Source organism: Podarcis liolepis (genome assembly GCF_965112155.1).
Source record: "Podarcis liolepis genome assembly, chromosome: 3".
Classification (NCBI taxonomy): domain Eukaryota; kingdom Metazoa; phylum Chordata; class Lepidosauria; order Squamata; family Lacertidae; genus Podarcis; species Podarcis liolepis.
This window is the reverse complement of record NC_139557.1, coordinates 95,560,485-95,698,940: the sequence shown is the minus strand read 5'-3', so window position 1 is coordinate 95,698,940 and position 138,456 is coordinate 95,560,485. Positions and strand designations below refer to the sequence as shown.

Here is a 138,456-nt window from a genome sequence, read left to right as displayed (position 1 = left end):
CTATGCATGAATGCCCAATTGCACAGTTCCTCTTAGAGGTTTCAAATAGGGAGCTTGAGAGAATAATGGAAACCAAATGTTTGCCACACATTTCCGGTACAAGTGCTTCCCATATTTGGTTTTGATATAATGCTCAAAGCATATGCTCAGATACAGAGGTTCTAGAGTGGCCACTTGCTTATCACCAAGAAAGAGGACTAATGTGCTATATCATACATATAGATGCAAATGTGGGCATTATTACTACAATTTAACAGAAGTACATGTCATGTCAGTAGGGGGAAGGCGGTCACTAGCTAACCTGTGTATCTGCTCAGTATGATATTCAGCTGCTAGCTGTTGATGGACAACTTTGAGACTCACCCCTAATCCCCATTCTTATGGTTCTTCATATTTAGACAGTGCCTCTGTAAAGTATGATGCATGGCCCCCTGAAAAGGTTCTCTGGTCAATGCAAGCCAACAGTGTACCACAGAAGAAGATTTTGGATTTGATATCCCGCTTTATCACTACCCAAAGGAGTCTCAAAGCGGCTAACATTCTCCTTTCCCTTCCTCCCCCACAACAAACACTCTGTGAGGTGAGTGGGGCTGAGAGACTTCAAAGAAGTGTGACTGGCCCAAGGTCACCCAGCAGCTGCATGTGGAGGAGCGGAGACGCGAACCCGGTTCACCAAATTACGAGTCTACCGCTCTTAACCACTACACCACACTGGCTCTCTCAGAGAGAGAGATGCCATTAAGAGGTGGCCTCTGTTTAAGGAGACGCCTGGGTTGTTTCGTGTTGTGCTTGCTCTTATAAAGAAGCTATAGCATATTGCAGAGCAGGAGCAATTGGCAAAGTGGAGTAGCTTTTTTTTTTAACAGACATATCCGGGGTGACTGATCTAAGACACACACAAGAACCTTTGGCATCACAGTAGGTGATCAATGCAGGAAGTCAGAAAATAATAATTTTGTAACAAACTGTGACAAAGTGGAGGGCCTGGGGAAAATTTCTTGGATCACGGCATCATGGGAGTGACCCATGGGAATGGTCAATAAACTTAAACACACAACGCAAACACAGGAAGTTCTTGAGGGGGGGGGGCCCAAAACGTTTTGGAAGGCGGGACCCTGGGCTGTTGGCTAGGAACCATCAGGTTAGGGAAGTTGGCACTTGATAGGGTCAGATTTTGAGCCTTCTCAGTGATGGCTCTAGAATACCCTGCAAGTTGAGATTTAGCTGGCTCAAAATGTACATGGAAATTAGAATGTTTTTATTTCAACAGGCTTTTGATCTGAAATTATGCTGCTGTTTTTAAACTAATTCTCATAAAATTGCATTGTTTTTAACCGGTATTGTTTTATCATTTTATAAGTCATTTTACATTTGGTTTTAAACAGATGCAAGGTGCTCTGTGAGCAGAATGGTGGGATATAAATCTATTCAATCATCATAATATTTTGCCCAAATATGGTTAAGTATATCTAACAGTGTTCCATGCATGTAAGCTACCTAACCAAAAATACACAGGTCATCATTTTCTCTGCAATTTTCATGGTAGCTTATCTTTACACATTTTATTATTAATTTTATGATGGCCATTAAAGACCTTCCAGCGCTTTCTAGATTGCCTGAGAAACAGTGAATATACTGCATATATGGTTTTTAATCATATAATTAAATGTAGACCCAACAGCTCTACTATATTATTACATACATCACTACAATTAATATATTGTACATGCCCCACAGAGGGAGCCATTGAAATCACATATATTGCGGCAGGTGTATTATATTTTAATGCTTTAAAGCATTTTGCATAAGCACATATACTAGGTGTCTCAAATCACCATTTCTATAAATGATCCTAACCTGAAGTGTGATGGATATTTTGTTATTAGTGTCACTAAAAAAAGAAATCACCATGATAAGTGGATGCTATGTCCTTCCTCCAAGCACTGTGCCATGGGATAGCTACTCCACAAAGGCTAGACCTCAGTGTTAGCTACTACCATTTTTATTTTTTGCCCAGGCAAAAAAGTCCCTGGGCAAAAGTCCCTTCTTGGAAAGGAGACATAAACCTGTATTGTAGGGGTTCAGGAAGCCCTTGCTTCCCAGGAATCCTTTAGCCCTACAAATACTGCTGAACTACAACTCCCATCATTGCTGGCTGTGTGGCTGTGTGGCTGATGGTTGGTTTGTTTCCTTTATATAACACTTCATGCCAGAATAGGCTTCCAAGTATAAAAATTTGAATTGTTTTACTATTAAAATATAACATATGTAATTAAAATGCACAATTTGGAGCCCAACAACCTATGCAGAGGCCATGTCTGAAAAGCCAGCTCTGGAATGGAGGGAATACTGTATTCTACAGAAGAGAAGGGCACTCCTCCTGACAGACAGCTCCTAAGGCCAATATCTCAAGCCCTTTGTTACACCCTCCTTTATTACCCCGCCCCACAACTAATGAACTCTCCTTTCTCCCTTCCACTGCTCCCTTCCCATCACTGGGCTGGTCTTTACTTACCACACAGCTTGCCAGGCAGTAGGTGAGGTGGCAGGCCATAGTGGGCTTTATAATGGGGCAGAGGGGCATGGGGCAGTGACAAGGCAATAATGGGCCCAGTGAATATTAGGCAGCTGCCCCCTAAGTTTCCTCACAACTGGTCCCAAAACTCCAGCAGATGGCGCTGCATAAGGGCCAGAGCCCATGAACATTGTGGGAGAATTTAAACAGCAGAATTTGTATTTCGTTTTTTTAAGGAGCAAACCCAGCCCGTTGCTGGAAGATTTACATAGTGGTGCATCTGACCAGGGACTCAGGATTTTCCCAAGCATAGCTAGTGCTGATCTTGGGTCTGGACCTGGCTTTACAATTCTGCGCACTTGGGGTTCACAGTGAACCTTCTCGTTCCCCATATTCCTGACTTAGGTCTGTGTGAATCCCTCCATGCTATAGGCAAAAATGAGCTGATGCCTTGGAAGGTGGAACTGTGTGTGTTTTACAATAAGCAAAGGCCTGTTTACCAAAAGCAGCAGCTCTGTGTCTCATTTCCAACTCCTCAGCGGGATACACTAACTGGTACTTTGCCTGCTTAATTTTGGACTGTACTGCAAGTTGTTGAACTCTGGTAGTTAAAAGCAACAGGAGTCTGGCTAGAAATTAGGTGGTTACTCAAGTATTCCAGTCCATTACCACATTTAAAGCAAAACCAAACCAAACCTCACCCTTCCTCTGAGGAGCTAAAGGCTCTGTATAAAGTTCAACCCCCCCCCAAAAAAATGTTATGTTCACAACAATCCTGTGAGGTAGGTTAAGCTGAAAAATACAACCAAAGTTACCCACCGAACATAAGAAGACACTTTATACAGTCATAACATTAGTCCAGATCGTGAAACTGAGGCCACCTCATGAGAAGAGAAGACTCCCTGGAAAAGACCCTGATGTTGGGAAAGATTGAGGGCACAAGGAGAAGGGGACGACAGAGGACGAGATGGTTGGACAGTGTTCTCGAATCTACCAGCATGAGTTTGACCAAGCTGTGGGAGGCAGTGGAAGACAGGAGTGCCTGGCGTGCTCTGGTCCATGGGGTCACGAAGAGTCGGACACAACTAAACGACTAAACAACAACAACATTAGTCCATCTACCCATTATGGTCTACACTGACTGGCAGCTGCCCTTGACTTCATGGGGATTTGAGGCTGATTCTCCCTGGTCTTGGTCTGACACTAATTCCTGCCAGCCCCAGCCAGATGGGAATTGAAATCCAGCAGTCTCCAGAGGCCCACAAGGTCCCTGTTGCTGCTCTAACTTTTACCACATCAGTTCTCTGCTACGGCTGCCTTCTCTGCCTGTAAAACAAACAACTCTAGAAATCCCAAGGTAATTTGTACCGCTTTGTACAAAGTTTTGTTTCTGTTTTTTAAAAAGGAAAATAAGTACTGATGACTTAGCTCTCGTTATTTCAGAGCTAAGGTGGTGTGCTGTGATTAATGGTTTAATTTAATACGGCACACTGTAGCACTTTCTTCCAAAACACAGTTGAGTTATTGTAGGACTTTACATCAGAGAGCGGAAAAACAAAACTATGACTCAAGCCATGCTCTGAAGTGATTTAATAGTTTGCTGGAGTATTGCTCACATTGCAAAAGAATGGTGAATGAGTTCCTATAATCTATGACTTACTGGCTGTTTCTAAGTGTTTCTGGCTGTGTCAATAAATTGTTCACAGCTCTAATTGTGTTAATGAATTGAACATAATTAAACTTACAGCATGTCATGAGCTTCCTCTGGCAAACACAGTTGGTTTCTTAAGTGAGACTTCCAGTGGGGGTGGGGGTGGGGGAAAGCCCAGCCTTTGCCACCCCTGGTATTTAAAATGCCATAAACTTTCACTGGGGAAACCCATAGAAATTAAAGGGGGTGATACTAAATCTCTTTGGAGACTGCAGCAGGAAATAAAGTGGGGTGCATTCTCACATGCTGCATATGCAGACTGTGCTCTCACAAAAGCAATCAAGACATGGGAAATGCGGGGAAGGGCCATAGCTCAGTGGTAGAGGATCCGCTTTGCATACAGAGGGTCCCAGGTTCAATCCCCAACATCTCCAGGTAGGGCTGGGAATCCTGGACAGCTGCTGACCTGACTTTGGTCTAAGGCAGCTTCCTATGTTCTTATCTGGTATCTTCGAGTTCAGAGACAATCTGAGATGCGAGGAGGAATTTGAAGGGATAAGTTTAGGAGGCAACTACAGAAGACAGCCAGTGGGGTATAGAGCAGCCTTTTCCCAACCTGGTGCCCTCCAGGTATTTTGGACCACAACTCCATCAGCTGCAGCCAGCGCAGCTGGAAGACTTTCCCAGGATCCCTGCATGGTGCCACCCCTCTCACTCCCTTCAAATTTCCCTTCAAAAACCTTTGGATCAACCCCTTTACTTCCATGCTCTAAATACAGTGGTACCTCAGGTTAAGAACTTAATTCGTTCTGGAGGTCCGTTCTTAACCTGAAACTGTTCTTAACCTGAAGCACCACTTTAGCTAATGGGGCCTCCTGCTGCTGCAGCTGCACCGCTGCTGCTGCAGCTGCACCGCTGCTGCACGATTTCTGTTCTCATCCTGAAGCAAAGTTCTTAACCTGAGGTAATATTTCTGGGTTAGTGGAGTCTGTAACCTGAAGCATATGTAACCTGAAGCATATGTAACCTGAAGTGTATGTTACCTGAAGCGTATGTAACCCGAGGTACCACTGTAGCAACATTTGGCTTGACACAGCACACTGTACATCCTGTTCCTATTTTTGCTGCCTTCCCCTGGGAAAGTGAAAGGGATTGTAAAAGTTTGGGATTTTAGAAGTCAGGTTCAAATCCTAAAGGCTTGCCAGTGTTTGGAATTTGTGTGAAATTTGTGTTCCTTCCAAATGTACTAAAATTAGCCTAGGAATCACACAGCAGTGAAACTCCAAGAGCACCACAATCTTGAAACTTTGTGAGGCACTTTTGATGTGCTGGCCAAGACCCAAAACTCTGATGCAGACACCCACTCCACATATGTACTGGTGATCTCAGTGTGATAGATTGCAGTGGCCATGTGGCAAATTGCATTTATCATGCAATTTTGGCTGTCTCCTCTGCCCTCTGCCCACTAATTTATCACCACTGGGAGTACTTCTAAGATTCACAACATCTGAGCACCATCAATGAAACACCATTACCTTTAAATCCAACTGCCAGCGTACATAAAGCAGTTTTTGCTAATTGTAGCAAACCCTGGAGACACCACCACCCATTTCTTAATACACTCCATGCGATTTTTAATTGCACATATTGCCAAAACATTAAAGCAACATAACAACTGGTTTTTAAAAACCCCAAAACTGATCTGATTGCACGAGAATAATCAGATATCTCCATTCAGTGTATGCTGACAAATGATAAAAATGTATATTGACAAATAAACACTGAGATGTATCAATTCAAACTGTAAGAAAATATGAAGTATTCAAATGGTAATTCAAACAGATGCATGGATTAGCAGCTGAAATAGAGTTACAGCCCAGGCCTATCCTATGTGCGTTTACTCAGAAGAAAGCCTCATATTTATTATTCTGTTGGATTTCCTCCAAAGTTTAAGATTGTAGCCTTTGGACAATAATGAGGCCTAAATGGGGCGCAGTGCAACATTTCTCCATCAGATAATTATGTGCATTGTTGTTAGTTAAGGATTGCTGGGAATCATAACTTTGTGAGGCATCTACCACAATACCTAGAATTATTATTCTTTTTTGGAGGGGGTGTGCTTTTAAAGATAGTGTGCATGGAACCACATAAACTGAATCAGAGCATTAGCTAACCTGAAATCAACATACAGTATTGAGATCCTGAAGCAAGCCTTCACAGATTAGCTAACAGAGCTACCCATATGGTGAAACAAACCACTTTCTGTTACACTTCCCACTGTGTGATACTGGAAGCATCTGAGATATAGAATGTGCCCGGTGGCTCCTCTCTGGAGAAAGACATGAGTGCACTGTGCATACAGAATATATAGCACATGCCTGATGATCGGGTATGGTGCACTTGTTTTATTCAACATATCCAAATACAGTGGTACCTTAGGTTACATACGCTTCAGCTTACAGACTCCACTATCCCAGAAGTAGTGCCTCAGGTTAAGAACTTTGCTTCAGGATGAGAACAGAAATTGTGCTCCGGTGGTGCGGCAGCAGCAGGAGGCCCCATTAGCTAAAGTGGTGCTTCAGGTTACAAACAGTTTCAGGTTAAGAATGGACCTCTGGAACGAATTAAGTACTTAACCCGAGGCACCACTGTATTTAGTAGTCATTGCCATCTATGGAAAATATTTAGCGTCTAGTATAAGCATCAGTTAACAAAAGGTGAGTGTGCTGAACTATGCCTTGATTTCTGGCCGTTTCATGTTGATGCTATTGATGTGCAAGGCATTTTAGCTAAGTGAGTGGGCCTAGCTTATGCATATACTCCTGTGGTCGCTGTCCCAGGCAAGGGATGCTAGGATCATAGCTGTGAATCTAGGTGCCAGAGTCCCCGTTAACTGAAGTGTCATGTACACCGATGTCCCCATTTGTCCCCATTTTTTCTTCTGGGGAATGTCTTGTTCACATTTTGGGGGGCTTCTAGAGTTTCTTCAGGGTTTATCTCCCCACACCCCCAAGCAGTGGAAGCTGGTGTGGAGATTTGCTGGGTTAACACCAGCAAACTGTGTGGCGGGGGTGGGGGAGATGGTATATTAAAGCACCAGGGGGCAGCAGTAGAGGTAGTGAATGCCACAGCCAGCACCGTGAAGCACATGATTGCTGATTATTTCCCTTTGCTGATGTCAGAGCAGACTCCATCAGAAGAGGGACTATGCAGTCAGCAACTGTGCTGGCACCCTCAGGGTTCAGCACTACATCCTGGTACTTAAGGGTTTGGATGAGAATTCCCCTCTGCTAGCAAATAGCAGCAGCTGCTGGTGGTGTCACCAAATTAAGGTAAAGGTAAAGGGACCCCTGACCATTAGGTCCAGTCATGGCCGGCTCTGGGGTTGCAGCATTCATCTCACTTTACTGGCCTAGGGAGCCGGCGTACAGCTTCCGGGTCATGTGGCCAGTATGACTAAACTGCTTCTGGCAAACCAGAGCAGCGCACGGAAACGCCGTTTACCTTCCCGCAGGAGTAATACCTATTTATCTACCTGCACTTTGACGTGCTTTCGAACTGCTAGGTTGGCAGGAGTAGGGACTGAACAACGGGAGCTCACCCCGTCACGAGGATTCGAACCGCCAACCTTCTGATCGGCAAGTCCTAGGCTCTGTGGTTTAACCCACAGTTAACCCCCAAAATGTCCCATTTCTTGGTCCTCATGCCAGAGCACCAGACCAGAAGGTACTGTGGTGTGACCCAAGCACTGGACCAGAAGGCACGCCCTTCCTGATGTCCTGATTTGGGGGACGAAAATGTTAAGAGAGTCCACAAATTTCCTCACTTGCCACAGGAAAGATAGTTAGAACATGGACTGAATGTGCACCATTGGTTCTAGATTACACTAGAAGCCATCTTCTAATGAGTCATCTAGGCCATCTAGTTCAGTATTGTCTGTGCTGGCTGGCAGCAGCTCTCCAGGATTTGAGGCACCTCTCTTGCAGTCCTGCCTGGAGATTCTGGGGGTTGAATGTGAGACCGTGGGCATGCAAGGCAGATGCTCCACCACTGAGCTGCAGATGGGATCCTAACCCTTTTACACCATTCTTGGAAAGAGAGCTGTGCTCACGGAAAGAGTTCTTCAGTAAGATGAAGGCAGGACCCCTTCCCAGAGTACAACTCCTATGAGCCGGCAAGCTTTCCATTCACTAAACAAAAAGTTACTGTCTGAAGCCCAGTCAGTGAATGAGCAGGAACAGTAACGGCCTATGCAGTTCCCAGCCTACTGTTTCACACACTGCAGTTGCTGAGGTGTATTTTGGATTATCATTAACCGACTACAGGACAACTCTGCTGTCTAGCTTTGTTGTTGTTTAGTCGTTTAGTCGTGTCCGACTCTTCGTGACCCCCTGGACCAGAGCACGCCAGGCACTCCTGTCTTCCACTGCCTCCCACAGTTTGGTCAAACTCATGCTGGTAGCTTCGAGAACACTGTCCAACCATCTCGTCCTCTGTCGTCACCCCTTCTCCTTGTGCCCTCCATCTTTCCCAACATCAGGGTCTTTTCCAGGGAGTCTTCTCTTCTCATGAGGTGGCCAAAGTATTGGAGCCTCAGCTTTCACGATATCTTTAAGCATGCACACACACACATACCCTCCTGGCTTTTAAATCGGTGGAAGGCAAACAACTGCAGTGTAAATGAATGCAACATTAGAAAGTATTGCAGAGCCCTTAGTGGTGGATCCTAGTGTATGTTGTGAGGGTAGGATTGGGGTAGTGATCTTTGGAATGAGAATCAGAGCATTCCAAACATGCCCCTGTTTTCAGCTGTGTAATGTTGGAAGGCAAGTACATGGCCCCCAGGGTCTGTGATAAATTTTAATCATCCTTTGGCAAAGGCAGAATAGCGCTGCGCAGCAGGAAATATTGTCTTCTGTTCATTCGGTTGGCAATCCTGTTCTCTCCCCCCCCCCCATCGTTTTCTTCTTCTTCTCACAGTGCCGACATCTAAAGAAAGTTACAATGCTGTAAACTGGGCCAAAAGACCTCAGAGCATTCAGTGAGGCTGGGAGGATTAGAACACAAATGTCTCACTGAGAGGAGATTGGATAGCAAAACAGTCCGGTTTGTCTGGGAGGCCAAGGGAAATAATACAAATTAGACAAGTAATCAATAGCATTCAGACTTCTAAGTGAATGCCACAGAACAGAAACCTCAAGTTCGTTTAAATTGTGTCTCTGGAAAGTTTCCCTCTGCTGCAAACTATAATAACACTTGTTACAGTTTTGTTAAGTGATATTCCCATTTTGATGGAGATTGTTTATCCAAACAAGGGAGAGAAAGCAGCTGTGTTAATTCTTCTTCCAAGCAGGCTTTTTATGCATGAAGTAGCTTATTATGAAAGAATTGAGAAATTTCAAGATTCAATATTTCATTGTGAGACTGATTAATTACACTTCATTAAACTAAAGATTAAAAGGAGTAAAAGGCATATAGCTGTAGCTAAACAGCAAATGAAGGATGGATAGGATAATCATTAATTGTTTAGTGGAATTGTTTAGGGTCATCTGGCGGAATATAACAAGAGCTAATGTAATGAAAAGCAACAAAGGGGAATTTAGGCCAAATGTGTTAGACAAAATTTCCTAAAGGACAAGGTCTCCTGCTGTTCCAGAGAACTCTCTCCGTGGAAGAGTGTCTTTTGAGGGTTTTTTTAAATGTTAGATTAGGCCAGGGAAGGGAAATTTGCTCAGCATCGAGGTTTCCCCCTGATATAATTTTGTAGCCAAGAGCACCTTGGGTAATGGGTCTTTAGACAAGCCGCACACACAGAGCCTGTGTCTTTTGTATGGAAGAGAACACGGCAACACATATCGAAACACTCTCAGCACTACCTTGAAAGTTAAAGTAAAATAATTCAAATTTTTAAAAGGACTAATGAATTTGAATTCCTACAGCCAAACTAGCCATTAGAAACCATGCTTATGTTTGGTTCTTTAAAAATGCATAGCAGGCAAGGTTGAGTGGTCCAACCATAGTGTGTGGAGGGGGGAAGTTTAAACCTTTTTTCCATAGCATGTTCCAAACAAGAATTGTCTCCTTTTAGCCCTTCCTTGGTGACCCCTGCTTTTTTATATTTGGTTTGGCCATTTTGGGATCTAACATGTTTGCTGGAGACTCAGGTGACCTCCATGGCTAATTTAGGCAATGGCTGCTTCATCAGTTACTGCTCCTTTTGGACAGAAATGACTTCTTCCATATTGAATTATTGCATATCTGAAGCCAGGGTTTCCATCTCTTAAAATAATAAATTATGTATCCAGGCAAGGCCTGGGGATGAAGCCAGAGCACAGACTCCAGCAGTGTGTGTTGGAGGGAAGCAGCCTAGCAATTCTGGGAGCTTCTAGGGCAGGTGCAGCCAATGCAATAACATCTACATGTTGTTGGACTACAACTCCCATCATACCTTTCCATTGTTCACACTGGCTGATGGGACTTGTAGTTCAGCAAGTATTTGGTAGGCAACCATGTTGCCTACTCTTTGTTTTAGGGTATAACACAGTGGATTTGGGGTGATGGTGGAGTCCAGTTTAAAAGCTGTTCAGTTGCTTTCAGAACTGCTATTCTAGATGCTTTCACCAGTACTTGCTGGGGACTGAACAATGGAATTTCTGCATACATGTAATCTTACAGAGGAACATAGGAAGCTGCCTTATAGGCATGGCCAAACTTGGCCCTCCAGCTGTTTTGGGACTACAACTCCCATCATCCCTAGCTAACAGGGCCAGTGGTCAGGGATGATGGGAACTGTAGTCCCAAAACAGCTGGAGGGCCAAGTTTGGCCATGTCCAACTAGCTCAGTGTTACCTTACACTGATTGGCAGCAACACTCCAGGGTTTCAGACAGGACTTTCCCAGCACTATTTGGGGATTGAACCTGGAATCTTCTGCATGCAAATTAGATACTTAGCTATAGTCTAAGGTTACCAGACGTCCCCGTTTCCCAGGGACAGCCCCCAGATTTACAAATCAGTCCCCTGACAAAATCCTATCATTCCTACTGAAGTTGAAAAGTGTCCCTGAATTCAGAGAAAAAAATCTGGTAACCTCACTATAGTCCTTCCATTGAGCTGTGGTTCCCCCACCCCATATCTCTGCACATGTATTTGCAACCATGAGATCTAAAGGTTTATCAGCTGCAAGGGATTTCAGGATTTTAACAATATCATTTTCTTTTAGTACGATGTTTTGTGACCCCTGCTTTGAAGGAATGCAGCACGTATTAGAAATGAAACTTGTTAACCTACTCTGATCAGCCATGCTCTTACTATGGCATGGAGGAATAAAGCCTACAACTAGAAATTATAATAATAAATTGATAGGATCTTGCCCCTTCAATGTTTACTTTGATTCCTGTGCAAATTTGCTGGTATGAAAAAATTAGATCTTTATAGGTTTTTTAAAAAAACAAAAAAACAGGGGGGAAAGCACATTGAGACTTTTTTTTTTTGAATTAAAATATTTCTTCTGATGAAAGGGATTAGTTGAAGTTTGCTCACTTGGTGTAATTAGTGCATATGGTCCAGCTGTGAAGAAGTAGCTGAGGACTTCTAACTTATTATTAATTAGGCTCATTAAAATGCAAGTAAGAGAACGATGCCTAGGTAAACAATACCTTATGTCATAAAGTCATTACTTGACAAAAGCTAGTCTTGCTAACAGAAGCTATTCCTGATATTTTGTGGGATTTTTTTGTTAATTATTATTTTTTTTAAAAAAATAATAATGGAAAAGGCTCTGTGGGTGCTAGTTAGCTACTCCTGACTGACATCAAGGACAGGCAGCACAAAGCTTGAAAGAGCCAGCACTATGGTGCTGATATTTCTTTTCAAATCATTTCATAATATGTCTGGGTGAGGTCAGAGGTTGACAGGCAAATGACAGGCCTTCTTCAATTGCTGTGGTGTCACAGCGGGTGTGTGTCAAGGAAATTTTTCCTGGGCCCCTCTGTGACTTTTTTTTTTTAATGTTCACATTTCTTTCCCTTGTCTTGTGTAAAATGGACCAGGATTGGCAGATTTGTAATTAAAACCTCAACAGGGGAAGTTTAGAGACCAAACCTAGGTTAGGAAATAGCAGGAAGCGCTGTTCATAATTATAAGGGCCTTACAAACTGAACAGATAATGGAACGCTTTATGAATAGGCGCTGATTTCAGAAGAGGACTCTGCGATAACAAGGACTTTTCATTGTTAATGAGTGATGCCAAGTTTCCTATAAGTCGAACAGATCCTAAATTACAACATCACAAATGAAGCGTTCTAATCAAGTCCTAAAATCCCAACAAATAAGACAGCCCACTGTAGGATCCCTCTCCCCCCGTATTTCTTTTTTATAAGTGTTGTCCTTTCTTTAAAGTCTATGCACGCTCACTTATAAATCACTCTAGTGATGCAGCCTCCAGTATAAATGGATCAAAAGATGCTATTGACAGATGCTGAAATGAGTGTCTACCTTTAACACAGGGTCAATTGATAAGTGTCTGACCTAGACTTTTGACTGACACGAAGTGCTGCCAAGCAGGTCTCTTTGTTGCGACTGATAGTTAAACAGAGGTGCCATTGCTTTTTTTAAAAAAACAAAAAACAAAAAACCCACTCAGTTGTATGTTTTGAAACAATAATTTGAGGTGGAAGAGGGGGGCAAAAAGGCAACGTAAGAAATGTTGAGCTAAGAAATAGTACAGTTTGGGGATTTGCAAAATGAGCGTTGGATTCAATAAAGCTTTCCCAGTGTCAGTTTATCTCTATCATTCCTTTTAATCATCCATCTGAAAGTGGATATAGGAAATTCTTTATCATTGATGTTTAAAACTCCTATGGGAAATGAGCAATGGACTGAAGAGCTACTACCAGAGCCACAAACAGCTACACAGTTGAAAAAGACAATTTCATTGGAAGTATCTAGAGCCCAGAACTGGGTATTAACCAACATGCAGAGGTGGCACCCATGGGCACCTGTGAGGGGCGCGGGGGGGGCAGTGTTCCAGATGCTCTGCAAACACTATCTTGGTAGCCAAGATAATGTCACAACTTAATTGGTAATTGTTGTAGCAATGAGTTCATATATGTTATATTCACACACTTTGATATAAGCTAATTGGCTGGCTTTGTTGTTATCCTTATATGTGTTCTTGGGGTGTTGGGCTCTGAGCTCAGAAAAAAGAAACTATCTGTAAGATTTGGGTATCTGCCACCTATGCCCTCATCTGGTCAGGTGAATTGGCGTACGCTGCTTTGTGTATAAAGAATGTATAAACATTTGCTTGGAGGCAGACAAGCCATCTCCCAGCTGCAGTGTCTGTTCTGTGTCTGTAAAGCCTGGGAGACAGGGCAGGCTACTTTGCTGTAAGTCTACACCTTCTCTGGAAAAGCACTGATGTTTTTGACATGCTTCTTTGGATTCCTGCATCCAACCACTCCCACAAGCCCTTCTTTGAGTCTGCAGTTCAGAACAGGGGGGCAGTTGTCACTCCTGGGTGAACCATAATCCCAACTTTTTATTTGTTTCTAAGAGTACGTTTCTAGCATTTGTAGAACCCAATATATGAGGTAAAATGTACAGGTACTATTTTTCTGATTTGTTCTGTGAGAAATTCGCCTGCTTCCGCCTTTCTGTGGTTTTGGCCAATGAATGAAATCATAGCAATGACTGACATTCAGGAAAGCCAATTAGACAACCTTAAGGCTACAGTGAAACACACATTATCCCTACTTTTTTTCTTTTTTCTTTAAAGAGAAAAGCCTTTTCTGCTGGTCTTCCCTGGTGGAAAAGTGACTGCTGTCCCACAGAAAACAACTTAGGTATCCAGGAGGATAATGTGCTCCAGAGCTCAGGAAGATCAAGGTTCCACTGGTACGGGAAGCACTTTTATACTCTTCCCTCCCTGGAAGAAGTTAATGGCCAGACCGTGTTGGCAGAGTCAGCCTATCATTGAGAAGCCGGCTACTGCAGTTTGGTGGTTCACCCTTCCGGGGGAGCAACACTTGGATCCAGCAGCTCCTGATGGATCTCTCACACTGTAGGGAGAGGTTCAAGCAGACATCATAAACTTCCACACTCCTGCTTCTTGCATATGCTGACAGTGGAAGCATCCATGAACTTTGCAGCACCCGCATGTCAAGTTGTGACATACATTATACCTGTGGTGCTGAGGAGATCTTGTTGGCAGCCTGACTCAACAGCCTCATTCATTTTATATGGACAAAGCCCCTATTTTCAAGCCCCAGGGTCCTCAACGGAGCACAAAAGAAATTTGTATTTAAAGCACAGCTTTTAAGATCACTGATAATGAAAACCCACCAAGGCAACCACAAAAGATGAATAAAATAAGTAAAACAGCTACAGGGGAAAAAGTCATTTAGCCATCCCAAAGGCTTCATCAGGCAAACTGTAGACAGGGCTATAGTATTGACTTGATAGGTACAGTTCAGTCTGAATCCAATGGAAAACCCCACTAGCAAGTTTTGCTGCTCAAGGCCAGCTGTCCATTAACAACAACAACAATAACAACTAGTTGCTTGTTACCAAGGTTTCCAAGCGAGGAACATTTTAAAACATAAATTCTGTACCATTACAATTCATCTAATTAATCTCCTCACACAAACACCAGCAATTCATATGCACACAGATACATGGGGAGGAGGGAGTTAAGACAGAAGCCCAACTGCCATAATAGCCAGAGGAAGCTTTGGCAGCACAGCGATGGCAGAATATAATCAGCTCTGTCCATCAAAAGCCCTGGGGAAAGGGCAAGGTAAGTCTACATGGAGTGAAAAGGACATAAGTGAAAGTGTGAGGCAGGCCTCGCTTGGGACGGCATTGTACAGGTGGAGAGGTACAACTGAAAATGCCCTTTCCATATGTAGGAAAGGAGTAACGGCTCCTATACATTAACTGTACTCCTGTAAAGCTCCCATTTCTTTCAATGGCCCTTGTGTAGAATGTTATGTACTGAAGTTCTCACCCTGGGCCAGCAGGGGGATACTGTAGATAGTTTTCACTCAGGTCCACATATGCAAATAGGGGATTGAAAGTGACGTTCAGTGATTGGATAGTTACAGAAAGTGGTTACTGTTGCGCTGTAGTGGAGCTCTATATAAGAAGGCTGGCTGAACCCTTCAGTTCAGTTCTGTTCTGGCCTGTGAATAAACAAGAATTGCTGTTTCATCTGATATGTTCACCCACAACTTAACATAGAACATCTCCAGTTGGATGCTGCCCCAAGTCTCTTAGCTGAAGCGGTTTGCAGAGTGCCGCCACAAAAGCAAAGGGAAGAAAAAAACCCAGCTGTTATTTCAGGTTAAAATAGTTTGCGGTGGAAAATTTGGATTTATGAGACATAAACCGTACGAATTTATCAGCAGAAAGAGAAAGCGAAGCATGTGTTTATCCCTCCACACCGAGGAAATAAAATATACAGCACAGCAATTGGAGATCTGTGTTGCTGCATAACAAATCCGTTAATGTCTTCTCCCTTGACTAGGAGTAAAAATGGTGAACATTATGTACCACAGGAGGGAGATACTGGAATCTGGCTAGGAAACCTCATTAGAGACTAATGTAGCAGTTGGTCACCTACAAATTATGGTAAATTGCTGTGTAGAATTATGAGACTGGGGTTATCAGCTGGTGCTTGAGTATTACCTACTGGTAGTCAAAGGGCTTATGCATTCTGTCTTTTCGACTGCCATGGGCTTCGGGTTTCAAAAAACAACCACCCAAACCTGACTTCCAATTGCATTGTCTTTGTGTGGACCTGTAAAGGTTCCTTGTTTTTCCACTAGCGTGTGTTTACACTGCTGTTAAACTTCTCGGCAGTTAAAAGGTTCTTGCATCTCACTCCTCACAGTACAGAAATCCTATGTATGCTACCTTAGATGCTTAATACCACGGGCAGCTTCCAAACGCCTCAGTGACCTTCCCCTCCCTTCCCATCACATGCTGACACATCCAGCCTAAATTTGCGTCTTGCATCACCTCAGGATACTCATGGCTAATTTCATTATTTTGGAGAGAAAATGCAAATGAGGCCAGACAGCTGGTGCTTTCCTTGTGGCTAGGAGTGATGGAGAGGCCTGAGGCCTACCTCATCAGAGGCTCTAATACCCTTTTGCTTAGACAGGCCCTGGTGAGAGGAGAGGAGGGAGGCTGCTTGAGCAGCAGGAACAGATGGCAAGGAAGGGGAGAAGATGGGGGAAGGAAGGCGAGCGGTAGCTATTTGGAGGAAGTTGTAGTGTCAGTTATCTGGGCAGACTGATACGGCATATTGCAAGAAGGGGGGAAAGAACGGCGTCTTTCGGATTCCTGGGCTTTTCAGGTTCATAACCTGACGAAGAGTTTATAGTCAGGAACTTGTTTTAAAATGCATACAGTTCTGAAATGCAGTTTATTTGAGGCGGCCAGTACTAGTCAGAATCAATAAAGGCGCACCCAGCACAACTTAGCTGTCTGTTAGCTCAAGTACATTGAATGGCTATCCCCCTTTTTAGAAAGATACTGCTTTTCAATAAACATTAAAGGACTGTTCATTTTTTATATATAAAATGCTTTTTTAAAGGTTATCTTTGCTACTTATATATATATATAGAGAGAGAGAGCGCTCTCTCTCTCTCTCTCTCTCACACACACACACACACACACAGCTTTTTTCGGTGGTTTGCAGAGGCAAAGCTCAGCTAAACTTCTCCATATACCCAGAGAAAACTTAACATGTGAAGGGATAAAGGTCTTGCCATCACCAGTCAGAACCAGCCATGCTGCAATTCGTTTTAGTACATGGATCTAATTACAGGTGTGACCTGTGTGCTATTTCTTTGTATGTCAGGTATCATCTGGAAGGCGTACCATGAACTTCCATAGCTGCAAAGCTTGAACAGAGGATTGTGCATCACATCAGCCTTGTGAAGCTTTCTGTCAAGGAAACTATAAAAGAGGCTTTATAAGGAATGAAGTCTGAGGATATATTCTGCTGCAGCTATCCGTACAACTAAAAGTGCAGCTCAAGTCCGCTTCAACATAACAAGGGCAGCACTTAGGCCCAGACTAAAGTGACCAGGTCTCCTTACTTTGCCGATGTTCAGTGACCTGTTAGAGAAGACTTCTCACGCCCTATTTTACAGAGGATATTGATGGACTGCAGTTTCCATCATCCCTGACCATTGGCCTGCGGCTGAAGGGAGTTGGGGCCCAACAATACCTGACTCCTCCCTCAGCTGCCATCTAGCACAGGCTGTTCCAGAGAGGGAGACAGCACTGTCTGGCTTCTCCATTGGCTCTGCAGATAGGCAGTATCTTTTGACCCCTCCCCAAATCATTCTAATCCAGCCGATCATTTAAATAATTTTACAGTTAAAATCATTTAAATAATTTTACAGCTAAAATCATTTTAATAATTTTACAGCTAAAATCATTTAAATAATTTTACAGCTAAAATCTAGTGCATGAGCTTGCTTCTCCCCCTCCCTCCTCCATTTTCCTTTTGTTTTAAGTCTTCTAGGACTTAGCTAGATTGGTAAAGAAAAAAGGTTTATATGCATTGTATATGCAATATAAAGCTGTGCCACCATATGGCGCTGTGGAGACTTGTCTTTCCCAACCAGATTTCCCTGTATGAGTTTACAACACGTTTAACTGAAACGCTTCTTTGATGTGTCTAGATCCAGCCCTAGACTGTAAGTCTGAGGGCAGGGGCTGTTTTATCAGTACTATTTTTAAGCCACATGTTTTTGATGAATAATGGGGCACAAAAGTGTTGAATGAATGAACATCTGGAGGTTCCATACCCCTGCTATAAACACTAGCATCCAAACCACTTGCCCAATGAACAGAAGTCTGTTCATGCAGTAAGACTTTCCTCCTCCTCCACCACCATGCTTTATCTCCTGAGAATTAGAGGACCCTCATGAAAGGCCTGGGATGTGCCATGGGGAGCTACAGTGGGAGGAAGGAGTTGCCTAAAATTGGGTGGCGCCATCTTGTGCAAGTGGGAAGTTGAACCACCTGACTGCAAGTCATTTGTGAGCCATTTTTTGGGGGGGAAGGGGAGCAATGAGCTCTGCTTCAGACTTTGGAGAGCCTTGGAAGTCAGAGTAAACAGTACTGGTCTTGTTAGACAAAATGAATATGAGACAGCCTCTTGCATCCTTGCATTTATACAGTAGGCACCTGCTTTTGTATATTTGTGTGTCCAATAGCCAGTAAACACTTGTCTTTCTATCAACAGGCAACCAAAGATAGCCGGGCAAAGTTCTGTTGTATTCCTTTGAGGTGCCTTATGCCTTAGTGCCACAGAGTTAAGTTCATGGATGCCACGCACTTGATCTAACTGGGCTCTGAGGCCCATCTATTTTCTAAAATATGAATAGCAAATGTCTGCCAAACTAGAGAACACAACATGCTCTCAGTGATTGCCCTTTGAACAGAGGCATTTGCTACATATTTAGAAGTGGAGAGGAGCTGACAGTGGCTCCTGGGGAGGTCATTAGTTTACCGAGCCTGACCTTTGCTCTCCACAGCATTTGCTACAGGCCTGATCCTGACCCCAATGGAAGCAGGAAGATCACACACACATCCTACTTATTTAACCAAACGAGACATTCTCTGTGAAAATTTCAATGCAAAGAACAAGGAGAGGATGAGGCCTGAACAAGGAGAGGCAAGAGATGGGGAATCAACATGAAGCACAAGGCACTCTGTGAGCACTTGAAAGTCAGAATTACGTAAGAAGGTTGCCAATAAAGATACAGGAGACTTATTTTGGTCTGAACTTGTATGTAGCTTTCCACTTTTAACTCGATTCTACAAATAGTTTTCTGAGCTAGGAGCTGAGCTTTATTTATTTAATGAAAATGTTTTAGAACTTACATTTCCATGAAGCATACCCAAGAGGGCACCCTGTGTATTTACCATTACAATTCCCTTAAATAAAATATTTAAGTCGATGTGTTTTCAGTGCCTATGTTGCTCCTAAAGCAAAAACTATGTGTGGTACATGACACCCATGATCAAGGACCTCATGGAATTAAAAATAAAACCAAGAGCAGCCATAGGGCAGGGTGGGCCACATGAATCTGACAGGGTGATCATTGATGCATCTCCCCAAAAGAGGAAATGTGCCATCCAAAAGAAGCCCAAAGAGGACACAGGTGTTCATAAATTTTGAAGTCGCTAATTTACATGCAGATTTAGAAATAATTGCCACAATTAAGATGTGGTCCACCTCACCATAGTGGCGGAGACTGTGATCAGGTGACTGTTGTGCCTGCTCAGTTTGCTGTCCAGGTGATAAGTGCTGATGGGCAAATTCACGTCTGCTGCTTGATCTTCTTCTTTTAGTGGGACTTGGACCCAACAATCCTTCAGACTAGAGGGCTGCTCCAAATAAAGGACCATTCTCAGATGCTTCAGATAAAGTACATAGGAACACAGGAAGCCAAGTCAGCAGCCCATCAAGTTCAATACTGCCTACACTGACTGGCAGTGGCTTTCCATGATTTCAGGCAGGGTACTCTACCAGCTCTACCTACAGATGCCGTGGATTGAACCCGAAACCTTCTGAAGGAGCGTCTCCACCCCCATCGTTCAGCCCGGACACTGAGATCCAGCGCCGAGGGCCTTCTGGCGGTTCCCTCATTGCGAGAAGTGAGGCTACAGGGAACCAGACAGAGGGCCTTCTCGGTAGTGGCGCCCGCCCTGTGGAATGCCCTCCCATCAGATGTCAAAGAGATAAATAATTACCTGACATTCAGAAGACATCTTAAGGCAGCCCTGTTCAGGGAAGCTTTTAATATGTAACGCTGTACTGTTTTTAACATTGATTGGGAGCCGCCCAGAGTGGCTGGGGAAGCTCAGCCAGATGGGCGGGGTATAAATAATAAATTATTATTATTATTATGTATGCAAAGCAGAGGCTGCACCCTGGTGCTGAAGCTCTTCCCCATAGCCACTATAGAAACTGCTCAGGACTGCATTTGCTGGAGGAAGACCTAATGCAGCCACTCGTTTCTATGCTATTTTTTTCCTGTTTTGAAAGACCTGGAAGTTGAAAGGGCTATCCACACATTAGTACCCCTAATGCCCTTCACATTTCTCTTTGCTCCAAACCTTGCCCCAGTTCCTAAATCGTAAGGAAGGGTAAACAACGCTTTGCTATTTGCTGTTTTCCCCCTCTTTGTTCTTTGCTCTTCAGCAAGTGTGACCTTGCCCCGCTCCCTGTTATACACTAATCTGTTGATACAAGAATACCTGAGGATGCCAGGATAGAAAGGCACAGTGCAGGTAAACAATATATTAAAGCAAAATGTCAACTAGGCGCCTCCTGCTCTGTAAGGAAGATTTCCCTCCTCTTCAAATGTGGAAGATGGTAGTTGGAGACAAGAGTGTGGTCCTTCTAGAATCTGCCGCTTCAAACAAGTTCATGGTGAGAACTAAAGTAATTGATCTACCAAACCTAATCTTTGAGTTATATTGAACTAATGTTTCCTCCCAGTAAACCTATTGAAATTTATGACCATGACTAAGTTAGGTCCATTAATTTCAGTGGGTCTACTCCAAATAAGAGTTAATGGAGTACAGCCCTTTGCTTTCCACAGCACCTGCTACAGCAGCCTTCCTTAACCTGGTGTTTTGGACTGCTACTGCCATCAGTCCAGACTGGCATGCCCAATGGCCAGGAATGATGGAGTTTTAGGGTACCAGGTTGGCAAACGCTGTGCTACAGAACAAATCCTAATCCAAATATACTTTATCAGGTAAGGCATGCTCTTGACCTGAAAGGCTCATTGCCTAATGTTGGCAATAGAATTAAACAAAAAGTTCATCTAAGAGAGCTCCATTGATCATTACTAGCCAAGACGGTCAAGGTATATAGATGCAGTACAGCTGCTAGTAATCTCACTTCTCCGAGTGCCAGTCCTGACATAACCACAATGGGACATTTACAGACCAGAAAGAGGTATCAGTAGGCTTGGGGAAACTCCTAGGTTTGCAGAACAAACAAGCAAAGGAAGGAAGGAAGGAAGGAAGGAAGGAAGGAAGGAAGGAAGGAAGGAAGGAAGGAAGGAATCCTAAGGAAGGACACCTCCCCCTGCAACGAAAACTGAGCCAGGCTTTGCCAGCTATGTTGCTGTATTAATCAACAGTTTTGTGAATTTTTTTGTATCTTCCTATGCAGAGGAACACCTAGACGTTGGATCCAGATTTTCTCAAGCTAAGTGCGGTTTCCTTATATAATCATGCAAAATGATCTTGAACATATGGGGGCATTTAAAGGACAATATAAAGGTCCCTTAAGAAAAGCAGTTTGTGTGGAGGGGAGGGAGAATGCCAATCTTAGATTTTGCAGAAATGCAATTTATTTGGAAATTCAACATTTATGAAGAAAAGCAATCTTTCTTTCTTTCTTTCTTTCTTTCTTTCTTTCTTTCTTTCTTTCTTTCTTTCTTTCTTTCTTTCTTTCTGCACAAGAATTACAAATGATAGAGTGAGCACAAGGGGAGATGTCTTATTAAGCAGGTGTTCTGGCTGCAGACATGTGATAAATTGCACTGTTACAGTTTAGGTGGTACGTTTATTTATCATGTAGCTCGCAAACTATCATGTGGGTATTCCTTTCACATATCTGCTGTACAAATGTAGTGTTAATGTATCTACACTGTAAACAAAGAAGGATCTTTTCTGTGTGTGGGCTCAGAAAGGCAGTGCAAGGCCTTTTCGAAGAATCATAATTTTGGAAAGGCACAGTCCACGGAAAAGTACTCTACTGTGCATTCCAACAGGGTGTGTGCAGGAAAACCTTCCAGACAGCTGTATTTTAAAGGGCCTTGCATTCAAATTCCATGTGGCATGCAGGACTACTCAGACACCCAAACTCTAGAGATGATAGCCAATGTTTAGTCAAGCTTGGAGTAGACCTACTGAAATTAATGGACAATTAGCCCAAAGTCCATTGATTTTACTTGGTTTACTTACATACCACACTATGTATTTAAATAGGGCCAACTTACTAGTACTTCTATGAAGTTCTGCCCTCAGACATCAGACTACAAATTCCTCTATATTTTTCTGACATGTCTGTAGAATACCTGGGTGTGATCCAATACCCTGGCTGGACTTTTTGCTTTATTTTATTCCATTTCCATAAAAATAATCACAGCTCTTCTATAAGGCTTCAGAGAGTGTTCTTTTACAGCTGCCTTTGAGAGCGGATTCATGCCATTTCAAAAGGAGATCGTTTCCATTGTACAGGGGGCTTTTCATAATCCTTATGTCATTGATACAATTGACTGTGTGTCACACATTCTCATCGTTTCTACGTTACAGCTAAGAAACTTCAGCTCAGAAATAGCAATCTGTCCATGTTAACACAGTTGCCCCAGCTGAGCTGTGGCTTAATTAATAATATGACAATATTTATTAAGCATTAAGCTCCTGTAATATATGGCCCAGCCCCAAAACATGCAAACTAATCCATGTGCAAATGCAAACGCCTGAACTATGCTGAACATTGGGGATCCCAGATCTATTTTGACAATGTCCCCCCAAAAAATCAAAAAATCAAGCAGTCCTCTGTTGGGATGCTGACCCTTATCTTAATGTCAGCATATGATATTGTACTTAACATACTTAGAATATTGCTTATGGACAGGCACAAATATTTTTACCTGATTGAAAAACCCATTGGAATGCAACATGGATAAAGCTTGGCAAATTACAACATTTCTTAATACATATTTTCAGGGGTAGCATATCTGTGCAGTATAACCCGATAAAATTGTCTTGGCGATTAAATTCCAGTGCTGTTTCCCACTAAATTGGAGGCTGCATATATTCTTCATTATTTTTACCCCCTTTGGTGACCACTGGGACACCAAAGCATTGCTTGATATCTCATTCAGATCGCACAAGCAGACAGATCCTGTTTAGCACACAGCTTTTTTGCTCTCTCTCTTTTTCTTTTTTCTTTTTTGCTTTTAAAGAGGCCTCTCATTTGACCATGAACTTTAGACAGTCTAGTTAGCGTTACTGTCAAGCATCCCGCGGTCTTTTTGAAAAGCAGGACTTGTCCGTGCTGCCCTCTGGCCAACTTCAGTGGGACTAAAGCACTGTCGAGAGCCATCAAACTGCCTGACAGCTTGTCACCAGTGTGGCTCCATTAATTTACACACATTTTCCACTGTTTGGCATTTACTATGATAACTCTTTTCTTTCCAACCGGCTCCCCGTTTGCATTTAACACTTGGGTTAATTTTCATCAGAGTTTAAATTTAGCCATCAGTTATTTCAGGGGAGCTGTCAGCTAACATATGGAGGAAGGGGGGAGAAAATCCTTCTGAATTCATAATAAAGTTGAATCTGTTGAATGTGAAACAAAACAAAACAAAACAAAAAGCCACTGCAATATACCGCAAGGCCCCGTAGGGGCAAGCAGGGTCAAGAAAGAATAGCAGAGTGGATTAGTTGTTCTATTCGCCAGAGTGGCATCTGAGCACCTCAGGAGCGTCTTGATATATCAAAAAATGATGGAAAGACACAGTTCAATTTGTCCCCCTTTTATAAAGGATAATTAACCTGTCAGTCTTGCTACTTTAACAACTTCATTAAATTGGAGCTGATATGGGTGCGGGGAACCCATGCTGGTTTTTTGAAGAGAACGCAGAGCACTTGAAATAATTCAGAAGGGTGTCCGGGTGGCAAATCCACGATCAGGATTATTTGGGGCTTGCTAAAAATAAAATAAAATATTTTTTTAAAAGCAATTGGAACATGTTCTTTTAAATTATGTAACCCAGCTGACTTTTATATGACCCTTGAGCGGTAATTTACTTAACTATGAAAGGTGTGCGGGGGGGGGTGAGGGGGGTGGAGAGTAGCAGACCATTGAGGAAATAAAGCAGCATAGTTGAAAGATTGAGGTGATAAGGTTGCAAATGCTGTTGAACTGTTAAACAAGCAGCATGATGCCTTCTAGAGGTGAACTACCTTTTCCAAGGAGCATGCCGTGAAAGGGGGGGGGGAACTAATCAGAACCGAATGCAACATTAAGATTTATGCACTGCCCTCTCTGCACAGTGATGTAGATACCTCAAGCAGCAGCTTTTGGCCGGATGGAGATGCTGGGAGAAGAAGCACAAATATTTTCTGCTTCCTGTTCTATGGAAAAGACCGTCGTTTAGGGATAGAGGACATGCTTTGCAGCTCCCATGTTCAGTCCATGGCATCTCCGTTAAAAAAGCACCAGGCAGTAGGTGATGCAAAAGGCCTCTGCCACAGACCCTGGAGTGTTGCTGCCAGTCAATGCTGGGCTGGGTGGGCAAATAGCCTGACTTTCCGTAAGGCTGCTTTTAGGTCCGTATCAAAAAGTTCAAGTGAAACTTATTGCTTCCTGTGCTCAGATGTGCAGTCCACCTTTCCATCTTGTGAATATGTTGCATATGACCAAGGGGGGGGGGGAGAGATGTGGAGGCTTCACTTCAGCAGCTACAAAGGACTGTGCAAAATCTACCCTGGATAGCTCAGTTGGGTTCGCGTGTGGTGCTGATAACGTCAAGGTTACAGGTTTGGTCCCCCTATGGGACAGCGGCATTGCAAGGATCCCCAAAGTCCCTTCCAACTCTACAATTTGATGGTTCTATGAAATGGGAAGTAGGAGACAATGTGCTTCCTGCTCCCCCATAATGCCCAAAGTTCTTCTGTAAAGGCAAAAAAAACAAAAGCTACCCAAATTCCTGGGACTTTGGTCTTTCAAATTTCAGCGGCACCCTGTGTGAGTCCAAAATGTGGTGCCCCACATCAAACCTTCTGTTCTTCTCAGTTCACTACATAATAGTTGTGATGTCTCCCAGGCTCAGCACCCAGTGTGGCAGAACTGCCCTAAAAATCTGCCTCTGAGTTCTCTATGGTAAAGAGATCTGTGCATAAAAGGAATGTGTACATGAATGGGCTACCTGCACTCCAAGAAATGGGGGGGGGGGGAATCCCTTGCAAATGAAGATCTCTGTATGACAGCACAGACAAGAACATGGGTAGGCAAACCAAGGCCCGGGGACCGAATCCGGCCCAGTCGCCTTCTAAATCTGGCCCATGGACGGTCCAGGAATCAGCATGTTTTTACATGAGTAGAATGTGTCCTTTTATTTAAAATGCACCTATTTGTGGGGTCTGCCTGGTATTTTTACATGTGCAGAATGTGTGCTTTTATTTAAAATGCATCTCTGGGCTATTTGTGGGGCATAGGAATTTGTTCATTCTCCCCTCCCCAAAATATAGTCCGGCCCCCCACAAGGTCTGAGGGACAGTGGACCGGCCCCCTGCTGAAAAAGTTTGTTGACCCCTGGACAAGAACATCTACAAGAGGCAAAACTTGAGATCTGACTTAAGCCTGCCAAGACTGGCACAGATCTCCCTGTTTGTATTGAATCCAGCCAACAAGCTGGGACGCACTCAAGATCCATTGGGTTAAACTTTCTTTCTAGGAGCTAGGGGCATAGAGTTTTCCTCTTTTCCTTCCATAGAGGGGCATAGAGGGGTACATAGAGTTTTCCTCTTTTATCTTCACAGCAGCCCTGTGAGGTACGTCAGGCAGACACATTATGAATGATTTGTGACTTTGCAGTTGGCTTTGTTTATTTATTACAATAATTACATGTTGCTTTCATTCAGTGAAAACCAAAATGGTTAAGAGCAATCGAGACAGCAATAATGTAATAATAACATCTTCCAGGAAAATTTTCAATAAATATTAGCAGACACCACCAACTGAAGATAGCGAAGAACTAGTTAATGGCTGGGGAACGCCTGAGCAAAGATTTACAGCTGACCAAAGATTTATACTTGTCTCTCCAATTGCTAAGCTGTAGACTAAATGTAAAATAAAAATAAAAATCAAACTTCTGTACCTTAGTTTTTTTTTTAATTAAAAAGAAGTCCACATGTGGCAGCTTCATTTATCAGACAAGAATTCATTTACCAGGTGATGCAATAAACAATATGACAGAGTTTGCATGATTCCCATTTTTGAGATCTGTCTGCTTGCATTTGTAAATACAGGTTAAAATCTTGATTATCTTTCATGCAGGGCTATTGTGTGAGAAGAAATACAATTCAAAATGGCAACTGCTCTTGCCAGTGGTGGTTTCCCAGCTTGAGCACTGCCTCAAAAATTTGGGCAGTAGATATGGAATGTCAGTGTTTCACCATCTCAATGATGTCTAACTTCTTTATAGAATTTGTCATGCTTGTTAGCTGTTTTCTTCTTCTTTTAAGGCTCGAGGGCCATCGCCAGTTGTGGATTTGTGCTTTGCATTAAACTCTCAAGCAAGCCAAACCACAGTTTGAAGCACGATGAACATAAACAGAAATGACTTCTGAGCAACTTGGGTAAAAGGTTTGTTTGTTATAATGGCTACCGCCACCATCATATTTATATCTGCTGAGACGGAAGTCCTATTCAGTTCAAGAGGTTTACTCCCAGGTAAGTTAGTTCAGGAGTGCAGCCTCAATAAAGTAAGGGTCTTCAACTGGCAGCCCCTGGGCCAAATTCAGCACATTAAAGGGGCACCAACCGGCCCTGGCTCTAGAAGCAAATAATGGGGGGAGGCTGTAAAGGAACAACAATAGAAAGCTGGAATGTATTGAGTCAAACCGTTGTTCCATCTAGTTCAGTACTATCTTCACTGACTGGCAGCAGCTGTCTGGCATTTCAGGCTGGGGCTGTTCCAAGTCTCCAGCATCTTCAAGAAATCCCAAGCAATATGTCAGTCGGTAGCTTAGTCAGCAGAGCACAATACTCTTAATCTCAGGGTCGTGTGTTCAAGCCCTAGGTTGGGCAAAAAAATGCCTGCATTCCAAGGAATTGACTAGATGGCCCTAGCTGTCCTTTCCAACTCTACAAATCTAGGAATCAAATCTTCTGCAGGTTTGGTTTCCTTTTTTGTATGAAAGAAGCTGAAGACTTGTGGTTCTTTTAACAGACTATTTACAATATACAGATGGAGGGGCTATGCAGAAAGTAGGAACAAAAACAAAGCAATGCTCACTCCAAAACAACATCAGTGCTCTAAAGCCTAGAGATTTTTTCTTTGAAAACATGGCTCATACTAAATCACAAAAAATGTTTACCCTCCCTAGCAATAAAAAGAATAATCAATAATAATATATTAGATCTCTATATTTGCACGAGTCAGTCATTGCACAGCCCCATTGGCGAATTTGTAGCGCAGCATGGTTGCTGGCATCTGTCTGTCTCGAGAGACAATGGAGTGCACTTCCGTGGCTGAAGCTGAACTGCTGTGTTAGCAGCACCAAAGTGACCTCCCCAGGGTGCAACCTGGGCAGAGGTCCTGGGTTGCCCAGACAGCAAGACCCCCTCCCGGCTTCGCTGGTGTGGTCCAAAGGAAAGCAGAGCAATACATTTGGCACCAGCTTGGCTGCAGGAATTGCTGGAAGCAGGCCCATCTTAGGGACTTCACTTCGGATTTATATAGAGTTTACTCCTTAGCCTTTTCTTCTGAAGACATCCTGCAAGGCAGAGGAGGTTTAGGATAGGAGTTTACTTCTCCTAGATGGGCTACTTTCCCAGCATCTCTATCCTGGATTTGCATAAAGTCAGAGTGCAGCCTCCATTGGAGGTTTTAGAGTGCCTCATCACATCCCTGGATTTGCATGAAGTCAGGGGAGCAAAAGAGAAGACAGGTTGCACAACTGCTCCCGTTCATTGCAACTGGTCCTGCGCAAGAGAACTTCCTAGTGGATTGTGACTACCTGTCTGGATGCAAATTGGCAGGGACTAGATACACAGCTTGTAAAACCAGATCCATCTATTTGGAGTGGTTCAGGTGAAATCATAGCCTTTTATTGACACATTAACTCTTGAGTACAATGCAAATAAAACCTTCCGCCGGAATGATTTTACATGACAATATTTTACTGTAGGTGCTGTTTGCGGCCATGATTTATAGTATGTGTTAAAATGAAAGGGGGGAAATGCAACTATATACTTATATGGGGAGGGGGGGGTGCTTATTCCCTAAGCAGCTGTAGAACCTCATTCAGCATCGCATTTAGTAGCTGCCACACACAATGAAGAATGAGCTCATAAAAATAGATGAGGACGGGCAGATAAAACATTTTTAAAAATCAGGGAGAGCTCCTCTTCTTTTGTCTTTTTAAATGTATTGACATGTGCTTATCCTGACAGTATCAAACACTGAGTCAGTAGACAGCGATAACATGCATGTGCCCATAGGGCAGCTTTTGTTAACCTGATGGGAGTTGTAGTCCAAAACATGTGAAGGGCACCAGGTCAGTGAAGGCTGCCATAATGTGACCAGAGGCAGAAGTGATTGCTTTCGCTCATACTGCATATGCCCACTCAACTGCTTCAATCACCAGAGCTGGCATTGTTACAGGTGCCCCATAATACTTGTTTGGCATTTGTAAGAAGTCAGTATTTTAGTATGGCCACAATTACACTGTGGAACTCCTTGCCTATTGATACCAGGCAGCTGCCTTCATTTGTATTCTTTCCGGCACCTGCTAAAAATACGCTGGTTTAGACAAGCCTACCCAGATATTGAGAATGTTGACGTTTCTTTTAAGGTTTTTGTTTATCATGGATTTTAATTTTTTTGAATGTTTTAAATTGTTGTTTTTTTAACCAATAATTTTATAGTTTTATTCTTTTGTAAGTTACCTAGAGGTAGGTTTTGTTTTTGTTTTTTGCAATCAAGTAGTATATAAATTTTTAAAGGTAAAGGTAAAGGGACCCCTGACCATTAGGTCCAGTCGCGGACGACTCTGGGGTTGCGGCGCTCATCTCGCTTTACTGGCCAAGGGAGCCAGCGTACAGCTTCCGGGTCATGTGGCCAGCATGACTAAGTTGCTTCTGGCGAACCAGAGCAGTGCACGGAAACGCCGTTTACCTTCCCGCCAGAGCGGTACCTATTTATCTACTTGCACTTCGTGCTTTTGAACTGCTAGGTTGGCAGGAGCAGGGAGCTCATGGGAGCTCACCCCATCGTGGGGATTTGAACCACCGACCTTCTGATCGGCAAGCCCTAGGCTCTGTTGTTTAACCCACAGCGCCACCTGCGTCCCAGTATATACATTTTTATAAAATAAATAAATAAAAGAAGCTGGTAGCTTCCATTTCTTCAGTTTTCACATGGCACCTGCCAAAATCCCACTAGCAAATAGGCTGATGCCCCATTCTCTGTTGCATCTGGCCACTCTGCATGTGCACTTGGTAAGTGTTGAAAAGTGCTTGGAAATAAATAGGATGACCGGGTTTCCTGTATGCCTGCCCAGTCTGCTGTCAAAGTGCTGATGTGGACTATGTGACTTTTGCACATAGTCCTGTCTACATCCAAATGAGGAAACAATAAAACATCCAGAGAGGTATAGATGATAAGGTATGGAATCAATGTGCGAATCTCCACATGGGATCTCTGTATAGCTTCCCCCTTAAGCACGAAAACTGGAGCCACAAGTGACTCATTTACCTGCTCTTGTTTCAGAATGATGTCTGGAACCACTCTGTGTATAGCTCCTGCAGAGGAAAACAAAGACCTATAATAAAAGATGTGACTGCTCTGTCCTTTCTTGAGTGCATAATCAGCATTTCTGCCAGAGTGGGAGAACAGTCACCTTCTGCGGAGTTCCCCCTGCTTTGCTGTGAGGTAGAGCAACGCCAATGCCTTGATATTAGCAGGCTGACAAATGGCTGGTATAGTGACATATCTTCCATCAGTCAATAGTGAAAATGTGTTTATAGAGTTCTATGTTTCACTCACTTCAGAGTAAATAATCGGTGTGGCCACTCTATGTCTTAATCGCTTCCATTCAGCCGCTCCAATCGTTGGCCGTGCTCCTATTTCTGTAGTTCTTTCTGGTAGCTTCATTTATTAATTGGTAAAAGCAGCAGCTACTTGTGCCACCTTGAAGGCTAACAAACATTGTGGCATGAGCTTTCTTGGGCCACTGTTCACTTCATCCACTGTTGTTTTTGGAGCAAGATGGTTCTCCCTCTGGAAACATGTTAATTGGCAGTTTCATATGGCAAAGTGCTTGTGTGGCAGTGGCTGCTTATAATTTCAGCATGTGTGACCTTTGGCCTTGTGGTAAGCTGCCCCTTGCACTAAGCAACTGTGTGTCTGCAACTGCAAGGGAAAGGGTAGCAGATTCTTGGGAAACACCAATTTCTCTGTGTAGTTGGTTCATACAGATTTATCAACTCCCCATGTGGATGCTTCACTTCAACAGTGGCTCCTGCTGGGGCTAGATGAAGTTGATGACAGGAAGTGGAGGAAGTGGTCCTATAGCAGGTGTGGAGTACCTGTGACCCTCAAGTTGTTGGACTTGAACTCTCATCATCCCCAGGAAGATGGGGAAGGGCCTTAGCTCAGTGGCAGAACATTTGTTTTGTGGCCAAAAGGTCCCAGGTTCAACCTTGGCATCTCTAGGTAAGGCTGAGAGAGTAAGCTCTGTCTCAGACAGTGCAGAGCCCTTGCTAGTCAAGGCAGACCAGGGGTGGGGTGAGGGACTGGATCTGGCAAGAGGGCCAGATCCTTATCTGCCCCACCTGCTGTGGACCAAATTTGAATGGTGATGTCAAGGTGGGAGTCGGGTCTGCAGTACAAAACAGCTCAGGCCTAGTGATCACAGCAACTCTTCCCAATATGTCTTGTCCCAATGAGGCAGTTGCAAGGACTGATGGTCCGCACCTTCCACTGTTCTCTATAACTCATCCTCCTTTAGGTCCTTCCCCAGCAACCTGAGGCTCATTTGTCTTGTCTCTCTTTGCTCTGCCCTCTTCTTTCCTCTTCGTGTTCTGGGAGACCAGGGAGAAGGGGAGCTGATCAAAGAAGAAGGGGGAGACCCTCTGGTTACTTCAGCAGCCTGCCTCTTGGCCCTCCTCCCCTCTGGCTTCTGCCACTGATTCTGGACTGCTCTCTGCCACAGCCTCTTCCTGCTCACTAAACCCTGTTACCTCCGGCACCACCTCCTCCCAGTCTGCTCTGCCTTCTACCTCTGACCGCTCATCATCACTCCACCACCAATCCCCTGGCTCTGGGACTTCTTTCCTTGGGGGTCCCCCAACTGGTGCCTCGCACCACTTCTCTGCATCCAGCCAGTCCATGACAGGTGAGCAGCTCAAATCACTTAATATCACAACGACATCATGAAACACTCTCTTTTTTTGCCCACATGGATTAAAAACAGACCAAGAGGACAAAGCTGCACCCTGCAATCAATTTTCACAGGACCCAACAACCACCTGATTGCAGAGCCCTTGCGCAGAGCCCACTGGAAAATGCTGCACAAGACCAGGCCATCAGCTAATGGCCAGGTCTTGTGCTTTGTAAGGAGCTTCTAATAGTTTGGTCCTGCAGAGAGCTTTGCAGGAAATGCTGTCCTGCTGATCTGAAGTGTTTGTAAGGCCTTTTCAGCTAAACCAGGTCTTTATCTGATGTCTTATATGATGTTAGGTGCAGGGGAGGTGAGTGCTGCTTGGCCAAAATGAACTAGGGGTCAAATGGGGGTCAGCCTGGTGAGCTGAATTGATGGAAACAGTACTGAGCTAGTCTGACACAGCTTCCTGTACTCTCAGCCAGAATGACCAATAGTTAAGGATAGTGGGAATTGTAATCCAGTAACATTGGGGGGGGGGTCACAGTTCCCTACTCTTGTCCTATAGATTACCAGGAGGTGTAGAGACAAGGAAGGTGTTTCAACAGCACTCCTGTTTCTCTGTAACATTTACTTCCATCTGCAGCCTTAACACCCTAATCCTAAGCCCACTTCACATTGCTCCCCCCCTTCTCTCAAACAGATAATAAAACACATTGCAAACCGTGTGTGTGTCTGCATGTTTCGAGTCAACACATACTAAATGCACTGGATCTAGCCACCTTTGCCTGAATAAAAGTCCGCTACCAACTCTTTGCACATGGCAGTCTCCAAAAAAAAAAAAAGGCACCTGTGGTGAAGAATGAATATTCCGACGTTTCCGAACCTTTTGGTGAAGGTGAAGGGGGCTTGTTGAGAACATTGCTGTGAGCAGATGGACCCCTGAAACCATCTGCTATCCAAGCAACTAAATGTTCAATGATGCATTACGAAATTATTTAGCTCTCAAAGAGCCTGAAAGTAGTTAGCAATGATGGCATCTGTACTGAGAGCAAACAACCTATTTATATATGATCTATCACTTCATAAACTGCTTGGAGACCATCTTTTTATTTTTTTTAAATTCTCTCCCCCCCTTCCCCACCCCCAAGATGCAGTAGTCATATTGACTCCTGATGTATAAAACTGCAGAACAATACAGACATCAGCCATTGGGTCCTTAGGAGATTCAGATCTTTCCTCCTTTACAAATAAAATAAAAATAAAATAAAATAAAAAATCAAGAATATATTTTAATATATTGAGCATTTTCTTTCTTCAGTGTCCCTGTCGGTTTGATTACCATATTTTCTCTTGGTTGTTCCTTCGCTATAACTAGAAAAGTAGGGTGTTTTGGGGTGAGGGGGGTGAGGTGGCCCAGGTCTTTGTGCTGTGCTTGAGCTTTCCTGTTCTTTTCCTTTCTTTTTAAAAACTTATTTTCTGCTTACAAAGGGACTAGGTACATTACACCTTAATTTGCCCAGAGGCATCTATACATATTGATTGGCATATGCAAATTTGTGTCATGGGCCTAGCTATAATCGTATTGGGGTACCTTCTCCCATCCCGTTCCTTTCCCCCCCAGAACCATGATCTGGGAGAGCTGTTTGTCAGTGATACGTCAATATATACTAGCTCTTAAATTCAAGCCATAACTCTTCTTTTTAATTTCCTTTTCCCTCACTGCATTTCTCTCAATCCCATCCCATCTCTCATCTTACCTCCAGCGTACTTCAAACAGAGGCCTTGATGCACTAGGAGCAAAAAATAAAAAGGGAGAGACTGGGGGAAAACCCCCACGGAAAAATGCTCCCTATATATAAGACTGAAACAATACATGCAGCATGATTGAAACAAAAGGCTCCCGCGTGCAGCTGACTCATAGCGCCCATTGCTTCCCTTTCTTGAATACCTGTCAATCAATCACCAGTCAATCACAGGAAGGCCCAATCAGCCACTTAATGACAGCCAGATGGCATCTACTCCCTATGAACTGTACTCCTGAAGTCACACACTTGCTGCCGATAACTAGCAGCGTTGCCTGTCCTGCGAAGTAATGAGATGTTTTTTGTATTCAGGCTAAGTTGTAGTGCCTCGCACCTCTGACAGGACAGCCCCGCGAACAGAATACAAGGCCGTTATTGGGCTGGCATTGTTTGGCCTTTCGTGACAGAATCAATGGTGGCTTTATAAACATTGATGCCCTTCCCATCATCCACCTTGCATAGACACCAGTCAGCTTCACTGGAGAGTAAATATGACTTGTAAATAACGTGGAGATAGATAGATAGATAGATATGGGCATTTGTAATTAAGCCACACAGACCAGACAGAACTAGGGTACCTACACAGAGACTGACGTGATCTCTTTCATGCTGGTTTACCAACGATTTCAACCTTGACCTGAAGGGAACACTTTTTCTTCAACTGATCGGTAATTTAGCCTCTTTGCTTAGTTCTGGGGCTCTCTTGTAGTGAATTATGTATGGTGCTTCTGTGGTGCAGGCCTCTGTCCACAGAGAACACAGTGAGGCTGTTAAATAGCTCCTGGAGACCTTAGTTAAATACAATTCCAAATGATTCCCTTCAGCCCTTGTTTGTATCTTTTCAGCTCTGCGGGGGCTTTGGCTGTGTACACATTAGCGGCTTAAAAAGCAGTTCTTTATCTCAATTTGGGTAGAAGCTGGTTTGGAGGGAAATGCATAAAAATGCAGTATTTCATAAGGAACAACAGGCAAGGTACCGGATATGGGCTGTGGCTAATGCCATTTGTATCCTTCTCCCCAAACCAGTGATGGGAGAGCACTGGGTGCCGAGGAAATGGGAGTGTGTACACAGCCTTTTTCAAAGAAACAAAAAACAAACAAACACTGTACTTTAAAGTCATTACTTCCCCCTTTGAACCCCGATGGTGAATTTCTGGGAAGGTCCTAAGGGGACAGATTTCCTTTCACAAGAAGAAAATGCATAAAAGAGCCTTCCTGAGTCACAGCGCAACATCCTTCTTTTGGTAACAATCAACTCACAGATGAGTAGGATTGAACAATGTGTGATACATCAAGCCAGCTGCAAGTCTTCAGCAGTCGAGCCTCATATGATATCTCACCACAAGCTCAATAAACCTATTGCTTTAGCTGTCTGTCTAGGACCAGCAGATCACAAGGCTGTAGTTAACCTGGTGGGTTACAATTTTGTGCAAGACTCCTGCAGAGGAAGTCCATAGGAACCCAGAGAGCATTTTCTGTTGTTCACCCTTGGTGCCTTCAGCCACCAATGAGAAAGGGAGGAGCCCAATGGCAGACAAGCAGAGGAAGCCTTGACTCTTCCTCTGGTGCAGAGGGAAGAAGTCTTGGTGATGTTGCTCCCTCTGATGAATCCAGGGACAATGGCATTTCCCTTCTGCGGTATCTCAGCTTTGCCATGTCCAGCTTTGCTTTGCAGTTCACACAAGCACGGGATGTTTTCTCTTTTGGGGAGGGAGAGAGGGATGGTCCCTTGTCACTCAAGGGCAGGCAGGTTTGCATCCATTAAGGGTGGAATGTAAATGGAGGCAGGTCCCCTGTGTGAGAAGCGGAAGCCCTCCCTACGCTCTCAGCACTGGCTGCTGGAATGCAGGCCAGGGAATCTCATTAGGAACCTAATACAAAAAGGGCACATAGATCCTGGGTTTGCAGGGGGAGAAATCAGATTAGCTTCATTACTTTATTCTGCACCTCACAGCGCTTCTGCCAGTGGACAATTACATTAGATCAGAAAGGAGATCAAAAGGCAAAATCTTCCTGGAACGCCGCTTTTCATTGTCTTATTGGTAGTGAGGTGTGGAGGTGGGGATAATTCATGCAGATGGAGGCCGCATCCACCATTGCTAACAAACAGGTTTGGGATAAGCCATTATTTTAGAAAGAGGGTCTGTAAGAAAGAAAGGAAAAAACGTTACTGCTTCATCTGCTCAAACTGAGAATCTCATGGAAGTGTTAGCCTTCACAGCAATACATTCCCTCAAAATTTGGCCACACAACTTTATTAACTCATTGTGCATTTTTGTAGGTGTGTAAGTTACAATTACCTCCCCTGGTTTTCAATTAAATAAAAAATTATCTCCTGCCCCAAAAGGAAACAGGCCTATCTTGTTAGCTGTGGTACTGGTCTTACCAAGAAGAGAAAGACACATGGCCCACAATACACAATAGTTTGTACTACAGAGTACAGCTGGAAACCCGTGAGCAAATAATAGTGGGACTTAATTCTGACTAGATTACAAAAATAATCTAAATTTATAACCCATTGGCTTAGTAGACATGGTGCTCTGATGCTTCTAGCTGGGATCCATACCATAGTCAGAGCAAATCCAATTCAATAAATAAATGACAGTAGTATCCCATGTCTAGTATGAGAAGTGACTACTCATGGGAAAAACGCGACAAGCTTTGTGTGGAAAAATGCCACCTTGTGAGGTTGTTATTTAGTTTTTGGCTATTTGGTAAATGTATAGCCTTTCCACCACATGCTGCTCAAAGTGGCTAGCTGCAATAAAATACAAACGCAACCCCCCCCCCAAAAAAAACCCCAAAGAAAAGATGAGGTAAAATACATTAATAAGACTTTTTTAAAAAAAGCTTTCCTTTAAAAAGGAATGGCCACAATCAATCAGATTGTGATGATGATTTCAATTATGAATTTCTTCCTATGAGGCATTTCCAAACATATCATATGAAGCCGAAGTTCTATCTCAATAAAAATGCCTATGGAAGATCGCCAGGAAGAGAGAGGGTCAGGCAGCAGTTCCAAAGCCTAGCAGAAGAAACAAAAAATGCCATCTCTCAAGTTCTTTGCCAATGGTGCTTCAGATATTGGTGGGACAGACAGAAGAGCCTCTCTGATGGGTCTTAAAACACACTGGCCGGTTCATATGAGAGAATAGCATATTTCAAATCTTAATTAGAATAGCCAACACTTAGAATCATGCCTGAAAACTGACAGGCAGGCAGCGAAGCTGCGATAACCTGGGAGTCACATGCTGGCTTCAGTCAATTGCCTGGTTGCAGCATTCTGAAGCAACTGGAGTTTGTAAACAATCTTCAAAGGCAGCCCCATGCAAAGCATGTTGCAGTAGTCCAAAGAAGTTATAAACTAAAGCATGTCATTGTGGCCAGATCTGGTAGGGACAGGTGTAGTTTGTGTACTGTCCTTAGCTGTCAGGGAACTGCCATCGCAGTCAGGAGTGGAGGAAGGGCTCCCGAGCGATGCTGGAGAAGGTCCCAGCAGGAAAGGAGGGGACTCAGTGACCGGGGAAGGAAATCAGCGTTACACCAGGGAGAAAGGCGGGCGGAGGCAGGCTTCGGAGGGATGGCTCCAGGACTCTTCACCAGAGACCAGCGGGGAGAGCATTGGTCCTCCACTGCCCACACCCACCCTGCGCAGAAGACTTCCGCGCAGGGAGGCTAGGCGGAGACTATCCGTCAAGGAACTTTTATGTTGGAAGAAGTTCAGGAAACGCCCACTGACAGATTCTGCCAGTGACTGAGACAGACGCGGAATCAGGACTGTCCAGCCAGGGAAAGGTTTTTCCAGGCAACCTCGCCGAGAGTGGCGGCAACTTACGCACAAGCAACCCCTAATTCCCATTACATTAGCTATGCAAAAACACTCCTGGCCACTGCCAAACCCTGGGGTTCAAATTGCAGGCCTAAATTGAGGCATAGATCCTAAACCATTTGCACCCCATCCAAAGATCTGCCTTTCTACTGAACGAGAGCATGTCTATCTTGTTCATATTAATCGTCAGTTTGTTTGACTTCATTGATTGCTATGTGGGAGGGTGGAGGGAATTTAACCAGCAAGTTCTCTTAGATAGGATAAAAACCAAAGCAGCCTCAGAAACCCTTAAAAAGGAGGGAGATGAAATCGCTGAGGAGGAAGCAGAACAACAAAACAAAGACAAGACAGCTCAAGGCAGTCAATAGCACAAATAATTCAAGAAGAATAAGGAACCATTTTTTCCCTCTTCTCCACCGACACACACACAAAAATCTATATTGTAAAATATTACTGACAAGAACGTCTGTTTTACAGTCTATCAAATCATTTCAAAAAGCCTTTAAAGGGCGAGATCTCTCTAGTAATTTCAAGGGACATCAATATCTGCAGATTTTATGCTGTGTCTGATAAACCCACTTGAGCTGAGAGGGATGCCTGAGTGCTGGATTCCTTCCTCTACATTCAGGGGTTTTGAACCTGCTGCCTGACAGATGCATTCTTGTGGCCGAATTTAAGGTGAGTATCAGGGAAACTCAAAGGGAGAGAAGAGTGATAGGGAGGAAAACAGAGATGAAAGTCAAAAGAGTGGTCCCCACCCCTCTTCCCCCAGAGGTCTATTGGGCAGGTAGGAAGAGGAATAGGGAGGTAGGGGGCTGGCAGAAATGGGGAGAGAGAAGGTGGCATAAGAAAGAAAGAAAGAAAGAAAGAAAGAAAGAAAGAAAGAAAGAAAGAAAGAAAGGCTCCATCTGTACATTTTAAGCAAAAGGATACTACTTTAAAAGTAATGGCTTCCACCAAAAAATCCTGAGAATTTGTAATTTGTTAAAGATGTTGAGAATTGTCAGGAGACCCCTATTTCCCCTCACAGAGTTACAATTTCCAGAATGCCCTGGGAAGAAGTACCGATTGTTAAACCATCCTGGGAATTGTAACTCTGGTTCGAATCCCTGCGGCGGGGTGAGCTCCCGTTGCTCAGTCCCTGCTCCTGCTAACCTAGCAGTTTGAAAACACGTCAAATTGCAAGTAGATAAATAGGTACCATTTTGGCGGGAAGGTAAATGGCGTTTCCGTGCTCTGCTCTGGTTCGCCAGAAGCGGCTTAGTCATGCTGGCTACATGACCCGGAAGCTGTACGCCGGCTCCCTTGGCTAATAAAGCGAGATGAGCGCCACAACCCCAGAGTCGGTCACGACTGGACCTAATGGTCAGGGGTCCCTTTACCTTTATGGGGTCTATTAAAAGCTCTGAGCACTCTTAACAAGTTCTTAGGATACTTTGTGGAATGCCATAACTGTTTAAAGTGGTATAATAGAGCTTTGAATGCACAGTGCAGATGGGGCCAAAGGCAGTCTTGTGGTCACAAGGTTGTGTCCCTGACAGATTACTCCCAAGAGAACACAGCTCCTGACAGAGAAGAGGTTCCCCACCACCCCTGATCTAGAATCTCCCCTCACGTGCCCATCCTTTCCTGTTTCAGAAAAGGAGCCCATTGTAAATCCCTTCCGTTTCCTTGCCCGTTAACTTCTGAGCTGACAGAATATGAAACAGGGTTTAAAGGCGAGATGTTCTGACAAGGAGAATTCCTTGTTTAAGAGCTCTAGTCATGAGGCACCCTTAATTAAAAATTGTATTGATTTCTCTCTTCCCTCCCTACTTCCTACTCCTAATGACAGGCACTGCTCTGGAAGTCCCATTGTTAGTCCGGTTGACAGTTTAAGTAGTGAAACAAAGGGCATTTACACAGCACTTAGTGCAAAATTATTACTGATTAAAAAGTGATTTATCATGGTAATGGTATCTGCTTAGACTTTTGGTGTATATAACACATGCGCACACATTCACAAATGAAAGTGCAGAACAACAAAAGAGTGCCCCATTCACTTGATTCCGGATCCTAAGCCGGATGCAGTTGTTGATGGTAGAGATTGCTCACTAGATTTCAGAACAGTCTCTTTTTTAAAAAAAAATTTTTTTATTAAATTTCCAACAAATGAAACACAACACTACAAAAAAGCCAAAAAAGAAAAAAACATACAATACAATACAATACAGTACAGTACAGTACAGTACAGTACAGTACAGTACAGTACGATACGATACGATACGATACGATACGATACAATACATAACATAACATAACATAACATAATAAAAAAAAACATAATAAAAGAAACAAACAAGACAAAAACCATTTAAAATTTCAATTTCAACATCTTATCTTTCTTTCCCTTATTTCCTCGACCTCCTCACACCTCCCTTTTTGTATTCCACTTCTGTTAATTGTTTCAGCAATTCCTTTCCATCTTCCTCTGCTTTCTATCCTATAATTATCTTAACACATTCTAACCATATTTTCCCCTTTAAAGCTCAATTAATCTATTTATACTTAATTCCAATTCCTATCCACCCTCCCGTTTTCTATCCTATAATTATCTTAACACATTTTAACCTTATTTCCCTTTAATACTCTATTAATCTATTTATACTTAATTCCTTATAACATTTCTACTGAAGCCATATAACTTCATTCCAACGTTCTTCTAACATTCATTAATTTTACAATATTTCTATAAATAATCTTTAAACTTTTCCCAGTCTTCTTCCACCGACTCTTCTCCCTGGTCTCGGATCTTGCCAGTATTTTCCGCCAATTCTATCTAGTCCATCAACTTCATCTGCCATTATCCAACACTTCTGTGCTTCCAGGAGACAACCATTCTCTCAGCCAGCAAAGAGCAGATGGTTCACAACAAAGTTTAGGGGTCTGGCAGGGCAGGTCCACCTCCTTCTTTAGCATCCGTCAATATCTTAAGTTTTACTCGAGGCTTCCTGCCCTGCCAAACAACTCCAAAAACATCCCTCTGCCACCTCCTGATACAATCCATCCCATCCAAAACTTGCACTATTTGAAACAAAAGCAACATCCCCGGTATCACAGCAACCCTCATCCCCACCACGACTCGGCCCAACAATAGCAACTTCAGATTTGTCCATATTTCCCAATCCCCCTTCTCTTCAATCCAATGTCCTTCACAGTTACCCTTAAATAAATTCACATTTTTGGCGGTCATACTGGCCCCCAAAAGCCTCTCTTTCTCAACTGATGTTAGTCCAGTCTCCTCCTGAAGCTCTGTCAGGCTTTCCTTTCCCAATTCAGGTAGGGCTCTGGTCCTCAAATTCTTCTGTTTTTCTTTAAGTTCCATCATAACAGATGTCACATCGAATTGCCTTTGAATGGATGGGGCTCTTTCACACTCCAGTTGTATTGTTTCACATTCAGCAGCAAGGGTTTTCTCCCTGACTTCATCCGCAGTTTGCCGTGTCGAAGTAAATTCCTGTATCGATCTCTGAATGGTTTCTGTGTTGGTGTTCACCTTTTGTCCCAGGCTGTCTATTTTCCTGTGAAGCTGTTCCAACGAATCGTTTATTTTCACAAATGCGACCACTAAGGCCTCTTCTGTCGGCATTTCACCTGTTTTTTTCCTTTCCATTTACCATAACACTTGAGAAATTCAAGATCAATCTCAGAGTCTCACAGTTCTTATCTTGCAGCTGGAAGTCCCCCTAGCCCAGCTCTTATAAAGTAACCAATTTCAGAGATTTCCACTAGAGGGAAACAATGTCCCCTTTAAACACAACTTATACAATCCAAAGTTAATTTCAGATTTCAGTTACTTTTTACTCCTTTTTAGAAGCAGCCGGAGACAATAGAAACAATGTATTTCTCTTCCTTTGCTAGCTGTCGAGGAACGTTCTAAGTGCTGTCAATGAACATTCTAAAACATCAGTCCTACTGGCAGCCCGTTTCCAGGGTCAGAGCGGCTTTATTTTAACTCCCTTCACTCTCTCCTGCAGGCATACTCAGTCCACAACTCCCCCCCTCTTCTCCTGCCTCCAATGGGGGTTTTATGCTCTTTACCGATGGAAATTTAGGCTTTTACAAAAGGCTTTCCAAGACTTCAGCCTACAGCCTCCTTGCCTCAGTCTGTTTACAAGTAGGGAAGGAGGACTTCCTGTTTTGAACCTCCCCGTTTCGATGCCAAATTAAACTTTTAAAATCCGATTCTCCCGTCTCAGCTCTACTCACGGGTAATTACTTTGGAGTCAAATTGTCCACAGGAAAAAGTCAATGCTCTCTGGCAACAGCTATCCGGCTCCGCTCCATGGAAGAAGCAGACGATTCGAAGCACTGCGCCGCTCGCCCCACGTCGCTCTGGATCCCCGAAACTGGGTTTCCCTGCGAGTAGGGGAGGCGCAAAGGGTCCCGCTGAATCCCACGTTCACAGGCTTCTCCCGCCTGTGATTTATACGGGTCTCCGCCTTCGCCGTGGCGGCCAGACCCAAATTTCCATGGAGCAGATTCCTCCCAGTCAGAGGAAATCTGCCATTGCCGGAGGCACAAACCCGGAAGTCTCTAGATTTCAGAACAGTCTCTGAGAGCCAAGGTGATACTGTAGGTACATACTAGGTGCTCCCCTGCAAGCATATGCAGCAGCAGCCAAGCCCAGCCCTATCACTGGGCAGAGTGAGGCAAGTACCTCCAGCGGCAGAGGCTAGGGAGTGACAGCGAGGTGATGGAGGGCAGAGCTGTGTGTGCCGTGCGCCCTGCCCTGCCTCCTTAAGCTAGCCTCCTTAGCATGGGTGCAAATGCTAGTCTGTACATCAACAATACAGAGATGGACCAGTGGTCTGACTAGGCATAAGACAGCTTCCTTTACTCATATTTTGCATTCCAATGCAAATTCCTGGCTCAGCCCAGCCTTTCTACCTGTTTTCTACTACTTCTTACATTGGGAGGTCAACACAACAGCCTTTGATACCAAAGAGGAAACAGGAAATGGAATCAAAAATGATAAATCAATTAAACCAGCATGGCTTTCTCTTTTTGCCACATTCTTTTTATCCTACTGTATGCCAAGGATGGGGAGCCTGTGGCCCTCTGGACGATGTTAGGCTCCAACTCCAGTTGGCTTCAGCCAACAAAGTCCAGCAATCAGGGATGATGGACGTTGTAGTCAAACAACATCTGGAGAGCCACAGCTTTCCCATCCCAGACATGTGAAAACAATTGCCTCACTTTGCTTAAAGAAGCAACAATCCACACAGCTTGATGCAGATAATTAATTTATCACACATATGGGATTTGGGTTCATTCAGTTGACTGGGCTTAGTACTTCTCTTGCTAAGGTGGCCGACAGGTGACATATATCCTACTTCACAGGCTCTGGCCCAAGAAAGGAGGACTACCCAGGCCAAGTCTGGTTTAAAGATAAATAACTATAAAAGGAAGAGCCAGGGCTCTGAAGTTGCCCAATGACCATTAGCACCTGTCTTGCAGACTTAGCAGGTATGCAGGTCACCTGGTCACAGTATTTCCCACTATGCTGAGCTGTATTTCATCCCCTTCTTTGGTGATGCATTCCCCCACCCCACTCTTCCTAGGATGGATCCACTAGTAGCACATTGTAATTATGTACATTTTGTATGTGCTGAAGAAAGTAGCTGTATAAATGACAGCTAATTATGAAGAACTCTCCTGGGCATTAGTATCACTCTCCCCGACTACTTTTAATGCTGTATACCTAGGCAGCTATCACGGCAGTTCATTTCACAAGAGAATTATACTGCTGACCCTTCAGAATTAATTTACAGAAAAGCATACCAATCCTCAGTGTAATGGAACAACCGCCCATTATTTCAAAAATAAACTGGGGCACAATCCAGCCACCTGTAAGTTGCTTCGAGTCCCCTGGAGATGAATGGGAAGAGATGAGTGCTTGACTTAGACTTATTTTCCTTTGTATTATTTCCATTTATCCAGGAAACTTTCAAGAGATGTTACAGATATCTACTGTGAACCAGCAACCACAGGCTTGGGATTGATTGATTGATTTACAATATCTCTGCTGGGGTCACCAACATGGGTGTCAAGTGAGCCTGCTAATATCTGTTTTCATATTGTTGTCTGTTGGTGGCAGGGGTCAGTCTGTATAATGTCCCTTCTAATTCCTGGAATCCTGGATCCAGCAAAGGTTAAAATCTAGAGGAGGCTTCCATAGTTGAACTAGTCAGGCAAGTTTTGTTGTGAGTTCATTAGGGTTGACATATGTCCGGAATATCCCGAACATACTCAGATTACTGTAGCGCCCCCCCCCCCAATAGCTTAACAACTTTCCCAAAATAAAGCAGAAGCTCAACAACTTTTCTGTCCGGATTTTCACTTTTTGAAATATGGCAACCCTAGAGTTAATAGACCTAGGTATCATCATTAGAACAACAAAAGAAGTTGCTCTGTGCCAGAGGGCAAATGGATGGGCTCCACCCTCATCTGGTTGGTAGTGAGAAAGACGAAAGCCAGAATGTGTGTGAGTTGAGAGCTAGAAGCTGATAGCTAGAGAGACTGAGCCCTTCTTGATTTCTGCTGGAATCTAAAGCTGCAACTATGGGGGAAGCAAGACTTCAGATGAGAGCAGTTTTTTTTTTAAAAAAAAAAAGACTTCAGGCAGTTAAAAACATTAACATTAAGATTAAAATACAGAGACAAAGCAAAACAGATCAGCACAGTAGGCCAAATAACTGTTTCAATAAAGTAGAAGTTTCAATAGCATAATATTTCAACAAAAGTTACGGTTAAGTAAAATGCAATAAAGCAATCTAGTTATTTTTGCGCTGTTTTAAAAACTATTTTAGACGCTCCTATATGTTTGCAAATCATATTGGCATGCATGTAAAATGCATAGATTTGTTGCTGTTGTTAGCAGTAGTAGTATTTCTGAAGCAGGAGGAAAAGTCATGCCTTTTTAAATACAAAAACCTACTCCTTTCCCTGTGACTTAGCAATGTACAACACTGAATCAAATAGTGCAAAAATCTACGGTCCAGGCATGCCCTCCAAGTGAATCTATGTGATCTGTTTTGACATAGCTGAAATCCAGTTTATATTACCAAAGGATCTGGCAAAGTCCTTTAAATTTGGCATCAAGATACTAAACAGGGCCGAAACCAAATGAAACAGCCAAATTGTTCATGGTGGCAATAAAACCTGCACATTAATCTTGAGTTTCAGGACAAAACAAATGTGCCATAAAAGGACCAACGACAACAATAAAAAGGAACAAAAAGAAGCATCAATTAAATATAATAGTGTTTTTTTAATAAAGAAAAACTAAAATAGCAAGCACCGCAATGCCTCTCAACAGTAGGAACGAGAGTGCAGGTGAGATCTTTGCCAGAGTCAAAGCCCTGCTGCCTGTGCTGTGAACTTTCAGACTAATTTTCTTAGCAGTCTGCATCTTTTCCCTCCCTTCCTCATTGACAGACTGCGGCTGTGCTAGTGAAGTGGCATTTATTGCATAAGCAGGTGTCCTAGTGGAGATGCAGGTGTTCTCTCCTCATTCTGGCATAATCTAGTCCTATGGGGATAAATAAAGTTGCTTCTCTGTAGAAATTTTTTTCTACGTGCCCTTGAAGACAATGCTTGAAATTCTAAGCGCCTGATTATGCAATGGCATCTGAATGGAGCTTGGCCACCTGAGTGCTGATTTCAGGCGAAGGGAGTCGTGAATTCGCAAAGTGTTAGCCAAAGGCTAAAGTTGCAGTCCAGCACTGTAATGCGCAATTAACCAGTGCAATGACGTCTTACAGTATACAGTGGTACCTTGGGTTAAGTACTTAATTCGTTCCGGAGGTCCGTTCTTAACCTGAAACTGTTCTTAACCTGAAGCACCACTTTAGCTAATGGGGCCTCCTGCTGCTGCTGTGCTGCCAGAGCACGATTTCTGTTCTCATCCTGAAGCAAATTTCTTAACCCGATGTACTGTTTATGGGTTAGCGGAGTCTGTAAGCTGAAGCATATGTAACCTGAAGTGTATGTAACCCGAGGTACCACTGTACACCAGTGTTTATTCTCAAGCGTCCATATGGTTGCATCCTGAAGCAACAAGCCTACGTAGACTGCATGATTAATGTAATATTTAATTTGGCTCTGGACTTTGACTATAACTTCTCTAGTTGTTGATGGCTGAGTAAGAGTACCCATTTCCCTCTGCAATCATGGGGAGTGGTGATTGCAGCCTCCTTGCCCATGGAAAGCATGCACTCCATCCTCCTGGTCTTGGCATGAAAGGAGGGGTCACTTCCTGCTCCTCTGGCTGCACTAACAGCTGGGAATCACTTGCAAGGCTCAGTAGCCAATCATAGGTGCTTCGGAGGCGCAGCTTTGGGGCAGACCTAAGACAGAACTTCCTGTCTCTGGTCTGATCCCTGTTCTGGGCTGCAAGTGCCCTCGGTGGCATGGAGGGCCTTCCACGAGCTTCAGCTGGTAGCCCAGCTCTGATGTCATCTGGGTCCAGTCTGGCTTTAGTTGTCTATACTCTGGTAACTTCCAGGTTAGACTATTGCCATGCATTGCACCTGGGGCTGCCTTTGAAGATGGTCCCAATATGGAGAACTGTTCATGTTTACACAGCACAGAAGTTAAGGCAAACATCCTTTGGTGTATGTGGATTGGTTCCAATTGTTCTACTAAGCTGAAAGGCTTTTGTTTTTTGGTCTTGGAATGTTTTACAGCATGACCTGAAGTGGCACTTTATTATCTTATAGGAGCGAGTAGATAACAAGCAATGAGTCTTAGGATCTGACAACATTTAATAGACAAAATGCAGCGGTAATTAGTATTTGAAAGCTGAGAGCTTGTGAAGTTTTGTATCTGGAACCTGGCAAAAATAAAACAATGGAGAAATATTAACACGTCAGAAGCCTTTAAATCTGGAAAGCAGAGCGAAAGGGGTAATATTCAAACTACAAACATGAGTTCAGGATTCAAAATTCGGAATTCAGAATTTGAACAGTGGGAATAGAAAATTTGGAAACATACATCTCTGCCTTCAGCACTGAGATGTAACTTACATAAAAGGCTTTGCACATGCTGCTTGATCTCCATAAAAGCCAATTGTTAACAACATGAACCCAATTCCCCATTCTGCCCACCTTAAGTGTGCTTTCCCATCCTTGCTGAAAACAAGGATGACATTCTTTTCCATCCAACAAAAGTCCCCCCCCCCCAATTCATCATCATATCCTACACTTTGGCTCTTTGGTTTATTATAGGGAATGTTAGGATTTGTCCATAGGAAGAGAAGGAGGCAGATATACTTTTGCCTAATGTGCTCTTCCCTGTATCTCATGAGTTCCCATGTGACCAGCTGGAGGTAATGAAAGGTAGGAGAGAAGCGGCTTGATAGGATTACCTAGGAATTAAACCCATTCTTCTCTACCTTGCTTCCCCTGCCCCCCCTTCTATGGGGGTTTTTCCTAATAGGCTTTTGAGCGAGAAGACAGAAGGAAGGAGTAGAGGGCAACTTGCATTGTGGCAGATTGGAGCAAAAGTAAAAAACTGCCCAGGCTGGGGGCAGGAAGGAGAAAGCCTTCTTTCCGATGGTTGCTAATGGCCTGCGGAGGAGCCGCACAGCAGTCATTTCACAGATAGTATGGCAGGTCACCGCGACAGATGTTCCCAGCATATGTGGAGAATTAATTACCCACTAGTAAACAAAATCTGTGATGCGGAGAGTCATTTTATCCAAATTTCTTTCGATTTTGTTGTTATTAGGAGCTTAATTTTTCTTGATCAGCCAGGCTCTCTTGAATTAAAGCGTTCCTTAATGGGCTGCGCCGAACGTTTTCTGAAGTAAAGTGTGGAGCGAAAGTGGTAAGGAGGAGGGGGCGAGAGAGACGAGTCTAACTGGAGATGAGTTGATTGGGATGCCACAGTGAGCGATTAGGAAATTATTTGATTAAAAGGCTGGGTACTGTTCATATAGGATTTTTTTTTATAAAAAAAGTATGCTTACAGCCAACCTGTATCCAATAGCATTTTCACTCCATTTGCTGCGTATTATGAAACAGCTGGAGCCCAGGGGGTACATTATAATGTTTCAAGAGGAAGGGCTTTGGAAGGGAAAATGGCTGTGTTTTCATTCGCTGTCAATATTCGGATGTGTTAATGTCGGGGGACCATATTGTGCCATTGAATTTTAAGCAAAACTCTATTTAAATCCACGATGAAATTGGGTTAAAAAAAATCAATGGTAGTAATAAAGGCCTTGCAACATTAGAATACTATTCATATGTTCATGACCCAGATAGCGGAGCAAAAAGGCCAGGAACCACATGCTATTTCTCACACACTTCCAACCCATTCCTTATGGTGAAGGAAAGCATGGATAGAAGCAGATTGTCAAGGGACAATGAGAACTGAATGTTCTGAGGCAAAGGTCGTTTTACAAGTGCGAGTCTCCTTCATTCTATGGAAAGGATACAGTTGTGTTCTCAGTCCTCTAAGCAAATTTGCACATGATCTTTCCATTCATGTACTGAACTTCTGTTTCCCCAAGAACACAATTCTTTTTCTGAATTGCTGTGTTGTCCATGTTTACTTTTGTTTGGCACTACCATGTAATGCTTGCTGAGTGCTTGACGCAAAACAACATGCCGAATCTCCACAAAATGGATGTGGGTAGTTGGCCACATTTGACTTGAAGGTGAGTATGGAGTTGGAATCTGTGGCTCTTATCAGTGCTATCTCTGCATATTCTACGGTATTAATTTTCATTATCAACACTTGTTTGATACATTCTTTGGCGTTAAATACCATCTATACATCATCTTATAATAAGTTTCTTTCAAGCCGTAACGTGCTGTAAATCTCATATCTGTTTCCCAAAGCTTTTCCCAGGCAGCAATATCTATCTTGTGTCCAACATCTTTTGCCCGTCATTGTTGTTTTAACCATTTCATCCTTCGTTTCCCATGCTAGTAACAGTTTATACATTTTGGAAATTAATTTCTCATCGTTTTCACGCAAACTAATTTCAAAGTATGACCGTTGCTCAGCAAATCCATTCTTTAAATCCTTTTTATAAATTTCATTTAACTGGCGATATTGAAACCAGTTGCTCACTAGGTTTCGTATTTCATTAAATTTTCAAAGCTTACATTCATTTTCATGGTTACGACGGCAGCTCTGATCCAGCTGCTGTAAGCAGAGCCTGCAATTTTGTGCCTACTATTCTACTTGCTTCCACCCCATTACTACTTGTGTCAATTTAGCCAGAGGGCCTGGTTACCTTCCCTCCATCAGAAGGAAAAGGAAAAAAACAAAACCCACTACTGACTGACGGGGGGACAAGTTAACTTGGGAAAGGAAGTGTGGTGCTCCTGCAGTGTTCTTAGGTAATTGCAAAGCTTTTTAGGGTTTTTCACTGGTTAATCAACTGAAACGGTAGTTGACTAATCTACCTATTAAACCTTATTTAACAAGCTAGCAATTCTATACCAACAGAAGTGAAGGACAGTGAAATTTCATCCAGTATTTTAACACTGCTTTGGCTGAAAGATCACCCAGAAGAGATAGAGAGACCCAGCAGCATGAAGGCTGGTACAAATCATAAGACACTTAGTTACAGCAGTGATGAAGAGAGGAAACAGCATGCCTGAAACCAAGGATACTTTTTATTTTATTTCTTGCTCTACTTATTGATTTCCTGTCTCTGTTTTTACAGGCTTGACCCATCGCAGGAAACACGAAATTCCTTGAATAAAAAGGGATTTGATATATAACACCAGCTTGTGTTATATTTCTACTGCTAGCGTCCACATATTTATACGGGCAAAAGCTTATTGCACCTGCTTCCTCCGGCATGCTCATTTTAGGGGGTTGCAAAGAATCCATCACCCTATCTTTCAGTAGAGAAACGTCAAAGGCAATTTAGATGTTCATGGTGAAATTCTAGCTTACTGGTTTCAAGAAGCCAATGAGAACGTTGCTGTTGGTGGCATTGGGTAAGGATTACTATTCGGTTCAGTGTAGCCAAGGAAGCTGCCTTATAAGGAGTCAAACTGTTGGTCCATCTAGCTCAGTATTGCGTGCACTGATTGGCAGCAGTTCTCCAGGATTTTTGACAGGGGTCTTTCCCAGCCCTACCTGAGGATTCAATCTGGGACCTTCTGCAAGCCAAGCAGATGCTCTTGTGGCACAGGCAGAGTTAGGGAAGCATGACTGGTTTGCCCACACTGGCAAGGCAAGCCAAGAGGGCATCACAGCAGTCGCAACAAGAATGACCTAGAACAAAAAGTGAGAGCTGGGGAGCACCGAATTTTGGCATCGCAAAGGACACTGATGAAATGTAAAAACACAAGGCTTCTGGTTCCGCTCTGCCTTAATGGAGGCAGCCCAGGTTGGAGATCATAGGTGAAGGAAAAACTAGGATGACTGAGGGTAAATCATCCTTGCAAATTCCCCCCCCCCCCAGGGACAGGGAGAAAGCAGTGTGTCTTGGTACCTGGCTCTCACTCCAGCATGCAATGTGTGGGGCAGGGAGGTGCTGGGTGCAAAAGCACTTCACCTGGTGAAAACCCTCCAAAGCCGTCATTAAGAAGCAGAGGTTCTCCTGTTATTTAGAGCTTAATTGGACTAAAGGACATGCATGCACGAGAAGAGATGAGATCACAAACTGCGGAACAAACCAACTGCAAGACTTTAAGGTTTGAATTTGAGATAAGACTTAATTCGGTGCAAAAGACGTGGGCGGGGAGGGGAGCTTGTGGTATCTTTATTTAAAGTTTACTTCTTTACATTTATGATTCGGCAACCCTCCTCTGAATGTTAGTTCAAATTATATTTGTACAAGTGAGGGTGGACGAAATTGGATTATAAATATGGAGTATAACATCAAATGGAACTGTGTGTGTAAAAAAAATAGGGAAAAGGGAGCAAAGCTCTATTTTGCAAAAGGTTTACTTAGAACTGACTCTTCCCCATCCTTTATTATGTTACAAAGTGAACTGAATAACGCTAAGAGAACTTGGAATTTAATTTAATTGGAAGGATAATCAGCTGGAAGGAAGGATGAAAGGAGTCTGTGAGCTGCCAAGGAACTCATAAGGTCATCTGCAGTTCAACAGACTGCTCTTCTTCCCAGGGTGAGAGAAAAAATGGTGACAACAGTTTATTTGCTGGGACAGAGTGACTTTTGCAGCTGTCATTAAATTTCTCAGTGTAAAACAACAAAGCACTGGATGGAGCTATGGAGAAATTTCTGGAACAACAATGGGATATCAGCTTCGCCCAAGGCATGATGGATAACAGCAAATCGAGGGAAAGAAAGACATAACATCTTAGAAGGACAGGAAGAAACACCATGGGCATAATATTTGCCTCACACAGGAAGAACAAGGATACAGTTTGAGTTCCTCACTTGAAATTTTATAACTCATTTAATGTGTCAACACGAATAGTAGTTATTAATATTGCAGTTGTTGTATAAGGGATCATTATTATGACCGGAATGTAATTGAAACTAATCAGATTTTGGAACACAGAAATCAAGAAAACCATCAAATCATCAAATCTAGCATGCAGGTGGCCTCTTTAACTAAATTGTATAATTTGATACTTGAATGATTGGTATTAATAATTGTATTATAAATTGTTATAATGAGGCTATTATTGGACTGTAATTGAAAACTAATACAAAAATATTCAAAAAAAGAGAAAGAAAAGAAATTTGAAAACACAAAGTCTGCTTCTGGAAGGTTGCCTGGAAGAGAATGTGCCCCTAGGGCTTAACATTTTTTCCCACCCATGTTCTAGTGGGGACATGGAAATATTTAGAAGAGCAAATGATCTTCACAATAGTCCTGTGGGCTTTCCCTGCCTGCTCTCCTCCTCTGTAGCATGGAAGCATCTCAGTGCATGGGAAAGAGACTTTGAAGTTGGCTAAGATGTTAATTTGAAGTGATTTGGAGGAGGACAAGCACCTCCTCCAGGTCTGCCAGAATGACAAAATGATAGTTGCCCTGCCACTATTTACTCCTCTCAAAAGTAATATAAATGATTAGGTGTAAGTCAGATGGTAGAAAAATGCCATGCCAGCAAGTTAAGGAGAGAGCAATGTAAACCAAGCAGTCTACCAACACTCAGTGGTCATTAACTGCCCCCCCCCCCCGGTAAGGTAGGCTGTCCCCTGGATTCTCTTAAGTGCTGCTTATGCCCAGAAAATGCTTAGTTCAAGAAGCATCTTGTATGGACTTCATCTGCTCTCATTTATTATTCGCAGCAATAGATGATTAGACCAATTCTCTGATTAATCAAAGGCTCACTTTGTCACCAGCTGTGTGAGACCAGAATTTTAAATCAAACGCCAAAGGCTGGAGCAGAACAATCCCGAAAAAAATTAATTTTTTGCAAGAAATATTTAGCAAATAAAGTCTAATTTTATTTTCCACTCAAAGTTCGTTTCACAGCCAGGCGTCATTTATCCCATAATTGTCCACTTCAGTTCCCGACACACAACCCCCTCCCTGCTTGCTTCTTCAGAAACACTTCATATTGCTAACTGCTGGAAAGAGCAGGCCTGCATATCCTATGTGTGCAGTTTTCATGTGGGGACTCAGTTCTTTTCGTCTAAACACATTTTGCAAAATCTCTTTTCTCTTTCTTTCCTTCTCCCCCTTCCCTATCTCCACCCTGTGTGCCCATCTTTGCCTCTCCCAATCTTTCCTTATTTCTTCCAGTGTGGACTTTGTCTACAACAGGTTTTTGGTTGTTGCTGATGTTGTTTACATTTGGATTGGGGATGACGACATAGAATGGATATATTAATATACTTGTTAGTCACTTGTTACTTGAAGGGCTCCAAGCGACTTACAACATATTTACATCTAGCTGTTCCTCTGCTTTTTCCTTTGAACTCTCCAGAATCCTATAGTTCTCTTTTTCTTTGGCGATCATTTGTAGCTGAGTAAGATTGTCTTCCATAAACACGGTCTTAACAGTGAGTCCGTAAGTGACTGTGGAGGCCAATTCTGGATCCACACGTTCTTCCACAGTGGGGACATTGGTTTCCGGGCAGGAGTTGATCATGGTGTGGATTTGCCAAGCGTGCCTTCCTCTTAGCACGTTTCTCCCTTGCGTCCTGAGTTCAAGTGTCTTCAAAGCCCATGCCACCTTTGGTAAAGGCTGTTCTCCAGTTGGAGCACTGGCAGGCGAGTGTTTCCAATTGTTGCTGTTTATACAAAAAAATTGCCTTGAGATAGTCTTTAAACCTCTTTTGTTGACCACCAGCATTACGCTTTCCATTTTTAAGTTCGGAATAGAGTAGTTGTTTTGGAAGACGATAATCAGGCATCCACTCAACATGACCAGTCCAACGAAGTTGATGTTGAAGAATCATTGATTCAGCACTGGTGATCTTTGCTTCTTACAGTACACTGGTATTAGTTCGCCTATCTTCCCAGGATCACTGACAAATACGCTCCTATAGCATGAATCACTGAAGGAAAGCTTTATTGGAGAAACTATACTCATTTGCCTTCGTAGTTTTCTCCTTAAACAAGCAATGCAAGCTTACTTCATGCCCATGGGTTTTCCCCTCTGCTTTTTGATGTTGTGATCATTTATACACACATATTTACCAGAGAGGTAGTGTTGGTCCTGAACTTACATTCAGAACTCCATCCATAGGAATAACAAGTGCTAGACGGGTTACTTAAAGGATGGAATTATTTCCATTAACAAGTTACCTAATGGCACTACACATTTCTAATTAGTCACAGGTTCAAATGATACTGTTATTGGTTTATGCTTCAGGGCATGAACAACCTTGAATTAACAGAATAAACTTATTATAAACTGGTAATGAAAGGTAATTATAAAGTAGGTATAAGAAATCAAGTGATATAGCTGGCTTATAAGAGAATACAGAGGGTTGAGATTAATATTGTGCGACATAATTTTGGGCCTTGAAACTAAATTAATGTATATAATATTTAAATGCATTTTGTAAGAAAAATTTGTAATTGCGGGAAGACATTAAAGGATCATTCATGGCTTGTTGCATTGATGGTAATATTAATTCATGCTCGATATACCTCTTGATTATCATCAATATACAGCTAGACATGAATTAATTCACCTTGGTTCACACACTGTCATATTTGGGCTTCATTACTCTCAGCTTTGCTTCGTATCCACTGATGTGGTTAGAAGGATCCTAAAATATCATGTTCCATATGTAAACAGGTACGTTAGAGCATTAATTCCCCTAAAAAACACTGGAGGAGATGAACATAATTTGAGAATAGGCCTTTAAAGCTTTTTCTAAAAAAAACACATGAGCGATGGGACCTGCATAATATCCATAGAAATTGCATACTATAATAGGAGTACCACTGCCAGAAAGCCCTGTTTTGCATGTTGACCAGCCTAATCACCTTTACAGGCATGAGTTACAGCTGGTTCTCTGAGCTAGATGTCAAGATATGGGTACAACTATATGGGTGCAAGTGGTCCTTTAGGTATTCTGGTCCCAAGCCCTTCAGGGCTTTAAAGACAATAAACTGCATTTTGATCTGGGCCCAGAAACACACTTGCAACCAGTGCAACTGATACATAATGGGTGTTACACGTTATGGCTGCCTTGTCCCTACCAGTAATACAGTGGACCTTCTGGATACGAATTTAATTCATTTGGGGGGTCCGTGCGCACCCCAAAGAATCTGTATCCAGAGGTGCCGCTTCTGCACGCATGCGTGGCTCGATAGAGCACTTCTGCACATGCACGAGTGGCAAAACCCGGAAACAATACTTCCAAGTTTGCCGCTTTCACAACCCAAAGTTTACGTTACTCAAGAGTAACATAACCCAAGAGTCAACTGTAACAGGGTGGCTGCATTTTGTACCAGAGCCATTCCCAAAGGCATGCACTGGATGTGACAGTGCATGGTCAACTGAGTTGTGATCTGACTTCTTTACATAGGGTTGCAGTTGGTGCACTAGTCTAAGCTCCTACAAGGCACTCCTAGCCATCATCATGATCTGAGCTTCCCCAGTGAGCGATGAGTCCAGCAGTACCTACAACCTGCAAACTTGTTCCTTTAGAGTGAGTGCAACCTCGTGAAGCCAAGCTGAACACCTTTCTCTGGGGTTTACCAGTTTCCCCACTTGCAACATGTCCAATATCCCCACCTCTGTATTAAGCTTTGGATTGCACCTTCCCATACATCTGAAAATGGCCTCCAAACACTGGTTTAGGGGTTTCCCAGCCTCTCTGAGATGAGTTGGTGGGAAACAGAGGTAGAATTGAGTAATGTCTGCATACCAATGGCACTTCAGCCCAAGCTTCCAGATTATGCCTCCCAGTAGCTCCACATAGATATTAAATAGCATGAGTTTCAGAATTGAATTTGAACACCCCACAGACCAATGGTCACTGGGGGGGAGAAAGGCTGGTCTCTCATGATGACGTCTCAGGAAGGACCAGAGACACTGTATATCACCATGACTCCTAAGCCCAGCCCAGATAACTGGCCCAAGAAAATGCCATGCTTGGTGGCCAAAAATCCTGCTAAGAGGTCTAGGAGAACTCACTGGGTTGTAGTCCTTCTACTTACTGTATTCCCTGATGCAACCAACAGAGCAACCAAGGTTGTTTCTGTTCCATAACTAGGTATAAAACTGTATTGAAATGCAGCCAAATAATCCATATCACCCAACACTGCCTGCAGTCAGGCCACTAAATATCTACATTAAACTAGAAGATTAATACTTAAGATCCTAAACATGTGTCCTCCAAAGTCCTACTCATTTTGATAGAGTTAGCCATCCCACAGGCACCTTTAATATTCCATCTTTCTTTTAATTTTCAGTTTATGAGTCCTAATTTGCACATGAATAGTGCCTTTCTCTCAAGTTATCAAGCTCTGAGTGTCCAGAAATTGGTGGTGGTGTGAGGCGGGAGCAGAATCAGTGGCCTGAGTCAGTCAGTATTCTGGCAGCTTCCTACGTCATATGTTCACCACGGGTGAATGCAGGTAAAATTTCAAACTTTGATTCAGTTCACTTCTAAGATTGATATGACAGCTTTGTACAGCCTATAACCTTGGAGAGCTTATAACAAACTCTGGTGAAAAAGGAAGGAAAGATGCTGAGTAATAGCCTATATAAAGAAGGCCGAGTCATTAACACTTTGCACAATAGCAAATCTGGATTTGCCACCAAGTATCAGCGTGCATGATATACATGCTAGCACCATCACACTATGCCTCTTAAAGTGTGCACTCAAAATATCTTAGCAGTAAAATTGCAATGTGTGAATTGGCTGCAGAGATGCCTCTTTACCAAGTACGCTACCACCCTGCCAGCAATGACTGAACTTGATGCAATATTCTCAAGGACCATTTGAAAATATGAATGCATTTTGTGCCAAGCTTGGGTTGGATCCAGACTGAGCTATTGAATTTAGGTTGCATTGATATCAATGGGACAATTTATTAATGACTTCTGTAGTATTGGGGGACTTATATTCCATTGTTTTTATTATTATTATTATCATTATCACTATTATTACTATTACTATTATTATTATTTACTAAATTTGTATAGCACCATCGAAAGATCACAAGCCAGTTTAGAAAATAAAAATACAAAATGAGAACACAAAACACACAACAGAAAACAACAACAAACCAATAACCCACCTCCCACAAGCACAATTAAAAGGTCATAGATTGTTTAATTAGCCAAAGGCCTGGGAGAAAAGGAATATTTTTGGCCTGGTGCCTAAAGATATGTAATGAAGGCACCAGGTGACGCTCCTTGGGGAAAGTATTCCACAGACAGGGAGCCACCACAGAAAAGGCCCGTTCTTGTGTTGCTAGAGAGAGAACTACCATAAGTTCAGCCAGCTTTATCTTGATCTGACCCCATTTCCAAATCTTAATAAGAGAAAGAGATGAAAATAAGAAAGCATTCATTAAGTTGTGGAGAAGCTAACACTAGAAATAACAAATGGCACAGCTAAAGCAGCAGATTTTATTCTTAAAACAGGGGTTAGCCAACATGGTCCCTTCGTTGTGTTGTGGACTACAACTCCCATCAGCCCCAGCCACCATAGTAAATGGTCAGGAATGATGGGAGCAGTATTACTGGATATCTGGGGACCCTCACATTGTCTACCCCTGCTCTAAAGAAATCTATCATATGGAGGCATAGCTATGGAAGCTTTAGTTCTGCATTGTGTGTGTGTTTGTGTTTGGGGGGGAAAGAGAGAGAGACAGTGCTTGGGAATGTAGGTCAGACCATTAATATAAATTTGATCACTTTCTTTTTATTCTTCAACATTCCCTATAATAAATCAGCTCACCTCCTCACCCCTACCCCCCTCATACATTTCACCCTTTCCGTCCTGATTTCGGATCACCGAATGTAAATCTGTGACAAGGGTATCTATATATAATATTAATGGGGCTGAAGAGGGTTGGTGTGAAATGTGAGTGCTTGCCAAATAAGGAGCGATCAGAGCCGAGCTGTTCATTCTCTGTAGCATGCTCTACATCATCTGCAGGACAAATGTAACATCATTAGGCAAAAAACCTAGCCATTCTGCACGGAAATGGCTAGGCTGGAGGTACCAATCAATCTAGCCAAGCCAGGTCCCCTCTGATACTGTCAGAGGCAACAGACAAAACAGATTGCCGTCTTGATCACAGAGCTTCCCGGAGCAGAGCAAAAACAACCCTGCTCTTATCTATGAGATGCCCGTGTAACCAGTTGTTGCATTCTCAGAATAGATTTAGCCGGATGGACCGAACTTGTATGATTCATTTGGAAATAAAGGAACATTCACATGATACCCAGCCCAGCAGTTCAAATACTCGGGGTGTGCACTTATACAGTTGTCCAGAATCTAAACCTGACCAGGCAATGATCTGTCCAGGACAAGGGGAAACATATCAACTTTCAACACCCTTAGATAATCTTTTCCCTATTCAGAAAAACAAACAAGGCCCAGCATATGGGAACAGGTCCTATTTCATTCATTCACTTATTTGAAAGCATTTGTAAAGGGTTAAAAAAATTAAAAAGCATCGGGACAGGCCCACGGCTATGAAAGCCCGAACTGTTCCAGCCAGGTATGAACATGATATGATCACTGAAGTCATCCAAGACAATAAGCCTTGGGAATTCTAATGCCAATGTGGAGACCACTCTGGTAAGCTTGGGTAGAGAGACTTCAGGCTATGGGATGGGTGCTAAACCAACACTAAATGCAAATGTTCAATTCCAGAAGATTTTGGCATAGGGTATGTTTACTTTGGCAGGGCATGTTTACATGGGAGACTTGCATGTTCATTTCGAAGTAAGTGCCACTGAGTCAAATACACTGATTGCAGATCTTAAAAATAGCTCACTGCAGGCAATTTCCGAGGACTTGCACCAGTAGTGAGCATCATCAAGCAATAGAGAAGGCCATGCCCCACTAGGGCCCTCCACTTCTATTAGCTGGTGCCTTCTAGCCCTGTTGCTGTTGCTCCTTGCTGATTCTGAGCAAGTGAGCAGTGGAAGGAGCAAGAAGGAGTTGCATCTTCCACTCACCTAGTTCTCTTCATCTGTCTGGGTGTGTAGATCGGGCCTATAGGAAGAGGGCATACCCTTCAAGTGCCCCAGTGTTACTGGGACATTCCTGGAATTACAGCCTGGCTTCTGATATGATCCCAGAATGTCCTGTTTCCTCCCTCCAGCACCGCCACCACCAAGCTCAGGGAGGAGGATGAGTTGGTGCTTGCAGCCAGCAGTTGTGTTTGCAACAAAACCGGAGGCAGCCAATAACTTTCCCCACCCTGGCCAATGCTTTGCAATTCTCTCTCTCTCTCTCTCTCTCTCTCTATATATATATATATATTGATATCACTGATTTGGGGTTCTCTACTGAATTTCTCTACTGAATTTCTAGGCACTTATGACACCCTGGAATTTTATTTTGAGAAATGTGACCTGGGGCCTCCATGAGAATTGAATTCCCAAGGGAAAGGATAGTGTCTCATGTTGCAAAAACAGTGGTACCTTGGTTGTCGAACTTAATCCATTCCGGGAGTCCGTTCAACTCCTGGAACTGTTAGAAAACCAAGGCACGGCTTCCAATTTGCTGCAGGAGCTTCCTGTACTCAATCAGAAGCTGCGGTAGCTACGTCAGACGTTCAGCTTCCAAAAACCGTTCGGCTTCGCAAACAGGAACACTTACTTCCGGGTGTGCGGTGTTTGGGAGCCAAGCCGTTCGACAACCAAGGTACCACTAGATTCAGAAGTGATCATGACAAAACAGGGACATAGAATATTCTTGTGGTGGGGCATTAACTTTTTAATATATGAATTAGGTGGGAGAGAAATCTTAATTTAGTACAATCACAAAAAGGTGGCTATGTTTCTTCCAGAAAAATTAATAGGTCTACCTGAATAGTTTAGAGTTTACAAAAATGTATCACACACACAAGTTTTTTCTATCTCTCTTGTATACCATGCAGAAAAAAGGAATCTGCAAGGTTCCAAAATAGAGCTGGAGAATCAGCTGATCATAGCACTCTCTTCCCCCACCAAAATCTCACTTTTTGATCTAGCAGTAACATTTAACTCATTGATAGTTCTTGTATTTAAAAACTTGCTTGTGTCCCCCCCAAATCTATTTTTAGCACCCAGAAAGGGTTAAATATACCATAGGTTATTTCTGTATCTCTGTCAAGGTCACAAGGTGCAGGGAGCCCAGTTCATCGTTTGCAGGACTAATAAATCTCTCCAAAGGTCAGCATCTGCACTCATTATCAGCCAATCAGTTTTAATTCCAGTTTTAATACATAAACCGCTTGGAAATACACAGAAAACATTTTGTGGGTACCTGCATCCTATTTTATTCCCTTCTCTTTTTTTAAAAAAAGAGACTGTTTGAGTCAGTTTATTAATAGTTTAAATAAAGGAAATCAATAGATGCATTAGAGGTATTTATCTTTAAAAGCATTTCTGTTTCTAAAAAATATTAACTATAACAACAATTAACAGACAAATATGTCTCCAACCAAGCTTTTCATTATATCTGATGCTTCATTTACAGAACTGGGACTTGTGAAGGCTGTTTCCTGCTACATATGTTGTGCATCTATTTCTTCCAAATGAATCTAATTCACAGATGAGTAATCAGAGATGAGCTTCATATTTTACTCACTATTTAAAATTTGGGTTCTAAAACCATAGCCAGAGCAGCCTAGTGATAAGAGAGTTGGGTCTGAAACATATCTGTCAAACATGGCTGTGACGATGTCACGAGCAAACCACAGTTCCATGTTACACCCAAACATAGGGAACTGAGGCTTGTTCTAACCGAAGTCACTCATTAAACCAAATTCAGAAATTATTCCAAATAAGAATGACTAGTAGTAGTATAAAAGGAAGAAGAAACCAGAAGTAGGGCATTCTCTCAGAAGGGAAAGTGATGGAACATTGTAACTGGAGCAAGTGGTGTAGTGGTTAAGAGTGGTAGTCTCGTAATCCGGTGAACCGGGTTCGCGTCTCCGCTCCTCCACATGCAGCTGCTGGGTGACCTTGGGTGAGTCACACTTCTCTGAAGTCTCTCAGCCTCACCTCACAGAGTGTTTGTTGTGGGGGAGGAAGGGAAAGGAGAATGTTAGCCGCTTTGAGACTCCTTCGGGTAGTGATAAAGTGGGATATCAAATCCAAACTCTTCTAACTGGGAATGTTAGAAGTTTTGGAAACCTCTGAGGAGGTTCTCCTTGCTATGAGAAGCTGATATTGAGGAGCATTTCTAGCCTAGTTCACTTTATATTGTAAATGGCCCTGTGATCCTCACAATGAAGGGGAGTACAGAAATTGAATAAATAAGTAATTAATAAGTGGAAAGCACAAAATTGTATCCAGTGCTGTAAAAGCATCAACTGCCATTTATGAAGCAACCCAAAACCAGTAGCGACGTCTCAAGTAGCAGAAACCAGCAAGTTAGAGATGGACTGCACATCCATTTACAGCTTTTCATTCTTATAAGTGTGCTTCCACTTGGCAAAAAGGAGCCCTGCATTCTGTTGGGCACAGCTCATGGGTGGTAAAACTCCATATAACATTTCAGTGTAGAAGCATCCACACTCCCTCTTTGGAAAGTCTTCTATCATGTCAGAAGCAACTCAGAGGCACAAGAATGTGAGATGTTTCTGCTTGAAACAAATAGTTCCTTTCCTATTATCTTGTTTCTCTTCTACCACAAGGAGGAGCACTGCTAAGAGGGACTGTAGCTCAGTGGTAGAACACCTGCTTTGATCGTAGAAGGTTCGAGTTTCAATCCTTGACATCTCTAGGCAGAGCTTGAAACTCTGGAGAGAGTGCTACCGATGTAGACAAAACTGAACTAGATGGACTTACAGTCTGATGGAACTAGACAGCTTCCTGAGTTACAATGAATTTTCATTGTAATACTTATGTATTAATTTTGGGATGCGGGTGGTGCTGTGGGTTAAACCACAGAGCCTAGGACTTGCCAATCAGAAGGTCGGCAGTTTGAATCCCCATGACGGGGTGAGCTCCCGTTGCTCAGTCCCAGCTCCTGCCAACCTAGCAGTTCGAAAGCACATCAAAGTCCCGCTCCGGCGGGAAGGTAAACGGCGTTTCCGTGCACTGCTCTGGTTCACCAGAAGTGGCTTAGTCATGCTGGCCACAGGACCCGGAAGCTGTACCCCGGCTCCCTCGGCCAATAAAGCGAGACGAGCACCGCAGCCCCAGAGTCGGTCACGACTGGACCTAATGGTCAGGGGTCCCTTTACCTTTACGTATTAATTTACAAATTGCCTTCTCTATGTGGGTCAAGGTGATTTACAAAACAAAACAAAAATCCTGAAAATAGATTTTAAAACAATACAAAGATGACCATCTATGGCAAAGGCCTTTTCATCCATCTGGAAGAGTCTCACCTCTTGGTGTCCTTTCCCTGTATAAATTGCCCATGCAAACTCACCATGGAAACCCTTTATAATGCAGTCCTGTTTTGTTGTGTTTTAAACAGAAACTTCCAGGCATCTGTATGTGACACTCCAAGTTGCACCTGGATAACTGCAGCTATGTAATCATAGAAGCCCTTGAAAATAAATCCTACATTATGTATAGAGTTTGCCTTATCGCCTACCGTACCCTTCGAGGGGAGATAATAAATCTAATTGATTCTCTCGTGCGTTATCTTAATGCCAAAGAGTCCAACACAAAATTGTACAGCAATATTGAAATGACCACCACACAAAGTCAACATGATGCCAAGGAAAAGAATAGAACAATATTCTTAATTCTGAAAAACTGTATTGATAATCAATTGAAATGCAGCCACCATTGAAGAGCTGTCCAATTTTCAACTGCAGTATAAGTTGGGAAACAATTTGAAAATAATGGCTCATACAAAGAGGGTGGGTTGCTGGGTAGGTTTTTTTTTAGACAGTCAATATGGACTTCATCTGAAGGACAAATAAGATTTTGGCAGCCTTTGTGCTTTAGACATTATCTGCAGTACACGCCAAAGTGGCCCAACTCCTCTCAGCGTGTGAAATCCTTGTGCTTGACTTTAGTGAACCTGCATTTAATGGGATACTCATCCTCCACAGCTATTTCCAAACAGTGATCATGAACACAACCACCAGTGCCACTATTATTAGTATACAATCACTGTAAGTGTGGGTGTGTCAACTCATTCCATATGTGGCTTGCTGAACTCATTTGAAATGTTTAATTACTTTGTAATACTTCCTCTTATCACGTTGGGCTGCATGGTTTCGGGGAGTAAAACAGTTGCAAGTTGTAGCTCACCTCTGCAAAAGAAAGTTAATAATTTTCTTGCCCATTGGACAACACAGTTTTCAGTGAAATTCATTATTTCTGCTCCTTTGATTGAAGGAAACGAGCCTCTTTATCTAGTTTGATTGCCTCTCTGCTTTAGGAGGCAAGACCTGGCCTTTGAAAAGTCTTTAAAAAAACTGGTATCATACAGACATTTTGGTGGAATTATTATGGATTTGTGAGTAGGTATGAATGGCAGCATGCAATAAATGGCTGTTGGGAATAAGATGGGAGAGTCGGAAGCCATTATGAGCAGCCGGAATGGTCCAGGAATAAACAAAATGGAACGTGAGGAGGGTACGAAACAGAGCGAAGAAAGTGCCTCAGGCAACATATGCTAGAGTAGAGGGAGGGTCATTCCTCTGGAGCACCCCCCCCCCCCCGTTCTAATCTCTTGGAGGACAAAATTGCAAGTGCCATAGCTGGTTGCCATCAGGTCTGGTGAAGGAAACTGACCCCTCACTGGTGTTGAAGTAAGATGCAACTGAGAGTCTGGTCAGCAAGGAAGCAGTACCATGGACAGCTCCAAAAGAAGCAAAGATAAATCCACAGGCAAAGTTCAGGTTGGGTCATACCTACGACCAGCAGAGGTTTGGAGTAAACTGAGAGTTTACATGTTGTTGTTGTTTAGTCGTTTAGTCGTGTCCGACTCTTCGTGACCCCATGGACCAGAGCACGCCAGGCACTCCTGTCTTCCACTGCCTCCTGCAGTTTGGTCAAACTCATGCTGGTAGCTTCGAGAACACTATCCAACCATCTTGTCCTCTGTCGTCCCCTTCTCCTTGTGCCCTCCGTCTTTCCCAACATCAGGGTCTTTTCCAGGGAGTCTTCTCTTCTCATGAGGTGGCCAAAGTATTAGAGCCTCAGCTTCAAGATCTGTCCTTCCAGTGAGCACTCAGGGCTGATTTCCTTCAGAATGGATAGGTTTGATCTTCTTGCAGTCCATGGGACTCTCCAGAGTCTCCTCCAGCACCATAATTCAAAAGCATCAATTCTTTGGCGATCAGCCTTCTTTATGGTCCAGCTCTCACTTCCATACATGGCCCCTATTATCTTTTTGGTGTCCTTGCCTCTGAGGAAACTGCTAGTGCTTACAGGGAAGAGATGGCAAACATGTGGATCCCCAGAAGTTGTTGGACTACAACTCCCATCAATCCTGGCTATTGGCCATGCTGGCTGGGGTTGGTGGGAATTACATACATACATACATACATACATACATACATACATACATAGCTTTATTTGTATGCCACCTTTCCATTGTTGAAACCAGGCTCAAAGGATGCTCTGCCTTTGGAACTCTAGCTGAGATTCCTGATGGGTGCTTCTTTCTGAGATCTTGGGAAAAGAACACGTTCCATCGAGGGATCTGAGGAGCCAACTGTTATTCACCTGCCCTTGCTCTCTTCGTTGTTCTCTTTAGCTGTCTGTTGATGGTTCAAAATGCTCCTCTGAGAGAAGTATTCAGCCATTTAAGGCGCTCTATCTTTTCCAGGCAGAGCTAACTACACATGGTTAGGAGATTGCTTATGACATAATTAGTCGGCAAGCTGGCACCAGGTGGTGATCGGTGAATCTTGCAACACATGGAAAGGTTAACAAAATGAGGTTCGTACCTCCGAAACAACCATGGGAAACCTTTTAAAAATTATTATTAAAAAGGAAGACCCTCCTGTAATGTTAATTGATTCAATGTAATCAGTTTAATTCGTAACACCATCTAGGGGGAAAGCGTTAACAATTTAATTGCTGCTTGCTTTTGAAAGAACACAATCCCTATCTTTCCCCTTTCTTTTCAAAAGAGCTGCCATTCAACACAAGCAGCGCCTCTTCTGTTGTATAAGCGTAGGGAAAACCTATAGGCTCGCGACCCAGGAATGTTTTCTTGCCGGGGAGAGCTGGTACTTAAAATTCTTTGCACAGATAATTGCATCATGTCTAAAAGAGTAAAGTGTTGCAACCTTCCTCTGATATTTTTAGCTCGACTTATTTCATCTTTGCGCAAGCCAAAAAAATTTGATACCAGTAGCAAATCAATATTATAACAGAGAAAGAGAGGGCGGAAGCTCTCGGAAAGCAGCCAGATTCCCAAGCTGAGTTGCTAAGCAGATAGGAACAACTTCATCACCGTCCCTTCGAAGTAGCCTGAAATGACCATCTTTTGTGGCTTGTTTATGACACTCGGAGCAGTGGGGGGGGTGCGCGCAGATTTCTCCAATGCACTGCGCACTTGCTGCCATCTCATGTTCCCTTTTTGCAGTTTGCTCTTCCTTTTCCTCTCCGTTTGGGCAGCGGGGAGGAGACAGTTTGAAGAACATGTTAGTCCGCAGCTGCCTATCTGTCGAGGACAGTGGGCTTGATTAAAGGGGAGCTCCCTCCTGAATTTCACACATCACATCAATCATATTGATCAGCCCCCAGAAAGGCAACATATTGTCTGGGAATAAGCCAAGAAGGGATATCAATTTCACAATAGCACTTATGTCTTTCAGCCAAGAACTGGTTTATTTTTGGCCACTGAAAGCCGAGACTTGCTGTGGAGTTGTCCCCCACCGCACCCCTGCCGCTCCTTTCAGGTCTATATTTTGCCTTTATGTTGACAGTGCCAATTTTGCTGTCACAAAAATCTTAAAATCAAGGCTTGAACAGCTTTTAATATATATATATATATTAAAAAACTCCTAGATCACTCAAGGATGCTATGTGCAACCTTGCTACATTTGATACTTTCATTCCAGGGAACACAGATTCAACCTTCTCGTAAACATATTGTTCGAAAACAGCAACTCTGTCACACACACAAAAGACAACATCTCTCAGCCACACATTTATGTAAAACAGATTTCCACACAAGAGGATGCATGTACAGCTCGCTCTGGAGCCATGCTCCCTCCCATCACACATATTTTTTAAAATAAGAAATACATTTGCCAAAATGAGTTAATAACTCAGACACATCATATACTTAAAGACATAAAATGCACAATTAGAAGTTCCGCGAATCACCTAATAAATCAGGTGTGGGAAATCTTTGACCTTCCACATGTTGATAAACTACAACTTCCATTATCCTTGGTAATTGGCTGTACTTGCTGTGGCTGATGGGAGTTGTAGTTCAGCAACATCTGGGGGGGGGGCAAAGGTTCCCCACACATGTAATAAATAGAGTACCAGTCCATGGTGAAAACATGACAAAACACAGAACATACCTCTGGTAGGGAGCAGGCCAGCTAGGGCTAAGCTGCTTTCACACATGTGTTTTGTGCATCCACAGTCAAACTGTAGAATTTGATGCTAGCTGGGAAGCCAGCACAGACTGTAGTTTGAATGCTATATTTTGAAGTATATAAAACAGATGTAGGTAAAAATCAGGGCTGGGGAACCTGTGGCTCACCAGATGTTTTGAATGACAGCTCCCAGCATCCCTTACCATTGGGCGTGCTGGCTGGGCTGATGGGAATTGGACCCCAACATCTGGAGGGCTACAGGTCCCCCACCTCTGGTATAAATGAGTAGACAATTTTTTATTGCCTAATTACCAGAGCCCCCTCTAACCTGCAAGGGTTAAGTTAGCATGTAAAGGGTGTTAGTGTGCTTGCTCTGCTCCTTCATCACCATTCTTGCGACATGAGTTGGAGGGTGACCTTGTGGACTGACTGGAGAGTCTTCGGGTCTTGTGGAGGCTCCCCATACGTAGGGCTTTAAAATGCATAGTGATCCTCTGCAAATACAGGAGGTTCATTGCTTGAGGAGATCACTCTCCATGTTTGAGGTTAATGAGAATGGTGAAGAGGGGTGGGAGCCTCTTCAGACATTACCTATTGCCCCTACTTCCCAAATGGTGGCTTAACCCTTCTAGAGGAAGGAGGAATAGCACTGCATGTGGTAGTTGCCTGGATTCAATCTCCTGTTTGCTTGGTGCTGAATACAGAAAATTATTCCTTGTGCTACACCCTCCTGTACTTATGGAAATAGCCCTGATGGATGACCCATGTGTAGGCAATAGTTTTTTTATGCACAGCTAGACTTCTGTGTATTAGGGATTCTGCCTTCAAATCAAACAGATTATATCCAGTTGTGCCCCTCCACTTACAGAAAGTTCTTACATCCAGTGAATGCTTCTGTGAGCAGTGTGTCGGGGACACAGCTCCCCATGGCCCCCAAGACCTGGTCCAGACAGTTGGTTTGACTTTTGGTAGTGGTGTTGGAGGAATATAGAAAGCTGCTGAGTCAGACCACTGATCCGTCTCACTCAGTGTTGTTTACGCCGACTGGGTGCCGCTCTCCAGGATTTCTAATGGTGAACATTCTCAGAGCTCACTGGAGACGCAAGGTGTGGCATTCGTACAGAGCCCCCGGTCGTCTCACGGACTATTGACCCGTACACCACTAATCTACTGCCACCAGCCAGGTAAAATCACTTCAATCTCAGTCTGATTCTCAAGTTAATAAAGAAGAGGGTATTTTATTTCAGACACAAACAAACTTTTACGGCATTCCAAATGTTGTTACTCTTTACTTTCTTAGTCTTATTTTCCTCTCTCTGTCTCTTCTACCTCCCCTCACTCAAGAACCCACTGCCCTAACTGTCTCTCTATTTCCAACTGCCTGCCAACTGCTTCTCCAATTGCCTTTCCCAACCAGCCAACCCACTACAACCAACCAACTACCCACCAACATCTCAAACAAACCTTGGGCTAAGCCCTTTTATACACATCTAGGCTCTGCCTCCAGCTTTCCTATTGGTCTACATTTTTAACCCTTTCTTTTCCCTTGTACAGACAGGCTCTAAACGAATGGGCAAACGCCACACAAGGGATTGAACCTCCAGCATGCAAAGTGGATCCAGTCTACCTCTTGAGCTACCGCCCTTCCCCTACAAGACAGCGCACAGGGCTGCAGACAAAAGGGGGACTTTGCAAAAACCGATTGCCTCTTCTGTTTGCAAAAGCTTCCATTGTGAGGGGCACACAGTGCAGCACAACTCAGTGCAGGGTTTGGGGCCCTCCTTTAAACATTCTGCAGAGAATTCTTGCGACTGAACTTCAGGGTCCAGTGGCAATACTGTGCAATGCAGGGAACCCAGTTTCCCTACGTCTGCCTGCCTATTGCAGTACTCTGTGCCACATCCTGTCCTGTTAAGGGAAGTCCACCAACCCTCAAGAGGGGGTTACAGGAGGGGGCCACAGGAATTATGAAGATCAGAGCATGATCAGAAGTGCTTTCTCCTAGCTCAGAAGTTTGATGACCCACGTGTGTTTAAAATGCTACCCAATCACTGGCTCCTTTTTTTTTAAACTTCGGTAGCAAACAACAACTTCTCCAACCATTTATGTATTTTTGAACCAAGATAGGAGATCATGCTACTTTCCTGCAAATTAAGTAGTTAATATTCATGTGCAATCCCTTCTAACAGTCTTATCTTAAAAAGTTACTATGCAGCTTGATTAATACAAGTCTTGATTTGCAATCCTATACACACCTACCTGGGAGTAACACCCATTGAACTCAGTTGGGTTTACTTCTGAGTAGATATGTGCATCATTGCAGTGTTGATGTCCTATATGGTTGATCAATAGTGCAATCCTATACATGACTACTCAGCGATACATTTGACTGAATTCAGTGAGGCTTACTCCCCAGTAACTAAAGTGATTAAATACGTTATTATACATTAGTTACAAAACAATTTTTAATGCTGCTATAATACTTTATTATTATAATTTCCCCATATATCAACATCCCTTTCTCATATTTCTGCTTACTCAATATCCCTGTGTTTACTGATTTTTGAGAAGTTTACATTTAATTTACTGGGATGATTAAATTTCATGACCATTTATTGAAAATCCCTTTTTTTAAAAGTACCATTATTATTAGCATTAACAGATTTATTGTTACTAAGTGAACATGCAGGAAAGGGTAATTGAATGTTATTTTATTTTCTAAGCAAGCACAAATAGCTATGTTTATCCTTTAAAACAAAACACGAGAGAAATGTTGTGTTTAAAATTCCTTAATTAAAATGTTTCTTCCAACTTACAAATTTCGGTTTGATTGGCAGCACGTTTCAGAAAGCTCCATCCTTAAGAAAGGTTAGCAATAGGTTGTGTTAGATGACTGAGCTTGCAAGGGTATCCTATTCAGAATTCTGCTGATCGATAAAACTCAAAAGATACAGCAACAGAAATACTATTTGCATAAGTAAAGTACACACACATTGGGACGCAGTCGACAGGAATGCGTTTAAACACAGGGCTTTAAAAAACAGAGAGAAATAAAAATGTGCCGAAATAAGATTTTTCAGGCTTTGATAATTTATCATCATTTCCACGGAGTTTCTTTACTGTTTTCATCTCGATCTTTCTAGTTATCTCTCGACCATTTCCATATGTAGCCCATATTATCATACGCTGAACTAAGTCAGCAGTTCTGACATCTTCATTTCGGTGTCCTTTCCTGTACCTTTAGCAATGTTAATGTTACAAATTACAGGAAGGCATGTTAATAGCAGTACCAAAGAAGCAGAAAGAAATGAGCATGGGCTGGTGTGTGTGTTTTTTGTTTTTTTTTAAAAAGAAAAGGAACGGAACGGAACGGAAAGGAAAGGAAAGGAAAGGAAAGGAAAGGAAAGGGGGTGGGGGTAACCCTAAGTACTGACTTGGGATTTCCTGGGCCCATTGTCAAGTCAGCCGAACCCTCCGCCACTTCCATTGTGATGATAATGGATTCCGTGTTGTTGGCTCAAAGGTCACGAGGTCACCGTAAGCTCCTTAATGGACTGTGAAATAACTTTAACTGCATTAACCTCTCTGGATCACGTGGGGTCGCACCAACACCCCCTCCTGAAATCCTCATTCGCTTATAGAGACAATACCATTAGATTATTTTTTCTTCTTCTCCTTTTTGCAATAGCAATAGCTGCTCAATGTAATTATGCACCTAAGTATTTCCATTAAGTGAATAAGACTTTAAAAAAGATTAACTGGGGTTTCTCCTGCGTCCAGGATAAAGGTAAACTTAAGGCAGTGGTTTGCAAACCCTTTAAAAAAACACCACCACCTCTGCTGGAGAGACAACACTGCTTTTAAAGCAGGAAGTCATTAACAGAAATGTAACACTCCCCCCCCCTTCGTACAATCATCTGAAGAAGAGTTTAGCTGGTCGGGTGCCCACATGGTGGGCATGGATTACTAATAGCTTTATAGAATGGCTGCACACAAACTGGGTGATTATTGGCAACACGGGAAAAAATCACTTATGCAGAAAACATCAGATGAAATGTGACAGCTTGTTACCCTTATAGTACTCTGTTGTCGGAAATCCCTGCCATTTGGACTCTCTGAAAAGACATTGTCTCCAAAATACATTTATGGAGAACGCCTCGGAATTCGAAGTCTGACGCCGGTTTGCCAACTACAACTTTTTTGTTTATTTTAAACTCCACCAGTTTAATTAGCCACTGTTCGAAATACAAATGTTTTCCTTTGGTGACTCGCAACATTTAAAATGATTAAAGCCCATATAAAATATAAAGCAATGTTGCCGCTATCATAAAAACAGCAGCAAAAACGTTGCAGATCATTCTGTATCATTAATTCCCTTAAATATATCACAGAAAGCTGTACCCGCATAATAGAGGGTGCTAACTAAAAGCCTGGTTGGCATCTGTCTTGTCTCGGGAGACAACGGAGGAGTGTGCCTTTGGGGGTGAGGTCAAGCTGTTGGGAGGCTGCAGCGCCTGCTGTGGCTGTAGAGACCAGTGCAGAAGAGGCAAGTTTTGTTGCAGCTGGGGCAGATGAAGGCATCCAGTTGTGCTGTTGCAGATGCACCATGGTGTTTCTTCTCTCTGTGCTCCTCCCAGCGGTCATTCCTCCTCATGCACAACCTGACTGTCTGTCTCTAGGTCCTCTGCAAGGGATTCCCACGCGGCAGGACTGATGCTTCCAGCCTTCATGTCACAATTGCAGAAACCTTTGTATTGCAGAGTTGATCTGCCACTGGGCCTGGTGCCTGAAGCCAGCTCCCCGTAGAGCACGTCCTGGGGGATACTGCCATCTTCCATTTTGTGGTCATGGCCAAGCCTGAAGAACAATGTGTTTGCAGCCTGCCACAACAAGGCAAAGAAGACTAATATGCATGGGTTTTATAATTGATTTTACTTTTGTAAACCACTTAGAAGCCATTCTGGTATATGAGTGGTATATAAATTAATTAAGAAAAAGTAAATGTCTGCAGTAGCAACTGGCCAGGGGTGCATTGGTGAGGCTGCCTGACTCTCCCGTGTTTCTAAAGTCACATGTCACTGCCCCTTACCGAGAGGGAGAGGTGCAACATCAGAGCTAATTTGATGCTCCTGATGCTGCGGCCGCACCATGGCAGCCTTCTCACTGCCTTGCTCCTTCAGCTGTCCTACTTAGTAACTGGCAGGGATGTGTGGCATTGGGAAGACAGTAGAGCAACACAGCCCTGCCCATGCAACCCTGTCGGCTGCTACTGGAGAACTGTGTATCTTGGGAGGTGAAGTTCCATAGATGCGGGGCCACGGCAGAAAAGGACCTGTTCTTTTGTATCTACCAGCCGGACCTTCTGGCAGGTATGTGAGCAGGATCTCCGTAACCTTTCACCTCCTCCATTGCTTATGGTGTCAGATGCCGGGGCCGGTGCAAACAGACAGCTTAGGCCCAGCCCACCCAAATAAGTTCCCATTTGCTTGCTCAGTCCAAAGAAACATCCCACTCGCCACCCCACCCCATTCCTTGATAACAGGAGCCCAGTATGTTTGGGTCTCACTTGCTGGATCAGCATATTCGCTTGCGTAGGTACCTGGTGTGCCTTCAAGCCTTGTTCCTGCTTATGCCCTGGACTGATTTGAGCATTAAAGCTTTTGGCAGAAAACATACTCCAAGTCCACCATCCAGCGAGAAGCAGGACACCTCTGGGGCCCCCGATGTTGAAGAGGGCCTTGTGTGCATGACCCAATGGTTTCTTTTTGTGTTTATCCTGCACACCTAAATGAGTCTTCTCTCTCTCTCTCTCTCTCTCTCTCTCTCTCTCTCTCTTCACTCCCATAAAAGTTAGCACAGGCATCATTTCCATAGCATTACATCTTTGCTGAAATTAATAGAATGGACAGCTGATGTCTGTAACATCCTTTATTTCTGAAACTCTGATGTATCCGTTCTAGTGCACCAGCACTTATAACTGTCCATTAGGAGCTACATCGAGATGGTCACAATCACTCAGAAGCCCCTTTCCACTTCCTAAAAGCCCCAATTTAGAAAATGCACATTGGAAGTCAATGGGGATTTAAGACACGCTTAAAGTTAAACATGTGCATTAGTGCTTTGCCGGAGAGTAATGGATTTCAACATATGCTTAATGTTTAAGTGGCCCTCTTAAGTATCTTCCCAGAGCTGGCAAGCGAGAGCAAAACTCTGAAGCTCATCTTTCCAAATTGGAAATAAAAATGTTAGCATTTAGACGCAATATGGAATGTATAAATACAAGGATATGCAATCGATTAAAAAAAGCAACCCTTCACCGTTTAAAAAAATATTTTGGATACATTACTAAGTATGTATAATTTGTTTCTAGGCCATTCACCTAATATGGTGAATCACTCAATTATTCCGTTATGTCCTTGAGAATACTCACAAGCTGCAAAATATTGGAGCTAAATATCCAGTATAATCTAGTAAACCCTGAGGCTCCCTTGGGCAAGATATCACACAAAATCCCACCTCCCATATGCTATGCAATGGATCTTGGGATTCCTTTGCCTGCTGATTGTCCCACAGCTAAAGTAACTCTCTCTCCTCCCTGTGGTTTAGTGCATTGGCCCCAAGTCCTGATGGGCTGCTACTATCACCGAACCACAGCGACTGAAGTCTGGCCCTGAGCTTGCAAAAGTCACCCACACCCCAAAGGAGTGCTGTTCAACCTTGGGTCTTCAGATATTGCTGGCCCACAGATCATTCCCAGGCAGCTTAGCTGATGGTCAGGCAAGATGGGAGTGGTAGTCCAACAACATATGGGGACCCGAGGCTGAAGAAAACCACCCTGCAGCTTTGCCAAAGCATACCCTCCAACTGCCCCATTTTAAGAGGGACACTCTCAGATTCATAGAACTATTCCCAGCTTCTGTTTGGATCCAGGAATTTCCCGCTTTCCCCTTCCAGCACTGCCGCTGCCGAGCTTGGAGTGGAGCATGAGCTGGCCGGCTGAACCTCCCCATGGCTGCCACGGCAGGCCTCCCTTCGGCAGCTTGTAACAGCGGCTGGAGAGCTGTGAAGATGCTCTCCGCGCAGGTGTTGTCCTCACCTCCCTTGCATGCCCAGTGGAGGAGAGGAGTGGCGCCACCACCACCACTCCTTCTATCCACTGCTTCCACTCCGGTCTCAGGCCTGACCTGGGAGTGGAGCTGTGGGCTGGTGGTACCAAAGAGCAAAGGAGAGGTGCAACACTGCCGCCGCCGCTCCTTCTCCCTATTGCTTCTGCCTCTGGTGTTCTGAGGCACATATTCATGACCCAGATCCAAAGGTAAAAATGTTGGAAGGTATGTTGATAAACTCTAGCTTCATTGCCACACGGTTGCTTGCTGCCCCGTAGCGGCTGGTGGCAAGGCTTCGGTTCCCTCTGATTACTCTTCCCGGGCGCCCAATCAGCAAAATCGCACGCACTAAACACAGCATGGGGAAAAGAGCAAGTTGCTTCCGTTTACCGAAATAGGAAGTGGGCTGTTTTGGCTGCAAACAAACAATGAGGACAAATGTGTAATGAATAAGTTGTCTGGAAGTTGCTACCTCGGCCTTTCCCCAACCTGGTGCCCCCCCCCCGAAGTTTTGGAGTCTGTTGTGATTGATGACCTGGGAGAAGATTGTGAGCATAAGTGGGCAGAAAGAGAGTTTGCATCATTACATTTTATAAGTTCAGCAAGTATAGGTGCTCAAATATGCCTGCCTATTTATTCATCTGTCCATCTGTCAGATATTCCAATAAGTGGCTCTTGTCCAGGTTTGTTAATTGTCTTACTTTAAATCTTGTGAGGATCCTATGCCCTTTTAAAATGTGGTTTTGGGGTTTATTGGGTATTTTGATTATATATTTTGTGGCTTTATTCTGTGAACTGCCCTGAGTATACCTCCGGGTATAGGGCGGTATATACAGTAAATTCAATAAACAATACATAACAACAACAACAACTGCATTCTAGCACATAGAATGTAAGTTTCAAAGGAAAGCATGTACGTTGCAAATGGGGGTGTGAAATACATAAGGAGCACAGAGAGGCTGTAGCTAAAACAGAGGTACAAAACCTTGATGGGAAAGATGTCAAAGCGGGGGGGGGGAGGGGTCCCAAGGGTGCTGCATTTCATCTTGTTCATCATTATGTCAGCCCCTGAGACCACGTAACTAGATAGACAAATAGATTGATGGTTCCTTGACCTTTGCTTTTTTCCACGGTTTTATCACTCTACGGCCACATCCCCAAATTTCTTAGTCTCTTTGCATCAACCCTTGTGTCAAGCACCATCATTACTTTTAGTTCCACAGATGTTTTACATGTCCCAAATCATTTTTTCCAGGTGTTGTTTGTTGTGGTTTGCCATTATAAAAGAACCAATAAGTTTTTATTTATTTATATTATAGTATAAATAAATCTTGTGACGCGGGTGGCACTGTGGGTAAAACCTCAGTGCCTAGGACTTGCCGATCGCAAGGTCGGCGGTTCAAATCCCCGCGGTGGGGTGAGCTCCCGCCGTTCGGTCCCAGCTCCTGCCCACCTAGCAGTTCGAAAGCACCCTTAAGTGCAAGTAGATAAATAGGTACCGCTTTATAGCGGGAAGGTAAACGGCATTTCCGTGTGCGGCGCTGGCTCGCCAGATGCCTCTTAGTCACGCTGGCCACGTGACCCGGAGGTGTCTCCGGACAGCGCTGGCTCCCGGCCTCTTGAGCGAGATGAGTGTGCAACCCTAGAGTCGGACACGACTGGCCTGTACGGGCAGGGGTACCTTTACCTTTACCTTTATAAATAAATCTGGTCTCGGGTTTGCCTAGGCTTCTGCTTGCTATAGCCTTAACAAATTTAGGAGGCTGCATTTAGACTCCCCCATAAGCAAATACCATCATAATTATAATGTGATTTGTATTAATTCCAAAACATCCAGAAGTAGCCCAACAATGAATTCTTTCCAGCTATTCATAGCCACAGTTTTTGCTATCACTCCTTCTTTGTGCACTTGTTGCTTGATTCAGCTGTAACTTTGAACATGCCCCAAGACTTTGTGTACATTGTGGTTTTGTTCTGAGCATGGGCATAGCCAAGGGTATGTGTGTGCACCCTATTCATGTCCTATTCAAGGTTATTCCCCAGAAAAGCTGAACAACTTTGCTTTGTGGCTCTGAGCAATCAGTATGATGCTATTGCAAGGAATCAAAGGAAGTAATCCAAACTACGATATTTCCAATGGAGGAAGCACAAGAAAAGCATCAAGGAAAGCCCAAGTGCAGGGATGGGGAATCCTTTTCAACCTGGGGGCCACATTCCCGTTAGGCAATCATCTGAGGACCACATGGCAAATATGGCTGGGACCAGATGCAAACACAGGCAGGGCAATGCATGTTAATTTTATGTTTGTACAATAAGTTAGCTTTTACACCCACACCCATACCCACCTCTATCCTGCATCCAGAAGGGCTGTGCGTGAACTCCCAATTTTCCCTGTGGCCCCAATCGGTGGCCCTCTGTGGGGTTTCTACAGAATATCTTCTGCCTTGCGGCTGCTGTACAGAAGAATTATCTCACAGTGACCAAATTCCTTGCCGTAATCATATAGAATGCAAGGAAATGCCCTCAGTTAGTACTTCTTAATTCTGGGAGCACCCTGCAGCAAGCTCCTTAGCATTCACTTTTCCTGGGTGCTGACTCCTTTCCCAATGCAGAATGCTCCAAATAGCCAAGAGACTCGTTGCGATTTCCCTGCCACTGTCTGGTGGTTTGTTAAAGTAGGAACATGTGATTAACTTGAACACTTCTTCCTTCGTCAAGCAGTTGGAACTGCTAGCAAGAGGGCTGGCCCAAGACATTTTGGCACCTGAGGCAGACCCCAAAATGGCTCCCCCTCTTCCTGCCAGGGAAGAAGGGGTGAGAGAATATCTACAATAAGAACAAGGGGAGGAAGAAAAATCGGTTTCATGTTCTGCTGCCACCTGAGGCAGTTGCCTCATGATGCCTTATGGGTGGGCCGGCCCTGGCAAGCAAAAGCGATAAGTGATGGAAGAAAATAGTGGCCTTGGAAATTGTAACTTAAACACTGATGATCAAATTGTAGACATTTCCATTGTTTCTGTTGTGATTTACGGTTTATTAATTCTCTTACCTTAATACCTCACCTTTCTGGAACTCATGAGTATGGCTCCCAGGCACTCACCCATCCAGGCACTGAACAGACCTCGGACTTGCTTGGATTCAGCAAAGTGTTGGCCTCGCGGGCCTTCAGAAATGAAATGCTGCTAGGAGCTACATGAGGCAAGGGGAAAAAAATTACGTTTGTACTTTTTGACACTGTGTCCATATTTGAGTTCCCCACCGACTCATTCAGTTCCAGAACACTGGTTAGATTTGTTTCAGGCCCTGATTGTCTCTAGTGAGTAACTTTTGACAGCACACTTGTCAGTTTCGAGGTTTATATTTGAAACTCTTTCTCTCTCCCTTTCTCCCCGCTACTCCTTACATACCTGATTGGGGTTTTCTCTCATGGCTAAAAATCAACCTGTTTTCGTTTAATCTATCTGACATTTCAGCCAATATTGCGGCCTCTCGTTTCTATGATTTTCAACATTTGTCACAGCTTGGGATGAGAGGTAGCCGCTCGCTAACCAAGCAATGCTGTTTGCTTGCTACACCTTTCTTTTATTTCTTTGGCAGCTGAGGAATGTCAACTGGGGTTTTTTTGGGGCTTGCAGCCTGACACCGAGAGATACTAATCACCTGTAAGTCTCGCTGAACATTGGAAGAACATCTGAGGCCCAGGGACTGAAGGAGTGAAATGTATTTCTGATTACGGTTCCTGCAAAAGCAACTGTTAAGCTCCGGTCAATGAATTAAACACGGTTTGATTTACAAAACGTATTGGTTTTTTTCAACATCCAATTTGAAAATATAAGGAATCAACTGCAGAAGAAGAGAATAAGGTTCTGTGGAACAAAGTTTGAAGGGGCACGCAGGTAGTTTGCTTTGAGACATTTAAACTACGTACTGCTCCATTTTTTGGGGGGGGAGGTACTTTAACAGAGAAGAAATAACTTTTGAAGATGGCGCTGTATGTTTCAAGAAACACAGCGCTGCTATTAAACATAAGCATCTACCTTTAAATTTATTTATATATGTAGAGTCTGAAGAGCAGCTGTGAATTAAAATAAAAAATTAAAAAAGCAAGTCCACATATTAAAACAGCAGCAGCATTTATTAAACCAGCATTCCTCAAGCTGGGCCCTTCCACATGTTTTGGACGGTGTTTCCCATCATCCCTGACAATTGACCATGCTGCCTGAGGCTGACAGGAGTTGAAGTCCAGCAACATCTGGGAAGCACCCGTTTGGAGAAAGGCTGTATTAAACCAATGGCAGTAACATAAAAGTGTGTATCAGCAGTATGTAAATGATCTGGTCATTCCATAATTGCAGCACTATCCCTGCAAGGCCCTTTTCTCAGGCCATCAATGTTATCTGAGTGGCAAGGATACCCTCAGAAGAGTCTCTAATTCCTTTCCTCCCTCAATAAGGTGTCTCATGTCTTGGATGTCACAAACTGTGTTCAGGTGCAAACGGCACATTTAAATAACTATCACACTCCTCGAAAGAGTCATAGCTTTTCCCAAAGAATTGTAGTTTGCAGAGCTGAGAGCTGTAAGGGAAGCTCTATTCCCTGCACAGAGCTACAATTCCCAGAGTTCCAAGGGAAGGCTGACTGATTCTTAAATCACTATGAGGGGAATAGGGGAATGACTCTTAGTACCCTTAACAAACTACAGTTCCCATGATTATATAGGGAAGCCATGACTATTTAAGGTGATAAGATAGTGCTTTGAATATATAATGCAGATGGGGCCATGACTCACATCGGATACAACCCAGCTAAATCACTGGTCTTCAACCAGTGGGTTGAGACCTACTAGGGAGTCACAGCCTTATTCAAGGTGGATCACAAGCACTACCACTATGCAAATATATGGTTAAAATTGAGAAATGGGTCCTCAAATGCATGTTTGGATTCAAAGTGGGTCCTGGGTCTGGAAAGGTTGAAGATACTTGAACAAAATAATTGCACTAGCATCATGGAATTTCCCCCCTCTCCTCCCTGCACACATGCCCCTTCCCAGCACCAAATTTGCTCTGGAGATGTCACAGGGGAATGTGGTGAGAGGGAGAGAATCTTCTTCCCATGTACTCTATGCATATTACCAACAGACTCCCACAAGGGCCTTTGGATCAGCAGAGCAGAGCATGCTGGTCAGAAATAAGAGAACATGCTAAGCTAATGGCAGATTTTGTGTGCAGGGAAAAATTTCTGTGTGCATACAGAGACAAAGAACTTGATTAATCGCCCAGGAAAATGTCTGTGTATATTCCGTGAACTCTGTCCCCATGTAACTGTTCCATAGAAACTTTATATATTTTAGTTCTTAAAATATAATATCATTTTCATATGTGGTGCATTTATTTTCATAAGTCATTTGCAACCTTGGATCAACCCCCATCCAAGAACACAAGCGATGGAAGCCTTACCCCGATGGGTCTTGCTCCCATTAGTTTCCCAATAGATGATGGATTTTTAATATGCAAAGGCATTTTTCATATATTGGAAGACAATTAAGAAAGGAGAGCTTTGCGAGCCCGGAGTTCCCCTATGTTCACCTCATGGTAGTCAAGGACAATTCCAGGCCTCTTGGGAGATATTAAGCCTCCATTTTCCTGTTACATCTGAAGAGAACAGCCTAGCAGAAATACAAAACGGTGTCTCTGTATGTGGCTGCTGCACATTCTCCCCTTACAGTTGTTAAGCAAATTCTGTTGTGAGGACTTTGCTCATGCCCAATTAAGGTTAAAAAATATTGCTGAACTTAAAATCTACATGGCCACAAAATACATTAGCCTATGTGGTAAGTTTGTCAGCATCCATCTTGCTGTCTGATCCACCCAATATTCAGGGCTTCCTGTCAAAGATTGTTTAGGGTAGATATTGGCTTGTTCTGATCATTTGTTTTCAGTGGCTACTGCCCACAAGAGCACTTGTTTTAGTGCCACTTGTCAGAGGCAGCACACCACACCAGTGGCTGAGAATCACAAGAAGGGAGAGGGCTGTTGAGCTAAGGTCTTGCTCGCAAGCTTCCCATAGATATCTTAGAATCATAGAATCATAGAGTTGGAAGAGACCACAAGGGCCATCGAGTCCAACCCCCTGCCAATCTTGTTGGCCCTTGTTGTTCGATGGGTTCTGTAGGTAGGATGGGGGAAATTGTTTTACAGTTTATTGCTCATATGTGTGAGCAGAATGTTTTAAAATAATCAGTTTAGTGTTTAGACTTAAAACCATTAGTTAGCAGAGTTTAAACGCCATCCCTTGCAGCATTAAAGTGTAAACTTTGGGACCAGACTGTGTAGATTTAATTTTATTTACCCAGGCTGTGGTAGCAGACAGGATTTCCCCTTTCCCCTCTTAATAAAAAAAATCACGCAACGGACTGTAAATTAAGCATAAAATAGTGTTTACTCACATAAAGTCTTGCACTCGATTTCAGCAGGAACAGTAATGAAATCAAGGCAGGCAAATTCTACTTCTAGATTAAAAAATACATAGCTGAGCTCAGAATGGAGTCTCCACTGGAGCAGAGACCAGAAAGATGTCCGTCTGTCTTAGAAGCATGGTGGAAAAGTCAAGGAGTTCTGATGAGGCAGGAGTAGAAAAGATTAAACCCTCTTTTTTTACTTTTCCCCACCAGAGAACTCAAAGGAAGTGACATCACATAGTGCCTTCTCTGGTAATCAGGAACTCTGTCAGTCTTAACCCCTTCATATCCTAATTTAGCAAACATAAATTGTTATGTTGACTGCAAATTCCCACAGCAGTGAGAATACGGAGCTGTACTAGATGGGCTTTCAGCTTGATCCAGCAGGGCTCCTCCTATGTACTTGTGCTTTATTCACAACCTGATGCTTCCATGATCTCAGCCTGAGCACAGTCAGAAAACCCTCTTCCCTTCAAACATTATATACTATATACTAGACTCATATTCTAGTTTCCCAGAAAGGTACGATATGAAGCAAATGGGGGGAAAGCATTGAAACAAGCCAATACTTGCTCCTAGTGCTGTAGCCCAGACTTTCCTTGCTCTGCTAATTTTTCTACTTGCAGATTCTTTCTATTTTTATTTTTCATACCCAGGCTATCGTTATGTGGTGCAATCCATCTTTTCACCTCCTTCTGCGTCATGGGCAGATTCAGGCTAACTTGAGTCCTTTCGGTGTTTCATTGGTTCTGCTCTTTGCTTCACGGCTGGGGTATCATTTGTAATTCAGCTGCTCTTAAGCTTTGTGGGGCAAGAATGATACACAAAGGGAGGATGTTCCACTTCTTCGGCTTGGTTAAGATAGCCATTAGTACAGGGCTCTACTTGAAAGTGTTCTCTGTTTGAAGAAGGGGCTGTCCAAGCCTGGTTTCAAAACAAAGAAGCAGGAAGGGAAGCAAGGTCTTTGATATTGCCCACCACCAACATCTAGACAGAAGAGTGAGCAAGGATAAAGATCTCTTGGTCACAGTGTTCCCCAGTATGGCGACATATGTCCTATTTCTATTTAAATTATAGCAATTATTTCCAAATCTTTACATATACATTGGCAATTTTATGCAAATTTGCATCTTATTTTTGGGTGGTTCTTTCTTTCTTTCTTTCTTTCTTTCTTTCTTTCTTTCTTTCTTTCTTTCTTTCTTTCTTTCTTCTTTCCATAGTCCTGGAATTGCAATGTGAGCAGAAATCTTACTTTATTTTGTGCTGAATTCAAGTGTTATTTTTGCACTGAAATGCAGTGCGGATTAATGCAAGTTTGAATTTGGCCGAAGACCATCTGGATTCAAAGCCCTCTTCTTCTGCACAGACTTACTGCCTTGCCTCAGGAAAGTTCACCAACTCTCAAGTCACATTTCTTTTGTGAAATGGGAGGAGAAATGCCCTAATAATGTAATAAAAAGAGCATTTAAGACTTTGCAGGATTATGACACCTTCCCATAGAAGATCACTGAAAAGAGGATGTCTGGAAAGAGATACTGGACTAGTTAGTAAGAAGAAGCTCTATGAATGATTACAGTTTCCAATACCTTTTTTTTACCTTTTTAGTAAAGTTCTTGCATTGCCCTTATTCTCCTATAGATCATTTTTGTGTGTTAATTCTTCTATGCAAATAAACCTTGCCACAATCCTTAGTTAACTGCCACCTCATAGATATATTATGTATACCTATATGTTTTATCAAACTTGTGTCGTTTTCAAAAGCTATGACCTTAGAGTGCATTCCTCTATCAATTACAGAATTTAGGTAGAAAGTACTATGGTCAGCAAGGCCAAAAAGGATCCAATTATTGGCATAGCCTCATTAAAGGACCTCTAATAAATTACTTAAGTGGACTCCAACAATTATGAAAACTAATGAAAATAATCTTAAATGGCTTAGAACAAGCCTATATCATTTTAACATTTACATCATAAAAATAATACTCAAAAGGCTTTTTAGTTCTGTAAGGAATTATTCTAGATACTGAGCTAACTTCAGCTCTGTCAAATTTAATGACCTAATTTGGGGCAGGGGGAGAGACAAAGTTGAAGGAAAGTTTAACAGGTTTGGGTGGGTTGAATTTTTCGATATGCACCTTCCCCTCATTTTGATGGACGAGACTGCATTATATGTAAAAGTCAGGAATGTAATGGTTGCTTCTGCCGCTGCTTGTTTGTAGTGTAAGAGGCTGCCATAAAACAAGAAAAAAATAATTCTGGGGCTGTTGTGTGAAGGAGAGAAGATTCAAGGGAACACCTGACTGAACATCACACATATTTCCCTACGAACTCACATGTTCATAACTAAGTCGCACAGGAACTCTACATTCATACATCCTGCTAAATTTTTATTTAGTTTGTCTACATGAGAATTTATATCTCACCGTGATAAGTCCAGGGGTCTTACAGTCATCCTGGTTTGTTTGCAGGGAGATTAGACAATGTTGACTATTTCATTCTGATTTTTGCTAGAATGTTACAGGATGTTGCATCAAAGCAAGTCTTGCTATTTTTTCTAATTATTATTTCATGGAATCATAGAGTTGGAAGGGACCCTGAGGGTCATCCAGTCCAACCCCCTGCAATGCAGGAATCTCAGCTAAAACATCCATGACAGATGGCCATCCAACCTTTGCTTAAAAATATCCAAGGAAGGAGAGTCCACAACCTCTCAAGGGAGACAGTTCCACTGTCTAACAGCTCTTACTGTCAGAAAGTTTTTCCATATGTTTAGTCAGAATCTCCTTTCTTGTAACTTGAAGCCATTGGTTAAACAAGCTTTTCCCCTCTTCCCTTGAGATATTTGGGTATTTTCAGTATTGCTTAATATATAACACTATCCCACACTTATCCCACACTTTACAGGATATTTTCTGTCACTTTCTTCCACACACACAATCAAATCTTTGGGATTTGCTGTGGCCTTGTTGTGCAAGAATATAATTAGTCAACCTGACTTTGCCAGTGTGTGGGTCAATATCACCTGAAAATAGTGATGGCCTGGAAGCACCCAGCAAGAGAGAGCAAGGCAGTTTGGCTCATCACCCATGTTAGTTGGCTCTAATTAAGTCCAGACGGACTGGCTAAGAATGTGGGTTGGAAAGCAGAGACATGGGATGAGTAGGAGGGACTCGGCCCCCTTTATAAGCAGCAGAAAATGATGAGGAGAGAAGGGAAGAGGGAGGACTTACAGGACGTACGGAGATTGTAAGGGAGGGTTTTTAACAGCAACAAATCTGGAGAAGAACGAAAGTTCTGTGAATTCTAGTTAGTCTGCAGGAAGGAAGTTCATACAAGTCCTCAACCTTCTCCTGTGATGAGCTGGGTCTCCTCTGTCCAAGAACAGAAATTAGGAGTGGCTTTAAGCTGCATCCTCTAGCATGGGGCAGGGAGGGGCTGAAAACACTCTGTGGGGCTGTGATCTGGCAGGTAGTTCCACACCCATCTTTTCCCAAATTCATCAGTGTGGCTAGGCAATTGACTAACGTTAAAGAGCATCATTGAACAACGAAAACAGCAATAATTTTGTCATTTATAAACTAACTTTTTTCGTTTGTAAATTTGAGAAAGGGGGGGGGGGAGATTCTAAAATAAGAAAAAGAAATAATGTATGAACAATAACAAACCACCATGTCACAATAACCACCACTACATCCATCTTAGAGTAGACATCAACATGGCTTATATTAATTTATAATAATAATTTTGTCATGAAGCTTTATTGGGCAGTGCCAGTTTGGTAGGAGGAGGCAAGCTGTCCACACAATGTTCTCTTGATAACAGCCAGAGCCTCTAGTTGTGGGATACTGGTATATACAGAAGATACATCAAATGTGGCTAGCCATACTAATCCCAAGGAACCGAAACAGTCCTTAATGTAGCTCTCTCGAGTGGAGCAAAGGGTCTTGAATAAAATCCTACATACTGAGGGACAGGGGTAGTTCTACCTGAAACTCTAGGTGTGCTGGGGGAGGTAGAAATGGAAAATTCTCCTATGCAAGCAGCTTTGGGTTTTTTACTGGGGCAAAAGGCTTCAGTCATGGGGCTCCATCCCAACTGCTGTAGTTTGGTTAAAAAGATGGGGATCATGATCGCCATCATTTGCTTCTCATGCTATTCCTAACTATTTGTGTGGGTGGGTCCTGTCTGTGCACAATATATTTAAATATAATTTTATTACAGATCCTTGGTATTCAGTGCAGTGGTGCACTTTTTCCGAAGAAAAAAAATACACTTATGCTGAACGTGTGGTGAAATGACATTACAGCACTTTCTGTTCTTAAGCATTCCTGTGCACCATGGTTTACTGTTGAACAATATTTTGGAGGAGACGTAATTATTTTCCACCAATTTCCTCTCCTATTCCTTCCTCACACTGTTGTGTGAAATCTATTGATTTATTTCTTATATTTCTAATCTTGCAAATCTCATTACGAGCGCGCGCACACAAAGGAAAACCCCTCTGTGGTTTTCAAGGGCACTCTTGGATTGAGCAAATGCAGCCATTGAAGGCTCCTTTTCCTGTTACACATAGGAAAGGAGGAAAAACATGGAAAGCCTCTTGCCTGGGATGCAGGTTGCCAGCACAGCCACCCCACCCCGGGAGAGTTAGATAAGATGCAGCTGTAGTTGCCCCAGGTACCTAGTTCCCTTTTGGCATAAAACGGCACAGGCAGGCACCAGGTGAGAAGGCGGATATAAAGAGGCTCAAACATAAGGAGGATAGATAGATAGATAGATAGATAGATAGATAGATAGATAGATAGATAGACAGACAGATAGATGATAGATAGATAGATAGATGATAGATAGATAGATAGATAGATAGATAGATAGATAGATAGATAGATAGATACAAACAAATATTGCTTAGCTGTAAATCTTTTCAGGCAAAGGGCATGACCACATAGCAAGGAGACTTCTGGCCAATCACTAGGACAATGGTCCATATCAAGTTGTTTTTTTTAACAAAACAAAACAAAACAAAACAAAAAACAGATGCTTAGTTATCACTTTGCTCCTCTCTCTCTCTCTCTCTCTCTCTCTCTCTCTCTCTCTCTCAGGAATGGGGAACCTGTGGTTTCCAGATGCTGTTGGACTTACAACTCCCATCAGTCCTGACCACTGGCCACGTTGTCTGGGACTGATGGGAGTTGGAATCCAAAAACTTCTGGAGGGGCGCAGGTTCCCCTCCCTTGTTTTAGAGGTGGCCTAAATCCCCCCTCCCTGACTACATTAAAAAAAAAAGTTTACATGCCACAGAAGAGAAAGTGTGGGCTTTTGTTATTAATGTTGTAGAAATACAAATATGTCCACCTAAGAAGAGGAGTCTTTATTAACTCCCACAGCCCAGAAAATTAAGGCACGGCTCATCAGGATCTGAGCTTGCTCTCGGCTAAATTGCAAGGGACTAGTTGAGTTTTGCCGGGGTTCATAATGCTGATAGAGCGGTTTCCACGTGAATGAAGGATAAACAGCGATTAATTTCAGCCAATAAATAATGGTTTGAGGTCCACACTGAAAGAGGAACAATTACTTTTCCATTTTTCCTGCCAAATGAGCTGATAAGAGAAAACAGGGGAGTTGGCCACGTAAATCAGTCTTAATTTTATCTTCCCCATTAAAAAGCAGCCATTAAGACCATCTTCGGCTCATTTCATCCTCTTCTTGTTTCACTTTTTCAATTTGCACAAAAGGGGGGAGTTTGCTCGTCATAAAATTTCACTTTGGCCAACCTATCATTTGCATCTGAGCCAATAAATAGCAATTAGCATAAACATTTAAATCAGGAACTGGAACAAATTCTTGTTCCCTGAGCAAGCTGTTAACTTACAGTATTTTGCGATATATAAGAAGCGTTAAAAACAAGATCTGCTGGGCACAATTATCCCTCCCCAACAAGATATGTTGGAATGAAGGGGAAATGTCTTCCTTGCCAGAAGCCAAGAAGCTTAATCAATGGGAGGCTTTGTGAACATAAATGCATTAAAGTTTGTGAGGTGCTCAGACAGTCAGTGGCGATAGGCACCACATAAGTGCCCTTTAGTTGAAGCAAAGACTCCCGCTGGAAGTTTGTCTTCCAAAAACATCCAAAATAAGACACACACACACCAAAAATTGGGTAAGGGGAAAGAGAATAATCATGGGAAGGTCTCAACAAAATCCAAAAATGGATAGTGCAGATATGGGTGCAATTTCTTCCAAGGAAACAAAAGTCCATTGAGAAATAAGGATCCCTTCCATGATCAAACAAAGCCTTCTGCGGTAGAAGGAAACCTTTGGATCCAGCTCATTCAATGACAAACCCCACATTCCACTGATAGAAATGAATATAAACAGGCCATATGGTCTTCAAACTCCAGGCATCTCTGTCTGGCTCCCAGGACTCTCCTGAGACCATTGACCAAGCCCTGCTCCATGCCTTCTTTGAGAGCTTTTATCTGGCTGGAATGAGTTCTGGAACTGCAAATGCTTCTTGCCTGCTTGGATGTGATATGTCTGTGTACAGAAACCCCTTAGTTTTGCATGGTTGGAATGTAGTCACCTGTACCCCACATTCAGCAGTGGGTGCATTCCCTAAATTATGAGTTGTGTGAAGTATTCTGATGTGGTTCTCTGCTCTGCTCCTGCACTCCAGATCTCATGCGGCCACTTTCAACCTCAAACATAGAATGGGTGAGCCTTGCTTGCTTTCATGCTTCCATAAAAGATAGTGGGTTGTCGCCAATTCAGTTATATTCAGGAGAGCCATTGAAATTAGCGAATCTATGTAATTCATGTTTTCAACGGGTCTATGCTGGATACAACCTAGTGGCCATCTATGCAACAAACTGCTTCTCTTGAAGTGTCTGCCATAAAGCATGGAGGAAAGTAACCTTTTTCCAAAGCAAGGGATCTCTGCCCATAATATACAGAGCTAATTACTCAATGTCTCTGCATCATCACATGGAACGCTGTGTTCCTGCTCGGTGTTTCTGATTACTTGCTGATAGAAGTACAGAGACCCTCAACACAACAGGCGGAGTGATATATGCAGTAAATACTCTATATCTTCCAGTATCAGAGCTGAGCTGTAGACAACAGCCTGAGTTGGACCAAGAACCAGGAGCCATGGGTGGAAGCCAGTAGTCAGGACTGAAGAGGAAATCAGAACTGAAGGCCAAGCCAAGAGGTAGGATTGAGGAGCAAATCAGAAGTCAGTATCAAAGGCTACAGGAACAGGCCAGAACTCAGGAAAACCTTGTTGTTCAATCACAACTTAATGAAAACAGGAAGCCCTATTATACTCATTTCTGTCTCTGTTTTGAGCCCTAGAAACTTCTTACATGTATTTGAAACAGGGATGGCAGAAGTTGTGTTCGCTGACATACCTTTGGTGACTGTAACCATTGCTGCCCATAGAATACATAAACTCCAGGCTCTCTTGGTTATTCAGTTAGAACCAAGGTACTAATGAAAGAGGAACCACTTTGTCTCTGTTTAATACTCCTTAAAGGAGCCTATGCCAACTTTGCCAACTTTGGTCTATTAAGACCTTGCATTATATTTAGACTTCACCAGACACCTTCCCTAACGTAGCAGTAGATAATGTTCTGTAACCTAAGCTCTGTACTACAACCACATTGACCCATACTCTGGCTAATGGACCCTCTGTTGTTTTGGCTGGCAAGCTAAAGAGAGCCACAAGGCCTTTTTTAAATGTGAAAAAGCAGTGGCCGGGGGGGGGGGGCACATAGTGAGGCCAGGAAGCTACTGAGAGCTGCAACTGCAAAAGAAAGCAGAAGAAAAATTTATTCTACCTTGTAACTTAGCTCACATAAGAACAGCACCCTAACTCTAAAGTTTGAGAAAAATGCCTTCCTTCCCTCTCTGAAAGCTTCAGAAACTCGTATTTTATTTTATTTTGGTGAAGAACAATTGGACCAGAGGAAATGTGGAATGAGTTTTAGCATATCTTTAAATATAGTTTATAGGAATGAAATGAGTCTGGCTTCGAAAAAGGCTTACAGATCTCTCAAAGGCAGACGAAGCCAATGTTGCTGGACTCCACCTTCCTTCAGCCACCACCAACAGGGGCAATAACCAGGGCAGGTGAGAGCTGTTAGTCCAACAACATCCTGGCAACTCTTACTCTAAAGCAGGGGTCAGCAACCTTTTTCAGCTGCGGGCCAGTCCACCGTCCCTCAGACCATGTGGTGGGCCAGACTATATTTTTTGGGGGGGAAATGAACGAATTCCTATGCCCCACAAATAACCCAGAGATGCATTTTAAATAAAAGCACACATTCTACTCATGTAAAAACACACTGATTCCCAGACTGTCCACAGGCTGGATTGAGAAGACGCTTGGGCCGCATCCGGCCCCCGGGCCTTAGGTTGCCTACCCTTGCTCTAAAGGAATGTGGGAGAGTTCTAGAGAGGTGGAGTGACACAGCACGGATCACTTCCATTCACAGAAGAGTCATTCTCAACCTATCCTAATGTGTGCAAGTATGGCTATATGAACATCCTGTCTGTGGTGCGATGGCAAATTCACACTTCCCAGAAAGCATGTATATGTGGACCTCTTTCCATAGGTGAAGCGATAGAGAAATGAGATGTTTTTCACTTTTTATGGATCCACTCCAGATGCATAAATAGACGCACTAAGCTGTGTACATATATTAAATTGCAATAATTATGCGAAGTTGCGATGAACATATCGACATTTCCTTTCATAGAATTCCATTCACTGAAAACATTTCAGAATCGCCGTGAATTGTACACATTCCCTCTTCTTTCCTTTGCTATTCAGATTACCCTCTGCAAGAGTTATTCATTCTCACACTATCTCCATTTGCTCCAATCAATAAATGCATATTGATCTATATTTAAGGGGTTTATCTGACAGCCCTCCTCTAGATTCTCTCTCTTCTTTTTGTTAAAAAGTTATACGATGTGGTGTCCCCTGTGAAGCTAATCAGAGTGCCCATAAGGTAATAATCATTGAACGCGCAAGTCTTGGACAGAAGAACATCCCTTAATTGACACATAAATCTGAGTTTAGCCCTGTTGTTCTCCTGCACTGGGAGAGTGTTTGTAACAGTTAAAACGAGAATGAAAAATATGGGCCTGGAATAAGCGTTGCTTTATCCCTGCCAGGCTGAGAGTTCGCTGTGGTAGCCAGACATATGTCTGGCTTTCACCCACAGATGCTGCTGTGCTTCTGCAGAAGAAGAGAGACAGACCGTACAACAATGGAGGGGCAAGAAGACGATAACAGTTTTGCTAGTGCCAGGTTTTCAAAAACGATGGCTCCAAAGAAATCATTAAAACTGGAGATTATTTAAAATGACAGTTTGGGGAATCTACATATTTGTCCTTTCTGAACCTTCATGATACACTTAATTAATATTTCAAGCTTTTCATTGCCATGTAATTTCCCCTCCTGTAGAATCATAAAATGGGTCCAGTGAATTATGCTTAGCAACTTATGTAGCTCATTAAGAAAAAAAAATACTGTGGTAGAAACATATCTGCAATCATATAAACCAATAGCCAGCTCTGAGCTCTCCTCGTGTCTCTCTTGATGTAGTCAAACCAGCACTATCTGTGTACAAGAGGGAGGTCTATCAGCAGGCCTGGGAAATCTCCAAGTTTTACAGTACAACTTTTAAAATGAAAAACACCTTAAGGGTAGGGAACCCTCAAGACAGCCCAATGAGGATAGAGAGAAAGGGAGGAAGAGGGAGAGGGAGAGGGAGAGAGTAATGTTGAGTGATGAGGGTACAAAAGTAAAACTGAGAGAGGTGACAGGAAGGGAAATGGAATGGAGTATCCTGGGCTAAGACATGATTGGCTGGAACCTTGGACAGAAGCAGTCAGCAGTGCAGTATTTTGTTCCTTATCAGTAGTACTGGAGATAATCAAACTTAACATCTCAGACTTGCGATCCTGAACGGTTTGGGCCTTGGGTAGCAGTTGCTGTTGGATGAGGAAGAGGAGAAGGAGAAGGAGGAGGCATTTGTGGAGAATGCCAGAGGCAGGGAGCAGCTTGAGAGAGAGGATGGGGCCCCCGCTGGCTCCCTCTCCCAGTGGTAGACTTTGGGCTCTCAGATTTCAGTTGCGCCCTGTGTGACGCTAAAATTAGGCACCCCTCTGCCTCTTGCAGGTAGCTGAGAGGCAAGGAGGATAGTAGAAGGGAGAAATTATTGGCACCTGGAGGTAAGAAGAGCCTGCTGGATCCAGCCAATGACAAATCTAGTCCAGCATCCTGCGTTCACAGTAGCCAATCAGATGCAGGGACAAGAGCACTTCCTGCCCCATGGTTTCCAGAATCAGGGATTCAGAAGCATCATTGCCTCTGAACATGGAGACAATCATGGCTAGTAGCAACTTGATAGCATTATCTTCCATTAATTTGTCCATCTCCTTGCCCTGCTGTTTGACAGATGAGATATATGTTTTCAGGAGCCACCCTGTTTCTGTGACAGTAATTCGTTTTAATTGTTATAAGTTTCTGGATGTCATATTGTTGTAGCCTGCCCTGGGACTTCCTGTTGAAAGGTAGGTAATAAATCATCATCATCTGTATCTTTCCCACCATTGCTCTTTGCCACACTTTTCTCTTTCTCTTATCTCTGAGAGGAGTAAGGAAAGACGAGGGAGGAAGAGAGACATAGGTATATAAAGGGTAGAGACAACCCTCTTGTTGTCTGGATAGGTCATTTCCTGGTTCACTCCGAGAAATTATTTCTAAATGGCCCCAGGGATGAAAGTGAGATCTGCCCTGAGAAATCGATGGAGTGTGTCCACCCCACCTGCTCTTTCTAACTCATTTTTTATTTAGTGTGAAACATTTAAAAATAGCCCTGTAAATGCAGATTCAAAAGCAGATGCAATTCATTGTCACCAGCTTGCAAGAGGCTGTGAATAGGAGTGCATTTGACAGCCCTGCAGTGTAAACTTGTACAGTGGTACCTCGGGTTACAGACGCTTCAGGTTACAGACTCCGCTAACCCAAAAATAGTACCTCAGGTTAAGAACTTTGCTTCAGGATGAGAACAGAAATTGGGTGGCGGTGGTGGGAGGCCCCATTAGCTAAAGTGGTACCTCAGATTAAGAATAGTTTCAGGTTAAGAACGGACCTCCAGAACGAATTAAGTTCTTAACCCAAGGTACCACTGTACTGAGTATGGCAGCTGAGGCTCCAAGTGTAATATTGTCCAAAGGTATTCGATTGCAAGACGGGAGCTGGGCTGAAGGTTTCAACAACCCTGCTGTGCTACCCATTGCTATTTTCCTCAAGTTGCAGGTTTGGCTGAAAGAGAAGTACCGTATTTTTCCTGTGTATTAGACAAGGTTTTTTGACTCAAAAATCATGTCAGATAACTGGGGCCGTCCTATACACAGATAGTGGCGGGGGGGGGGGAGGGGGAGCTGCGCGCCACCAGCCAGCTGGTTGGCAGTCCACACTCTAGGGAGCTTCCTGCCCGCAGTGGTGAGTGGGGAGCGGCTGCCCACTTTGCCAACCCCCAGCAACAGCCCTGCTGGGGTGATGGCGCGCATGCAATTCCCCCTTTAAAAAGCTCAACAACTTTGGGCCATCTCTCCTCATTTCCTTTCAATTTAGTCCCCCAAAATAGGGGGCGTCTTATACATGGGGGCGTCTTATACACGGAAAAATACGGTGTGTGTGTGTGTGCATATAAGTCCTGCAGTGTGGTTCATTGTTAAAATCCTATTGCAGGTTAGGGGGCTGTGCAGAGTGTGAGAGAAGATCCTGAAAACCCTGCAATGGAAGCCTACTGTTAACCTTTTAGGTCACAGGTAGGTCTGGGGGTGATTTGGATTCCTTGTAAGAAAAAATTGCCATTCCTCTGAGGTTGCAGCAGAGATCAGACCTTTCAGACTTTATCCCAGGCCAAATTCAACACCCTTGAGTGCCATGCACCATTGAATTTCATGCTGACTAGTTGTACTTTTAAATGTTCAAAATCTAAAAACAAAACAAAAAACCCAGAAAAATGAAATTTTGCACGTGAAATAAAACCCAAGTTACAGCAGTATCTCATGTATCTGACTTTTAACTTGGCTGCCACCACTGAGGGGAGGGTCCAGTGGCGTAGCGTGGGGGGTGCTGGGGGGGCCGGCCGCACCGGGCGCAACATCTGGGGGTTAGGGGGCGCAAATCCACGGGTTAGGGGGCGCAAATCCACAGGTTAGGGAGCGCAAATTACTTGCCTTGCCCCGGGTGCTGACAACCCACGCTACGCCACTGGGAGGGTCTCTAAAGGTGACCTTAATGTGTGAACTGGCTGATGTAGAAGCAGGTGATCTAGAAGGAATCAATGAAAATGTAAATTTAGAAATGATACATTTTAGCTCTGGCTTTCAGGCCCTCTGTACTGCGTCACCACAGAACATAGGATGCTGCCCTATACAGATCCAGAAAAATGGATCCATCTCAAGGATTTCACACTCTTCAAGTTCGGGGGGTGGGTGGGTTATGGGTAAGTTGCATTTGCTGCCCATCTGTCTGGCACGCTGCTTTAAGAATCTCGATGCACAGCGTTGTACCACTCAGCCACAGCCCTTCATGCAAAGAACTGCACTGCCAGTTACCTTCTAGAAATTCCATGTTTACCGTCGGAGGTGCCCATTATAAAAGACAGCAGAAAAGCCAGAAGTGTGTGCCATGCATGCGCATACATATAGAACACCCCTGCAACGTGCTGCGATGTTCCACACACCATTGTATAATTCACCTTACAATGCTAAGCTTTGCCTGTTGCAAAATCTGGCATGTTGGATCGTATGTTATGTCTGTGTGCCGTTACCAGTCATTATAGTTCTGCATATATTAGAAACATTACCCCGGGGCCCTCATGAACCCTGTCGTGCAAATTTTCATAAGGCAATTTAATCCTACCTAGTGGGCACTTAAAACCTCCTTGGGGTATAGGAGCTAAAAAGAAGAAGTAAAAAGAGGGGATTATGACAATAAGTGCCGTCGAACAGACTGCAGAGCCTTGAAAGCCCCCCTCCCCTTTTTAGAGGTATAAAACCTTCAGCGTCTCAGACTGTAATTCTGTCTTAATTGTTCCGAAGATGCTAGTCATGGTTGTGTGTGTGTGTGTGTGTGTGTGTGTGTGTGTGTGTGTGTTTAAAAAAAGGAAGAGGCTAAACTGAAACCCAGAGCCCTTATACTGGTTAACTAGACAGAACACAACAGGTCCTATGACCTACTTTTCCTTTCGACAGTGCAAGTCAAAGTACTTAACTTCAATCACTATCTCATTTACAACCCCCCTCCTTCCAAAAATAAAAAGCATGACAGTTAACACTAATATGATGGTAATTTCATATTGTTTCTGCTTATGAATTTGTCTTCCTGTTATTAATCATCCCTTAAAGTACTGACGCTGCAGAATCCTGACGTTGACCAGCAAACCATGTACTAAGGACAGTAGCACCCGAAAGGAAGGGGCTACGTCGGAACTGGAGAAGCGAAAAGTTTTATTAACACCAGAGGCCCATTAGAGTGCTCTCTGTTCACCTTCAGTGGAGCAATAAATGAAGAGAGCCAGAGAGGAGAGGACTCCTACTGTCTCTGCGCTGGTAATGCACAGCCAAGCTGTAGTCATGTTGTAACGCTTGTAAGAAACAGATGTTCCTTCCCTGACAAATCTCCTTTCTTGATTTATTATTCATTTGCTCAAATCACAATGGAAAGTCTTTGGCCCATTAATTAAATTCCAAGCAAAATAAAATTTGCAGCAGAACTCATTACTGGTAAATGACTTTGACACTTCATCAGATTTGAAGGTAAAATAGGCGACTTTAAGGAAGTTAAAGGTGGCGAGAGCTCGGGCCCTTTCTGCAACCGTTGCAAGATGATAAAGATTGTGATGAAATTTTTATGTTAAGCACTGATCTTGAAAAGTTCGGTTTGGTGTCTTTCCTGCTCACCCCCCCCCAACTCACCCCCGCGCCAATCCCTTTTGCTGCAAGTGCTAGGATCGTTCAAACAGAGGGGGCCCAGATAAAGAGAGGTATTTTAGAGAATAAGAGACGGTGCTGTGAATTAAAGCACAGGCAGAGAAGTGGGATGTCTTTAGCTTCCTTGTTTGGATACACGTTGCAAACAAAAGCAGCAAGACCACACAATACCGGCAACAGGAATCCAAGAGGCTTTGCTGAGCATAGGCACAATGTTCTATAATATGCAAGGAGTGATTGAAGCAGAATTGAATTTTTAAAAAGAGAGGTGGCAAGAAGGAAGAAATCATTGTGAAATGTGGGTTGAAAATGCTGGGGTTTTTTTTTTTATGACAGCTGTAATACACTTTGTGAAACTTGGGAATCAATGTGTCTTAACTTCCAAATAATACAAAGGAAATTTGCCTCCAACACTAAGCTCCAGATCTGGTTTTCAGTCTGATAGTACAAATTTGGTATATGCAATACTTGGTCAGGAAAATATAAAAAAAGATTATTGACAGCATTAACTTAGTACTGATTCTATCATCAGTGCAATTGTAAGTAGCCTTTATTTACACCATAAGTATTTGCAGGATTCAGCTGTGATATTCATTAGAACTTGTACCTGAATTAAAAATTAAAAATGGATAAAATGAGACATTTAGGAATTCAGAAAATAGCACGCCACATCCAGACTAGTACCGTATCACTGGCAAATACTGATTATTCATTTGTAAGATATATCTGTCACCCTTCAGCAAAGATCCCAGGTCAAGTTACAAAAATAAAAAAAAATATGTAAACTATAAAATATAACAAATTACTGCATTAAAGGGGTGGGGGGTGGGGATGTATTTGCCTAGTGAAAGATGTTGCTGCCAGATGAGCCTTTCTGGGAAATTCCACAGTTGAGGTGCTACTACCAAGAAGGCTCTTTCTAGGGTTGCCACTGATCATAACATCAGTGGGGGCTGAAGCCCATTAAGACTAGAAGGAAGTCAGGGTGACCAACAGTAGCCAGTGACAGACAGAACCAGCTAACTCTAGATTTGTCCCCATCTGCTTTTGAGTTCCACTAATGCAATACTGAGACTATGCAGGAAAATTGTGTCAGCCGGTGTCCTAGACTGGTTGTGAGGAAGGAGTTAGGCAGGAGGGTGGAGGTTGGCAGGACAGTTCCCATTCACCCTAATGGACCACCTCCATTGCATTACATGGGTGGTGGGGCCTTTGGAAGAGACCCACTAAAGGTGGCTAGGCATACTTGGGATAGCAGACAAGAAACAGGGGTAACTCTCTTGCCCTGGCGCCACTTTGAGGATGGGTGCTAGATTTTGTTTAATCACCATGAGGATTTGTAATGAGAGACCTACTCAAAGAAATGTTTAGTGGAAAGCAACCAAAGTGAGATAAGTTCTAAAAACAACACCGGGAGGATGTGGTTGACAACCTGTTTGTTCTCCCAGGTGTCTGAAAGCAGCAGAATAGACAGACTGGCAACAAATGCTGTCTGCTGTGCATGGCTGCAGCTGTTACATTACTGTCAGTCAAGCAGCCTTTGGAGGCATAGGAGTCGTCATCAAAGAAACGGTGGAGAAAGCCACACAGGAACACCTAGGTTCTTGCCAGCTGCTGATGCTGCCGGAAACTGGTGCTGCTGGTTCACATGGCATGGGGGTGAAGGTGAGGGAACCTGGTCCTTCCATGTCTTTGAATTGAAAAGCTGTGCCATTGGCTTTGGAGGAAAGCATGGGAAACTGAGAACATAAGAAGCAGCCTTATACCAAACCAGGACCTTGGTCCATCTAGCTCAGTACTGAGTGGCAGTAGCTGTCCAGGGTTCTGGAGAAACATCTATGCTAGTCCTATCTGACAGTGCCAGGAACTGGGCATGGGACCTGCTTCATGCAATGGATGTGGTGTTCTCTTAATGAGCTGCATCCCTTCCCTCTTCCCCCTATACTGAGCAATGGGGTAACAGATGTAGCTTGTGTGAGCAGATGCTCATTAGGAGTTATTAAGTGGACAATTTTAAAAGGATACTCTTTCTGGGGTGCTTTTCTATTCTGAATGACTCTCAACTCAATACCTTACTCATCTTTTTGGTGTGTGTGTGTGTGTGTGTGTGTGTGTGTGTGTGTGCCCACTCATTTCCCTGATGTCTTTGTTTATAGACTTGTCTGTTGGGGGAACATAGCATAGTCATTAAAGCAATCCTCAATCACTTGGAGTACAGGGGCAGCTCTGGCTACAGTTCCTGTCTGAGTTAATTGATACTTGGCCAGCAGCAGCAGCAGGTGGAGCAGAATGTATGATGCTCCCTAACAGTGCTGGCTCCCCCTAGCCTTCACGAGTGCATTTGGTGAGCCTATCTATGTTCTGGACAGAGTGGAATCCTGGTCAACTGCATCTCACTTATCACAGAAATTCTGTTTTTGCTGGGGGAACACTGGTTTTACTCATTAAATAAAATGAGTGTGTTAGTGCACAGCTTTCACAAATTGTAGGGAGAGTGGGAGACACTCATTGATCATGGTAAGTATTCAATTTGACCACAACCATGACCATAACAGGTGTGACACAGGAGATGTCTTGGTGGGGCTATGTTTATTTAAAGGTATGCAAATTATCTGCTGTGTGACTGTGTGGAAACCTAGCTATTAACCAGTCAGTTCAGGCTAACGGTGTCACACGAAAGGGGGTGGCTTAACTCCATCCCCTTCTATCAGCCCCACACCTAAGCGTGTGTAGGAAGGCTTTCCTGACCCATCCTGTCTCAAGGCCCAATAAATCAGTGATTGTCACAGGTTAGCCACAAAGGGATTCCTCACCCAGCCAACAGGCCCCATCAACCTAGAAGGCAAGCCTCAGGTTTCACCTTGCACCTGCCCTGTGAAACTACGGCCCATGCTTACCAGGTATGACCAAATTTATTAATACTATTATTATTTAAATTTCTATGCCACTTTTCCAAATGAATATGCTCGAAGCAGCTCACAAGGGTGCTATAAAATGCATATCAATACACCGTTACAATGACTATCAGATACTAAATCATTTCAAAACACTCCAGCCAATAACTCGATTTGATTAAATGAACATTTAAAGACATCAAAAAACAAAGCAGCAATCAAATATATACACCAACCTAGTCAATACTGCCAAACCATCAAATTAACACAATGAGAGAAACAGAGCAGAATACTAAAAAACAAAAAAAAACACAAACAAACACAAACAAATATAAAAACCCCAGTCAGTGAGGTCAATAAGGCAACTTGGAAAAAAAATCCTATTCAGCCCCCAAAAGGCAACCAGTAAAATTTGCAAAGTACTTGGGAAGGGGAGACCTGCAAAGAACAGAGAAGGCCATCAGAGGGGCAGAGTGGGTTTTAATAGCCCCCTGGCCTCCCAGGTTCTGGCATAATGTGTGAGAGCACGCTATGTGGCTGAAAGCCATGCCAAGATTTCAGCCTTGGTGCAGCTGTAAAGGCCTGCTGCTACCAGAGCCCTGGGAGCTGGATGGCTAAGCAGAAAATGTCCTGGACCCTTTGGCATTCTTAGAAGAGCGGGAGAGAGGAAATTCAAGGCTGAGGCAAGGGCTGAATCCTCCTTTGCACACCTTGATTAAGTGCTTGCAGCTGGGGAGATGGAACAAGGAAAGGGAATGATAAACAGATGCCATAATGTCAATATTTTAAAAATGGGAAAAGATAGAATCAGTATTTCTGAAGAAGAGGAACTTAAAGAAGTCACTGAACTATCTGAAATGAAAAGGATGCACCCGTTGGTTCTCAAAGACAACTGCAAATAAAAAAAGCAATGGAAACTTGGGTAAAAAGAAATACAGTTGGAATTATCATTTTATATGAAGAGGATGGTGTGTGGAATGTAACGCTCAGAGACAGTTATAAATGCAACTCACTTATATACTGACTATTCCCCAAACTGTTTAAACTGATGACCTGTGATTTAAACAGATTTATTTCCATTGGCATAAATGCAGCTAAATTGGCTTAAAGTCAAGTTCTTTGGCTTAACTGTATTGAGGATAGTTACTTAGAGTCAATCAGTATTTGCTTTGATTTATTTGTTTTTAATGGGTTCAGGAGCTTCGATGCGCACACAGATTTCTGTCTGCAAAAACTGCCCTATTAAGCGGATCCACCTGCATCTTAGTTTGGTTCCTTAGCCCTGCTCAGGAATGAACTATGCAGTCTCATGTGCAAGAGATCCACTTGTGCCCTTCTGAAAATGCAGAACTCTGGGTTAAGGAAATCATGCAATCAATTCATTGGAGAGATGAAAAACAAAAACCACTCCTCTAATCCCCACGGTTTTCCTAGTGAAATGGTTCTAAAATGTTTTGTTCAAAATACAGTCACTCATACTTTATTTTTGTTGTTCAGGTGAGCCCAACAGTGGACCCCATTTTCTAATTTGCTTCTTCCAGTATTGTAACAAACTGTGGTTTCCATGAAGCCTGCCTTGTTCATTCTAGTACGGGGGGCGGGGGGAACCAAAAGAATATGGCTTTGTGTACCAGAAGTGTGGCAGCTCTTCAGAGGCTATGATCCAGGTGGATATCTCCAAGGACAGGGCCTGTTCAGTAGTGGCCCTTCCCAGGAAGTCTTGCCTGGCACCATCCTTGTGCACTTTTCACCACAAGATAAAGAGCTTTTTGTTTCTTTATTTCACCACATTTCTATACTGCTTGGTTGCAATAAAACCTCAAAGCAGTAACCTCTGCAATCTGGACTTTTTTTATTTTTAATGTGTTTTTAACTTGGGGGGTGCACTAAGTTCTGCTTTTTTTGTACTTATGAACCCCCTGTGGGTTTATGTTTTACTGTGTATTTCAGTTGGTTTTTTTTTACTTGTTATTGTAAACTGTTCAGTTGTTATGGAATGCCATAAATGAAACCAAAGAGAGCATCTTTTCAGAAGCCTTTTACATGGACGGAACATGAAATTTGGCTTGACCAATGTTAGGACTTGCTTCTAAGTCTGCTCTGTTAAACCCATGTGGGTAGATGCCATTAGACCCAGGCATCTAATTTTCAGATATCTTGTTCTTCCTTGCTCTCTAGTTGGGTCAACACATGCAAGCTATCACATGCTGCACCGTTAGAATAATCTGCACCACTTCGAGACTGCAAGTGTGTCTGTGGGGCAGGGGAGGTGATTGCATTTGTGAATGCCAACCCACTTGATAAACTCAATGCTGGTTTTGACCTTTAAAGCCCTATGCGGCCTAGGACCCTTGTACTTACGGGACCACCTCTCCTGGTATGTCCCGCAAGAGTAATAATAATAATAATAATAATAATAATAATAATAATAATAATTTATACCCTGCCCATCTGGCTGGGCTTCCCCAGCCACTCTGGGTGGCTTCCAACAAAATATTAAAATACAGTAATGCATCAAACATTAAAAGCTTCCCTAAACAGGGCTGCCTTTAGACCTGGCCATGTGTACACATTGCACATGAGAAAAGATGTCACCTGAAAACTCCACGTGTCACAAGGCGAGTGTAACACTTAGACCAACTAACCAATAAAGGCATAGAAAACAGGCAGAGGAGGCTGGCAGGCTGGTTCACAGTGACTTCAACTCGGCACCCGCCTGCTCCCTATTTTCCTGTTCGCTTACCTGGAACCTGGTTTACTGGACTTCCCCCCTCCCCCCGGGCCTCACTTTTGGATCCTCAATTGCTCCTCCCCATGAGACATTTTGGAACACCTCATTCTGCTCAGCTGCACTCAACATCATTTAGGATAGAAATTTACTGGGAAAAGATATATGAGTCAGAGGGAATTTTAAACAATTGGAGGTGAAAATAATTTTCGAACTTACCTTGCGCACAGCAACTTACATTAGTTTTATAAGTTCCAAAAACGTGTTTGAATTTTAACATTCCCCTCTCCTCCCATCTCTGACTCACATAAAGTAACATAATGAAATTTTGAATATGATTTATGTAATGTACAGCTTAAGTTGCATTTCCCCCCAATGTTTCATCAAACCATCATTTTTTTTTAATGATGTTTCTATACAAAAGAAACATAAATGGTTGGTGATCCAAAGGCTAATATTTTCAATTGAAATCGAAACAGATTTTAAAACAGGCACAATTTGAAAAATGAAACAATCAGCCTTGTTAATTGTTTTGTAATTATATATAGTTATTTTAGTTAAATTGTATTTTCAGCTGAATTTTATGGTAAACCACAATTTTACTAAGAATTGAATCAAAGAGCAGTATACAAATACTGAAATAAACCAAAAGGAATTGTGGTATGTTAACTTAAACAATTTCATGTCAGTCAGATTATCCAAAATAAAAATAAAGCAAAATTTATACCATCCACGTTTATATTCTAAAGTTTTTAGAGAGTGATAGTTCTAATACCTTAGGAAGTAAATAACTATTCCAATTCAACCCATTAATTTAAAAGGCACTTCTTCAAATCTGCTAAACAACCCCCCCCCAGCAATCCAGAAGGAACATGTGACTTCTTTAAAAATCAGGGCAATCTAATCTAGACCACCAGACAATAAAGAAATTAATTATATCAATCAGTCAGATTTTTAGTGTTGTAGCCGATGGCCATTGCAATATAAATCATAAAAAACAAACACAACCCAATAATAAGTTAAAACATATCCCATTTTCAGAACTATGAATTATCAAAACAGAAAATTGTAAAGTTCCCCAAATCACATAGATTTAAAAAAATCCCCAGTGGCCTCAAATCAAATTCAATATGAGCATGCCATTGTCACAGCACACACATGGCACGGCAGAGTCTGCCTAAATTGAGCTCTTGCAAGTCCCACTGATATCGTAAGGGGGTGATTTGCAGTTCAGTCCTGGACACGTTTCCTCAGAAGTAAATCCCATTGTTGCACAATGGGTATTTCTCTTAAGTGAGTCTGCAAAGGATTTCAGCAATAAGCATGTGTTTCATTCTCCCACGGGGCCTAAAAAGTGTCAAACTTTAATGTGATCTTGTTCCGAGCTAATAGGAGTTATGCATAATATTATATAACAAATTATATGACAAGTGGCATTGCATTGTTAGCCTTCCAAAGGTATCAGACTTTCTTTCTTTCTTTCTTTCTTTCTTTCTTTCTTTCTTTCTTTCTTTCTTTGGAAAAGCATTCAAGTAATTGATAATATCAGATCTGAGAGTGGTGTCTAGAAGAAATTAAATCTGGGGACTAAATATGAACACATATATAGACATACATTTGAAATGCTTCCTATTTTGTGTGATTGATATATAATATATATATATTACATTGCATTATAAATCTTTCTTGAACTTTGATGTCGGCTGTACCTCTGTCTAGTTCAATGTAAGTAAATGATTCTCTGTGTGACTGCCTTTACTGTATGGGCTGTTCCCTAAATACGATTTAATTTAGAAACAGAGAGAAATGGTCAATAGTCTTATGAACGAAAGGATGCTTGCAGCTGGAAGCAGGTCCTGAAAACAAATGCCGTTTCTGTCCTGCTTTACAAAGGTCGGCGCAGCATCTTAACAGCAGCGGCTGTTTCCAAATGCAGCCCGTCTCCCTCTCTCTCTGTGTATATATTCAATTAGGGAATAAAACCAAATTGAAGGGGTTAAACATTGTCTGTATTCCCAGTTCCTCGTCCCCCCTCAATTCCCACTGGGGTTTTTTAAAAAAAATGTAACGAGAAGAAAAGCAATTAACGGGCTTAGGAAGTAAAATTTTCCATATGAGACTTTGCTTTGCGAAGAACCACGGATTCTTTCCAGGGGATGCGAAAGGAACTGAGCTGAGAGGTTTTAGTTTTTTGAAAACCACATCTATATATGGTTATATTTATATATATATCTTAGAGGCTAGGAAACAACTCCGCTAACATAATAGCCAAGACTATGGCCACCGCAAGCAGTCCGTAAAACAGAAGCCAACACAAGGAAGATCAAATGCCCATTTATCAGCACCAGAGGAGAGTTTGGCTTTTTATAACGTATTGTTCCTTATTCCCTGCGAGGCAGCTTTGTTTGATAAAATGCTGAGTGCAGTGTAAAAATATCCCTTCTCTCTGTAATTTGCACTCCTCTCCATTTAAAGCTATTCTTGCTGCAAACGAGAATTGAAAGCTGCTAAAATTAAGTGGTGTCAGTTTTCAATGACACTTTAATGATAGAGCGCTCAGCAAATGAGATGAGAATGAATCCCAGCATCTTGGCTAAAGATAGTAACTGGCGTTAAACAGCATCATGCTCCAGCTAGGCTACACTTCATCTGCTTCATTCATATTTAGTAAGGAGCCGAAATTGGGATGCTGTAATTAAAATGGTCATAAAGGGAGAAATGTAAATGTCTAATGCAGATAACGTGAAGCAACACAAGCTGGATAAGTCAAAGCTCCTCATAGAGTCGTCACCTTAAGGAATAAAGGTCATTAAAAATAAATAGGAAACAAATTATCTATTTATTTATGCAAAGTAGTTGCACAGAAAAGCTACCAGAGTGGGCTTGCCCACAAAACCTGTGTCCTCAGGCGTACAATCAGAAAAGGCACAACACAAAAGGAAAAGGGGATAAGGAGGGAAGAGGAAAACAAACCCAGGAACCAAATTGTTGATGGTGCAAATAAAATAAATAAATCAAGAATAAGTCATGATGACCAGCTCAGATGGAAACAGGCGGCTCACACTTCAACAAAAAGGGCATGGCGACTCCTAAGGAATAGCACAGTAATCCTGATCCATGACTCTCAGGGTTCTAGTTTATTGAAAACATGCCTACAGAAATAAAAACAAGAAAAAAAAGATGAGGAGCTCCCATGCCTTGTTAAAGGCATCTGGCATGTCATTTCACACAAGAGTTGTAAACAACTCTTTGTCTACATAGGGCTTTGGCAGCAGATCTTATGAAATGCCTTCCATTAATTTAATGTCATTCTTTCTTGTCTGAGTACAGACTAAGAGCTCTTAACAGGTTACTTAATTAATTAATACCTTTAATTGGACACCCCAGGAACTATTGGTTGAAGGGTGGTATAGAAATGTTTGAAACAAGCATCTAGGGCCAAAGTAATAACTCTACCTCGTAATCTGGGTCTGGAAAGGCAAGACTGCACCCAAATACAATTGTATGAGAAAAACATAAATTTGGGGGACATCAAACTACATGCAATGTTAGTTTGGCTATAATACAAAATGTTACAGTACTTGCGGTAATTTCTAGTTTTGCCTGACTTGAAGTTCTCAGTCATTTCCATATTGGCCTGTATACTGATTTTAGGTGCATATTTTCAAGTGTGGATATGCTGTCCATTTCAAGATTGAGACACACTTTAAAGAACTTAGTAAATGTTAGGAAGCACCTGCTTCCATTCCGACTTCTTATATGTTTAGCAAGGTAAGTCTTTGAAATCTTGGATGCACACAATTGGGATACAGAGAAAGTGCAAAGGACAGAGGCAAGGGTGGATGAAGCGACCATTACAGGAAGGATAATATAATGTAGGATCCCAATTTTAAATAATAAAAAATTAAAGGTGCCCTCTGTGAAAATCCCTGGAGGTATCTGCCTACAATTTGGCTGGCTCGATCCACCATGAAGCAGCTGCTATGCCAGAAAATTCCATCCACTTCTGTGAAAGAAAAAAGAAAGCTGTAGCCTTTTTCCCCCTTTCACATTCCCCACTATAGTAAATAGGGACTTTTTAACAGATCTAATTCAATCCTAAATGAGTCAAATGAGAGCAGCTGTGAATCAGATTGGGCTGCTTCCCAAAGTTACAGATACAAGAGGAACCTTGTGCCTGGTATATAGACCCTTCGATATGCAGCCTAGGCTATCAAGATCTACCAGTTACTCCAGGACATTGCTGAGCGACCTTGTATTGTTTGCCTCAAATGCAGGATGGCTAAATGTGGTTTTGAAACCCATATATAAGTCTCTTTCCAAGGTGCTGAACCCACCTTCCTCTTTGCCAGCCTGAACTACTATTTGTGGCATATGAACTGTTGTCTTGTCTTTCCTGTTTGCTCCAGTCTTCCCTTAGTTCTGCTTGGTTTCTAAATGCTTACCGCAGGCGGCCATATAAGGAAATTCCCCAATATTAGCCTAACCATCCCCACTACCTCTGTGCTTGTAACTAAGGTTATGGTCCAAACAAAGTGGGCATTGGGTGGCCTGGGTTTTGCCTTCTATGTAACTAACCACCTTTTCCATTCTGCAACAGTGGGATATTAACATTTCAGGCTACAAAGACATTTTAATCAGTGTCAGCCATTTTGTGTAAATAAGCATTCTAAACATCATACATTGTGCGGTTTTGTTTGTTTGTTTGTTTGCTAATTCACCAAAACAGTCCTAGTAGTTTGGGTTAATTTCTATTAAATAAGCAAAGCAGCATTGGTATTTATTAGTAAAGGCGCTGTGGGTTAAACCACAGAGCCTAGGACTTGCCGATCAGAAGGTCAGTGGTTTGAATCCCCGCGACGGGGTGAGCTCCCGGTGCTCGGTCCCTGCTCCTGCCAGCCTAGCAGTTTGAAGGCACGTCAAAGTGCAAGTAGATAAATAGGTACCGCTCTGGCGGGAAGGTAAATGGCGTTTCCGTGCGCTGCTCTGGTTCGCCAGAAACGGCTTAGTCATGCTGGCCACATGACCTGGAAGCTGTACGCCGGCTCCCTCGGCCAATAAAGCGAGATGAGCACCGCAACCCCAGAGTCGGTCACGACTGGACCTAATGGTCAGGGGTCCCTTTACCTTTAAACATATTCATTGCAATAACCACTGTGGCATGTAGCTGTCTCCATTAAAGATCTTCAAAGTAATAGTAAGATTGTAAGATATGTGTTGCACAATGGATGAAAGAGTCTTTATTCAGGGTTGGGGAACAATTGGTTAGAGTGTGGTACTGATAATGCCAAGGTTGCAGGTTCAACCCCCATATGGGACAGCTGCATATTCCTGGCCACAGCGGGTTGGACTAGATGATCCTTGGGGTCCCTTCCAACTCTACAGTTCTATGATTCCTAACCCTATATTGAGAAGTACTGGGGGAAAGTTGTAGCTCAGTGGTAGACCATCTGCCTTGCATGCAGAACTCCTAGCATCTCCAGGTAGGTCTGGGAGATACCCCTGTCTAATAATACCCTGAGGAGCTGCTGCCAGTCAGTGTAGACATTAGTGAGTGAGGTGGACTAGCAGTCTGACTCAATATAAATATACTAAGTTCATAGTAACCTATGTGTAGGTTGATTTCATTGTGAAAGGTCAAACTCCCCCAAACATTTTTTTAAAAGCAATGTTTTTATTTATTTTCATGGTACAGAAGATAAATTTTGAGAAAACAATTTGTTACGATGCTAAACAACAAAAAAACTTGCCCTGCCAAAAATTTGTTGACTTCAGGAGTGCTTCTCATTCTGCAGTTCTCAGACTTTTGTATCCTGACCTGCTCTTAATTATAGCCAATTAAAGTCTTTGCATTCCAATCAATGGGCTTTACATTAGGTACATGATTCCTTGGGAATATAGGAATAAAGCCGAAAGACCAACACAAACCGTTTCTGCATGGAACCTTACACACACACACACACACACACACACACGGAAAAACAAGGAGACAAAATAACTATTGAGTGAGACAGGAGGATGGGAGGAAAATCCAGTATTACATCAAGCACTAGCCTGAGGTTCTGTGACAGCAGAAATAAGGTGACATGGAGCCATACATGAGTGGACAACATGTCAGCTACACAGAGGCCTTTTTTATCCTCACACATGTCCCCTAACCGGCAGTTTACCCCCTTCAGACACAATGTTAAGAGACGCAGGAAGAATGTTCTCTTTTTGAAAAGTGTCACATAAAGTAGCTTACCAGCTTGGTTGGCAGAAAATCATATTTTCTGATATCTGATGTCACATTTTATTAGATTTAGGGTACTATTATCCTACTTACGTAGGGGTTTAAAAGTATCCTTTTTATAGCTAATGCCACAGGTAGAATGTTAAACTGGTGGCAGGAGTTTTTTTGCAGTAAAAAGATGAGACTGTTCTTTGCGTGTGGCTATAGATTTTTTTAATATTAAAAAAAATCTTTCTTTTTAGTGCCCTAAACAATGCATTTTTTATCAGTGTTTTTCATCCAAGGTCCTTTAAAACTTTTTACCTGGTTATTAAAGTCTTCCATTACATATAACTTGAATCTCAATTGTGAGATTAGACATACGAAAGAAATCACAGTATAATATTTGACACAGTTCTAAATGATGGATAAGAAACAAGGATCATTCTGATCTCTTTTTAAAAAGTAGATTGTATCAGACAAAATCAGGGAATCCCCAGCCTTTTGGGACCCTGGAGCACATTTGACCCTCTTAGGAACTGTTGCAAGCAGCACAATATACCCATTTCAGAGAAGGAAAACTGGCAAAGTTCAGAACTCCCCCCCCCAAAAAAAACCAGGCAAAACACTTACACACCCCAAAATAGGAAACAAAAAAGTCAACATCCCTCCCCCTGAACCCAGGGAAACAGTGGTGGCTGGTAGCCCCTGGACCTAGTAGGGCAGCCTGTGGCCAATGAGGCCATATAGGTGGGTGCAATAAGGTCACATGGATGGGAAAAGGGTCACATGGGTGGGGCAAAGTTGTTTTGGTTCTTTTCCCATCCTCCTCCCTTGCAAAGATGTAAAAACAAAAGAATTGCAGTATTTACTAAGGTTGCCATGTGTCCTCTTTTTCCAGGACACACCCTCTTTTTCAGGGGTAACGTTTCTGTCCGGGTAGATTTTTTTAAAATTTGCCAAAATGTCTCTTGCTATACTTTCTGGATGAGACGTAGACATAACTGGTGGCTGAAGACTTACTTTCCTCTTCTCTTCTCCTGCCTCTCTCAGTGATATATCACAGCTTCTGTAGCCTACATTTAGTAGGGGTATTTAAAATGAGTCATCATAGTGTCCTCTTTCTTGCAGTTTCAGAAACCTAGTGTCACTCCTGCACTAACAGTGAAATCCAGGATGAGTCTCAATTCAATAGGGTTTATTTCTAGGGGAATAGGATTGGAACCCAAATGATAGATAGATGATAGATTAGATAGATAGATAGATAGATAGATAGATAGACAGACAGACAGATAGATGATGATAGATAGATTTAGCCATATGAGAAATGTTTTAATTAATTAATTAACAGCCCCAGTGAATGGGTGCTCATTCCATTCATACACCAGTCTCCTTAAAGACTGCCATATTTTGCTTATTCAGAAGCAGTGAAACAGAAGCCAAGGTCCTGCTTCAGGGCGATTGACTTGGATTTCAGTGCTGGCTAACCCCATTCATTTGTTAGATTAGAACTGAAGGACCTTCAAATGAATTCTTCAGAGGGAAGAATCTAGGCAAGTGGGAGCAGAGATAGTGGAACTGGAGAGGCTGGAAGAGACGCAGGTTGCAGGAGACAGCTGTGTAGGATTTTGGAAGGTATGAGCAGGGAAGAGCTGGGAGCCTTTGCAACCAGGGCTGAACTAAAACTACGAGGTGCATTGAATGAAGATTGACTCCTTTGTGTAATGACCTCCCTTTCTTCAGCAATTTTTCAGACAGCCCTGTGAATGGGACCCAAATGTTCACCAACTCAGAATGAAGGCAGGAAGCAGTGCCCTTACATTGACTTGGTTTTGTTAAATCATCAAATGCCAAATCTGATCAGCTATGTGATGTCATCAGGAAGTTTTGCATTCCAGCCCTTACTCCGTTTTGGCTTTGTGACATCATGCATACCTGATTGACTGCATGATGTGACATCATCATATCACCTATGTAATCCCTGAATTGGCCGGGATTTCCTTAGGAAAGCCTCCACCCCTGTTTGGGGGGGGGGATGGTACCTGTGCTGCAGGCAGAAGACATAAATACTTGCAAGCCGCATGTGTACAATGCACGGAAATGTAAACCTTTTCACCAAATTAACCAAATTAAACTTTTCACCAATCCTAAGTCTCCCCTCTTACCCTAAAAACTAACTGTTGAAAAAAATGGTTTGCTGCACAGCACATATAGATGGACACCAGCCAGCAAAAGAGTGGGCCAATTCATATACAAGTGAACAGCATGTGTACAACAGGACAGAATGTCAGAGATAAAACAAGAGCCAGAAACAAAGAACCAAGAGGTAAGATTGATGGGACACAGCACAGCACAGCAGAGCAGAGCCAGGAAGACTTCCTTGCTCGAAGTCTCAGCCCATACATCCCTTTATGCCATTTTACTGGTGAACGCCTTTGAAAATCATTGGTATGCTTTTTTAAAAAAATGTATATTTTCTATACAAAGTTTGCATAAAGTACTCACAGTTGGGCAGAAAGGGATGGTATGGGATGCAATGGCACACAGCAGGAAGGAATGGAACAGTATAGACCTGGGAGATTGGGGTAGAATGATCTGGTCAGCCTATCCCTCTTAAAGATATCTCTTAAAGAGGTTCTATCTGTTCAGAACTGTTTGAATACTGTATAGAAGCCTTTAGACGAGAGTAACTATCCCTACTGCAGAGGCTGCAGGGCAGAGTTGAAGAAGGAGCAAAAAGGGTTTTCTTGTGTGTGTGTGTTTCTTTGTGGCTGATTAGCTGTTTTCCCTGTGTAAAGGTCAGAGGGGGCAGGGTTATACCCATCTTTTAGATTTAGGGGAGCTAGTCTCAAACGTTTGTGGGGGAGACCTGGGTGTTTTTTGTGTGTGTGTGTGCGGAGGGGAAGTTATTTGTCCTGTCCTCAAGCTTTTTATGATGGAGGACCTCTGTAGCCACCCCCAACGACACGATCTCAAGATGGAAGGGGAGGGAACAGCTGCAGTCGCCTGCGATTCCTGCGCAATGTTTGCCATCTTGCCAAAGGTTGCAGGCAGCTTTACCTGCAGCAATTGCATGTTGATTGCCCTTTTAAAAGACAAAGTTCAGCAACTGGAGGAACGTGTAGCTACGCTCCAAAGAATTAGAGAGCTGGAGCTCTTCTTGGAAGCAACAGAGCACACCGTCTCCACCAGAGAGGAGACAGGGGACTCCCCTGAGAAGGAGGATAGTTCAGCAACACAGGAGCCAGATATATGGAGAAACGTGACTCAAAGAAGTAGGAGGCCCAGGGTTCACTCTGATTGTTTAGAAATACACAATCGCTTTGAGGTCCTCTCCCCTAGCATGGAAGACGAAGAGCAGACTCCATTTGAGGATCTCTCCCTCATTACAGTCGATCAGGTATATGAAGACGAGCAGCAAAGTCAGTCCTCAGGGAATGTGCAGGCGACCTTGGAACAGACAGCTCACAGAAGAACCCCGACCAAACCCAAGAGGAGGCGTGTAGTGGTGATAGGGGATTCCCTACTGAGGGGAACAGAAGCAGTGATCTGTGGGCCTGACAAGATGTCTCGGGAAGTGTGCTGTCTCCCCGGGGCTAAGATCCAAGATGTAACTGAACGACTGCAAAAAATCATAAAACCCACTGACGAATACCCCTTCCTCTTGGTTCATGTGGGAACCAATGACACTGCAAACAATAGCCTCCAGAAGATCAAAAGAGACTACGAGGCTCTCGGCAGGAAACTGAAGCAACTAAATGCACAAATTGTCATCTCATCTGTCCTCCCAGTTGAACGACGTGGCCCAGGGAGAGAGGGGAAAATAGTGGAAGTGAACAGCTGGCTTCGCAAATGGTGTAAACAGGAACGGTTTGGATTCTTAGATCACGGACTGCAGTTTCTTGAAGATGGACTTCTGGCAAGTGATGGGCTGCACCTCACAACGGTTGGGAGAAATGTTTTTGCCAAAAATCTCAGAAACCTCATCAGGAGGGCTTTAAACTGACTAATGTGGGGGAGGGAGACAGTGCTCCTGAAGGTAGGAGTCTATCAATTAATGAAGATGATCATCCAAATGTCATAGACCAAATGGAGCAAACAGCACGCGGACCTAGTGGAGGGAGGAAAAAATCCTTAAATAAGAGACACGGGGGAATGATTAATGGACTTCAATGTCTGTACACTAATGCGCAAAGCATGGGAAATAAACAAGATGAGCTTGAGCTCTTGGTACAGCAAACTAAATATGACATAATAGGCATCACTGAAACCTGGTGGGATAAGTCCCACGATTGGAATGTAATAATGGGGGGATACAATCTATTTCAGAGAAACAGACCAGACAAGAAAGGAGGAGGAGTGGCGTTATATGTCAGGGATGTGTATACCTGTGAAGAGATCCAAGATTTAGAACCTCAAAGCCAAAGTGAGAGCATTTGGGTCAAAATTAAGGGAGAGAAGAATAACAGAGACCTCATTGTGGGAGTTTACTATAGATCCCCAAGCCAAACGGAGGACATAGATGCTGCCTTCCTGGAACAGATGGCCAAGCATGCAAAAGGAAGGGAGATAGTAGTAATGGGGGACTTCAATTACCCGGATATTTGTTGGACGTCAAACTCAGCCAAGAGCATAAGGTCAAACAGATTCCTCACTGGCCTTGCAGACAACTTCATTGTCCAGAAAGTGGGAGAAGCAACAAGAGGAACAGCCATTTTAGATCTGGTCCTAACCAATGTTGATGACCTGGTTAGTGGGGTAGATGTGGAAGGATCATTAGGCGCGAGTGATCATGCTCTTCTGAAGTTTACTATACAGCGGAAAGTAGCAGCCAAGCATACTAGGACTCAATTTCTTGACTTTAAGAAAGCCGACTTCATAAAACTTAGGGAAGTGCTGGGTGAGATCCCATGGACAGCAATACTAAAAGGAAAGGGAGTTCATGATGGCTGGGAGTTTGTTAAGAGGGAGATAGTAAAAGCACAACGTCAGGCAATACCAATGAGACGAAAACATGGAAGGTGCCTAAAGAAACCAGGGTGGCTATCTAAAGAACTTTTAACTGAATTAAGATTAAAAAAGGATGTGTACAAAAAATGGAAAAGGGGGGAAACCACCAAAGAGGCATTCAAACAAATAGCCAGCACGTGTAGACACAAAGTCAGAAAAGCTAAAGCACAGAATGAACTCAGGCTTGCTAGAGAGGTTAAAAGCAACAAAAAAGGCTTTTATGGGTATGTTCGTAGCAAAAGGAAGAACAAAGAAACAGTGGGGTCACTCAGAGGAGAAGATGGTGAAATGCAAACAGGGGACACAGAAAGGGCTGAACTCCTCAATGCCTTCTTTGCCTCAGTCTTCTCCGATAAAGAAAACAATGCCCGACCTGAAGAATTTGGAGCAAATGATTCAGCAAAGGAAACACAGCCCAGAATAACTAAGGAGATAGTACAAGAATATTTGGCTAGATTAGATGTATTCAAGTCTCCAGGGCCAGATGAACTGCATCCAAGAGTATTAAAAGAACTGGCAGATGTGATCTCAGAACCACTGGCAGTCATCTTTGAGAATTCCTGGAGAACAGGCGAAGTCCCGGCAGACTGGAGGAGGGCAAATGTTGTCCCTATTTTCAAAAAGGGGAAAAGAGAGGACCCAAATAATTACCGCCCAGTCAGTCTGACATCAATAGCAGGGAAGATTCTGGAACAGATCATTAAGCAAACAGTCTGTGAGCACCTAGAAAGGAATGCTGTGATCACCAATAGTCAGCATGGATTTCTGAAAAATAAGTCATGTCAGACTAACCTGATCTCGTTTTTTGACAGAATTACAAGCCTGGTAGATGAAGGGAACGCAGTGGATGTAGCCTACCTTGATTTCAGCAAGGCATTTGACAAGGTGCCTCATGATATTCTTGTAAAGAAGCTGGTAAAATGCGGTCTTGACTATGCTACCACTCAGTGGATTTGTAACTGGCTGACTGACCGAACCCAAAGGGTGCTCATCAATGGTTCCTCTTCATCCTGGAGAAAAGTGACTAGTGGGGTGCCACAGGGTTCTGTCTTGGGCCCGGTCTTATTCAACATCTTTATCAACGACTTGGATGATGGACTCAAGGGCATCCTGATCAAATTTGCAGATGACACCAAACTGGGAGGGGTGGCTAACACCCCAGAGGACAGGATCACACTTCAAAACGACCTTGACAGATTAGAGAACTGGGCAAAAACAAACAAGATGAATTTTAACAGGGAGAAATGTAAAGTATTGCACTTGGGCAAAAAAAATGAGAGGCACAAATACAAGATGGGTGACACCTGGCTTGAGAGCAGTACATGTGAAAAGGATCTAGGAATCTTGGTTGACCACAAACTTGACATGAGCCAACAGTGTGACGCGGCAGCTAAAAAAGCCAATGCAATTCTGGGCTGCATCAATAGGAGTATAGCATCTAGATCAAGGGAAGTAATAGTGCCACTGTATTCTGCTCTGGTCAGACCACACCTGGAGTACTGTGTCCAGTTCTGGGCACCACAATTCAAGAAGGACACTGACAAACTGGAACGTGTCCAGAGGAGGGCAACCAAAATGGTCAAAGGCCTGGAAACGATGCCTTATGAGGAACGGCTAAGGGAGCTGGGCATGTTTAGCCTGGAGAAGAGGAGGTTAAGGGGTGATATGATAGCCATGTTCAAATATATAAAAGGATGTCACATAGAGGAGGGAGAAAGGTTGTTTTCTGCTGCTCCAGAGAAGCGGACACGGAGCAATGGATCCAAACTACAAGAAAGAAGATTCCACCTAAACATTAGGAAGAACTTCCTGACAGTAAGAGCTGTTCGACAGTGGAATTTGCTGCCAAGGAGTGTGGTGGAGTCTCCTACTTTGGAGGTCTTTAAGCAGAGGCTTGACAACCATATGTCAGGAGTGCTCTGATGGTGTTTCCTGCTTGGCAGGGGGTTGGACTCGATGGCCCTTGTGGTCTCTTCCAACTCTATGATTCTATGATTCTATTCTATGATTCTACTTATAAAAGCAGTAACAGGCACTCTTGGCTCAGAGAGGACCTTCATCCTATTAAAAGCAACTGACTGGGTTTAGTTGCATTTCTCATTGATTTCAATGGGACTTGGCCATGCGGTGACTGAGTTTTGCTGGATTTTGCCCATGGGTTTTGACACCAATGGAAAACTCAGTAAACTGTGGGGATGTCCTGATTCTGTCCTTCATCGTTTAACCCATCAATGAACTGTCTCAGCAAGGAGAATGGTCTTCATTACAGAGGTGAATTAACTTGATAGTTGCCTGACTCTTGTTCATTGCATAGCTTTAGGAGTTGAATGCGTGACCTCCAAGAGCGCCCTACTCCAGTAGAGATTTTATCTCACAATCAGCTGAGATTGAGAGTTTACCAATATTTAAAGAATGCCACCGAGCACCAGGTTCCATGCGTTTGTCTCCTGTACCCGTCCAATTAGAAAAATAATCCATTACAGAAAATCTTGATTAAAGAGTTGACTTATTCTCTGCTTTGATTAAAATCCAACATTACACTGAAATCAATTGTTCGGTCTTTTTGTGAAACCTTTATAAAGTGCAGATAGAAGACCAATCGGCCGGTTCTCCCTTAGTTCCCACTCACCTTTCCGTGTCCTCTGATTATAACATCCAATGAAAGAAGGAGCCATTATTTCGATTGCTTCCCTCCATCACTCTTGCTACTTTTTTTTTTTTACTACACAATGCAGGCCTGCCTGTCTCTGCTGAACTTGGGGCTCACTTTCTCTCAGTGCAATCCTTTTTAAAGGCCCTCGTGCCAGTGGCCATCACAAAAACATATTCTGACAACGTGGTCCCTGGGCAAGTTACGTGTTGCATGATAAGCAAGCTTCCCTTTTGTTGGCTTGAACTTAAACTTATTGCCGGTCAGTTTCATTGGATGACCCCTAGCTCTAGAGAGCTTGCAGTGAGTGAATAGCATTTTGAGAGAGATGGGCTCAGATGTCTGCCTGGCCATCATCAACTGTGCCCAACATATTTTGATTACAACACAGAGTTGCGGGAAATAGCATAAACCAGCCCTTGTCCTTAGCTCCCCGTAGTTCCAGCCTTTGAGTTGGTTCAGGAATGGACAACCTCAGGCAGAATGTGGCCGTTGAGACCACACCCTTGTTGCAGGTTTCCCCAGTCAATAACGACAGACCTGGGTTCTTTCAGAGGAAGGTCAGAATTTATTCACCTGTGCAGGGGCAGCAGTGAGAATCATTTCTCAAATGCTGTGCCCCGTTTGCTCTTTGGGCCTGCTTTTTATAGTATGTGACAAACAGCTTACACAATATTACTCAATCAGGCAAAGAAAGTGGAACTTTACAGAACCAGGCAAAAACAAGAGCTTCTCTAGCCTTCTCTCCCTCCTGCCCTGTCCTGTCCGCCCCAAACTGCGAGCATGTGCAGATTTCTTGCCCAAACTGCAAACGTGCAAGTTTAAAAATGGACACTAGTTCACGCCGTCTGATGGCACAGAAGACACCAGTTAGCTCACCTTCTTGTGAATGACTTTCTGGCATAAATAGCTTACACGGGAGTTTCTGCTAGTTTGCAGGGTGGGGGCTGTTGGGGGAGATCTTGCCTCATTCTACACCCTCACCAGGCCTGTTTTGCACCCTCACTGAGGGTTTTTGCCTAGCTGGAAATGTCCTTGAACTCTGATATGCTTTTCGTTTGCCTGGATGAAGAACATGGAGAGATGTGTGACTGTGCAGATAGGGAGAAGTGTGTGAGTATGCAGAAATTAGCTTCCTATACAAACCAAAACAATCACATTTGTTGCCCACCCACTGCAGGTATGTGGCATTCAAAAGGTTTCCCAAATGGGATGATGGCAAAATCAGGTTTAGCTGTGACAAGTTCCAAAGCCATAAATACCGCAAGAAGCATAAACACAGGACCTCCGCATGCACAGTGGGGCTGCCGCCTCTCCCCCCCCCCACTCATGTGCCCCCCAAAACTGGCTTGGGGGTGGGAGTGGAAAACCTGAGGGTTGTGTGCAAGGAGAGGAGGGGTGATCATTCTTTCTGGCAAGCTGAAGTCCTTGCTGTGACAGAAGAATCAGAAGAGCACAACTGAATTCTTCCCTCAGAAATAACAATAGACAAGTGAGACCTGCAACAAAATGTTGCAGTTTGAAGGGTCTCCTATTTAGGGTTCTGACCATGCCCCCTTTGCAGTGTACTCCACTCCTTTCTCCCGCCCCACCTGACTTCCTGTTTTTTTCTCCCAGGAGCCAGTCAGCATGTCCAGGCCTTGCTGGGCTTTTGGTTTGTTTCCTCCCTTTAAGAGTCCCCTCCCCCTTAAAGATTGTTTTGTATTTTTTAGTGTCTTGGCTTGAGGTTTCCCATGTCTGCTGCTATGTGCTTCTTGTGCCTGGGGGGTACTGTTTTGGCTACATCAGGACAGGCACATGGATACAGTGGTGCCTCGCAAGACCAAAATAATCCGTTCCGCGAGTCTCTTCATCTTGCGGTTTTTTTCGTCTTGCGAAGCAAGCCCATTAGCGGATTAGCGCTATTAGCGGCTTAGCAGATCAGCTGATAAGCGGCTTAGCGGCTTGGGAAAAGGGGGGGGGGAGGAAAAAACCCTGCAGGAACTCGTAAGACATTTTCGTCTTGTGAAGCAAGCCCATAGGAAATTCGTTTTGCGAAGCACCTCCAAAACGGTAAACCCTTTCGTCTAGCGGGTTTTCCGTCTTGCAAGGCATTCATCTTGCGGGGCACCACTGTAATGTGCTTGCGATCTGTGTGCCTAAAAAAAAGACCCCTGATGTTTATCTGAGTTGTTTTGTGCTCTTTCCTCTTCAACTGTAATTTTGATTTTGAGTTGCTCTGTATAAAACAATGATCTGTGTCCATCATTAACTGTAGTGGGGGATCCAAAACTGGCTATAGCTTTCCTGCCGTTTGGTCAAAAGTGATGAAATTTACAGGCCCAGGAACCTCTGCACAGTGGACTAAGCCTTCCAAACTGCAGGCAAATAGAACTAGGGGCTTTTTGTGGGGGGCGTAAATGAGATTGTAGGGTGGGGTGGGGAGTTGTCCCTGGTTCTTTCTTATTTTAAAATAATTAAGAGGTGACTGGGTGGTGTACATTTTAAAAAAAAGCTTTGCAGATTCACACCAGCTCTGATACTTCTCTTTGTAAGGCCTATCTAGAATGTTGCCTGTGGAATTCTGAAGAGCTCTATGGTTTTCCTTTGTTAGAGCAGAGCCACAGAAATATTTTTTTTCAATTTAAATGAAGCTTTAAACTTTAAAAACAACAACCCTCAACTGCTGTGCTATAACAAGAAAACAAAGCAGCTCAGAGCTCTTCTGAACTCTGCTGGCAGCATTTTCACCTCATTTCTCGCTGAAATATACTCAGAGTCGCAAAGTGATTTCATGCTCTTTATTCAGCTCCTAGTGGTGAGGAGGAATGAATGAAAGTCCCCTCAAAGTATCTGCTTTATATACATTATGTACACAATGGGCTGCACATGATTGGTTAATTCTGGAATTCTACTGTAAGCCAATCAGGTTGTGGATTCACTTATATCTGGAGCATGATTGGGTGGTTCCTGCCAACCAATCATACTGCTGCATTGTTCTTGGACCAATCAGACTGCTGCATTCTGAATCCTATTGTTCTAGGACCAACCAGACTGCTGCAATTTGGATCCTATTGTTCTAGGACCAATCAGACTGCTGCAGTTTGGATCCTATTCAACTCAGTACATAACACTTGCAGAGCCAATGGATCTAGAGGGCTATAGAGCTATAGGAAAGCAATGGAGTTGCAGAATATGGGGCCTGATTTGGCTCAGAGGGGTTTACTGACATTGTGCTTTGACTTGGGGTGGGGGGAGAGATGCAAAATCACCTCAATACAATACCTTGTGTCATTATTCAATCCCTGCACAGAGCTCATGCACACTCATTGTATATTAGCACAACCGGACAACCTACTGCTATCAAGATGTTGCTGGACTCCCAACTCCCATCAATACCAGACAAAATGGCCAGCATCTGGAGGCCACAGGATTCCTTTCCCCTGTATATAGCATGATATGATGGAACTGGCTATAAGAGAATCAGGCTGCATTCACACAGAGGGCCTAATTATTTTTTATGTAGTTGTAAGGCAGAAGGGAAGCAAATTTAGGAGCCAACGCCTCAAATCCTTTTGTGAGTTTCCTTTTGGATGAAGATGTAGAGCACACCAGAGAAGACGTGCTGGCAAACGACACCAAAAAAAAGTGGCAGAAAGTATTTCGTCCCAACATTTTGCTATCGCGGAAAAGCATCTTTTGTGTAATTAAACAACAATGACAAAAAGCCACTGATTGTGGCAGAAGAAAAGAAAAGCAGGCGAATGGAAAGCAGAGGGAAAATGTCAGCTGCAAAGCTCTCATTTTGGAAATCTACAATGTGGTGATTGATAGGCCTACTATTTTTCAAGCTCTGTCACAGCTGAAGTATAAAGCTGTCAGCGCACATGATAATGATGGATGCGCTAAAACATGCAAATAGCATGAAAAATCATTTCTCACATAATTTTGGAAGATGAGAAGAGTTCTGAACTGAGGGGGGAAAGGGGAAGAGAGGTCATGCTTAAAATTCAGCCAAGTGGAATGGAAGGCTGCTGGGCTGCTTCTGCCGCCCGTGCCCTTAATTGCTAGGCAAGTTAAACAATGAGTTATACGGGCGCTCTGCAAATTTTCCCACAGAAATTGTGCTGTGTGGCCCACTTGGAAAGGGGAGAGGGTTTATTATGAGGGTTGAATGGGTGGAGTAGGGAAGGGGGGAATCAGGATAGAAAACATACTGGAAGAGGTTATCCATTCTAGCAAACCTTCGCTGAGGAACAGGTGAGGAAAAACCCAACCCAGAATCACTTGGGTGACTCTGTCGCTTTAAGAACGTGCAGAGTATTTCAGAGGTGACATTTACAGTTTACCATCAATACGGGGGTGTTTCAGTTAATTAGCTACTTTTATTAACACAAAGTCCAGTAAAATCCTATGTAAGCATTAAAACGGTAAATCAGAGCTATCCCCAGGCAGATATCACTCCTGTGGTGAAGCACTGTGACTTAAATAGGTAGTGCCAGTTCTCAAATGAGGGGATAAGTATGTGTAACTCCGTTCTCTTGCACTGTTCTCCTGCTGCCCTTGCATCTTTCTCTCTCTCTGTTGAAATTATTCAGATTGTAAACTCCTCAGGGCAGAGACCTAACTTTTTGCTTATGTTACTTTGTAAGGCAAAATACATTGATGGACATATTACATAAGCATACCCACACTAAAGCCGCAACCCTATTCACAGTTACCTGGGAGTAAGTTCCGTTGAACTTAGCGGGCCTCACCTCTGAGTAGGCATTTATAAGTTTGCACTGTTAGTGCAAGAACAGGTTGCACAATTCAGGTATTTGGGCTTAAGTCACTCAAAACGTTTTTGAGAATTACGTAGTTAGGGACAGAACATAGCTGAGTGATGGAGAGGCTTGTGTCATGAAAGGCTTGTGGACATGGCAGTCAGGAATTTGCAGAAGAATTTTATTATCTCTCTTAAAGAAGAACAGAACAGCCATCCTGCAGGAGACAGTGATGGCCATCAACTCAGATGGCTTCAAAAGAGGATTTGACAACTTCATGGAGGATATCAGTGGCTACTAGCCATGATGGAGGCGCTGGAGTATGCTTCTGACTCCCCAGTGGCCAACTGGGGTTCTGTGGCACTCTGTGTGAGGCCCAAAATGGGCACCCCTCCCCAGCCCTGCCTTCCTAAAAGTGGGTAAGGGGGTGTCTGGCTTTGAAAAGGAGGCGCGAGAGCCTCATGCCTCCTTCTTGAAGTCCAGCATCTTGTTTACTGGGCTTTGAGGCGACACCCCTTGGCTTAGTGCCCAGTGCATGCACACCCCTTGCACAGATCTAAATCTGCCCCTGTGGGCCCTATTCAATCCTTGGTTCATGTACAGAGGCAGCACAGGTATAAAGTAGCAACTCCTTCCAGCTTTCCACATGATCAGCAGGGAGTCTGCTGTACTCATGTAGACTCCCCATGGGAAGCCAAGAAGGAATTTAGGACAACAGAGGTCTAAAGGTTTGGCCCCACCACCCCTTTCTACTTGCCCTTTCACCTGGGAGTTATGACAGAACAGGGCCCTGGTGTCTCTTCATTTAATTACTCCACCCTGGAAGACACTCCTCTAAAAATGTGAACTGCTGCCATTAAAATGGATTTCATTAACCTTTGACAGCTCGTTCGTACCTGCAAGTCTTCACTCCAGAGCTTCAGTCAAGGAACTAATAGTGAAATAATCGTACGTGTGTGAATCTGCCCCAACATATCCTACAGGAAGCCTGTCAGGCCTATTGCGAACTTTCCACATTGTGAGGAGAAACAATATTTACAAAGGTAGAATCTAAGTTAGCATTGCCCCTTGCTCTTTTGGGCATTTTACAACCTAAAGGATTCATGCTAACTTCTCTGGAGCAGCAAGAGGCACCAGACAGATTAATTTCCATATCCTTTTCTTTTTTTAATGTACACTTCAGTAAAGTACAGGCTGCATCCCATCAGAGGTAATTGTTTAGAGGGCTGGCCCCTCCTTTTGCTTTCTATGAAAATGAATTGGTACCATTTACATGGCGCTCCTAACCTTCAGGGTGTCCTTACCCCAGCAACACTACTCCTATTGTACAGAAATGTTTACTTAGACAAATCTAATTTACCCTTTGTTAATGTGTGCTGTCTTTACTTTCTATATTACATTAAAGTAGAAATAGAGTTACCACTCTCCCCCACCAAAAAAATTATCTTGCTTAAAATCATTCAGACGCTATCACCAAGGGAATGCATTACCAATTCCCTTCCTAGTTTATAACCATCCAGTCTACTAACTTGACCTTTACCTAAACAGGTCTATAATTGCAGTTAAGATTATATAATTTACAATAACAAAAAACCCCCCAACACTGTTGAAGGAGTGCTACTGGGCACGAATGTCTCGCAGCTATTAAATGCATCATTCATCTTGAGGAAAAAATTATTCTTATTCACGCCGACATTTTAGCATAAACTGTAGTACTCTCGGTTGGCACTTTTTAAAAACGTACCCATTAATCTCAATAGGAAAGCATAAGTCTCGCCCACCTATTCTCTGAAGTTTGGATGTCACTACTGTGTACAATAAAAATTGTATATTCATGAACTCCATTTGTTTTATGCCCTTCTCTCTGTCAAAGTCTTCCAAGTAGCATATGCTTTGCTCTGTGGAGAATACAATCAAATTTGTCTGTCTTGTCATATTGTCATCAAAGTGATAGTATCACGATTAGATTAACATTTTGTGAAGGAGCTGAAGGGAGGGAAATGGAAGAGGAATGGATGTGTGGTCGAAAAGTCCAACTTTAACCCATTAGGCTACAATGACTCTGACTCCTCCTCTCCCCCCCCCCCGCCCACTTTCCATTCTTTCAGTCAGTGGTATCCAAAAGTACAAATGGTAATTTGGAGTCTTGGTTGTCAAATTACAACAACCCATGCTGGAATCAGCTACTTCACAATCTAGGTCTGCTGGGTACATTTTTGCTCAGATTAGCAACAGGAATTGGGAATCGGAATACTTCGGAATTCAAATATTTGGAAATGAAAACGCTTTCCTTTCTTTAGGAAAATCTTTGGGAGTTAAATACTTTTAAAAATAATTCCCTGAGCCAGTGAGAACAGCTTGCTGGCTGCCATGCTGCAAAACACCTGAGGAACCCTGCAATCATTGAAGAAGGTTGAACATCACAAGTACCACATGTTATCGTTCTAGCTGACAGTTTGTTTAAATGGCATTTCCCTCATACTTTAAGGCTATGGGGTTGACTCTAGCTAACCTATGGGTCTGAAGGCACATGAGGCCATTGCCTTGCTGAAACTAAGCAGGTCTGGGTCTGGTCAGTGCCTGGATGGGGGTCTACCTAGGAGTACACTGCGTTGGGTCCGACGATGGAAGGAAGGGCGAAAATAAACATAAGAAAATAAAGAAAACTTCTATTCCCATACTCATCCTACAATTCCCATACTCATCCTACAAAACGGTTTTAACAGTGTCTCTATGTTTCTTTCAATGATGTCAGTCCAGTTAATATTAACGAAGGATGATGATACCAAACAATTGGTTACACACTTTGGACTGACTGTGCCCCTCTCTTATACCTATCGTTGTTTACACGCATCTCTCCTGTAGCAATCATTCCCTACATACTGGCAGAGGAGGCAGCTAGTGGTGATTTTTATGCATAAAATATTGTGTGGGAAGGTTGGTGGTGATGGTGGGAGACTTGCAATGTGCCCTCAGTTTTAAAGCAGAGAAAAATGCCTCTCAACTTTTGGACTCAAGGTAGGAGACCCAGGTTGAAATCCCCATTTAACCTCATGAGCCAGTTGGCACCTTTCAACCTAACCTGCCCCACAGATTTGTTATGAAAGTAAAACTGGGTGGTGAGAAAACACGTATACAATCCTGATCTCCTTGGACCAAGAATGGGATATTCCCTTTAATAAGGAAAAATGATAAATAAAGAATAATAGTCCGAGTTCTTGTACTTAGATGAATGATGCATTAGTTCAGGGACAGACAACATGGTGCCCTCCAGACATTACTGGATTGTATTCTGCACCTTCCCCGACCATTTGTCATGCTGGCTGGAGATGATAGGAGCCAGAGTCCAGCAACCCCTGCTTAGTTAGTATGCACTACTATGGTCTGAAACTGGCACATTGTATTTACAATGAAGATGCTAGTTTTCAGTTCTTCCTTTCTTTTTTTAAGTTGTCTTGTGGGGGGAAAGGCAAATCCAGCACAAAGAAGAAGTGCAAACGAATTTGCAGAGATAAAGGCCATGCTTTGGGGAGGAAAAGTCAGCTTCATCTTGCACGATCGGCAAATACACAGCACATAACCTAAGGTCTCAACCTAAGGACGTTAGCAGCTCTACAGGGCAATCCTATCGCAAGGACAAACTGTTCTTGAGCAATTTTTATGATATATTAGACACAAACAAGTTTTCCCTCAAACACAAGCATGCCAGGCTTCTACTTTAACGTCGCTTAATTTCTTCCGAACAAACATATTTATTGTGACCAGTTTAAGTAAGCTCTACTCTCCAACAAGTCCCTTGCGTTCCTCTCACATCACCCTTGGGTCACTGATTCATCACAGGGGGGGAAACCATTGTCTTTTGGGAGCCCTTTGAAAATAACACCAAAAAGAGACATTTTCACAGTCGGCTACTGGAAATATACAGCATCCCCACTCCCCTTATTGTACTTGGATTATTGCAGGTGCAGCCTGATAGTATAAAAAGTAATCAGTTGTTGGAATACTTGTTGTTGTTGTTGTTGTTGTTGTTGTTATTGAGGCATCCCACAAGTAGGCAAGGAATCCTGGTGGTTCTTCTGTGTTTACTTGTTCTGATCAATATTCCCCATTAAACAGGTTCAACTATAGACCGTGCTGGTTCCAGGTTTGGGATGAGATGCACCTAGTAGGCCTCTTCCTGGATGCTATTTCTGTGCTTAGAGAGGCCTGGTGAAGATAGGAGGCTCCAGGAACTGTCAGTAAGTCACCTACTCGATTAGGAAGGGGCATAGGAAGCTACCAAGTCAGACCACTGATCCACCAAGCTCCGTGTTGTCTGCACCAGGCCCAGCCCAAGACATTTTCTCACCCAAGGGAGACCCCAAAATGGTGCCACCTGGAACAAGGGGGGAAGAAAGATCAACATCAGGATCTGCGGCTCTGGTGGATCCCACCACCTGAGGCAGTCACCTCACCTTGCCTCGTGAGAGGGCTGGCCCTGCTATACACCAACTGGCAGAAGCTCTCCAGTGTATCAGGCAGGGCACATTCCTAGCCCTACCTGGAGATGCAGAACGTTGAGGTTGGGACCTCCTGAATATGCATTATCACTGAGCTTTGGCCCTTGGCTCCTTGAGGGATGGGACTTGGGCAGGTCCCTAACAGTGCTGGCCCCTGACTATAGATTTCTTCCATTGCAAATCAAGGTCTTTTGAGTTTAAAAGCATAGAAAATAAGCAGTAGTTATTAATTTGCTAAGCTAAATTAAGTCCAGATTATGTTTGCCCATCATTGCAAGGGAATGTGGCTGAGTTCTATGCACTCAGACTCCTCAAATGTTTATGGAAACAAACTCTTCATTTAACAACACTTACAGTTATATAGGCATATAGGCACTTCTACCTTGAGTACAACTTTTGCAAGTCAATTATGACAATCTTTCACAAACAGCTATCAGTTTGGGTCTGATGTGGAAGTCTGCTGTTAAATTATCATACCAAAGCTGGTCATGATCATGTAGCATTAATGGTGTGGCAGCCTGAGCGGTTGTTGACCCTGACAGGTTGTTTGAAAGATGCATCAACAAAGCTTAGGGCCTTTTCAGTTGTGGCACCCCATCTTTAGAACCCCCAAAACAAGTAAGACTGGCACGGAACTGTACTCTTTCAGTGCCAGGTTAAAGATGTTTTTATCGGCCAAGGCTTTTTAAATCAACAGTTCAAGATGGCTGAATGGTTTCTGTTTTATTAGTTGTTATTTTATGTTATTCAGAATTTTTATCGTTTGTTTTAATATCATACAAAGTTACATTTTTATGTATACCACCCTGGAAAACCATGTGTGGAAGAAGGTGCAGTTTAAAAACTTTACAAAATGCATTTATTACCTTGTGAGAATTGAGGAGGAAATGTTTACTTTGTTGGGAGTCTTTCATCCTAACAATGGACATCTGAATGTTTTAAAAGTAGCAAGAAAAGAATGCTCTGTAAGATACAAACTCAGGGGTGGAACTACAGCAAAAAGAAGAAAGTTCATGGGCAGAAGAGACAATTACACTTCTTGGTAGATCCCTGCACTTACTCTGGGAAGCTTAAAAAAAAATCTGATCTATTTTTAATCCATAACTGAAGCCATTCCAGTGTTCAACATGGCAGTCTCCTTGTTGCGTTCCAGAAACCCCCGTCAAGCTCCCTGATCATCATTCACTTTTCCTTTATTGCTTTCTTTTATTTTTTCTGGTACCCTCATCCTGGGAAAGGCAAGCAGTTAACACCTACGGAATATCCCTTCCTCGAGAGAGCACTGTACAAGCATAGTTCAAGTGGCCCATCATTGATTGCATGTGTTTTGTGTTAAGCTCCTTCACCTGTGATGCACTTTCTACAATAACTGATAGATTTTTCTCCCCCTCAGCTTTTCCTCTGGGAACCCTTAAATGCCACTTCTCTAGAAACCAGTTTTATAGAGGCCTTCTGCTCCTCCTCTTCTCTCGGGGAAGGAGCTCCACTTTCTCATAGTAAGCTCTCAAAAGAACTTTTCTTTAAAACTAAACTTTTCAAGATTCATTTGTAGTTCTCCTTAGTTTATTAGATGAATAGACAGAGATAGGTTGATCTGTAACAACAACAACAACATATTTATACCCCGCCCATCTGCCTGGGTTTCCCCAGCCACTCTGGGTGGCTCCAAACAGAATATTAAAAACACAATAAAACATCAAACATTAAAAACTTCCCTAAACAGGGCTGCCTTCAGATGTCTTCTAAAAGTCAGATAATTGTTTATTTCCTTGACATCTGATGGGAGGGCGTTCCACAAGGTGGGTGCCACTACTGAGAAGGCCCTCTGCCTGGTTCCCTGTAACCTCACTTCTCGCAGTGAGGGAACCGCCAGAATGCCCTCAGAGCTGTACCTCAGTGTCCGGGCGGAACGATGGGGGTGAGATGCTCCTTCACCTATACTGGGCCAAGGCCACTTAGGGCAGGACTCCCCAACTGTTTTTGGGCCATGGGGTATATCTGAGAATCTAAGAAACTTTTGCTGGTACTACAATATGCTCATTTCACAGAAGTAGAAAAAGTGATGCTGCTCAAAACCCCAGCCCCTAAACAGGGAAACCCCTACACCCCACTGAGATAAAACACAGATTAAAAAAGCAGGCATCACCAAGAAACCCCTTCTCAATGAAATAATCTAATCTCCTTCAAATACCACTATAATGTTAACAACAACAAATTAAAACTTTGGAGGGATGAATGGCTTGGCAGGAACCAAGAAGGGTTTTCTGAGGGTGCCATGATGCTCACAGGTACCATTTTGGAAATAGGAGATTGTCTAGAGCAAGGGTTGTTAATGTGGTGCCCTCCAGATTGGTTAGACTACAACTCCCATCAGTCTCAGCTAACATGGCCAAGCTATAGTTCAGCCATACATGGAGGGTGCCATGTTGCCCACTCCTGACCTAGAGCATGCCTGAACTATCAGACGGGTGGGAAGGGAGCTGTAAAAACAAAAAGATAACCCATCTATCTATCCCCACAACACACACAAGCTCCCAAGTCTTCAAAGTATGTTTTGTTTTGCTCTGATTAATATAGCCCACTTGCGGATTTTGGACAGATCCTTTAAAGAATTTGTTTTTTAAAAAATAAAACTAAACTAAAACAAATAAAATAAAGAAAAGGTTTTGGGCCTCATCAGTTCATAGTAGCGAGCTGAAGCTCCTTCACTTTGACTGGTGAAGGGGTGGGGCCTCATGGGCAGTGGCTCTACACATATCGAACTCTCTTTCCCAGGAAATATGAGTGATCCAGTCTTTGGAAGCTTATAAGAAACAGCTGGTAGCATCTAGTGTGGTGGCACAGTGTTGCCTTCCCCCCTGCTGGTGTCACTGCCCCTTATCTGGATGAGAATAAGGCAGGGCAGGGGGTTGGCAAGGAAGGGGGGCACTGCTGGGAGTGCCAGATTGGCTCTGCTGGAGTGTCCTGACCTCACTGCAGCCCTAATCCAGGCCACCATGTCGGCCTCTGCTGGAAATGCCTTTAAACCATTATATGTCCATGGAAGGACATGGAAGACTCACTGGAAGGACAGATCCTGAAGTTGAGGCTGCAATACTTTGGCCACCTCATGAGAAGAGAAGACTCCCTGGAAAAGACCCTGATGTTAGGAAAGATGGAGGGCACAAGGAGAAGGGGACGACAGAGGACGAGATGGTTGGACAGTGTTCTCAAAGCTACCAGCATGAGTCTGACCAAACTGCGGGAGGCAGTGGAAGACAGGAGTGCCTGGCATGCTCTGGTCCATGGGGTCAAGAAGAGTCGGACACAACTAAACAACTAAACAACAACAACAACATGTCCATGAGTTCAGGTCTTATGAGAGAGGGAGAAAAACTTTTCTCTATCCGCTTTCTCCAAGCCATGCATATCATGTCACTTCTTACTTTTCTCTAAAATAAAATGTCCCAGACGCTGCAACCTTTCCCCATAGGAGAGTTGCTCTTAGAATCATAGAATCATAGAGTTGGAATAGACCACAAGGGCCATCGAGTCCAACCCCCTGCCAAGCAGGAAACACCATCAGAGCACTCCTGACATATGGCTGTCAAGCCTCTGCTTAAAGACCTCCAAAGTAGGAGACTCCACCACACTCCTTGGCAGCAAATTCCACTGTCAAACAGCTCTTACTGTCAGGAAGTTCTTCCTAATGTTTAGGTGGAATCTTCTTTCTTGTAGTTTGGATCCACTGCTCCGTGTCCGCTTCTCTGGAGCAGCAGAAAACAACCTTTCTCCCTCCTCTATATTACATCCTTTTATATATTTGAACATGGCTATCATATCACCCCTTAACCTCCTCTTCTCCAGGCTAAACATGCCCAGCTCCCTTAGCCGTTCCTCATAAGGCATCGTTTCCAGGCCTTTGACTGTTTTGGTTGCCCTCCTCTGGACACATTCCAGTTTGTCAGTGTCCTTCTTGAACTGTGGTGCCCAGAACTGGACACAGTACTCCAGGTGAGGTCTGACCAGAGCAGAATACAGTGGCACTATTACTTCCCTTGATCTAGATGCTATGCTCCTATTGATGCAGCCCAGAATTGCATTGGCTTTTTTAGCTGCCACGTCACACTGTTGGCTCATGTCAAGTTTGTGGTCAACCAAGACTCCTAGATCCTTTTCACATGTACTGCTCTCAAGCCAGGTGTCACCCATCTTGTATTTGTGCCTCTCATTTTTTTTGCCCAAGTGCAATACTTTACATTTCTCCCTGTTAAAGTTCATCTTGTTTGTTTTGGCCCAGTTCTCTAATCTGTCAAGGTCGTTTTGAAGTGTGATCCTGTCCTCTGGGGTGTTAGCCACCCCTCCCAGTTTGGTGTCATCTGCAAATTTGCTCTTTTCTGAATCTTTTCCAACTCTGCAATATCCTTTTGGAAGTGAGGTGATTAGAACTGTACACAGCATGCCAAATGCGGACACACTATAGATTTTGTACAGTTATGATCTCAGCAGTTGTATTTTCAATTCCTTTCCCAATTATTCCTAATATGGGATTTGCTGTTTCCACCACTGCTGCACAATGGGTCAATATCTTCACTGAACTATCCACTATAACCCCAAGGTCTCATTACTGGTCCATCACCGCCCATTCAGACCCCATGAACGTATATGTGAAATTAAGTTGTTGTTTTTTGCCCCAAAACACACCACTTTATTTTTGTTTACACTGAATTGCATTTGACATTTCATCACCCATTCATTCAGTTTAGAGAGGTCATTTTGGAGCTCTCCACAGTCTCATTTTGTTTCAATGACCCTTGGCAATTTAGTATCATCTGCAAACTTGCCCACCTCTCTGCCTAACTCTAGACCAGTGTTTCCCAAACTTGGGTCTCCAGCTGTTTTTGGACTACAACTCCCATAATCCCAAATTAGCAGGACCAGTGCTCAGGGATGATGGGAATTGTAGTCCAAATACAGCTGGAGACCAAGGTTTGGGAAACACTGCTCTAGATCATTTATGAACATGTTTACAAGTGCAGATCCCAATCCCAATCCTTGGGAGACTCCACTTTCTACATCTCATTTGGAGAACTGTCCATTTATTCCTTCTTGTATTGCATGGAAGGGCTTAGGGGATGGGAACCTGTGGCCCACCAGTTGTTGTGGAAACCTAACTCCCATCAAGGACGATGGAAGCTGTAGTCCAAGAACATCTTGAGGTTCTCAGGTTTACCATCTCTGAGCTCAAGCCACACAATGCTATGAACCTAAGGAAGTAAGTTTCATTCCATAAAAAAGGACGGGAGACTTGCTTCTTTCCACCTTGAAGAATACAAAGAACGTAATGTCTGAATGTCTGCTTGCCACCTCATTATCTTTTAATAAATTAGGAAAGCGGAGAGCTGTTGTTTACACACCTGAAATCCACAAGGATGGCAAATCCCAGTGCTGTGAGTCTACCTGAAATGTTCAAGGACATGCAATTGACACAGTGGGACTTCAACAGCAAGACAGAGCGCTCCGGGCCATGGAACTGCTGTAGAAAACTGTCTACGTCTTCCTAAATTAGAACTGACAACAAGTCCTGGTTTATAACGCTGAGTTCTCAACTTTTGGACACCAAAACCTATCCAGAAAAGGAAACAGAGCACATTAGATTATTATTATTATTATTGAATTGCTTTTGGGCATTCTTTTTTCTTTCTTTCTTTACAATCCATCATTTGAAATATTAACTATTTTAGTCTCATTCTTTGGCAAGAGGAATCCTAGGAACTGAAAATATTTTTCTTTCTTTTTTTCTGAAACAAGCTCATGAAAATTTAATATGCCAAAAACATAGAACAGAGTGGGAATATTCCCACTTAAGGTTGTTACATTCTTGAAGGTTTAATCATTCATTATGCTGCTTAGAGAAAGTAGTTGTCTGTTCCATGAGACCAGGAGGCATTGGTACTGTATCTTCTTATCTGCTCTGCCACACGCTGGAACATGACCTTGGACAAGTCATTTGGGTCTAACTCTTTTCAACATGTTCATTAATTTTCAGGTGTCAAACGCGAGACGCTTCTTGGGGAGAAAATTTCAGAGTCACCTCGTACCCATGTTCCAAGCCAATTTTTTATTATTATTTTTTTACTGGGAGATCCAGTGGTTCAGCAACTTTGTTAATGAGACCTTAATTCATATAGATATATATGTTTTTAAAACCCACAAATATAGGTCACTGTTCTTTTAGTAATACCAAATCACACTCTCTTCATGCCGGAAATTCTCATCTTTGAGAAAGTGTAAATTGAGTATATATACTCAGAATGGGTTAGAGCTGATTTACCTTTTCCTCAAAGCACTGCAGTATGTATGTATGTATGTATGTATGTATGTATGCGTGTATGCGTATATGTGTATAGTTCCAGTAACAGCATCATAGAGGTAGAAGGGATCTCAAAGGACTTCTTGCCTAACCTTGTGTGTGTGCATTAGTCTCCCTTACCCGATGTCTTCTTTGATGCTTTGATCACAGGAGCATTGCAATTGCACATCTTCCACACAGGATGCACACCCAGGAGTATGCAAATGAGATCCCTGGTAAACATGCCAATGCCACCAGTGGTAGTGTAACTGGATGATATTTGGTATATGGTGACACATCCTCACCAAACTCTTATTTTTTAATTAAGACCCACCCCGCTCTGATATTGCATTACCCAGTAAACACTGGTTTGGGTTAGAAATACTCAGCTTGGTGCATAACACAAGTAATTTTTAGTGAGGTCACATGCAGGACATTCTTGGACTTAATTGAGTTATAGATTGGACCATATTTTAGCTTTGGGTGTACATGTTAAACCAAGTAGATGAGGACTGTGGTGTTTTATTCTTCCTGTTTTCTGTGCAATTACATTTGGCCCAGCACAATTGGAGCTTTACTGTTTTATTGTGGCATGAGGGGTTTGTTTTGTTTTGCAGGGGGAAATACTTGACATTTCTCTTGCTTGCTGGATTTAACTTTGTGTTTCATCCAAAGGGCACCCAAATGGATGTTTCTTACCTGCCTAATTTTGTGGGGCAGTTTTGTGCCAAAATCTTACTGTAAACTGGCAGTACTAAGAAGAGAGTTTTAATAAAAGCATCCCTTAAACCATTGCCTCTCTTTATTAAGAAAGTCTGCAAACAGTGAGCAGTGTTAAGTTGCTACAACAGCACAAAGTGATCTGTGATCTAACCTCTGCTATTTTCAAAACACTGGTTGCAATCCTGAAGACCAATAGCTAATTGCATTAGAGGCCTGTGCACTGTGAATAACAGTGTCATCAGTTCCAGCATTACACAATGGCTTTCCTCCAGAGTTCTCCCTGTTTTAAACTTAGGGACCATCTCTTCCCTATTGGATAAGACATACTTGTGGCACAGGTATTGAGAGAGTGGAGAGAGGCTGGGAAAGATTAGGGCACTTTGTTGAAAACAACAAAGAAGTCAGAATAGTCCGTCCATTAAGGGTTAATACAATGACAAATGCACAGTGCCAAATCATATAAATTTAGAGTTTCACATGTACTATTTTAAGTTGTACAGAAAAGATATGGAGCCTATGGAATGTGAATTTGAAAATTCCATGTCACAATTGGACCTTCCACTGTTAGATTTGCAACAAAGGGAACTTCTTGCAGAACCTTTGCAGGTGCAAGACATCAATAATGCCATTAATAGTGTGAGGACTGGAAAGTTCTGGGGTTCAGATGTTTTTAGTCCCTAAATTGTTTTGCCTTTTTCAAAGGCCTTTGAATCAGGTACCTTGTCATCTTCATCCTATGATATTCCTACCTCTGCTATTAACAAGTCTGGAGAAAGCCATGCTAGCTGTGCAAATTCTAGGACCAGGTCAATCTCCTTAATTCATGTAGATGCCAAGATATTAACAGCAATCCTTGCTATCAGACTCCAGGCTATGGCAGGACCATTCGTACGCCCAAATCAGGTGGACTCCCCATCTCCTGAACATATCATTTGCTTCCTTCGTTCTCTCGGCTGATTTTGGGGAAGCACGCTAGGGCAGAGATGGGGAAAGGGGATTGACACAAACATCCATATGAAAGCAGAAATGCTTCTGCTCATAGAAGCAGATCTTTGAGTCCAATCTTATACTCGCTGCCATTTAGTTCCTTATGCTTTTGATGACAACTCTCTATTTCTATTCTGTATTTGAAGCATACATTCTGAGGTCCCTGCCTTTTGTTCTTTGTCATTGTAGAAACAGGCAAAAGCATTTAGCCTAAACTCCTGTGTTATTTTGCATTCTGCAACATGTGTTTTGATTATTATTATTTTTAAGAAAAGTCCAGCGTGGTATCAAAAATAGTGTAAATCATCAGTTTTTAATCTGGCAGGAAGTAGATAGTGGCCCATTAAACTTTCGTAATTAAATTTCCCCACTACTCCCCCATATAACCATTATCTGAGATTTCTAATTAACACCAGAGGAGGGAGTCAGTTCAGATTGATGGGATCTATAGCCATCCCCTTTCATTTTAATGACCTTTAATAAACTTTTATTGCTATTGATATTGATAATTATAATATACCCTTTAATCCTGCAATGTGATTCTAGAGGCCTTTTTTGAAAAATAGAAAAATATCACCTTTAAAACGAACGCAGGCTAAGCTGCCGAACTCCTTAAGACACAGAATTTGGGGTTAACAACATTAGCAAGTGACTGTCAGCAAGAGGGCAAATATAGAGCAAATCTCCTCTTCCCACCTCTGCCGGCAGATTGGATTTTGGTCCTCTTCTGTCACAGTCGGCTCATCTAATGGCGGAACCTCCTCCAAAAAAAAAAGAAAAAAAAAGAAGAAAAATAAAAGGCTGATGACAATGGAGTTTTAATAGTAAGCTAGTTTTCGGACAAATAACCACTTGAGATTCTGTATCATCTACAATTCAGCCGTAAGAGCGTGATTCACTGTAACATCTCATCTTTCCAATCCTTATATTAACAAGAGTTTTAGCTTTTCTTTTTAAGTTTTATTGCAAAGAACTTCAGCAAGACTATTGTGTTTACAAACAGTAGCAGCAAATGATGCCTCTCCAAGATGGGTATGTAAGATACTTTCATACTAAAGCCCTTTAGAGTTGCTGTGGTGTAGCATTTCCACAATCAGCTGGAATCAGAAATAAAACAGTGGTTTGAAATAATGCTCTTTTCCCATATCAAAATGAAAAGGCAACAACAATGAGAGATCGGTAAGGAAAGATTCCTCCCCAAGCAGAAACAGAAACTGATAAGAGGCAACTAAAAAGCTACAGTCAGCAAGGAACAATAAAATGGTTCGATGCTGTAAAAGGAAGCTTTTGATTAAAGGTACAGTAGCCCTTAAATGTTTCAATGATGCTTTGCCTATTCGCACTGGACAGGCTGTCATTGCCACTGCATTTTAAATTTCAGAAAATACCACAAACCTGAAGAAAAAGAAACGGAGAACACAAAAAACACTGGAATGTAACATTCCGACAATGGTGTCATCTGGGTTCTCTGTAAAATGTGAGTGGCAATTTCGGATTAAACTGCTACTAGAGAAGCAATGTGAAAATGTTGTGCACTTACCGCAGCCCCACAAGACCTGCAGTGACCATGCTAGCTACTGAAGGAAAGTATTTTAATGCATAATGTTCTGAGGATGTTGCTAAGTAAGAGTCTGTTAACATCAAGGAGACCTCTTGTAAGTAGGCTGTGACCCATGAAGCTGAACACAGCTCTCCAGCCACGGCAGCCATCAGGCATTTGATGAACCTATTTAGCTGCTTGTCTGAGATTGCGAAAAGAAGCATCTAGCAAGCTTCATTCCGTTTAGTGAATTACAGACTGAAGAGACCCACAAGCTGATGGCAACTTATCCCATGCCAGTTAGTTAATACTACAGATTACAGGAAGGTGAACATAACGATGCTACTAGGGATGTGGGAGTTGAGGTGCATATATTTATTGTTGGTGACATTCCTTGACTGATTCTATTTATTATTTTCTTTTTTATGAACAACAATAACAGTAATAGTAATAGTCACTATCCAAGTTGGTTTCTGTTGCCTTTCTTTTTTACCTAAGGTAAAGGTAAAGGGACCCCTGACCATTAGGTCCAGTCGTGGACGACTCTGGGGTTGCGGCGCTCATCTCACTTTATTGGCCGAGGGAGCCGGCATAAAGCTTCCGGGTCATGTGGCCAGCATGACTAAGCCGCTTCTGGCAAACCAGAGCAGCGCACGGAAATGCCATTTACCTTCCCGCCTATTTACCTATTTATCTACTTGCACTTTGATGTGCTTTCAAACTGCTAGGTTGGCAGGAGCAGGGACCGAGCAACAGGAGCTCACCCCGTTGTGGGGATTCGAACCGCCAACCTTCTGATTGGCAAGCCCTAGGCTCTGTGGTTTAACCCGCAGCGCCGCACATGTCCCTCGTTTTTACCTAACATACCACATAAAATTTCTCTTCGTCTATGTTAATCTAAAAATGGCTCTTTAACCATTTCCTACCAGGAAACTTGTGTGTTTCACCTAAGGTTGGATATAGACTTGGCTTAACAGCAGGATTTTGTATTTCCAAAGGGAAATCTTGACACTTTGGGCAGATGCAGGGCTCTGTGACTTCACTGCCAGCCAACTTTCCCCCTCCGCTCCTTGCTTTGTTTACCACCTTAGCCTAATGAAGAGCTCTGGAAAACTCGAAAGCTCACATGGTGTTTCCTTACATATTGCTTAGCCTGAGAAAGGCATTGCCTTTGAATATAGAATGTTTATATATTGTTATTCCTCTTCCATGGTTAGCTGTCTATTTTTGAGAGTTGACTTGTAGGGGAAGTATAAATCAATTGAATAAAGGCACCTGTGAGCATCAGATGAGGGGGACAAACCATTGGCAGTTCTGTCCATGTCCTTTTCAGTGAAGCACCTTAAATGGTGATGGACTGAAAAGACTCCTCTACCATTATACTCTTTTTCTACACTAGACCTTTCACATGTGGCTTACCTAACCCTGAAAATCAATTTGTAGAGAATTTTTAAAAAGACGAGAAAGAGCGTGCTCACAAATATAAAGTTAAAGATGTAATGTTACAGGAAAATAATGAGCACAGAGGGGAAAGAGAACAAGTTTTATTGATTGTCTCTAGGAACTAACTCTGGAATTTAAATGTGCACATCAGAGCATCAGTAAATTCAGGCAACAGAAATAAAGCTGTGTTCCTTAATAAGCTCACTACTTCAATTTAATGGCTGCCTTTTGCCTAATCTAAATGCAGGCTTCTACCAGGTATGAATGAATGTTGTTATTAATTAAAGATTTCTGCTGATACACTTACAGCAAATGTGCTCTTATAATATATTACAATTATATTAACATAAAAAATGTGAGCCACTTGCAGTTAAGAGCCAATGACTCTTGTGTAGTAATAGTGTAAAAGGGAAGCTTGATTTTTTTAAAAAAATGGTAAAGTGATCTTCCTGAAGGGTTTGTTTCTATCTTGTGCTATTTTTGCTCACTTTTACTACAAGAAAAATGTCTGTCTGTGTACACACAGAGAGAGATTAAATAGCAAATAGGTTATATATCCATAACTATAGCCCTGCTCAAGCATTCACCCCACCATCATGCAATTAGAATAGTGTAAAGGGGAACATTGACTTTTAGAGTATATTAGATAGATCTATCTACTCTCTTGCTTTGGTCTTTATTCTAATTAGTTTTATCTTTAGGGAGGGTTTCTTAAATCAGTGTTTCCCAACCTATGGGTCACCACCTGCAAGTGGATTGTGAAACCTGTGCAATGAGGCCGCTTTATAAGCAACCCCCCCCCCTTATTGCTTTTAATTCTTAGCTGGTGTGATGATATCTCTTCACAACTTTCTTACCCTCCAATATTTCTCCAGTGAAAATAGGGATGTCCCATTCCATAATGATAATTTTGCTATTTATACCCCACACATCTTACTGGGTTGCCCTAGCCACTCTGGGCAGCTTCCAACATATATTAAAAACACAATACAGTGGTACCTCACAAGACGAATGCCTCGCAAGACGGAAAACTCGCAAAACGAAAGGGTTTTTGGTTTTTTGAGTTTCTTCGCAAGACGATTTTCCCTATGGGCTTGCTTTGCAAGACGGAAACGTCTTGCAAGTTTGTTTCCTTTTTCTTAACACCGTTAATACAGTTGCGACTTGACTTTGAGGAGCAACTCATAGCACGCGGTGTGGTAGCCTTTTTTGAGGTTTTTGAAGACTTTGGTGATTTTTGAAGCTTTTCCAAAACTTTTCCGACACCGTGCTTCGCAAGACGAAAAAAACCGCAAGACGAAAAAACTCGCGGAACGAATTAATTTCGTCTTGCGAGGCACCACTGTAAAACATTAAACATTTTAAAAAACCTTCCCTATAAAGGATTGCCTTCAGACTCAGGGATCAGATAACCCCATACCCTCCAACATTTCTCCAATGATAACAGGGACATCCTAGGGATAAGTGGGACATTCTGGGATCAAATCAGAAACTGGGACAGCTTCTCTAAATCAGGGACGTCCTTGGAAAATAGGGAGACTTGGAGGGTCTGAACTTTTTGTTTTGTTGGCGTCTTTTAATGCTGTGTTGACACTTGTAACCAAATGTCAGAAAGGCTTGAATCTTACATTTTAACACTTGAGAACCACTGTCTGGTGGCTGGCAGGAAATCCAATGACAGGCAGATGAATGACGCCTTGTACGCTTCCTTCTTGCAAGTCCTGCAGCCAAGCTGGTGCCACATGTATTGCTCTGCTTTCCTTTGGACCACATCAGCAAGGATGAGAGGGGGTGTCTTGTCGTCTGGGCAGCTCAGAACCTCCATACATACTGTCCAGGCTTGCACCCCAGAGAGGTCATTTCAGTACTGCGAATGCAGCAAAAACAATACGGGAGGAAGCTGTTACGAAATATAAGCCCAACCTGAGTGGCGTCCTGCATTGGTCTTTACGACCATGACAGGCAATGCAACTTATACTAACAGTTTGACCTCACCCACAAAGGCTTCTCCATTGTCTCCTGAGACAGATGGATTCTTGTACAGGGAGTTTTGTGTGACTATTACAGCTCACCCCTGATGCTCAGCCATTCAAAACAACTCTCTGTACAAGGACCTTCTGACAAATCACTGGCTCTGCTACTGGAGTTAGTTAACAGCTTAGGCCAGCAGAGCTCCTACATATGGCCTAAACCAACACCTAGCAAGGTTGAGCAATAACATCTGGTGCACACATATTTCAAGGATTCACTGATAAGCGTCATGGACCCAGGGTGACTTCTGCAATTCATGGAAGTGAATGAAAAGTGCTATAGTGGAGAGGCAGGTCTCCTGATTGGGCAGATACTGCAGGTTTCATGCCTGGAGCCCCACATAATGTAGGAACCAGTGAACTTTGCAGTTCAGTAGACATTCTTTGCAAATGAGCTTGTAATGAAAAAGAACATTGTTGCAAAATGTAAGCTAATTAACTTGCATAGAGCTGAGCAATGATGCAATGTTCTTTTGATCTTGCCAATATCATTACTAAATATGAGCTACTCTATAACTCAAATCTTGCAGGGGGTGTGGAATGAGATGCCTACCTCCTGACTTACAAAGTGTGTCTAGTACAGAAGACCCAGCCTTAAAGCAATGCTTAGTTACAAAAAGGATGCTTAGTTACAAAAAGGGGTACTAGGGTGTTTTCTTTGCCTTTGTTTTGCTGCCTTAACACAAAATATATTTGTGTGAATGTTGTACATTCTCTGAACAATATGCACAATCCCCAACAGGTCTTGGGGAATGTACATCTTTTGACTGGATTTGGACATTCTCCAGGAATATGCACATAGTATAGATAGGGGGAATTCATGCTTTTTGGACACTCTCTCTTGTTCAAAAATGTGCAGGCTGAATGCTGGCAAGTCAGAAACACAGCACTCCCACCTTTTGCCCCAGCTGGTATGGCAAGCAGGGCTGGCCTGCCACCACATTTTAATACTCTCTAGCCAGGGTTTGGATTGCAATCCCAAAATATGATACAAGGCATATGCATAGCCTCTGAAGAGATGTTAGAAAAAAACCTCATATTGACTGGAATACCAATTCTCTACCGTGTCACAAGCGTTCATTTCAAAATAAGGTATTAAAAATGGTCAAAACATTACAGATTTATTGTTTATATGTAATTTTTAAAAACAGACACAATGGTATGCTACCCCCCCAAACAAATGTTAGTGGAACTAAGAAAATGTCATGCCATCTGGGGTGAAAGCCAGGTGGCTGGTAATTTGTCAGCCATGGACTGGGCCAGAAAAGGCAGTGGGTAGGATCAGAGGTACTTCACACTCTTTCCCAACTTTCGGAGTTCTGTTAGGCCTGTTAGGGATTGTGCATATTGTCTAGAGAATGTACAAAATTCGGCAAGATATGCACATTCCTCAAGGCCTGCTGGAGATATTGCCTGGGAAACGTATATTGCCTGGGAAACGTGCACAATTCCCTCTTGGATGGATTATGTGCACATTTCCCATGGCCTGGTGAATGTATGCGATGGCTGGTTGTTATACACATTATCTACTCAACTTACATTTCCCTTAACACACACACACACACACACACACACACACACACACACACACTGTCCTAATGACCAAGAAAACTGTTTTTGAAGATTTCATGTTTAGAAAACCTCTTGCTTGAAACAGTTTCAAAGGTAAACACCTACACGCTCTTAATAGCATTGGTTTTAATGCTACCAAACACAGGGTTGATATGCGCATCTTCCAGACAAACAGCCTTATCCCAACTGTATAAACACAATTGATTTTAATTGGATTTATTTCCAAATTAAGTGTCTCAAGAATTGCAGGCATAAAAGAAAACTGCAAGTGTTTCCTTATTCCTTTTCCCCCTGTTGTTGTTTAAAAAAATTGCTCAACCCAAGGGAACACATGAATCAAGAATGCCAACTTGTCCTTGAAAATTTGTACTGCCAGTTTAATGAGGTGTGTGTGTGTGTACACACACACACACACACACACACACACACACACACACACCATTTCCCATATATGCCAGATGTATTTTGTATGTGTATGATCATGTAAATTTAGGCCAGATGTAGGGAACAATTAAAATGGAACATGCCAGGCCAAAAAAGCAACATCTGCGAGGAGCACTATTGAGAGAGCAGCTTTTCTAACCATGTACTAAGATCAAGGTCTCTGATAACCCACCTGGCTACATGGAAGCATTTGGAGAACAGCAAGCAGTGTTACATCATTAAGCCATAGCAAGCCTTGTCTCTGGACACTGAATATGTACACATAAGATATTTTTTTAAAGACCCACAAGGTTTCTTTAATTCCAGTTGGTATAAGGTGCTCCTGCCGGTTGTGACCCACAGAACACAAGACCAAATAGGCAAGGTAAAACACATAATTGGGGAGAATGTCTTGCAAACTCAATAGGTACAATACTATCGAGTTATCTATTTTAGAACATTGGTCTGATTTTTGCTCAAACAACCCACTCCCAAAAGAAAGACTAATCATTTTATTTAGATTCCTACAATTTCAAAACCCACGCTAGGTTAGATTTACCTCCGCCTTTGTTAGCTGGCCACCAAGCTCTTTCTAATATAAATATAAATGATTATGAAGGCACTGAATAAGTTTGGTTTCTGTGTTGAATTTGATAGACCTGCAGAAATGTTGCCCAAAGTAGCACCCATCTTAAGCTGCCTTGAAGGAGGCAGTGGTGCAGCCACTCCTGGAAAGCCCACCTTGGATCCAGGGGTTTATCCCGGCCGCAGTGGGTCACACATTGATAACCTCATAACTAGGCCACTGTTATGTGCTGTGTGAGAGAATACCATTGGTTCATCTAGCTGGGTATTGTCTACACTGATTCGCATCAACTCTCCAGCGTTTCAGGCAAGGGAATTCCCAGGCCAACTTGGAGATACCGCAAATGGAACCTTCTGCACTCAAAGCAGGTGTTCTACCATTGATGTATGGCCTCCTCCTCAGCTTAGCTGCTTCTTGTTATAATGCTTCAGTGTGGTGTAGTGGTTAGGAGTGGTAGTCTCGTAACCTGGGGAACCGGGTTCGCGTCTCCGCTCCTCCACATGCAGCTGCTGGGTGACCTTGGGCCAGTCACGCTTCTTTGAAGTCTCTCAGCCCCACTCGCCTCACAGAGTGTTTGTTGTGGGGGAGGAAGGGAAAGGAGAATGTTAGCCGCTTTGAGACTCCTTAAAGGGAGTGAAAGGCGGGATATCAAATCCAAACTCTTCTTATCTCCTGGGCTTCAATTTCCCATAAATCAGCCCTTATTCACTGGCCTTCAATTAAAATATACTTTCATGCATATTTTGCAACCTCCACTTACTGAAACTGTAGCTAAGGCGTGTGTGTGTGTGTGTGTGTGTGTGTGTATCCTTTCAAAAATGCCTCCTCTGGGTGACTTGTGCATTGGGAAAGCAGAGAGCTCCATAACACATTTCATTCACAGTGATTTTAGCTTTCTGTAATGTTTGTAATATTTAACCATAATGGCTCTGTCTGATTCTCAGTAGACAAAGCTATTACAACCCAGCAGGGTAAGTGCCTGAAACGGAAAATATTGTAACAGTTAAACCCATCTATAATTTGATCTCTTTGCACTTAAAAAAAAATCTGAGAATTCACGAGTATTACTGTTGAATCTAAAAAACTCAAAATCTCTCTCCAAAATACTGAAGGTATATTGCAGCCCATGGTTTAATGAAGAGCCCAAAATTTATTAAAACCAAACTTATGCTCCAGGAAGTTCAAACCAATCACTTATAGTTGCTTTTCCTGACAAAGTCACCAAATCATACATTTCCACCTCCTTTTTAGCTTTTGCTCATATTGTTTTGCCAAAGTGGTTTTTTTATTATTATTTTGGACTTTTTTGGAAGTTGGACTAAAAAAGACATTAGAAAATCTACAATTCTTCTTTAAAAACATGTTTTACATGATACCCATATTATTGGCTAAGATTTACTTATGAATCCTGTTTTTTGCTATAACCATTTATCAT

At 42.9% G+C, this 138,456-nt stretch overlaps 2 long non-coding RNA genes across 2 annotated transcripts; both read right to left on the bottom strand.

Moving 5' to 3' along the window:
- Positions 1–35,055: 35,055 nt before the first annotated feature.
- Positions 35,056–68,548, bottom strand: LOC310702940. The gene is made up of 3 exons (XR_014523816.1): positions 68,502–68,548; positions 67,884–67,925; positions 35,056–35,281 (listed from the first exon to the last, which is right to left on the bottom strand). It is a non-coding gene; the product is annotated as an uncharacterized lncRNA (long non-coding RNA).
- Positions 68,549–79,961: 11,413 nt separating this feature from the next.
- On the bottom strand, positions 79,962–112,232 carry LOC310702942. Its single transcript, XR_014523820.1, has 4 exons — positions 112,122–112,232; positions 106,988–107,054; positions 105,355–105,558; positions 79,962–80,152 (listed from the first exon to the last, which is right to left on the bottom strand). It is a non-coding gene; the product is annotated as an uncharacterized lncRNA (long non-coding RNA).
- Between the last annotated feature and the right edge of the window lie 26,224 nt (positions 112,233–138,456).